The sequence below is a fragment of the Pyrgilauda ruficollis genome, unplaced genomic scaffold (assembly GCF_017590135.1).
Source record: "Pyrgilauda ruficollis isolate IOZ18807 unplaced genomic scaffold, ASM1759013v1 scaffold12, whole genome shotgun sequence".
NCBI classification, from domain to species: Eukaryota; Metazoa; Chordata; class Aves; order Passeriformes; family Passeridae; genus Pyrgilauda; species Pyrgilauda ruficollis.
Window position 1 is genome coordinate 6,473,312 of NW_024510321.1, and position 120,558 is coordinate 6,593,869.

A 120,558-nucleotide genomic window follows, 5' to 3' on the forward strand; every position below is an offset into this window, starting at 1 on the left:
CGGCGGGGTGCGAGGGGTGCGCTCCCTGCACCTGCGAGTAGGGGTAGGAGAGCGCCGGGTGCTGCCCGCCCAGCGCCGAGTACCCGTACACTGGGTGCCCGTAGAGAGCCGCCTGCGCCGGCATGCCCGGCCCGCCGGGCGCCGCGGGGTGCAGTCCCAGGGCCATGCCGGCCGCCGAGGCGTGGTGGTGCGGGTGCGAGCCCGTGCCCGCCCCGGGCAGGAAGCCGGGCTTGGGGACCAGGGCGCAGTGGGCGGCCAGGAGGCGCGGCGGAGAGGGGCTGTCCGTGCGCAGGCAGTCGGCGGGGCCGCCGGAGGGGTGCTCGGAGGAGGATGAAGAGGACGAGGAAGAGGAGGACGAGGACGGAGGGCTGCCGCTCCCGCTGCTGCTACTACCGCTGCCGCCCAGCGAGGTGACCAGGGCCAGCGGCGCGCTCTGCCCCGCCGCCGCCTTGGGGGGGTCGACAGCCAGCAGCGCGTCGATGCGGAAATTTTTGGATTTTTCCATGGGAGCGCCGGCGGGAGGCGGCTGGGGACCGTGCGGCTGCCCCGGGCCGGCCGCGTCTCCCGGCGGCGGCGGGCGGCAGTGCGGCCGCGCTCCGCGGCGCGCCCCTTCAAGGGCCGCAGGCGGCTCCCATTGGCCCCGCGCCGCTGCGGCCTCGCTCGCCATTGGCCGAGCCGCCCACCCGTCACCGCCGAGCGCCCGCCCCGCGCTGCGGGCGGCGGCACCGGGAACAGCCCGGGACACCCCATGGGAACAGCCCGGGACACCCCATGGAGACAGCTGGGGACAACCGGGGGGACAGCTCGGGACACCCGAGGGGACAGCCCGGGACACCCCATGGTGACAGCTCGGGACACACCGGGGGACAGGTCTGGACACCCGGGGGGACAGCCCGGGACACCCGTGGGGAACCGGCTGCTCCCCACGGAGAGAAGCCTCCCAGGCCCGGCAGTGCGCGGCTCTCCGCCGGCCGCGCTGGCTCCGCCGTGTGTCCAATGACAGTTTTCCACCATTCCCGCACTCGGCAAATATTTGCCGTAAACGCGCCGCCGGCCGCTTTTTAACGAGTCGGAAAGAATAAACACCTGCGGGTCAGGGAGTCACCCTGCCACCAAATCCCGGGTCTGTCAACAGCCTTATTACACCTGCTTATCTAAGGCAAACAGCCTCGGACAGAAAAGGGAAAGAGCAGGGCGAGGGGTCTCTCCTTACCAGGGTCCCGCTTCCCCGGGGGGGCTCGGCCGTGTGAGCGAAAGGTCAGGCTACGGCACGAAGCGCTGCCAAGACAAACACGCTCTCCTTTCAAAAGGTCTCCCCCGTGGAGAAGGGTCTCGGCTGCTGGAAATGCCCAAATCGCGGCTCCATCGGCGAGCGCCCCCCGGGAGGGGCCGCTCCGCACCCGGGGGGCGGCAGGACTGTGCGCTGTCCCTCCCGGCCCCTGCCCCTGGGGTGGGAAAAGTAAAAGCAACGAAAAGAGGAGAGGAAAAAGAAAAAGGGAGAAAAGAAAGGGAGAAAGGGGGGAAAAAATGGAGAAGAGAAATGGAGTCCAACACAACTAACAAAATTTCTGACAACTTTGGCCTTGTCTCCTTGCCACTGCTCCGTGGGAGGGAGGTCCGCGGCGCATCTGAGGGGTGTGCACACATACAGACAACGAACCCTTTGCTCAGTGCCCTCGTGCTCCCCTTTTCCTCTGGACTTTTCCCCCCTGTTGACCTCACTAGAGCTTCCGGACACACTCGCACGAGAGACACAAGCAGGACAGACATGCGGGCACGGGCACACGGACACACCTGTGCATAGGCCTGGCACGATGCACACGCGTGGCACAGCAGAGCCACACGCACACGCACAGCACCCGCACACGGGCCCCGGAGGGCAGATGCTCCCAAAGAGCCGCTGCCGCCCGGGAAACCCCAGCACGCCCCGAGCACAGCTCGCACACCCGCGGGGGCTGGGGTCGAGCCTTGCACAAGACCTCAGTGCCCCCCGCTCCCTGGGATGAACGGGGGGACACCGAGTCGCAGGGTCGTTTTAACGAGCCGCTTCGGGCGCCGAGGGGCTGAGGAGGCCCCAGGGAACGGACACGGGATCGCCGCAGTCGCCTCTGGCATCCCCACCGGCCCCACGTTTCCCATGGACCGTCCCTTTGGCCCCACGCACGGGCAGTCCCAGAGCAGCGAGTGGCCGGACCTTGTCCCTGTGACAGATTCCGGAGGAGGAGGAGGAGGGTGATGGACCCGCAAGCGCCTCCTTCCCTGCGTCCCGGCCCCGGCAGGGATGAGGGCCACCCCCTTCCAATGTGTGGTGTCCATCCCGCTGGACACGGGGACGCGACTGTCACCGGCCGGGCGCTCCGGGCAGAGCCGGTGGCGGTTCCCGATGCCCGGGTCGACGGCTCCGGGGTTGCGCGGGCCCGTGGCGGCTGCGGATTGTCCCGCACGCAGGGACACTGCTCTGGGTACAGCGTGCGGCCCCTTCTCGAGGCAGTTTTGGGGACGAGGGACCGAGCTGCAGGGAAAGCCATCCTGTCTCAGCAGGGAGCCATGGGTGCCGGGCTGCGCTCAGGACACCAGAGGGGACGCGTGCCCGCCCCCGGAGCACGGAGGGATGCTCGGCTGGCAGCGGCCGGAGGCGGAGGGCGGGCGGTGCCGTGAACGCTTCTCCAGGCGGCGATGGGGCAGAAGGCGCGGCCGGTGGTGGGGGACGAGGAGCGGGGTCGCATGGTCCCCCGACCCTGGTCCATCACCGCTCCGGGGGCAGCTCAGGCCGGCTGCCCCGTCTGGACACCCCGCTCCTTCGTTCTGGGTATCGCATCTTTTGGCTGATGGATATTTAGTGCATGGAGAGGGATTTCGATTTTCAGACTTTTTCTTCTCTTCTTTTTGAGTACCATTTTTTAAACTTTCCTTTCCTTTCCTTTCCTTTCCTTTCCTTTCCTTTCCTTAATTTTTAAAGCCTTTTTTTCCTTCCTCCGCACCGTTCCGTGTGTTTGTCCCCACAGGTGCCGCAGGGCATCCGGGCCTGCTGAACTCCCCGCGGCTCCCGCACCTGTGTTGATCCAGTATATTGCCCGGGAGCCAACAATGCGCGGTTATCTCGGCGGAGATAGCGCAAGGAGCGCGCTGCCCCGACACCTCCGGGTGGTCCCTTTCAGGGGAGCCCCCGCTGCCCAGCCGTGGGCAAACAGATCCCTATCTCGCCTTTTGAAAAGCCGGGGCGGTGCACGCAGGGGGCGGCGTGGGGCTCTGGGGTAAATCCCGGTGGGAACAGCGGAGCACCCGGAGCCCTGCGATGGGGGTGTCTCTCATTTTTCCGAATTATCTCCCCCGATATCCCCAAGGCCGCTACAAACCGCAGGCGCGGGCCAGCGTTATTGCCAAAAACACATATTACACTGCGACATTCTGTAAATGAGATAATGATACATAAACCTCCCTGATAAATGTGACATCCTCGGGATGTCTCCTCTAAATTAGCCGCTTGCATTGACTGCTAATAATGGTGAGTTTATGAAAGCAATTTCAGTGCAAAAAGCACAGGGTCTTCTCGGTCTAATCAGCTGCCTCTCCTAATGGATGAGGGGGTCAGGCGGAGAATTATTGACACTCTGCTGCCCTTAACCTGTTTCCCAATAAAGCTGATTAGTTTTTGTCAATTCATCAGCTAACCACTCTCGCCGGGACTGCATCAAAGCCTTATTTGCTCAGGGGAAATCAACAAGTCACAGATCAGATCCATTACGGAGCGGCCCCGGCTCCCCCGCCGGGGGCTGCCCCGGGCAGTTCTGGGGGGAGGAAAATGAGCCCCTCCGGGTGCTTGGGCTGGGACGAGCACCCTCAGGCACTTGGAAAATGCCTCTGCGTTATCAAACTTTTTCCTTTCGTCCGGCAAAGAAGTTGGGGTGGCCGGGAGGGCTCCGGGCAGGTCCCAAAGGAGACTGGGTCTCCACCAGCGCCTTGCCCCTCCTGGGGTCTGGGGGGCGGCAGCCTCCACCCGTCCCTCCCGGGAAAGGGCATTTCATGCACTCCAAGATCTCCGAGCTGCAGAGAGGGGCCGGTCTGCCAAAACCCTGCCTTCACCTCAGACCCCACACCTGGACAAAACGCTGGCCGTGCCTTAGGAGGCCGGGATAATTTTTCTAGATGTTTTTTGGTTGTTTTATTTTTTTTCTTACCTACAAGCCATTTTCCAAAGTTTTGCCTGGATTGCTTTAGACTTGCTCTTCAGCTAATGTGAAACAAAAATTTAGAATTTATTCCTGCTACCGCTGCAATTCCCGCACCAGTCGCGGTTTGTCTGGAATAACGGACTCTGGACAGTTTTTGTTCATCCACAGGAAAACAACAAAAAGCCCACCCAGTGTGCTCTGCCCCTTTAAGCCCGACCGACAGCCTCTCAGTCCACCCCCCTTCAATTTAATTTCATTAAAACAGAGCATGAATATTTCTATTAAACCTAAAATGAAATATGAAGCCATTTAGACTCTGCCTGCACCAATCACCCAGATTTATGACTTTTATTCATCACATCAAGAGCTGGGAAAAATGAATTTTCTTCACCCAGGAAGGAAATAAAAACCCTGCCTTGGTCATTTCCAGAAAGCTGTTAATTTGCCCGTGTGGTAATTACTTTCACAATTAACTAAAATACAAATCAACCTGACAAATTGGGTTAGTTTATATATTAATTAGCCAGTTTAAATTTATTCATTATAAAAAGACAATTTAAGAGGACCTCGGGTGTCTGTTTTATCGCAATAAATTATTGTTAGGAAATGGGGGCTAATAAAACATCACCGCATTTCAGGGCACAGCGCGGGGCTTCCGCGGGCCGGGGCGCGGCTCTGCGCGGGGGCGGCGATGGCAGCGGCGGCCGGGGGAGAGGGAGAGGGAGAGGGACAGGGAGAGGGAGAGGGGCCGTTCCCCGCCTCCAGCTGCGCTGATTTAACACTCCGTCGATAGGATCATTCGATGCCTTTTAGCTTGTGATCTTTATAAATGTCCCGCTATTAAATTAGAAAATGATTCTCTCCTCGTTTAATTGTATTCTTTCGTTTCTTATTTCCAATTAATTAGTCCTATCGACGTTGCAATATTTTAAGTGACTGGAGTCCGTTTACAGTTTAAAATATATGGGTCAGCGCGTGCAATTTTAGACTAGGCAGAACTATATAATGTGGGTTTTAACTACTCTTCTCTCATACGTCTTAAACATCTGGCTAGATGCATCACTGGCAAACACCGCGCGTGTTTTACGCGCTGGGGAGCGGCCGCCCCGCGGCCCCTTCCGCGCTCCGCACGGGGCCGCGGTGGCTGCGCGCAGCGCGACGCTCTGAAAATCGCTTGCGCTGCTCCTTCCCCGCCGCTGCGGGCAAACCGGGCTGTGTGGGGGGAAAGCTGAGGGTTTGCTTCGTTTTGCTTTGTTTTGCTTTGTTTTCCCAGCGCAGTTCCGGGGGCTGCAGAACGCGTTTGGGGCTCCCCCCCGTCCCCCCTCCTCTGGCACCTCCCTCCCCTGCTGCTGTCCCGTGCAGGAGCCTGGGCTGGGAGTACAGAGGGAATTAAAAATGTACCAAATGTAAGTAATGGGGTATTAAATAACCAGCCTTCTCCTGGCTGGGGGGATCTGCAGGGCCCTCCCCCAAAGCACTGCCCAAGGGGTGGGCAGGGCGTGGAGGGGATGTGTCCCTCCTGTGGCAGAAGCAGCTGGGGGGGTGGTGTTCTTTCACCTTCTCTGCTCCCCTCTCCTGAGTAGGAAAGACCCCGAAGAGCTGCCCTAAAACACAGGCTGGGCAACATGGGTGATCTTGTTTAATTCCTTCCCAGGGTCATCCTACCTACGGTGCAGCCCCCCTTCCCTGAACAGCCACAGACTCCACACAGTCCCACCTTCTCCATGAGCTGGGCTGGCTCTGTCCCCACGCAGTGACACTTGAGGGGAGCCCATGGGGACACCTGAATATACACCAGGTCAACAGAGCAGCCCCCCAGGAGCAGGATGGGTGCAGTGAGTGATCTGCAGAAACACTGTGTGGGGCAGGTGAGCATGGCTGGGCTGTGACAACGTAGGACTGTGGAGGACACGCTGTTTCCTGCTCCCCTGTCTCCCTGGGGCTCCCCCTTAGTGCACATGGACATGAACATTCCTGGTCTCCTAAATCCCTCAGCTGATGCCTCCTCCCTGGTCCAGCCCATCCCATCCCATCCTACCCTCCAGCACCTGAGGGTCACTGTGGGGCTGAGTGTCTCAGACACCTGCACACAGGGACTGGGACATCCTCGGAGGTCCTGCACTGCTCTGTGCTTGAACACCAGCACAGAGAAGTTGCCTCCCACCCATATCTGGGGTGATTCTGGACCTCTCCATGATAGTTTGGGCCAAGAAAAGCTGTGCACAGAGTCCCTGCTGCAGCAGGCAGAGTTGCACTTTGCTGTCACTGGGGTCACTGCACTCTCCAAACGGGAGCGTGCCAGGGTTCGCAGATCTTGGAGGCTGCCTTGAGCTTCCATACTTAGGTTGTTCCCACCTCCATCTCCAGCCCTGCCTCTATGGGACCCTCTCTCCAACCAGACAAAGCCTCTTGTAATTGTTTTAGAGGAATTATTTGGAGAAATAAGAGATCCAAGTGGATGGAGAGTGGGACACCTGCCACCTCTCCAGGATACACGAAGCCTCTTTTCTCCTTCAGGCTGTTCAGCTCTGGGACTCTTTGGGCATCCAATGTGCATGTCAGAGGAACAACATAAATGCCAGGAAGGATAAAGGATGAATCATAAGGGTAGATTAATAATGTGGCAAATACTATTGTTTCCTGGCCAGGGCTCCAAAGGTCCCTCCCATCCATGGGGGGCTCAAAAAAGCACCTAATGTGGTAAAACCTAAACGTGAGCTGCTCCCACTATTGATGGTACCAAATGTCATTGTAGTCACATCAATCACAGCGAGTTCCTCCTGTGATTCAGGAGATTGTAATATGTGATTCCATAAGACTCTCATTGTGATTTAGCATTGATTAATGTCTGTTCATAAAATGATATAAAACTTACTTCTCTTCCATTGGAGAGCCCCAAACCGCATCCCAGCCAATAATTCAAAACCTTGTTAATGTAACTGCTAATTTCAGAGGGTGATGGGGATGGTTATGGTGTACATGGGCTTCTGCTGAGGGGTCTGCAGCAGGGGCAGGAAGAGGTTAGAGGAATTATTTCCAAAGCAGAAAATTGCTGTCCGGTTTAAATTATTTTAGGTGTTACATGGTCATTCTGCTATGCCTTCAGATTCACATCAGAGCGCCTGAGGTTTTAATCAGCCCTTTGAAATGCCTGCCTCTAAATGCTCAAAAAAATCAAATTATTTTGGTGATAAACTCCATAGTATTTTTACCTGTGGTTTCTTGATTTCTGCATAGCATTTGGCCACCTTCCTCTCCCAGTGAACTGGCTGCTCTGGAGACATTCATAGATACAGTTTGCTTTCACTGTTTTTTCTGGAGGTAGGAAGCTCTCCTTGGCACAGGGCCTAGTACAAAATAGCTCATGCTTTTTATTTCCTTTTCTCTTCTCTTTTTTAAGACACATACCAGGGATTGCAATGTGCATGCATAATGGTATGTGAGCCAGGAATCATGCTCTTGCAAAAAAAAAAAAAATCAAATCAGTGGAGTGGGGAGCAGACTGAGTGACTAGCAAAATGTTTAGAGAATTAAAATTAAAAAAAGGCTGAAAATTGACATCTGGATGAAAAACAATATGTAATAGGAAGTTGAACACTTGGTGCTTTTATAGAAATCATTTTAATAGACAATAGAGAGTTCACAGGATTACTTGATGGGAAATATATTGATAATACAATTTTTTCTTTGCAAAATGTATGCAATGATTGCAGTTTTGGTTTAATAATAAATGTGACTTCGAAGAATCATTTGATTCAAACCTTTGCTTTTCTAATGGCATTCAAAATTATTAATATCTGTCTAGCCAGCTAAAGAGGTTTTTAAGAGAGTATGCTGTGTGTTCTGCAATTAGAGTAGCCATCTGCCCTTTATTAAAACTCCATTAACCTTTACATTAAAATACATTTAAAATGCAGACACACTGAGAATATCAGACACAAATAAAATAGATAAATCTAAGTGGTTTCTTTGCTTAAGTGGCTTATTTGTGCAGAACCTGTCAACTTGTGACACCTAAAATTTTCTGGAGATAGATAACAACCTAGAATAAATTTTCCCATGTTAAGGATAGGAAATAATTACAAGGAGGTAATGGAATTAAAAACATCTCTGATGAAATTTTCAAGAACATAATCTTGTTTATAGAAGGCTAGAAAATAATTTGAAGTTCATATTATTAACTTCAGAATAAAATGCTTAATTTTAAGAGCAGAACTAAATTGTTTTGCTTCTGCAGCTGATTACAGCAGAGCTATTTTTGTGGTAGAATGACTGATGCAAACAAAATGATTGAAAATCTTCTGAAAATATTCATGTATATCATCAATATAAAATCCAACAGAGCTCTTGCAGATGCTGCTGCATTGTTCATTGAGCCTCATGCTGGTGAGTCTCTTAGGAGTGGGAAGGATGCTGCATTTTCCGTGCGAATTATTATTGCTGTTAGCAGAGCTGCTGACTTTGTTTGTAAATAAATATGCCTAAAATACCCTTTCTTAGACCTGTTTTTACTTGCCTCCGTTTTCACACTTTGATCAGAGTGGACCGAAATCCCCGAATATCTGAAATATCTGCCTGCATTTTTTTTTTTTTTTTTAACAAAAATGGCTCGGCCATTTCAAAGACCCAGGTTAAGAAATAATCTCTTTTTTTCAGCCGGTTTAAGGTGTTCCGGTGGAGGTGTTTGCACACTGAGCCCTGATTTACAGCCGCGGCTGGCCGGGATCAGCCCCCTGGCACAGGGCACACCTCCGGTCACCGATCCCACAAACCCAGCCTTGGGCCAAACCATAAAACTTCCCAAAGTGGCTCCTCCGTGAGCGGCACATCCCGCTTAGCTGCATCTCCAGGGGCTGCCCTCGCTCCCGGCCGGGCTCTGAGCGGGATTTCGCTCCCTGTCGCTGGATTTGGTGCCTCCCGTGGGCTGGAGCGGCCAGCGAGGGAGCAGCGGGGACAGCGGGGACAGGGGCGCTGCCGAGCGCTGCGGGCTGGCACGGAGCTCAGAGCCCGGGGACACCGGGGACAGAGCTGCTGCGGCTGGGGAAGGGAGGGACACGGTGGTGGCGGGTGAGGAGAGACAGGAGGGGCAGGAGGGGCAGAGCCTGCCGAGCAGCAGGCAGAGGGAGAGATCAACGGTGGGCAGCGGTGGGCAGTGATGTTCGCCAGTGGTCAGTGGTGATCAGTGATGGTCAGAAGTGGTCAGTGTTGGTCAGTTGTGGTCAGTCGTGGTCAATGGTGGTCAGTAGTGGTCAGTAGTGGTCAGTGATGGTTGGCAGTGGTCAGTGATGGTCAGCAGTGGTCAGTGATGGTCAGTGATGGTCAGAGATGTTCGCCAGTGGTCAGTGGTGGTCAGTGATGGTCAGCAGTAATCAGTGATGGCCAATGGTGGTCGGCAGTGGTCAGTGATGGTCAGAGATGTTCGCCAGTGGTCAGTGGTAGTCAGTGATGGTCAGGGGTTGTCAGTGGTGGTCAGTGATGGTCGGCAGTGGTCAGTGATGGTCAGCAGTGGTCAGTGATGGTTGACAGTGGTCAATGATGGTCAGCAGTGGTCAGTGGTAGTCAGTGATGGTCAGAGGTTGTCAGTGATGGTCAGCAGTGGTCAGTGATGGTCGGCAGTGGTCAGTGGTAGTCAGTGATGGTCAGAGGTTGTCAGTGGTGGTCAGTGGTGGTCAGTGGTGGTCAGTGCTCTGCGCAATCAGCCCCCCCTGTGCTCAGCAGCTGCTCACAGAGGAATGAATTCCTGATGGTTCTGGGATTAAATAACCTCATTTTCACTGCAGAACCACTTTGCAAAAATTTTGACATGGCAAACCATTTCAATCCACACTGCAAGAAAATGCTTTTACTTGGCTTGACAGAGTATTCTCAAAGCTCTGTTTTCTCAGAAAGCTGTACAACATTTGCAGTTTATTTTTATTCAGAACAAACACAAATGCCAAATTATAGAGTTTCCCAAGAACCACAAATGCTGCTTCCTTGAAGGCTCTGGTCTCTGTGATCCCTGGGTATCAGATGGTACAATTTAAGTTCAGATCCCAGTAATGCCCTTCTGATGACAAAACAGTTGAGGAGTTAAATAATATATTTCCATGGACTATCACGCTATTTTCTTAATGGTATTTTCAATAGCAGAATCCACATCTCTGTAGATTGAAGGCTCATCTTGGAAAAAAAAAGCTCAGCTTTCAAAGAGGTTTGTAGTTTTCTTAGCTGGGTTTATGTATGGTCCTTATATTGACAGTAGTTTTTGATTAATATTGTGTATAACATTCCTTAATGCATCAGCTGAATTAATTATGCAGAAACATTTGGCCACCTGGGCGTACTATTGATGAAATGACATTTTATTGACAAAATGACAATTTAATACTGAGCTCTCCTAAAGCTCTCTGCTGAATAGATTGTTTCAGCAAGTAGAAGAGGGGCTGTGGGCAGCTTGGAAAATCCTTTTGTTTCCCCCAAAGTTTCTCAGTGGCTGTGAGTACCTCAGGATTACTACTGGAAGTTAGTACTGGGCTGCTTTGTGTCCCAAGTCTGGGGTGGATGGGGCCCTGGGCAACCTGATCTAGTGGGTGGAATCCCTGCCAGTGGCTGAGGGGTTGGAACTGGATGGATTTTAAGGTTCTTTTCAACCCAAACCATTCAATGGATTCTGTGATTCCATGACTCTGGCAATGGATAATACACAGAGGAGTGGTTTCATCCACAGCCTCTGCTGGCTGAGCTCAGTGTAGTTTTCAAAAAGATACCTGTGGGTCATGGCTCCAACATCTCCTTTTGGCAGGGGCCCTGCTCTGTTTTTTTTTTTTTTTTTGGACTGTTCAAATTATATTGGTGAATGAGTGGAACTGAGGCCAGGTGACAAACATGGCTATCAAAAAGGAAAAAGAACTGTCTCCACCTGCAAAGAGCCCAGGTTTGCTGCCTTATCCACATGTGAAAGAGAGGAATGCTCAAAACTTGCCCTTCTCAGCACTCTGTGCACAGTATCATCTTACTTTGTGGTCTCAAAAAAGCTTTGTTTAGCTTTTGCCATGTCTTTGAATCCCAGACTGTAAAAATCAAGCTGCACTTCAAAATGATAGATTTAAACTGGGATTTTCAAAAGCTTACGAGTGACTTTGGAACAGGAGTCCCATGAAATTGCTGGGGTCTTCCATCATCTGGGCACTTTTAAAAAAATAATATTCTTTATTGGGACCTTAGTTTAACTTTCCTAAAAAATTGGAGTGTAGAGGTGGTCCTGATGATGGAGAATAATATTGACTTTCTGTAGCTGATAGCAGAGATGTGAGTGGGCTGGGAGTTTTCCAACCAGATGTTTTTCTCTTGGAAAATGCTGACTTATTAAAACTGAAACTTTTCATGGGAACATATCAGTACTGATTAAATTTTGTTGAGAGAGATTGCTAGGGCCTGAGCCAGAATCTCTGACTGTAACAAAAAATGAAATCTTTGAATGGGGAATGACCAGCAGGTCAGGGCAGCCATCTGGAGCCTGTCTGGGTCAGGTAGAGGAGCTGAAGGGCTGTGAGTCTCTCACACAACTGACAAAGCCCTTGGGCTATTCCTTACTCCAAGAATCATCTACTGGTTTTTCATAAAGTAAACTTAAAAACCTTTCCAGCTTGTTGCTATATGCAACAGGAAGATTATTTCTTGCCTAGGTTGTTGTGAGAATTAAATGCTTGCGGTGTCTTTGAAAATCTGATCTATCAGATTATTGCTATTGCATTATTAATACTAATTTAGAGAGGAAAGTGCATTGCAGGGTACAATCATCAGGAGCACTTTGAAGAGAATGGGTGAATGTCAAATCCAAAGACTCAATCCTGTGGAAGCAAATTACTGGTAACTGCATTATGGTGAGTTAATATCAGTAAATGTTATTAGCGTGAGGGTTTCTTCCCATGTCAAAATGATGTTAATACAATATTAGTGATGCAGGTCTTTGGTGTCAACATAAGAATATCAAATGCAAGTGGAGGAAAATTGTATTGGATTGTGGAGATGATGGCAAATCAATGACACAGAAAATCTATGGAGAGCAGTTCACAGTGACACAAGAAAGCAGTGTCTGCATAAATCAGTGCAGGCCAATGGACACTGAAAAGGAATTTCCATGCAAGATTAAGTGGACATAGTTATCACGTCAGGACTACATAAAATAAGTGCTGCAAAATGAGGATACCGTGATGCTGACATTTAGACCAACCAATGCCAACAGAAATTGCTCTCATGAAAAGAAACAAACAAGGCTCCTCCAGTACAAACTCTGACAGCAGCAGGAGCAGCTACTGGGCTCCATCAGCCTGGGAGCTCCTGGGGTGGATCAATCCCTGCAGCATTTGGTGCTGAGGAAACACAGACCTGCACAGCCCCTCCTGGCTCAGAAAGCTGCCACGGATGGGGACAGCAGGTCTCTGTAAGGGGTCATGGCAAGGACAGTCCAAAGGACGAGATGGGCAACGTGAGGAGAGCGGCCTCTGCTCTGCTGAGTTTTCTGTGCGCAAAGGAGAGAGGTGGAGGATGAGGAGGGTGATGCTCTGGGGACTCATGGGGTCACGGAGAAGAAGGGGAGGGGGCTGGAGGATTGGAGTGGGAGTTGGCAAGCTGACGCTGATGGGAAGGAAAAGCTGATGCTGGAGTCACCCAACACCTTTTCTAACTAGGGATGTGTTGATGTGTTCGCGGGTCCCAGGACAAGAGAAGACATGAATCTGACTCCATATTTCTTAGGAGGCAGATTTATTATATTATGATATTATATTATATTAAAAAGTGCTATACTAAAGCTAAACTAAACTATAGAGAGAAAGGACACATCAGAAGGCAGGGAAAGGAATGAATAATAAAAACCCGTGACAGACCAGAGTCCCGACACAGCTGGACTGGGATTGGTCATCAAATAAAAACAATTCACATGGAACCAATCAAAGATGCACCTGCCACATTCCAAAGCAGCAGATAGTTATTGTTTACATTTCTTTTCTGAGGCTTCTCAGCTTCTCAGGAGAAAAAATCCTTGTGAAGGGATTTTTCATAAAAATATCATGGTGACAAGTGTGTGTTTAAGGAGGTAATCAATATGTTTGAGGGAGATGAGTTGATATGTCCCATCATCTTACCTCCTTGCATTGTGACATTTGGGGAATATTCTTGGCTGTGTCCTGATCCAGCTGTCTATCAAACACTGCAGCCCAGCTGAGTAGCTCTGTCACACGTCCACTCAGTCCAGCCTCAAGCCAGAAGGGAATCACAAAATGTGGAACTGGGTGACAGAACTCACAAATATTTGTGAGGCAGCTCTCACCTGGCACAGGTACAGCAGGCACCTCTCTGGGAAGGAATTTGGGCAGGAATAAACCCTGCTCCAAATATTGCACTATTGTATTTGCAGGGTGCCCTGATGAAGGAAGGAATGATGAATCTGACTCCATGTTCTCAGAAGGCTAATTTATTGTTTTATGATACCATATTGTATTAAACAATACTATACTACACTATACTAAGGAATACAGAAAGGATACTTACAGAAGGCTAAAAAGATAATAATGAAAAATGGTGACTCTCTCCAGAGTCCCAACACAGCTTGGCCCCGATTGGCCAAAAAGTGAAAACAACTCACACCAGAATCCAAAGGAACAATCACCTGTGGGTAAACAATCTCCAAACACCTTCCACATGAACAAAACACAGGAGAAGCAAATGAGATAAGAATTGTTTTCCTTTTTCTCTGAGGCTTCTCAGCTTCCCAGGAGAAAATTCTGGGCGCAGGGATTTTTCAGAAATTGTGAATGCCACATTGCACTTGTGTAAACACCTCCTCAACATGGCAGGATCAGCCCAGCCCATGCATGGATCCCCCTGTGGATCTTGGACTCAAGGTGTTCTCTGCTCTGGGTGGAAGTGAGTCTGCATTTTCCACATTTAGTGCACATTTACTGTACATTTATTGCACATTTATTGCACATTTGTTTAGTTGGGGCCCAGTGAACTGGGTCTCAGGGAATTCAGTGGGAATTTTGCCACCAGTTTGACAGCGAATAGGACCAGGCCCTGTGTCTGCAGAGCACTGTAAGTGTCCTAATGTGCTTAAAGTGTTTATAAAATTACTTAAGTCAGGCACATATTTCAGTCCAGCCCATTAGCCTTTCACACGTGTTTGTGCAGAGCACAGTGCCCAGGCAGACTGGCGGCTTGTAAATGTTAAATCAGCATAAATATCACAGCCTCCACGAGGCCCGTTCATGTGGCAACTCACAGCATGATTAACATAATGCAGGGAAAGAAAATATTGACATTTTATAAATCTGTATCTCCATAATGCTGCATGAAAAGGGATATCTGCGATACTAATGGACACCTAATTAATGTTATTACAATGCTTATAGCTCACTGAGAAGCTGATGAGAGAGCCTGTAAAAGAGATAAGATTAAAAGAGAGAAGAGTAGTAGTAATTTCAGTGACATTTCTGGCAGCAAACTCTGGTGCACTCTTGTTTCAACTCCTGCTACAGTCACTGCTGGCATTTATGGCTCTGTAGCTTCAGGGCCTGATCCCGCAAGGGTGTTGGATGGCAAAGGGGAACAGAGGGTGCTGAGCAAGAAAAGTCAGATTTGGGAATGAATCAGAGAGATTTTGTTGGTGGTGACATTAGTGGCTGCTGCTCAGAGCTGTCTTGACAAAGCAGAGGGAGATGGAGAGGAGCTCAGTGACAGCGACCGTGACAGCAGTGATGCAGGGAAATGCTCGAGGAGGAAAACACAGAGTCCCCTCCTGGCATGGTCTCTTGCAAATGTGAGGTTCACAAGGTTTTGTGGGATCCAGTTAAGTTTCTGTTTTGTTGTCTAGTTAAGTTTCATAGTTGGCTTCCCAGACCTTGCCATTAACCAGCAAATTTGGTTCAATCACAGTGGTGACAAGCAGGTATTGGCTCAGCCTTCCTCTGGGTGAGGAGCTCCTGAGCAGCATCTGAAGAAGCATTCCTGCAGCCTGGAATTGTGTTACTCTCTGCCATCCTCAGGGGCTGAGCAGGGGCATCTTGGTGGGGCAGGAAGGCTCCAGCTGTGTCAGCCTGGGCTCCAGGCAGGCCGGGAGGAGCTGGGTCTGGCACACCCCATCCACAGCAGGAATAGTGGGGACCGACCAACATCACAGGACATGGTGGTGGGGTGGATGGGAAAATGGAAAAACAACACTGAAAGCCACCCTCGGGCTAAAAGACTGGCAGTGGTCAGGAAATGAAAGTTCAGGATGTTGCTTTTCTCTAACAGAGCTGCAGCATTTGTAGTGCCATTGATTTTTCTCTGGGACGTTCAGACTTGCCTTTTTTTCCTCTGCTGTTTGAAGGATGCAAGTATTTCCTGCAAGTGTAGCAGGTACATTGATATTGACTGTATTCCAAGGAGGTTCTCCTTCCTCCAGCTCTGGAGATGTGAGGCACTGGCTGAAATGCTGACCTTGCTGGAAAGCTCTGTCCTCCTGCAGCGAGGCTCTCCCTGCATTTTCCTGCCTGCACACACCAGCCAGAGTGCCGCTGTCTAAAAGGACTCTGCCAGGGTTTTGCAGGGGAATACAGATAACACACAGCAATGCCAGAACTGCCTTGTGCCGTTAAAGGCAAATCCTCAAGCGAAATTACTGTGAGTGCCCCAGGAACTCTTGGTACCTAAGGACTGATGTGTGATTTGCAGACACCTGCAGACACTAATCCTCCACTGCTTGCTTGTCTCCAGCTCCAGGGGTGTTGATTTTGCTTCCACCACATTTGAGCAATTAGTGTTAATGGCTAGGACATCATTTGTACGTTGACTAGCCCAAAGTCTTTAATACAAGGCTGTCTGCTCCCAGAGGGGTTTAGAATTTTCCTAAAAGATGGCAAAGAGCCACTGTGCTATCTTGAATCACAGTCTAGTTCCAGAACAATCAACTCTAAGTTGTTTAAGAGAGCTGGGTACATTAAAGTAGCTGTAAATCAGCATAATGAAAACAACAGTACATACAGAAATTCATTACATATCTGATATGCTGGGGTGTTATTTTTTCATTTGGTTCATTTTTGCTTTATGATTGTTTTGCAGCATAGAATTCAGCCGATGAATGTGAAGTTAAAACTGCTTCTACCTCTCTCACAGTAAACAGAAAGCATTAAAAAAAAAAAAAAAAAACCCAAAAAAACCAAACAAAAAAAAAACCCCAAACCCCTAAATGTTTTATTATAATAAAGTTACTTGAGGCCAAGAGTTCAATAAGGAGAATTTATAAACATATCATTTCAGATCTTGGAAGGATTTCAACATAATTTGCTTGTGGTATGGTAAGTGAGGTGAAATCCATCTACAAGTCTCTCTGGAGTAATAAATATATGGAAGTGTCTTTTTATATTTGCTGTGAATTTACTGTAGCACAAAAATATTCTAGACTATCCAAATCAAATATGCATGACTTTTGGGCAAGGAAGAAATTCTTGATGCACTCTACTCTTATATAAGTTAAATTCTCTTTCTCTGCAAAACAAAACTATTTTAACTCCAGTGCTGCTACTCAGAGGGTAAGGCTCTGAAGAATCAGGCCCCAGGGCCCCAGCTTTCAGCAATATTTTTGAATATGTTGTCATCTAAGCTTACAGTGTAAATAAATTATAATAATTGAGACTTCATTTTATGTCCATTTGTAAATGAACATAGATTTTTCAATTTATCTAAGTAATTAACGTTTATCAGCACTGCTGGCTGTAATGCAGTGACCATTTCACACACAAACATACACAGGTATTTTGGGCTTGGTAACCCAAAGCTACTTCTGAGCAAATTCTCTGTTGTGCAGGTGGGTGTGGCTGAAGAGTCACCTGCTGCAAAATTCCCCATCACTGCTGGCAGCTGCCTCTGCAGGGCAGTGAGAGATGGGGCTGCTGAAGGGAACAGCTCTTCTAGAGCAGGACAGTTTTTCATTTAGTGGCACTGCTGAGATTTTCACCTCTGCTGCCATTCACCACTGGAACTGAATGAATCTTTATTTAACTAAACACAGGACTTTTAAACCTTGCACAAGGAGTAGGGAAAAAAAAAAGGATGGCCATTCAAAGCTTCTGGTGAAGTTTTATTTAGGGGAGCTCTTAGTCAATAAAGGTTATATATCCCTTGTCCCAACAGAAATACTGCCTCCTGTCCAAATATCTGGTTTTAGGCTCATTTCCTAGGGCCTCATTGTTCACTCCAAACAAATCTCTTCACTTGGGACACACAACGAATGCCTCTCCAGTCTCTGCTGTGTCATCTCTTTCTATCACACCCATATGAAAAAAAAGGGTCAAGAAAGGTAGTAATTACCAAGGCCAGCCCTTTCCTTAAACCTGCAGTCAGAGCTTTTGTGGGTGGCTCCTGGGAAAGGGATCTGCTTGCAGACATCCAGGCTGGGAGCAAAACTGGCCCCACTTTCCATCTGCAGTTTTGCAATGATCTGGAGTCTTACCCAGGAGTTCAGATATTTTGTATTTGAAAAGGTTATTGATTTGTTGCTTGTTGGTCTTTCAGATTCAACAAAACTACCTGCTTTGATAAAAAAAAAACGGAAAAAAGTTTAAATAATATTTAAGAGTAGCTCTAGTCTTTATACATTCAGAACCCTCCAGTACCAATACTGACCCACAGGGGAAACACAATTAAATAGCATCAAATAAACCTATTTCTGGGACTCACACTGTTATTGAATGAAACCAAAGTCTTAAGAATAAACCTTCTGCACCAGGTAAAGTTGGAACTGAAGGTGATGGATGGATCCAAACTCTGATCCTAGACTGAGCTGTATAAGGAAGGTCAGTTCTCCTGCATGAGCAGCCTGTAAAGCATGAAGGGATATATCCAGAAGCAGGAGGGGCTTGAAGTCTAATGCAGTAAAATATTTTTTAGTAGATCTGGCTAACAAAAGTTCAATCAGAGATTACATAGATATTTTTGATCACACCCTGGAGGCTGAATCAAGGGCTTCTCAAGGTCTTTGACAATCCTATTTTCTAAGATCTGAGAGCAGTTCCAGACTGAACTACTGAAAATCTGCTATGTAATATAATTGATTTTAAAATGAGCTATGAGTTATTCTGGCCAATCCAAGAGAGAGAAAATGTCCCTTCTGTCCTCCTGGCTTACAAATCATAAGCTAGATAATAAAATACAGATCATGACAGAATTGCTTTTCCCTCTGTTTTGGAAATGAATGACTTTAAAACATTGGCAATCTCCTCTTGCATACGAACTCCCAAACCCATGTTTAAGCACATTAGGTTCTTTCCATTGTGTGAAGCAAGGTAAGCATTTAAATGCTTTGGGTTTTGGCAAGCAGGGAAAGAGAATCATCAAACCCTACTATTATTAAACACTTGAGAAAGCAAGCAACACAGTCAGCAAAAAATTGCAGTGAAAAGGAGCCACTCCTGAAGAGGAGAAGCTGTGGCAGGAGAGGATCACTGAACTTACTCTGGGACCACAGGGATCGAGATGGTGGCTCTGTGCCAAACCCTTCAAAATGAAGAAGGTCTGATGTCCCATCAGGCCTAGAAGTGGGAAGGGTGGAAAGAAAAAGAAGGAAAAGTTGTCAATGACTGAAAGTATGCATGAAAGAAAAAAGCTGCAAAAGCTTTGAAATCAAATCTCTGGAGAAGGATGGTTGCACAGCCTTGTTTACCAATTCCAAAGGATAAAATGAAAAAGCTCCAGTTTGATTAACAGTGGAAGTTGCTGCTGTCAATGAGAAAGAGGATCCAGAGTATCTATTTCTGGATCTCCTATCTTCACAACCTAAATTTTAATTTGCTCTTTAGGGACAGGATGGTGTGTGGCTTGTGTCTGTGGAGGAAGTGTGATTTCTGCCCTTGCTCTAAGTCACCACACAATGGTCAACTTTTGCCAGTGGGATACCTCATTTTCTTTACCAAAACTGGCCTTTCCTGAGAATCATTACATTTGTCCTGCTCAGAGTTTCACCTTGCCTATCTATCAGCCATGTGGCACATGTCAGAGAGACTAAATACTTCATGAAAAATTACTCTGTAATTTGTGAACCTGAGCTGAAGCTGCTGACCTAACTACGCAGTGACAGCTCCCAGGTAATTTCTGAATGATCTTGCAAAAGAGTAAAACAGAAAGTTAACTTTGTTCAGCAAAAGACTGCCTACAAATCCTTTATCTTCTGCAGAAATACCCTGTGTAAGCACAGTGGATGTTACCTGTGACTGTGGCAGACAAATCTCACGGCTGCTCTTTATCTCACTTGCCTCATCTGTTGTTCAACAGCAACTTCATGATTTGAAGTGACTTGAATTAACTTTCCTATATTTCAATAGGTTTGGATGGAGTCCCATGAACTTAACATGCCTGATGGTCCTCAAGGTACCTCAGGTGGCATTGCAATTGCTTTACCAGTGATTTATGCACAGCACTTGCCTCAGATATAAGCACCAGGTCTTCTCCACAGCCCTTGTTAACCAAACCTGGCAGCCACCAGCACTTGCTTGGGTGAGAGATCAGGACCCTTTTCACTTGCGACAGGTGAGTCCTGAAATCAATCTTTTTTGTTCCTCTTTCTGGTCAAAAATTCCAACCAGAAATGAGGAAGCATTTTATTTTAAACTGTTGTGTTTCTGCCAAATACTTTGCCAACTGGAAAAGATTTAATTGAACAGTGCCTGTTCGGTTCTGGTGCATCCTGACACCAAACTCAGCAAGAATTGGGGCATGCACAGACCCAAACCAGAAGGTTACAAACTGGTGCAGTCCCAATGATTAGAAACAATTCCCTTATGTATTATATCAGTTTAGCTAGGTATTTAAATTCAGTTAACAGAGTATAGCTTAATCAGAGTCATTGAGCAAATGCAGCAACACAACCTGTGCAAGAGTCAGGGGTTGTTCTTTTGTTCTTCTCACCCTGCCTGGGGTAAAGCAGCCCTTTCGTTCTCCTGACAGTGTAAGAAATTAATATAAAGTGAAGACATATGGATTCATTCTCCTCCCAACTATTGTCAAGCAACCTGGGAGCAATTCCACTAAAATCAGTTGTTATGGTCTAAAGGTCAAAAGCTCAGGATTTTTATAAAATTTGGTCTGACAAAGAAAGTATTTCTTTTGTCCCTGGCTGCTTCTGATTTGCTGGGTTGTCTCTGTTGTGCCTAGTCCAGTATCAGTGAATGGGTTTCTTTCTAGACATTTTCTCCATAAATTTCAGAATATCCTTACTGGTTTATGTTTTTAATGTGAGCTGGATGTTTGGTAGCTGGAAAAAAAGTCTCTGCTGCAGAAGAACTGTGAACGATTGCAATGGGAACATAAAATGTCCAGCTTGTGATTAAGGAAGTACCTGTGTTCAACACTGGGAAATCTCTGACTCTCACTGAGTTTTAATAAAAATCAGTCAGTCAAAAGTAGTGACATCTGTATGTGATCAGTGACTCCTGTATCCCTGATGTAGTCAAGTCCATGACCTTTCTCTAGTGAGGAAATGGGGGTAACCATTGGACTTGGAAGTGTATTTGTGGATCTTAAAAGTTATGGAGAGGAGTGGTGACTGTTGCTTCTGAAGAGAAGTTATCCAAACCCTCTGCATGAAGGACTTGACTCAAAGTCCATTGAGCTGGCCTGGGAATGTTTCTGTAGACTTCCCTGGACTTGGCCCAGAGCTCAGAGCAGGCAGGATGTGCCCTTCCTTGGGCTCTGTTTCTGATGTGCCCACACATGGAAACTTCTTGGCGCAGAACTGGAACGGGCCTTGCCAAATGTTACTGGCTTGCTCCAGGCCCTGTGCCCATCATGGCCACGCTGCTGGGCAAAATGTCTGCTGACATTTTGGGGGAAAGTGGGAGAGGTGGAGGAGTGACCTCAAAGAATGATCCCTGTGGGAGCACCAGCCTTTGCTCCCCACGTTTCACCTGGAGATCCATTTACCTGCTGTTCTAGCTGTGTATCAACAGGGACACTCCTCCTGGCTACTTCTCCTGTCCTGATAAAGTTCTCAGAGGGTTTCTATAAAAGCTGTTGACTTTTGGTAGCTTTTGACTGAGAGGAAATGTTTGCACTGGCCAAGGCTTGTTCTTGTTTGTTCAAAACCGAGCCCAGGACTCCCTGCAGGAGAGAGAGCAAGCTTGCTCGGTGCCTCAGGGTTGGCCTGGCCATTGGGCTAGGAAGAGTAAAAAATGTTACAGCCCACCTGACCAGCATCTACCCCAGGCTTGGTTCTGTGAGAATTCAGTAAAGACAGTTACTAAACCCAAGCCCAGGTGGATAGAAATATCTTTTAATGTTCTCAGACCTGGTCTTTACTTCAGGATATGGATAGAGCTGTACTCCTGGGGACACCTTTCTGTAGGGTCTGCTTCAGTCCTGACATTTGGATGCCAAAAATGAAATCCATAAGGCTTGCCCTCACCCTTCCAGTGTGATTTAGAGAAGTCAGGTGAACCTTATGTCAACCTTGTTCTTGGGTTCTAAGTGGTTGTTTCATTTAGGACATTTGACTAAAAGCCCTTTTCATGGAACCAGCTTCTGCAGGAAAGATGCCAGCAATTAATGAAAGATGATAAAATAATAAAAGAAGTAATACATTAACTATATTATCCTTGCACATTTGGGCAGTCTTTTTCATTATATCCTCTTTATGGACATCCTCCAGTAACAATTGAAGAGATTCTTTATTGCTGTTCTGTGACTGTTTTGGTTTCTAGACGTTAACAAGTTATTTAAATGCAAAAGTTCTCTCTTGCTCATCCATTTCCTACTGGTAGATTTGATTCAAATAACAAAAAAACCCCTGCAATATGTTGCGTTTATACAATTTCTCTGTGTGTAGGAATACTCATATCAAAAGGAATTTGGATCTTTGACTTCTTTTTCTCAGAGATGCAAATATTCCTTACATTCAGGTGTATACTCTTCTCATTGAGTAGCACAGTACTGTGTAGCCCCATTGTTCTGATTACTGAGGCATGGTTTTCTGACAAGAGAAACCAGAGTGAGGCCAGCAGCCCACAGGGCAGTGATTTCTCAGCACCTTGGAAACCGCAACCTCTATCCCTCCTGGGCGAGGTGGGAATCACACTGGCACTTCTGGGCAGATTCCTCTACACAAATTCCAAGGCCCTCTAAAACTCCTTTGGTGCTATTTCTTCTAAAACCAACACCAACAACAATTTGGAGGCACCATTCAAAGCTTGACTCTGCTTTTGTGCAGAACAGAAACAGCTCTCCAGGCAATTCTGACTGCTGGCATCAGGACTGGGCATCTGCTGGGAACGGCTGGTTTTGGAGCCCAGCTTTAACAGGCAGGCTGGATTATTTAGAAGCAAGAAAGGTAGGTATGGCCAAACCCAAGGAGAAAACTGAAGGGGGATTGCCTAGTATGTTATTCACTCATTCAATTTCCCCCAAATGCCTTCTGACAACTGCTTAAGAAAGGAAACAGCAGAACCAGGTCTGGGAGGAGGTGACTCCTAGGCTGCCTGTGAACCACAGCTCTGTTTGCTGCAGGGTATGTTTGTGTCCTACACAAGAATCAAATGCTGCAATAACCCTGTGGCTACAGAGGTTGATGAAAACTGCAAAGGTTCTCAACGTTATTTTTATTTAGCCTATTTTTACCCACCTGCACTTCTTCCAAAGGACTTGTACCAGATCCATATATATATATTTTTAAATTCTCAACTATCAAACAGTAGTTTGCCATTTTGGAAAAAGAATGTCAATGAATTGTCAATTCTTTATGTTGAGTAATTGATTAATTGGCACACATATCTATATCAGCAGCAATAAATTCTATAATTTTTAATCTTGACCTAAAAGTACTAAACCACTTCTAATTGCCACTGTTGCTGCTGTAAAATGACTGATTAAACTGATTCATTCATATCTTTGTTGCTTCTGAAGAGTCTAATTGAAGTCACATCAGTGACTCAGTGCCAAGAAAGGAAAGGACCTTGCTTTTTCTTTCTCTCAGGAATTATTTGGATGGGAAAACCTACTATTTCCCCCTATCTGTACTGGACACTGACCTCTGATTTTAATTATTGTTGCAATGCTATTTATTGTCTGCGTTGAGTCTCAAGGTGCTGGGTGTTTCACAAACCCAAGACAAGACAGTTCTAAGCCAGAGAGTTGAAGGAGAATATGGAGAAGTAGGTAAGCACAAAATCATGATGAAGCACCACAACAAATACCACTTCCAGACTATGAGAATATTCACAAAGTTTTCACCAGGCATCAAAGCAAATGGGAGCTGTGAGGGGACATTTAATTTTATTTTGCAATTTATGCAATTATTTTCTAGCAATTCAACATCACAAAGACCCTGGAAGTCAGCTTTAGGCTGACCTTTGTATACATTCCCAGGAAAAGGGATAGAGCCCAAAATCCCAGTGTTATGGTGAATCATAAATCCTGGGGGCCACAGGCAGCTGGGATTAATGAACAGTTGAGTGCCCAAGGATTAGGATGAGTGTGTCCAGGTTTCCTTTGTTCTCCTGCCTTCTCCATGCTGAACACAGCCCAGCCTGGCTGGCTAATCCAGCCCTCTTGTACTATCATCATGTACCAACAGGAATTGTGAAGGGTGCTTTAACCTTGTGAAAACCAGTTTTCTGACAAAGAAGCAAAGCAGACCATCAGGATCCAGACAGGCCTTCTTTGAAGCTGGGGGAGCTGGGGATGTTTTCTGACAGACAAAATACCTCCACCCTTCCTGTGTGAGTTATGCAAACTGCTGAGCAACTTGAGTGGCAGCTTCAAGCTGTAAAAACCTAAAAAAACCCCAATCAACCCAACCTAAAAAGAAGTAAAAATAATAAAGGACCCAAATCCTGCTGGATTAAGCTGAGGCCCAACTTCTAAACTTTTGGGAACTAAGTCAGCAGAAAAACCATCTAACAAAGTTACAATTCTTTCCACCCCAGGTTCTTGGATTCTTGTTCTGGTTTATTCATTATCAGCCCAAGTTCTGTAGCTGCAGCTTTATTATCATTCTAATTCCATATATAGTTTGCAGGTGAAAAAAATTTTGAAACTGTACCAGATGTGATCTGAAAGAAACAGAAAAAAGAAGCCCAGACCACCATAATTCTGTAACCATGAATTTAAATTTGTAAACTTTAGCCTGCTTATTGCATTTGACAGTGTTACATTGAAAGGGGCTCTACTGCCTCAAATAGTCTCCAAACCTGAGAAGCCTTGTTTTATCACAAAATTGATTAAAGAAATCCAAAACAACTGGAAAACCACCAAACTTATCAAGACCCAGCATGAACAACATGAACATTCCTTTTGGTTCCTTATTACAGCTTCCCATGACCCCAAGGACAACACAGGGAGCAGCTGAGTTCTGTAGGATTTTGGAGACAGGTCCTGGAAAGGCAGAATGAAATAGGGAGAGGAAGGCCACAGCTCTTAGCATGGGTTTTTCTCAACAATGCCCGTGGGTGCAGATTAGCCATAGGTGTTTTTAAATACAGGGGAGTGAGAATACAGGGGATGGGGACCTGAAGGACAGGGGGATCTCATCTCATAGACATCTGAGGTCTGAAAGGACAGAACACCTCCTCCCCATGCTGGGGAAAGCCCCACATTTTGCTGCTGCATGGTGTGGGTACTGAGTGGAACACAAGTGCAGTGGTGCAGTGCAATTCTGCTCCTGGGGGCCAGCACCAGAGTGGCAGAGGGCTCTGGGTGAATGCTGACATTCACTGCTGTTTTTTGTTGGTTTTGAGTCAGTGAGGAATACAGTTAAAGCTTTTAAAAAGTATTTACATGTTGGGCTTTTTCTTAGGAAAGGGTCTTGGAGTGTTTCTCCTGTGCCACCTTTGGTTAATTTGAGGGAATTCCCCAGTTATAAGAGTAGGAAATGGTGGGCAGTGACTGAGTGAATGGGACAATGAGCTCAAGAGGAAATAGGGCTGTGAGGCCAGCCAATTTAATCTCCTCCATGTAAAATCTTGTAGATGAGAAGGAAACTCCAGCTGATGGCCATCTTTCATCAGACATTTCTGTCATTTGAAGTTTCCTCTATGAGGATTAGAAAGCATAAAAGTATGGAGTATTAATCACAACTAATTTGATTGTTAAAATGACCTCTATAATTTCTTTAGGGTTTTCTCTGCTTCCAGAACACCCAATTACTCCATCTTGTGCTTTAAAAGCAACATGAAAATTACTCTTAAGAACAGCTAAGGAGCACTGAGAGAATTTGTCTTGTTTCTTTAATAAAAGGTTCCTCCTGCTTCATTATTGCCTCAAAATTAGCAGAGATCATTGGTCATTTCTGGTTTTCCTAGATGAGGCTGGGTAATTTGGAAGGTGTGTGCTGTGATTTTTCTGATCACAGGTGCCAGGGTGGGAGTAATCTCTCTCCAAAAGAGAGTTGATGTCTTATACACCAAACACCTGCAACTGCAATGAAACAACTGTGAAAAGCAAACCCACCAAGGGTCCCTGGAGTCATCTGGGAGATCATCTCCATGGCTGCCAGCCTCTTGCCTTTGGGGATGTCCTGACTCACCACCCTGACAGGAGCTGGCTGAAGTAGTCTGAAAAAAAAATAATGTCATACCCAAAAAAAAATTTCTCAGACTGAATAAATGCCTGAGATTTCCTTCCTTGTCATGAAAAAAAAAAAAAAAAAGGATGCAAGTTCAGTTTTAAAAGAGAAAATTTCAGGAAATCTTTGTGTAAAGGGATAATTCCTGCCCCTCGCTGAGACTGTTTTATCCCATTTGCTCCTTTTTCCTCCATGTGTGCCAGGTAATCACATTCACAGAGTGATTTGTACAATAGTCAGACATCAAATACAGCTAAAATAGCTTAACTGGAAGAAGCCATGATGAGACTATGCGCATTTTTGGCATCAGCCCCTCTGCACCATGGACTGGTTGTTCATGGAAAGGAGTGGGATTGCTGGCGAATTTCCTTGGGTTTATTTCAATGGTGTCAAATCCATTTTTCATGGTGCTTTTGCCTTCAAACCTATGTCTGAGCATCTTCCCAATGGCCCTGGAGCTGCTGTATGAGGTTGCTGCATTGAAGTAGCAATGATGGGTTCCAGTCCCTGTGGAAATGAAGATGTTCCTCTGAGTCACTCAGAAAGATCTCTTGAAAGACCCTGCATGGCTTAAAAATTCTAACAAAATCCATGAATTGTTGAGAACTTCTTATTGCTAGAAAATGATCATCCTTGATCATTCCTTGATTTGAATTTCAAGTTTTCTCCAGTGCTGTGGGAGCTGAAATTTTGAAAGATGGGAATCACACAGAGCCACTTGCTCTAGGGCAGGAAGACAGAAAAAAGGCAAGTCTGGGGCTCAGACTGCAGGGAGGGGGCTGTAGCACAGGGGCTTCTTTGGCCAAGAGTTTAAAACTCAGGGAAATGCTGAATCAATCAACTGGCAAAAGTTGACAAAATCAACTGAAGTTGACAAAATCTGTTTCTCTGCTATCCTCTGCGTGGCTTGTCCTGCAAGAATACAATTAATAGCTTATTCTTCACAAGTAATGAATACAAAACCAATTTTGTGATGCAGTATTTGCCATGAAAAAACTTTATTACAAACTAATTTTGAAAATAATTTTTAGCAGATACATTTTGGGAAGACTGTTGTATGGCAAGCTCTGGAATGTGAAACTCTGGTGACTCTATGAAAGCCAAAATGTACACATTAGTAAACCTTAAAATAGTCCCTGTCCTAGACTTTAGAATAATTTACAAATGGATCATTTTTCAACCTAAAGATTTCAGAAACTACCTTTACACAGATCCAAAGACAAATTTTATTTGCCAATAAAATTTTCCAAATGAGCTGTTTCAAAAATGGCTAGAACATAATGTAATGGCTTTATCTAACATTTTCATCTAATGGTTTTAGTTTCCTTGACTAAGAGTTTGGGACAGTGACATCTTATTATTCATGTATTAGAAAACAATTTCATTCCTATTTTAAAAACAAATGTCCATACAAACCCAAGTGCTGGGCTGCCTTTTAAATATTTGTCATCAAATCCATTAATCCACCAAACCCTGAGTCCATTTGTGATTAATCTGTCACTATTTCTAAAACAGTAATCAGTGGAACATTAAGTGACAACACTCACACGATGACCTGCAGATTGCAGAGGCAAGGCCCAAAGAGATATTAGTGCATTAATTTTCAGTCTTTCTCCAAAGTGATAAGATTTTAAAACTGCCAAAATTTAAAAATAGCATACTGCCATTGCCATGAACATAATTAAAAAGGAACAATGAATCCATGGAATTAGGGATGCTACATTAGCAGACTCACACAACCAGAATGTATCTTCAGTCTTTGTTTTGCTACAGAACAGTAGCCAGGTTTCACAGCAGTAAATCTCTGAAATGTATTTTTGTACTTTAACAGTTCTTTTCATATGTCTTGAACTCAAGTGCAGTTCAGCTTCAGTACAGGGTAAATATGTCCAAACCCTCTTTTAAAAAAATATTTTCATATATACAAAATAATCTAATAATAAAAAGAAAAATAATGAAACCCCCAGAATAAAATTTTGATTTTCTTATATTATACAAGCTGCTAGACAAACGCATTTGTACATTTTCAGCAAACTTACTGTAGTTAACTGCACCTTTCTGTAGCACAAAAAAAACCAAGTTCCTGTTTTATAAGCATATCTCAACTGTCAATGGAGAAACATCTTAGTGGTTTCACAATTAAATGCTGCCTCCAAAACTCCATTTGTAATCTTGTCATAGAAATCAATTGTACAAGACAAATAATATGAAAAATCTTTGACCTTTTTTTTTCATCGCAAGAAGAATATTAACTGTAAAGGAATGAAATTTGAATAGCAAAATGAATTAATCCAGTTTTAATGTTAAATATTGAAGATGAACATTGTACTTCTTTTGGATGATGAAAAATTGCATCATTTGCCAGATATGGTCTGATAGTAGGAGGGGTCAATGTTCATAACAGCTTTGAATTAATTTTATCTTAGCGCTGTCATCACTACAGAGGCAGCAGAGTTTTTTTTTCTGTAGGTTTTTTTTTTTTTTTTAGTTAGATTCACATTTTTCTATAGGTTTTTTTTTTTAGTTAGATTCACTTGAGTTATTCTGTGAACTAACCTTCAATTTGTGTCCATATTGTTCTGCATTTATTCATTTGTCCAACAGAGACAAGTTTTATATTTCACGGCACTCGTAAAAGTTAATCTGTTGAGCAACTTCATTCCCAGTGAACATGGAAGTAGTTTGGACTCCTGGAGGATTTGTAAGAAGGCCCTGGCTGAGCAGAGCTGGGCTGGGCCCACCTTACCTTGTGATGTGTAAGAACTGAGTGTGGACTGGGCTACCCCAGTGGCCTAATCAACTTGAGTTCAAGACATATCCCTCTAAATTAAAAGTTTCTGTGGGTGGATTTAACTATAACTAGAAACTACATTTCAACAATGACATCACCTAGCTTTGTTGTAAATACCAGCTACCTGTCTATTTTCTTTTAATTCCAAAGGTTGCCTGGACACCAATAATCAGAACTTTTTTGAAGCTTTTTTTTCATTGAAAAACAAAATACCAATTTCAGGAAGCCTCTAGATGATCTACCACAATCACAATAATTAGGATTCTTGACATTTCTCCCTCTTGCCTTGTTTTTCCTTACCTGTCACTTTGTATGTTTTTACTTTTTGTTTCCATATTGCAGCATTTCATCCTGCACATTGTAGCAGTGCTGGTCATCCGTGAGCATTTCCTGATCACCCTTTGCTACAGTGATCTGCTCATCATATTTCATTACCAAATGCCAGGTAAAATACATTATAAAGGCATTGTAGGCAGGAGACTTGCAAGGTTAATGCAAGTACAGCAATAATTGCTCTTTGAATATAATTATACTTTGTATTCACTCAGCCATTTTCTTTTCCTAGGGACCAGGCTTATGCTATGGGAAATGTTACTTTCCATCAGGCCTTGCTATTGGACTTCTTGAGATTAATGTTCTTAAAATCAAAATACAATCTATAGAAATGTCATGTCTTGGAAAATTGCTGCTAGAGAGACTTTATTTAGTAAATTAGTAATCAGCAGTGACTGATTACTAATTGACTAAATTTTTGTGACATATCAAGTGCAGCATAAGTCTGCCCTGCAAAACTGTCATTTGAGCAGGAACAGTCTGAAACTAAGTAAAGAGTTTTTTCTTGAGTTCAAAATTAAACATATCCATAAAATTTGGTTCCCTTGTCCTTTTGCATACTAGATAGGTAGTGTACAGTGCAGGGCCAACAAATGAATATCAAAGGCTGTATAATTTTTTGCATCCCAGGGTGTTTTGTTTGCTTCTGTGGCTCCTGAGGGCAGGAATTTACCTAGGAACTGTGTCAGTTTGGTGCAGAGTCAGGAAGAAAAATCATCATGGCAGTTTCTAAAAATAACTTAATAACAGCTAACAACTAGCTAATATTCAAGATCTCATTATTCTATCTCTATAGTCAGGTAAGTAAATATCTGAAGATTATCTGTGGTGTAGTACCTGATGATCCCAATGATGTTAAACACACCATATCATTGTGACTTAAGAATAAATAAAGTGGAGGCAGGGGATTTATCTGGCTGCCAAATAAATAACAATAAATAGCATACTCACCTGAAAATTATTAACACCAATTCCAAGCAATAAGGGCCAGTCTCCTAAGCAATAAGGGCCACTGCATGGGCCAGTCTCCTTTTGAAACAAATTCATGACCTTCTATTCACTGAAAGTTAACTTTTAAATATACTTTTTCCAGGAAGCCTTCCAAAGGCAATCTGCCCTGGAAACAAACCCAATTTAAAAAAGCTTCACACAAACAAATGAAAATAGCAAGAACAGTACAGTAATTGACTGCACTTAACCTGTATATTTTCACTCCTTTTTTTTTTTTTTTTTTTAACTTTCCCTCATGTTTAGGCTTTATGGATGATGAGGAAAAAAATCAAGGTCAAATTGTCTGACATCATCTGTCTGCTTTGCAACATTGCATTTTCTTTAAGATTACTGTAATCAGAGTTTAGTGAAGAAAAACTTCAGTCAAGCAGAAATTGTCTGAGCTGAGGGGTCACCAGAGATGTTCTCTAGCACCTGTCCAGCCTGAGGCTTGTCTTGCACAATTTTTCTTTCAACACGTCAGGAATTTGCCAAAAGTAAAAGTTGAGAGGCACTGTTGATACTGAAAGGGATCTGAATATCCAGGACAAAGAAAATACTGAATAACCAAAAGTGCTGGAATCAAAAACTGGCTCCAAATTCCATTGTGCTGAAGTGCCTTGCTTTAGGGGAGCCATCAGGGGCTTCTGCTGTAAATTGAACTCACCGGCTGAGAATCAGCTCACCAGTCTGAGGACAAAGAAGATCAGGATGTACCAGTGAATACCAGGACAATTAGTAGACAACAATGTTATGCAGAAATGAGAAAAGTGAATGAAAATGCATCCACAGAAGTATTTCAAAGAGCACAAGGAAAGTTTCAATTTGACAAGGGAGACCTGCTCTGCAACTTGTCACCCAGCTCTGGTCAGATACCCTGGCAAAAAGCGTGAAGAAGGGTTAATGAGGTGATGCTGGGATTGGGGAGCTGATCTTACAACAAGACACAGTGGTTCCTAGGGGTGGCCTGAGCAAGGCAAGTTTTGACCACCTGTCAAACTGATCCCGCTCTCTAAATCAGCAGAAAACTCTTTGTATTTTCTGCTGGGTTATTTTATTGATTTCACCATGTATTTTACTTATATTGATTTAATCACCTATATTGAATAGTCAGAGAAAATATACACATGAATAGGAGAGAGACGAGGAGGAAGAGAGGAAAGTCAGGGATCATCTCTTTCAATGGCAAGAAGCTGATGGATTGACTCAGCCTGTTCCTGGCAACCTCAGCTAACTCAGCAGAGCAAGGCTTGCTCAGCCTAGAAAAACTCGACAGGGCACAAAGAAGATTTTGTCTACCAACATTCAACCAGATAAGACAGAAGCCAGTGCTGTTGCAAGAATAAATGGGCATAAACTGGCCATGAACAGAGCTGGGCTGCAAGTTAGAAGACTGGTTTCTATATCAGCCAGATTCTGCAGTTTCCAGTGGGATTAGTCAGGAAGGTGGGAAAGACATAAACACTGAGGGACACCCAGTAAACACTCAAGTAAAAAAAACTTTGAACAGAGGGCATTACTTTTTCACCCACAGAGCATATTATGCAGCAACAGGATTCTGCTGTTGGAGGATGTCACAGAGGCCACAAGGACAAATGGGCCCAAACAGGGAATGGCCAAACTCCTGAAGAGGAAACACATCAGTCTCTGCTTCAAACAGCCTAAGTGTTCCTAGGATGGAGCTCCATAAAGCTGTGCAAAGGGTTGCATGTAAGGAATGTGAGGTAGCAGGGGACCAGAGTGCATGGTGCAGGATGCCTTTCCAAGTCCTAGATCCAAAGTGTATGGATCACTGCAGAGGCACATGAACCAAATTCCATGTGCTGTATTTCACAAGAGACCAAATGAGCATTCTTATCTGGCCAAAATATTTCCTTGCTTAAGACTAGGGTATTAGATAGTGCAAAACAAACACAGCTTGTAGGCAAGTTTTCCATCTCTCAGTTAAAAATATTTCATTTTTATTCTCCAACATCCATCACTTTGCTGTTATTGATTTCAAATGCTGTAGAGACTAATTGGTAAACATAGAAAATAGAACTGATGAAAGTGAGTATTTAATTAACACAAAATCCAGTTGTGTAGATCGTATATCCATTATTTTATTAAAAAAATTTAGTTTTCATATCACAGGTTTGTGTTCCAGAGATGCATAATATACAAGATCCAGCAAATGGTTGTACCTCTGTTACAGAGTTCCACAAAATACTGTATTGCCAAGCCAAAATATTCAAAAATCGTGAATGAGATCCCAATAATCAGGACACAGTCTTAAAATTATATTTCAAAAGGAATCAAGAAAATTTTGACTACATTAAACTCAATGACAAACCTTTTGTAAAGTCAATGACGAAATCCATATGGGATTAGTTTTAATTGCCTTTTGTTTTTTATGAGCCTTCAGGACTCACCTACTTGCCATTTCCAGTCTCAGTAATCAAAAAATTAATTTTCCTCCTTAACAGACTGATGGAGTTTTCCCATAGTCTAATAAGTCCAGGAGTTGAGGCAATAAGAGAAGGACAAGTTATCATAAGGTTTGTGCTCCAATTATGTCTCCAGTCATTTGAAGAGCAAATTTTTCTTTTAAACTCATGCTGCAGGAAAAGGATAGAATATCACAGGGAGATTTGATGAATTGGACAGGAGTGCCCTGGAATTCAGGGCTGGGAGTGTGGTGCAGATAACCCTGAGAAGGTGGAAGGACCAAGCTGGGAGGGAGAGTGGGGTGCAGATCCCAGCCGAGCTGTCCTTGGCAGGGTGCCTCAGGGGAGAGGTGGGTGGAAGCAATGATGTCTGCTCTTGGGACTGTCCACCTCCTTCCTTGCTGCTGCCTCCTTTTCTGCCCTGCAGAGGCAGGAGCTGCTGGTCCTGCTCTGCAGAAGGCACGGGCAGGGCTGCAGTGGGAGCAGAGCTGTCAGATTGTGCCTTCATCTGTGCCTGGTGTCACCCCTGCTTGCTGGGCCGTGTGTGGGATGGAGAAAAGCAGAGGATTACCTTTGGAAAATGTTTAATTTAGGGCCACTTATGTTCAGTTCAAACTTGACACCTCAAACAATGGCAGTGGATTGATGCAATTTACAGAGGATGGATTTATCTTCTGCTGATGTTCACTGACTTTATCTCTTAGAGTTGAAAGACTTCATTCCAGGGAGCTGCTTCATACAGGAATGGTGATAGTGGAGCAGTGAAGACCTTTCTTGAGGCTGGAAAAAACCCATGGAAAATAGCTGAAAATATCTGCTTGGAAGATAAGAGCTTAGCTTAAGAAGGGGAAAAAACCCAAATCTGCAAGAAACAGGAATGATGGGAGGGGGCCAAGAGGGACAGAAACATTTTAAACTAAAAATAAACCTCAATTCTGAAACTTAAATATATAAAGCTGTCTATTAAAAATTAGTACCAGATTGCATCTCTACAGAGCCAAATAATTAATAACTTTTAATAACCCTAATAAATTTGGATTTCATCAAAATCTTGTTGCATATCATTGACTGTTTCAAGCAAGGACTATGAGTTCTTAAGGGAAACCAGCACCTGTGTTAAAATGTACACTGCTGACATCTTTCCCAGGTACATCAATTATAATTAAAGTGTAATAAGAATGCCAGGACGGACTTCTCAGGCACTTTCATGCTGGAGCCCTAGCATTTAAAATTAAATCCATTAATTGTAACTACTGTACGTTTGTGATCTCTCAGATAGAGTACAAACTAATTCATCGCTTTTGCAGCCATGCCAGTCTTTGTTAATTAAGGTTTGTGATTTATTTCATTTGAGCAGGGATGTATCAGAGTGCCCCAAACTGGACTGATAAAAGTTCATTAGTTTGTACTGTTTAAGACAATTTGGAATCTGATAATGAAAAATGTTTCTAGGCGCCTGACAAAAATTGATTAGCAAAATGGTCTCTAATTGTTTAAAGGAAAGCTCCATATTTTCTTCAACCCACCCATCCAAAAGTTCATATGGTAAGAAGCTCTTCTCACTCTGAAGTGGCTCTGAAATACATTTGAAGATAAAAGGCTAATTTTAAATTATTGTTGGCATTGCTTAGGGGAGGAGGGAGCCACTGTGCGCTCATCATCTGGAAGGCCTTTTTTCTTTCTTCTCTTTCATACACAGCAGCCAACACCACAGTCTCTGAGCGAGAATAAAATATTAACAAAAGTGTTCCTCCAAAAAAGTATTAAGGTAGGAGTTTCTCTTCTTTGCAAGTGTGAAAGAGAGCTGAAGAGTGTGGGACTGATATGACAAAGTTGAGGCTTAGAGGAGGCACCCCTTTGTCATCAGAAAGATCTCAGTGACAGAGCAATAATCCTGACCACAGACTGGTGAGTCTCATGGTGAGGCTGGCACTGGAAGAGTCACAACAGTGATCCCAAAAGGAACCCAGAGCAACCAGATGAGATGCAAACAGCCACACACAGCCATTAGTCTGGTGAACTGAGTCACAGAGTCAGAGAAGAGCTGAGGCTGGAAGGGACCTGTGAACAAAGCAGGACAACAGATTGTCCAGCACACTGTGCAGTGTAGGTCTGAATGTCCCCAAGGATGGAGGTTCACAAGGTAGTTCTCTGGGTCCCATCCAGGGTGTTTCACCACCATCAGCATGAGAAGTTTCTTTCTAATATCTAGCTGAAAATAATCTATTTTCCCTTGTTGGAAATTGTGTCCATTGCAACTTGTGTCCTCAAGAAGAGTTTGGTTCCACTCTCACTATACACTCTGTTTAGACAGCAATCAAATGCAGGGAGGTCTTTCCTTCAGCTTCTGGTCTCAAGGCTGAACACACCAAATCCTTTCAGCCTCTCTTTGTATCATACAGTCCAGTCCCTCATCATGCTGCTGGTGCTCTGATGATTTCCTCCAGTGTTCCAAAATCTTTCTTGCCCTGAGGAGCCCAGAATTGCATGGAGCCCTTCAGATGCAATCTCAGAGAGAAGAGAGTGCAAAGAGTGCAGAGAGAAGTTCCATCAAGCTGCTGGCTAGGCTCCAGTTAATACAACCTGCTACACAGCTGGTTTTCTTTGCTGCAAGGGCACACTGGCCACTAAGGTTCCACTTCTTGCCTAGCTGGAGCCCAGGCCCTTCTGTGCACAGGTGTTTTCCAGCTGGCTTACTTGGTATGATTATACAGCAGGTTAGTGGAAGTGCTTGGCATTCAAACTACATCTTCCAAATCCTGTGGCACCTTCATCTCTTCCTAATGGCACTATGAAAATCCAAATTTACTGGAAGAGATCAAAAGAAAAATGTAATTTCTGTATCTTTTTCTAGAGTAGATGTTAATTACAGACTTCAGAATTGGTAAAATGGGAATTATTCAGCAGTCTCTGATACTTTTCACAACATCCTTCTGTGACATTAAGAATAATCCTAATAATGAATAATTTTATTGCTCATTTGTCATTTAGGTCTTAAAATCTGTTTAGAAGTGCCTAAGCATCATTGCTCCTACTTTAAGAATAAAGGATAGGTTCTTTCTTTCTTTCTTTCTTTCTTTCTTTCTTTCTTTCTTTCTTTCTTTCTTTCTTTCTTTCTTTCTTTCTTTCTTTCTTTCTTTCTTTCTTTCTTTCTTCTTTCTCTCTTTCTCTTTTTCTTTTTCTTTTTCTTTTTCTTTTCTTTTCTTTCTTCCTTTCTTCCTCTTTCTTTTCTTTCTTTCTTGTTTGTTTTCACTTGCATGGAAAGTGAACTGACTCCAGCCAACTTCAGCCTTTCACATTCTTTCTTTCTTGCTTGTTTTCACTTGCATGGAAAGTGAACTGACTCCAGCCAACTTCAGCCTTTCACATGGCAACTGCTCAAACTCATAATGAACTTTCAGTCAATCAGCACATCCAGTGACCTGAACTCCTTGTAAGGGAGGAGTTTAGAAGAGGAAGGAAGCAACTCCCCATGTGGCGTGGTCTAGATGAAGAGGTTAGACCAGATGCCTAATATTTAGCTAAAATTAGATTACACCAATGTCACTTGAAATGTAAGAGTAGGCAGGAGTAAAATTCAGGAACTTTTTTTCTAAGGCAGCATAAACTGTCTTTACTCCTACTGAGTTCTGTGTACCCCTGATCATTTTTATCAATGGCAAACCTGAATGAATGGATCTGAGCCATGCAAAATCTAAACTTAGAGAGGAACCTATACAGCTCATATAGGACTAAGCTAAAACACCCATACAGAAAATGAATCTGAATAACTTGAATGATACAAAGATGTAAATCAGAGAAATTGTTCAGGATCCCACTGCTAGCTGTAGTAAATTCTCCAGAGTAATTTTAAATATCAGAATACTATTGTTTCCCCTTAGTTATCTAAACTGATTTCTGTGTTTTCTTTTTGCTTTCTCATAATTATTTTCTGCCAGATCATAATTTGTGTCCCTTAAATTCTTTATAAATGGGTCTTCAGAATATGAATTTACTGGCTGCCTTTAATTTCAAGCTGCTATCAGATGAAGGCCACTTTCACCTCATAAGAACTGGTCAGGGAAAATTTACTTTCTGAGTGGACATGGTATTAACAGGTGTTTTCATTTTTTTTTTTTTCACTCACAGGAGGCCAGGCCTTGTGTAACAAACTGAGTATTCATATTAATGAACAGAGGTTGGGGTGTACTGGGATCTTCTTCAGACATTTAAGACTGTTAACATTTGTAATTATGAGTTATTTGTTATGAAGGACCTCTTTAAATTATTCTGTGGCTTCCTGAATGAAAACTCACGCACAAATCCTTGTATCAATACATGCACACATAAGTATGCATGTGTGTCTGTGCTTTTCTGGATCACAGGGAAGCTCAGGTGATCTAATTTAAAGAAATAATCTGGTCTGATTATTTCTCAAACCGCATGAAAAATTTGACTTTTACAAGGTTCTTGTTTACATGGGCACTAAGGGAGGGTGAAAATACTCCAACCAATTTAAATAGGAAATTAAATGGAGCACGTTTTAACAACAGCTAGGTGTGTACTCACCCATAGCACACGTTTCTCTCAAGATAAAATCAACATGTTGGAATTGCTAGGAATCCCAAATTTTTTAATGCTTATGTTTAGGGAAAGCTTCCAGGTGTATCAAAGGTGAGCCAAAGATAGTAAGGTAAATATGAAGTTATGGTTGTGCTCACTTGAGAGTAATTATTCTTTAAAATCAAACCTTCAATGACATGCAAGAATCCTGAATGCTCCCTTCCTATTAAAAGAAATAGTTTGGGTTTTAGGCAGACTTGAAAAGGATGATCCTAATCTTTACTATTTAGCTGAAGATCTTTGCAGCAATACCATTTGAATTAAATATGTTTATATTTTTAAACCCTAGAAAACAAAACAGAATTTATGGTTAAGTAACATTTGCCAAATAACATCACAATGTCTTACAACTACAGCTCTAAAACTATAAAAAGCCCTTATCCCCAGTGTTCCTCAGAAGACTGGATTCTGAAAATAAATGATCTTGCTCCACCAGAAGCTGTGAATGAAGTGTAGGCACCTCTGGGGGTGGGAATTTTGCAATGTAGCTATTATAAAGGAGCTGAGACTATAGGCTAATAAATTTTTCATCTTAGAAACTGTGGATATAAGGTTCCTCATCTCATCAGCTCAACATTCCTTTAGAGGAGTAAGGTGTCAATACTGAGAGAGGAACCACTTGTTTGACTTTTTTACTTCGATAAGAGCAGGGACAGCAGGCAACCAACAGATATTTGCAGATTTCTAATGGAAACCCCCAAAATCTCACTGAGCCAAGCCAACAAAACATGGAATGATGGCCCAGTGATGCATCACCGTAGTTTGCTGATGCGATTAGCTCTGTAGTACAGGATGGAGCCTGTCCATTTTTCAAAACTGGGCCAAAGCCTTGAACAGTTGTTTTGGTAATGTAGATGAGCCTTTAGGTCTTAATAGTTCCTACAATTACTGCTGAATCTGGCCTTGGCTCAGGAATAAACTCCTTGTATTGAAAAGATTTACTATCCTAACTATATCTGTATCTCAATTTAATGAAAATGTTAAGGATAATTTGATGGTCTCTTGCCAGTGTAATTTTAAATAAAATGTCTTCATTCCTTGGCAGTGTCTATTGGCACTCAGGTTTAACTAAAGGAAGTGCTTAAGTGAAGTGCTTTTTACATTACAGTCTTGCCAGTATCTTCTTTGATAGAATAGATTTAATTTTCAGTGTTTTACTCAGAGTAAATAAATTAAAAAGAAAAAAATTACCTCCCACCGTCAATCCATATGGTAGCAAACCTTACTAAAAGCATTACTAAAAATCAGATATTGGCCTATCACAGCATTTGGACTAATCTCAAGCCTCATCTCCTGTAAATTAAAGCATTTCTAACTTATTTACTGTTCATTTTTTATGCACTCTTGTAAAAAAATCTTTCTGTACCTTGGGAAATAATGTAGCACATAATGAGGTGCTGTCAGTGCATCTTAGATTTTCATCTGACATCAGCAAGTCAGCAAAAAAGTTTAGGACACTTTAATATAATTGCATAGGGAATGGAATGTAATGGTGAGGTGGTGACAATTTGGCCATCATATCCTACAGAACTGAGCAATTGCCAAATACAGTCTTGATTGTTTACCCTGTCTAAATCAGGAATGTGTGTACAGAATGAGGCCAGAAGGACAATGCATCAGAACTTAAATTGTTTGGGGATAGTCTGAGAATAGAAACAAAATTGTAGACATAAAACAGTGCTCATTAAAAGGGTAAAACATGAGTAATATTTATTTTCCTTCTAAAATTTAAGTGTCATTGATTTGTTTTAATATGCAGAAAGAGTATTTACAAAAATAAAAAAATCTCCCTGGCAGAGGCAGAGTGTGCTGCAACTTACATTAAGGTACCAGGAGCTCATAATTTTAAAAGTTTGTAAGCCACCTCTGTAATGTTATCCTTGGCACCCAGCACAACAACTCAAGATGTTTGTCATTGCTGGGAAGGAATAATTTTTCTTGTTATTATTGCTACCCACGAAATCTTCATTCTTCTTTTTCTTCTGCTCAACAAGAGACATTTAGAAGATGGCTTTGCTCCGAGCCACTCACAGTGAAAAAGGAAGCTCTTACGACAGCCATATGGGCACCACAGATTTTTCCTGTCCCTTGGTACCTAGAAGCAAGCCCTAGAGACACCCTATAGATAAGTTTCTCTGTAATGTGGATTGAAACACAATTTACCCATGTTTTCTACAACTGTGACTACCTCTGCATTGCTGTTTTAATTTCTGTGGCGTACATTTACAAGAAAAAGAGGGTATCTGCACCCACTTGGGAAACTTGATTTCAGGGAGTGACGAAAATGTTGAGGAATGGTGTCTTTTTAATAGATTGCATCTGACAAACAACTGGACCAAGCCACCTGTATCTGGGAGCAGCGTGTACACATGTGTGCAGAGGCAAAAAGGTACAATCACAGGGCAGAGAGCTGTGAGAACACAAAAAGTCTTGGGCAGTGTGCAATAAAGAGGTGAAAAAGATGGGAAAGATTGCAGCAGGTGAGGCAGGTGGGTTAACACAGCACATATACAAGGACAATATTCCTACATCCTGGAGGATGTGTTTCTCAGGGCCCTGGATTGCCCTGAACAGCCACATCTGGGGCCCCGTCTCACTCACCCCACTGCTCATCGGTCCCTCTAAGCTCAGGTGTGTCTGTCTCCAGCCCTTCCTCCTGGATGCACTTTGGACTACATCATAGCACTGTCTGGCCTCTCAGGACTCATCCACTCACCCTGCCTGGAGCTGAATTCTGTGTCACCACTGCCAGGCTCTGCCCTCTCTCTCTGGATGCTGTGGAATTATGTTCTGACCTGGGAGGGCCCGTGCAGGGGGCATCCATTTTGCTTGCTTCATAGAACAACGTGTTTTTGCTGCTCCCTGAGAATATTAAACCAGCCATGGCCTTGAGGGGCATATGTAGATCATAGAATCACAGAATGGCTTGGGTTGGAAGGGGCATTAAAGATCATCCTGTTCTAATCCCCCTGCCATGGATAGGGACACCTCCCACCAGGCCAAGTTGCTCAGAGTTCCATCCAGCCTGTTCGTGAACACTTCCAGGGATGGGGCATCCACAGCTTCTCTGGGCAGCCTGTTCCAGTGCCTCACTGGAACAGTTTGTGGTGACTGGGATGGGGCTGTGGGCCAGCCTCATCCCCAGTGGGCACAGCTGTGAGCAGCAGGTGAGCAGCACTGACAGCAATGAGCCATGGAGTGCCCAGGGGCACTGACCAACCACCAAAGGGAGCAGAGGGCACACAGGTGCAATGCATGAACAATCAGGGGTAGAAAAGGTTGAGCTAGGGAGCAAGAAGGATACACACAGCTTTCTGATGTGATATGATGTTGTTCTGTATGGGTTGAAGCTTTCTGAGCTTGTATGGTGACATTCTGTGTATCATGGCTGTCTTGACTATGACAGATTCTACAGCACCTCACCACCCTCAATGTACAGAATTTTTTTCTGGTATCTAATCTGAACCTACTCTTTTTCAGTTTTAAGTTATTCCCCCTTGTCCTGTCACTACATTCTATGGTAAAAACTTTCTTTCCATCTTTCTTGCAGGCTCTCTTCAGGTACTGGAATGCCACAATGAGGTCACTCCACAATGTTTTCTTCTCCAAGCTGAACAACCCCAATTCTCCCAACCTTTCCTCATATGGGAGGTGCTTCATCCTTCTCATCTTCTTGGTGGCCTCCTCTGGACTCAATCCAACAGGCTGATGTCCTTCTTGTGCTGGGGATGCCAGAAATCACCAAGACTTCTCAGACACTCATCAGCTGGGCCTGTGCCATTTACCAACACTTCTGCAGAAGGTAACAGCCAGGGGGTCAGCAGAAGATCTTGTGTCCTTCTCACACTGAAGCTGGAACATGTCAAATGTGTATCAGTGAAAACCTTACTTCATAGAAACTCTGCTCTCTGCAGTTTCAAGTTTCTTTCACTTCTTACATAAGGAGAGATTATGTCCCTAAGTCGTCTTTGCTACTGATAAAGATGGCATAAACTAATGACCTAACAGATTGCTTCTGTGCTAATGAAAATTAATTAATTAACTGCTAGAGACACCTAGACTAGTCCTTTTTTGTATGAGACTTATAAAGTTTATCAAGGCCCAAATCAAATTGAAAAGAATCTTGCCATGTTTGGGAAAAAACTTACTATCATTTCAATACAGAGTGGTGGGATATTTCATCAGCAATGCAGTGTGTTGAAACTATGAACAAACATTTGACATGGTATTTCACAATATCCTAAACCCCATCTGCATTTGTAAACAGTATTTAGGGAGGCCAGGCTTGCTTATACTGAGATGATGTTATCTGGGGAAATGCCGGGCTAATGCTTACTCTTGCTAAGCCCTCATTCTCTTATGAGAAGTCTGAAATTTTAAAACTTAGACTCTTCTGAATCATCCAAATCCAATGAAATCTGAACAAATATTTCATTTTCCAGTCAGCTTGACAACAGTTAAAGAGCATTGTGCTCTTGGTATGAACAGCTGCAAAGCACATACATCCTCTCCTGATGTGGGTGCTTGCCATTTGTTTGTTGTGATATGCTGATGTGAGAATTCACAAGCTAGAGCTTGTGAAATCAAATTTCCACTGAAGGGAATGAAAGCTGGATTCAGCCACCTATATTTATTTACAACCTTGAGTTGCAGACTGAGTAATTGCTTTTTGTTTCTGTTGTTGTCTATGCCACCCCTGTATCTGGAGGGACGCTGAAAAAATGGAGAATGGGCTACAAAATGTAAAGCAGCCTCAGGTGTAGTTTCACCATTTGGGTCTGCTGCTTTTACATTACAGCCTTTTTTTCTTTGCTGCTTTTACATTACAGCCTTTTTCTCTTTCCACTCCTCATCAGCTGAGGTCCCATTCCTGACTCCACCTCTATCACGTGTATTTTCCCAAGTGTATTGTCATGGCTATACAGAAGCCTGTATCAGTGTGTTTGTTCAGTCTTCACCCTGATCAAGACGTCTTTGCAATGGGGCCATGTCCATCTCTTCATGGAGAAGAAGAGACTCCGGAATGACCTGGTGACCAAGGCCAATGGCATCCTGGCCTGTGTCAGGAACAGTGTGGCCAGCAGGAGCAGGGAGGTCATTCTTCCCCTGTGCTTGGAACTGGTGAGTGCTGTGTCCAGTTCTGCCCCCTCAGTTTGGGAAGGACATTGAGATGTTTGAGCACATCCAGAGGAGGCAGCGAGGCAGGAGAGGGGCTGGGAACACAAACCCTGTGAGGAACCCCTGAGGGAGCTGGGGGTGCTCAGGCTGGAGAAAAGGAGACTCAGGGGTGCCCTCATCACTCTGCACAGCTCCTGAAAGGTGCCTGTGCTCAGCTGGGGCTGGGCTCTGTCTCCAGCAGCACTGACAGAACCAGAGGACACAGCCTCCAGCTGCACCAAGGGAAATATAGATTGGGTATTAGGAAAAAGTTTTTACAGAAAGAGTGATAAAGTTCTGGAATGGCCTGCCCAGGGAGGTGGTGGAGTCACCATCCCTGGATGTCTTTAAGAAAAGACTGGATGTGGCACTCATGGTTTTGTTGAGGTGTTGGGGCTGGGTTGGATTTGATGATCTTGAAGGTCTTTTCCAACCCAGTGATTCTGTGAATTCTCAACTCTCCCTACAACTCCCAGGAAGGAAGGTGTAGCCAGGAAGGGGTTGGTCTCTTCTTCCAGCACAGGATGAGAGGAACTGGCCTCAACTTACACCAGGGGATGCTCAGGTAGGACATAGGAGGAATCTTTTCACAGAAAAGGGTGACTAAACATTGGAATGGGCTGCCCAGGGAGGTGGAGTCACTGTCCCTGGAGTTGTTTAGGAGCTGGATGTGGCACTTAGTTGGTGGAGGTGTTTGGTCAAAAGTTCGACTCCATGATCTCAGAGGTCTTTTTCAACCTTATTTATTCTGTGATATGCTTATGCTACTAAAAGTACAAATTATATACGTGTGTGTGTGTGTAGCAACTGTGTTCCCGTAGCCAAATGACGCTGAGAGGGGCAGCCCTATGCCAAAGCCCGGGTGGACCCTCAGCTCGGTTCTCGGTTCTCGCCCTCAGCGCGGCCCGTCTGGGCAGGATGCGGCAGTACAGCCCCAGCCGCCCCTGCACAGCTTCAGGCAGCTCCGGTGGAGGCCGGAGCACGGAAGTTTCCCGTGGAGCAGGGAAGTTTCCCGTGGAACACCGGCAGCCGGGACGGCCGGCGCGGGCCGGGGGCGGGGCGGCGGGCGCGGCCGTGTGTCGGGAGCGCGCCCGACGGGCGGCGGGCGGCCGCCATCTTCTCTGCGCGGCCGGCGGGAGCGCTGCTTCTGCCCCCTCCTCCGCTCCCTCCTCCTCCTTCTCCCTCCTCCCACTACGCTCCGCCGTCGCCGCCGGTCAGGAACGGGGCGACCGGGATAGCGAAGGCCGCAGAGAAGGCGGGGGACGGGGGAGCAGCCCCGCGGGGGCGGGCGGGCCGCGGGGCGCCAGCCCGGGGGGTTCGTGCGGCCCCTCCGCTCGCCCTGCCGGCCGGCCGGGCCCCGCTCCCCATGGGATAAGCTGTAAACATGTTCAGCTTTGAAGGCGATTTCAAAACAAGGCCCAAGGTGTCCCTCGGAGGAGCGAGCAGGAAGGTAAGGAGCGGCGCCCGGCCGTGCCCGTGTCTGTGTCGGTTCTGTCGCCCCCCGCCCTGTTATCGGTGCTTTTACTGTCGGGCCTTCAGAAATGGGAGCAGCGATGACTCAGGTTTAATAGAGGGGAAAAACCCTCCCCTCCTGATGATGTGTTTATCTCTGATCTCCCTGCCTCCCTGTTGTTATTATTATTTTTTGTATAATCAGGCCACAGCATCCCAGGCTTGTAGTGTAGTAAGAATTGTGGGAAGCGAGGAAATGTCTCCTTGGCTCGTCCCCCCCGCGGGCGATCGATCGATCCCGGGTGTCGTGGCCGGTGGCACCTCCCCAGCAGTCGCTCTCCGGGTCTTCCAGGGGGAAAGGACTCGGAGCCCTCCTGTCATTTCCCTCCAGAGGCAATGTCTGCCGTGGAGCTGCCTCGCCGGGGGGATGTGGGACGCACGCAGCCTCGCACAACCCGAATTACCGGGGGAGGTTCATCCACGTGAGCCGCGGCCGCCGGGTTGGTCTCTGTCAAGTTTAGGTTCAGTCAATTTGTCGTGCGCAGGGTTAGTAGCAGTTAATTGTCAGCTGTATCAGGCTGTTTGATTTCCTCGTGTTTATTGATGGGAACGAAGCAGAATGATTTATCCAGATCTTGCTGATTGGACGGGGTAAGCAAATGTTTGGTCGAGCGCTGAAGGGCACAGGACTTCGGAAGAATGACAGAAAGGACAAAGTGTTTTTAGAAGTGGCCTGATCTGTAGGGGTTACTTTAATTCACTGTGAAAATACTGAGTCTCCCCGTTGTCATTGGAGATGACTGTGTGGGAAGCTAATGAGTGTTTCCATTTGTATTTTTGAATTTTAATTGGGTAAAAAAAATCTTAAGTTTTTATTATTGTGCACTAAAAGCAAGTTTGATTCTTGGGAACTTTTAAGGTTTGGCAGTACAATGAGGAAATGAGCAAAAATTCTGCAATATAAGATATTAAAATTACAGTGAAGTTTGCATTTTGGCATAATAAAAGAGATTACAAGAGATTGTATACAGAACTGTATTTAGATTATGCAGCTTTTCCTCTGATTCATCTTCTGTTTATCTTAAGACATGTCTGTTCATTAGGCCATGTAAACTGGCATTACATGAGTCAAAATGCCATAAATACTCCCCAGCTTAAGTAGGAGTTGGCAGAACATGCCCTGGTCCTCAGCTGTACACTTCAGGTACTTTGCAACTTTTGACCCTGACTTGCTCATAGTGTTTCTTCCTGAACATGTTGCCTCCTCCAGAAGTAAACAACTGCCATAACATCTTCTTTTACACTTAGCAATTCATGAAAATGTATCAGAATTATGTCTATTATAATTATATGGGACAAATTTATTAATGTTATGCAGGCATACATTTCCAAGGGCAAATATTAGCATGTAAAGGACTGGAAACTGAAATTGATGCGTAACCTTCACTGTGTGCAGTAGAGGTTGTGGTTCATGATGAGATTGATAGTGACTGGTGCACAGATTTCATGATTCTACATCGCTTCACCAGAGTGCCTGTGCTGCATCAGTGCAAATCAGTTTTGTACATCATGGTTGCATAGACTTCCTAGAGTGTCCTTGAAAGAGCTGCTGATTTTCAGAAGCTCTGTACAGTACTAAAGAAAGCATTTATTTGAATAATAATAAAAACTACTTCTAAATGCAGTTTAGCTGAACTTCTGTGAAAGCGTACTACAGCAGAGATTGCTGTGGGAAATGTTTTTGGGTTCCATGTGATGCCTTAAGATTTTTGATTTTGTGTTTTTCAAGTCCTATACTGCATTAGTGCATAGCTCTAAACTCCATAAAAACTGTAGATAACTGTCTTCACATTTTGATTAGACAAAACAGTCCCTCTGGGCCTGTTATCCAAAGACACCCTACAGCCTCAGGCCCTGGAAAGTATAAACAAAAGTGATTTGGGGGGGAGCAAACTGGGGGAGTAGGACTTCATTACCTGAAGCTGTAATTGGAGGATTAACCCCTGATATGTAAACAGACCAAACTTACATCTGTCTGGAAAACTTATGCCCATGGTCCATTTTGGGTGTAGCCCCTTGGGGAGGCTTCATCTGCTCTTCATGTACCTGAAGAGCCCTTCATTAAATATATCTGCTTTTCTGTTTTAACTTTGACTGGTCTCTGTTTCTAAGTAAGCCTGAATTAGGCATCATGTGAGTTTCTCATTATTTCATATAGGCTCCTGGGATCATGTTTCTCTCATGTATTGGCTTCATTTTTACAGAAAGTGAATTGTAAATTATTTCTTTCCAGCTTTTGGTGCACATACAAAAAACCCTCATTTTTTTGACAAATGCCCTTGCCCTCCCAAATGCTGTAAAACTTTAGAAGGATCAACACTGTACCTCTGCCATGCTTTTGGCAGCTAGCTGCATACTTAGAGCTGCCTGTTGTGATTCCTTTGGTGGGAGAAGGCATCATTCAGAAACACTGGGGCCATGCAGGCTGCTTAATGCTAAGAGTAACTCTGTACTCAGTTTGGGGAAGTTTCTCTGAGTGGTTGCACCACTGCAGAACAATGACAAAACCGCCTTTTTGAGGAGCCAGTCAGTGCTAAAGGTGCCAGTGGGGCCTGGTGTGAATACAGCTACACAAAATAATGATCAGCAGCACTATCAGAAGTGTGGTTTTGCTGATGGAGCTGCAGCTGCAAACAGTGACTGTGTTGGTCACAGCTCACATGTGCTGACGCCCGTCTGGCACTGCCATGTGTGTCTGTGTTCCCTTGGGCCTCACAGGGGGCTGACTTCAGTACGTTCTATCAGTAGGAGCACAATGATAGAAGTAAAACTGGGGACTTGCATAGTTGTGGCAGTTAGGTACTGAGTGTAGTGTGCCTTCTCATCACTAGCTTGTATGGAATTTCTGAATTACAAAACCAGAGAGCTTTGGCTCTGTTTTTGAGCTGTTTGCATCTTCTATTCATGTGTGTTATGGTCTGAATTGTGCATGCTTTTGAGAGGCACTTCAGTCCACCCATATCAAGCATCACTTGTTTTTGTTCTAGTCACAGGCTGCAAATTGATGTTCTCAAAATTACTACCTCAGTGACTAATCCTTTCAGAATATTATTGTAGCTTTATAATAATGCATTGTACAAAAGTGCAGAAATGTAGGTGGTATTGTCAGTGCTTGAACTTTTCCTTTCATACCTACTTTTAAGAATCTGCTGATTCATCTGGACTGTTGCTCTGTTTTAGTGTGTTTGAGGGTGTAGATACAGGATTTTGTTTACAATGTGATAATCTAATTTTAGAGGGATTTATTTGTTTTTGTAATGTTTGGGGTAGTTTATCGATGGCCTTTAAAACATGGTTTTTTGCTTTATGAGGCTCTTCAAAGGAAATTTTCAAATTTAGTTTAATTGTAACTGGCAAACCATATTTGTGCTTCTTAGGGAAAGTAGCCTCCAAAAATGAGTGCTGTTATTGGAGTTCAATACAGGAACGTCTTGAATTACTCATGGGCATTTTGTGCAGGACAGTAATTGTTGCCTGGAAGGCTGTGGCTGCAGAGTCTGTGGTGTGTTAGGCAGGAAATGCAGAGCTGTGCATGAAGGGTTGGCTTGGGGTGCAGCTCACCCGGATTGGCCTCACCTAATCCAACTGTGAGGGGACTGGAGCAGATGGTGCCTTCACCTGGCTGCTTCCCAGCCCATCCCGTGTGTCCCGTGCAGTGAACATATTTCTGCTAGGTGGAGTGTCACCGGGCCTTTTGGGGACAGCTGTCAGCTGTCACTGATTTTAGCATGAACACAGCACAGAATTGGTTTAACCACGTCAGCCTGACTTGGGACAGTCAGGCCTGGTGTTACTTCATTAACTTCAGTAATATTAAGAAAAGTTTGAGGTAGCAATGCTTTAGTTCATCCATGCAGGACACCCCCAGGCCAATGCTGAGATGTACAAGGAGCTCTGTAGCTCCACGTTGTTTGATTAAGTTGTGAAATGTATGAATGACACCTTGGAAGTCTAACAGGAAAAAAGAATATTAAGTCAAATGTACAGTATCACTTGAGCTATCAAAACCATGCTTTTATAAATCCCAAGACTGTTTAAAATCGAGTATTTTTAAATTATAATGCATTATGAGATAATTTAAAAAATCCCTCCTTTTTCAGAATTTGTAATACAGATGAGTTAACATGGTCATGAAAGTGAAACCAACTTCATTGAGTTTGAGGTTCTTTTTTGTCTTTGGCTTTTTTTGTGGAAGATCTAGAAGCTTACTAATGAGCAAATATTGATGACTATTTTTAAAAGTCTCAGTAATTTCTTTTAATATGGACATTTTTACTAATCAGAGATCTTCAATTTACAAAGTTTGTTTATATTTTAATTTAGTAGTTTCTGATTTGTTTTCTTAAATTAGTAGCATGACATTAAACATTAGATTATTATTTATATTCCCCCCTGCTTTCAGCTGAAATGCAGAGGTAGAACTCCAGAAGCACCTTGTTTGCTCTTTGTTGTCTGTAGTCTAGACATGAAATAACTTCTTGTGGAATTAAAATTAAAATTTTACAAACAGTAGGCTGTAAAATTGTCAGTGCATGGAGAGATTTGCCCAAGTTGGGATTGGTTGTTGTAGATGGCAACAACATTGGTAGATGCCTGTAGGATATAAGCATTGATGGACCAGTTTTATTTCTCTCTTACTGATGGATTGAGGAAAATAGTTAATAATTTTAGGAAGGAAATAATTTCTATTTTATTATAACTTATTTGACCCTACACCATGCCACAATGGAAGTGAAATGATGGTAAGGATTTTAGTATGGGAATTCTAGATCAGAATTACAAATTGAGTGTTTATTTTCGAATGGTGGAAAAGAATTTCAGCTTTGCTCCCTAAGACCTTTGTCCTGTCAGGCACATGGCGTAGCTGTGTGTGCAGGAGCACACCTCACCCTGAGTCAGCTGGAATCTTGCAGTGTCACAGCCTAAGTCTTGAAACACTCTTGGAATTTCAGATCTGTGGTGTGGAAGTATGAGGAGACCATCATGTTGTAAAATAATGACTGCCTGTCAGTAGGAAACTACACAGTTAATGCATCCTTGATTCTCAGGCCTTTTTTTTCTCTCTGTTACTCTTGAAATTCTCCTCATTTGAAAGCAAGCTACAAAAGATGGAGTTGTAGTTAGCTGGCAGCAGTGATTACACTGTTATTTTCAGTTATGTGCTATTTTTTCAGATTCAAATCAAAATTTTCTGCTTTTATAAATACATTTCCTCCCCCTTGTTCCTGAGAAAATGATGAGTCACAGAATGGTTTGGGTTGGAAGGGACCTTAAAGATTACCCAGTTCCAACCCCCTTGCCTTGGGCAGGGACACCTTCCACTAGAAATCATTCACCTACAGCTCTGTGTGCAATATACATCTTAAAAATCATAATAGGGACAAACTGAGCATAAATGTAAACACAACTTTCTTGCATTTCAGTTGGCCTCTAGAGCCTCCAATCGAATCCTGGTTCCCCCGTGTGTGGTTTTGTGGGTACCATGATAGAAGAGGTTCCAGATCCTCCCTACACCCCGGAGTAAATTTCAGCTAAAGTTCAGCTGAGGTGTTTTGTGGCCAGCACTGTGACACTGACTTCAGTGAGGCCAGGCTTTGCAGGGCCAAATGCCTCTCCTGGGCATAGTTCAAACTCCCTTCTTCTGCAGGATTGTCTGCTCTACATATAAACTTGTCTGATTATTTACATCTTTATTAAGAAGAATCACAAACTGGTTAAAAGCAGAAGATTTCAGGCTGCTGAACATATTTAGACATGTTCAATGGAATTTAAATGGTTGAGGTTCAGTTCAAGGCATTGTAAGCCTTTTAAAATGCAAATTCCTTTTACTATTCAGATTAAAAAACCCACTTGGAGTTCATCTTGTCTAAAATAATGTCAGGAGATTGCATCATTGTTGAGAAGGTGGGGGATATTTCCCAGTGGCCACATTTATTCTGTAAAAATAAATGTTAAAATTTTTTCCATTTATTGTCTGGAATTACTGAATGCTTGTGTTGAAAGGAATTTTATTTTATAAATTGCTTAGGTCACTTCATTTGTTTGGGGAGTTGTTACTGATTTTTATGTGGTTCGAGTTAAATTCAGCTGTAAAGTCATGTTCCTCATTTTAAGGAAAGAAAAAAAGGATTCAAGTTCCTGGATTTTGTGGATGAAAACCACACAAGTTTTTATAATTGTCCACAAAAATTAAAAAAGGTCAAGTGTTTATTTGTTTTTTAAAGAAAATTTCATAAAAAGTCATGCCTTGTATTTTGCATGACCTCTTGTAGTGTGAAATACAAAGCATTCTCAGCTACTTACCAAAATAAACTCTCTTTCCATTTATAAAGAGGCATCAACCATATATTAATAATATTAAAGTTTTGCTTCAGTGTGTTGTTATTAATTTTTAAAAAAAAATCTGTGTTTAGCTAGTACCTGAAAATTATTATTCAGTTTCATCTTTGCATCTGGACATATTTAGGTTTTAAATTTATTTGCTATAGGATAGCCAGTAAATAGCTGTCCAAGAATGTTCAATTTCAGATTTTAGGAGTCAACAAATATTAGAAGTGTTGAAGAGGATTTAATTATGTATACATTTTTGTTTTTGTGAATCTGGATTTTGAGCCAAGAAGGCTGAAAGTTTATTTCTCTCAAGACAAAGTGTTCAAATGCAGAAGGAAAAGAGTAATAGTTTCTATATTTTTGTACCTTACTCAGTCTTTGGCTAGGGTATGTGAAAGCTAGGAGTTCTGCAAACGTTACTTCTGCAGCCAAAAAGTGTATTTCAGCAAAACCAGGATAAGAAAATAACTTCAATTTAACATTGTTTTTGTATGATGGATTGAAGTGCTGGTTTTGAAGCACTGACATTGACATTGTTCCACTGTCAGATGTGGCTGTTCCCAGCTGCTGCCACCAGGAACTTGGCTGTGATGAACAGCGCAGTACATGGAACTCTGTGTTATCCCCGTGTACAAATTAACATTTCGGATGTTACTTTGGTGACAGTCACACATTTTCCTTTCTGTGTACTGTCTCCATCTGCTTCTCTGTTTTCACCACTTTCCTCCTTCTGTCTTGCCCTCTGAGTCATTTCTGTGGTGTCGCTCTGTGTTTTGCTGTCACATCTCTGCTTTCTTGTTGCTTTGTGCCGTGCCCCACAGAAAACCTCTCAAATGGGGTTTTTCACGGTGCAGCAGCTCACATGCTAGAGCAAGAGGTTGGTTGCCTTTTCTCTTTTGGAGAAAGCATCAGGCAGGAAAGGGACAGCCAGATGTGTCCTACGTTGCATGAAAACTCACGGATAGTGTATTCTCTGTTCTGCACTTGGGAGGGCAAGCCCTGAAGGAAGAAGACCACACCATAAAAAGTCAGGATTGTGATTCAGGGAAGGGCTTTTCACCCCTTTTGAGTTAGGAGTGACAGTCAGGACAAGCTCAGGCTTCGTTCCCCCTGCCATGTCTGCCTGCCTACCTTGAAAGAAAGACACAACACTGGACGTGTGCCTGTCTGGCAGGAGAGGAAAGACGGTGGCGTGAGCAGCCCAGGATCAGGGCAAGCTGGGGAGCAGGAGTGAGCCAGCTGTGATCTTTGGGAGTTCCTGTCGGGCCATCTCCTGCTGAGCAGCTCTGGCAGCGGGAGAGGTGCTGGAGCTGCGGCTGGCACTGGCAGCAGTCGGAGGCTCTGGGTGGGAGTTGTCAAACGGGTGTCACTGCAGGAACGCTGTCATCCTTCACAGCCAGCCCTACAGAACAGCAGCGACTGAGTTCAGCTCCTTTTCACAGTGCTGCTTGTCAAGGGCCAATTCAGGGAGGATTTCAGAGGGGACTGCAGTTACCTCTCTTTAAGAAATGATTTTGATAGAATGCCCTTTGTACTGGAAGACGGTTATTTCATGTTTCTTTTAATCTCTTTCTTGCTGCAGGTTTGTTTTCTTCTTCACATGCATGGTTACTTTTTAATTTCTGAAGGGGCAGTGTATTCCATCTTGATTTAATAACTCTTTAAGGGGATATATTTTTATTGAGTTTAATTTAAATGTGTTCTTTAGTCATAGTTATGATCTGTGTATGTCTTGTGAACAGGAATAACAGTATTATTTTACCCATAGTAATTTGGTAAAGGTGGGATGCACTTACACCTGAATATTTTATTGTCTTAGGACAGTTCTTCTATTTTGTTTAATTTATACTCTAACAAGTTGGCATTTTTCTTTAGAGGTACTCAAAGCAAGTATGTGGCTGACTAAAAACGTAACTTTTGTTAGTTTAAGAGTGGATTGGATTAAAGACTGCTACAGAGAGACCCAGTTCTTCATCAGTGAAAAGCTGGTGATATACTAAGGATACACTGCCCTGTTGTATCTCCATCCCTCTTCAAATGATTTTAAATTGTTTTTTTCTGATAAACCCTCTGACCGCTTATTTTCCTTTATCTACTAATATTTTGTATTTTCTGTCTTGTGTTTTTTCATACCATTCTCTATTCACATGTAGCAATTTGTTTTCTGTATTTTGTTCTGCTTTTTCTTTCAATTCTCTCTGAAGTGTAAGGACAAGTTACAAAACGTTTATTCTAAGCAGAAATGCACTTCACATGGTGTTTTCAGCAGAATGATCACTTCTAAACTGGGACATTTCACCAACTTCTTTAATACATCAGGTATCAGCTGTTGAAAAAGTCCTGAAACTTTAAGCCATTTGTTGGTTATTAATTTAGTACCTTGTTTTGTCTTTGTGTGTGCCTTTCTGTACTGCTTGAGTGGAGATACATCATCCTTATGTATGGATTTCCTTAAGTTCGTTTGTCCTGTGTTTAACACATGGAGCAAACCCTATCTTTAGAGGGCAACAGCTGTAGTTAGTGGTGTCTTTGGCCATAAATACTGTCTTTAGAGGAAAGATGGTTAACCTTCTCCTGGGATTTTTTTGTTTTTCACTCTCTTGGTGGTCAGAGTATTTTCCATCCTAAAGAAACTGAGAGAATCATGACTTTGCTTCCTCTGTATCTTCAAAAAAGAAGTGCTGAAGAGTTTTGCTCTCATTTTTTCTATCTGCTGGTAGACACTGAAGAAAATATTCCAGCACAGTTGTTTCAGCTGTACTTAAATATTTTATAAACATTTGTTTGCCAACTTCAAATTGATTTTTGTGTATTAAAATACAGTACATTTTCAGCTTGAGTGTTTTTTAGTTTCTTCTCTAGGCAAATACAGGCATACAGAAAAAAACAAAGTTGTCATTTGTTTTGTAGTGTCAATAAATGAAAATAGTTTCCTTAAGTCTGCTGTGTGTTTTAGACTGGATTTGGGAAGGTGCCAGGCAGCTTTCATCTCCTGTTGCCTGCAGTGGAAACGGAATACTGTGCACCAAAATTGAGTTATTTTGTATGTTTCCTTGGAAATTACCCAGAACCATCCAGTAAGAGACTCTTGCAAATAAAGCTTTGTTTATATGTTGTAATCTGTGAGTACTTGTATAAGACTGTCGTTTAAAAGCAAATGCCTGGTTTTTCTGTTGTAATAATACTGGGTTTTGAGGCCTCATGAACACTTTAGTATTCTTGTCTTTTTCTCTGTTGGTGAGATCACTGTCCTGAAAGTTTTGATGTGTAGCCTTAATTTGGGTGAAGAGTTCAAAATTTTCAAAGAAAAAATTCCTGCCATTTATGCTGTGTCTCTCTTGACATCTTTTCTGGACAAGCTTTGAGAAAAAGGATAAGTAAATACAAGAGCTTCATGCTTTTTTGTAAGTTAGACAAAAGCAAGGGGCTTTGGAACAGGATGTGATTGCTCTGAACGTGCCACAGCTTGCTGTGTGCACCTGGCCCAGGGATTTATGTACCCTCCAGGCAGGAAAACACTCAGACTTCTGGTATGATCTGGTGGGACTGGGGCCTTATTGTGCTCCAGCTCTGCCATTTGTAAATGGCTGATGTTTGCCAGGGTAATTGGGATGCTGAGAGCACAGACATGGACAGGGATCAGTACAGTTTGCTGCTCTTTGCTGGTCCCTTTTCACAGGGACATAACTTCCCTCCATCAGTGTTCTTCTGGGAGGGCTGCCTGCCATGTATTTGTGAGTTCAGAAAATGATTTACACCTACTTTTCTCTATGTTTTGTGTGCTGTGCATTTGGAGCAATCCCTGAAGTGAAGTCTGCATTAAATATCCTGAACACAGTTGAAGTGTGTTTGAATGAAAATGCAGTAGTGTCTTTCTTTGTGTCTTATAGGAAGAAAAGGCTTCTCTCCTTCATCGAACTCAGGAAGAAAGGAGAAAACGAGAGGTAAAGTAGCCTGTAAGCGTTTGCCTGCCTGCTGGGTTTTCCTTTGGTGTTACATTTACAGTGCAAAGTACTTCTGCTGCTGCCATACTTAGTTCAGAAATGTTTTCTTTCAGCTTTGCAAGTTCTGTATAGTCTTAAAGTATGCTTTAATTGGCAAAAGAATATGAGTACTTTAAGCTATTCCTTAGAAGTGCTTTTCATCTCAGAAGAAGATAAGCATGCACTGGATGCAAAGGGAAATTTCTCTTTTATTTTGGTGTTTATTTGATCTAGTCTTTTTTTTTTTGAGAAAAGATAAGGACTTGGCTAGTGAATTGCAAATTTTACCTTGTTCATAATCTATTACTATGGGTTGGTCTCAGCAAACTTTCTTCTGCTCCTGGTTCTGCTATGGTTTCTTGGCTGACCTTTAGTACTTCACTTCCCCGGTGCGTACTTCAGTTCTGTGAAGGTAAATCAGAACAGTGGTTCTTGAATTCTTTGAAAAGAATTCAAGAAAGCTCAAGTGCTTTGAAATCACCTGATAATGAAGGACCAGTGAGAAGCTGAGTTGTGAGGCTTTAAGCAGCCTTAATACTGGTTTATGATGAGAGCTTACTGCTCTAGAAAATTGAGGCTGGAATAATGCAAAGGAGGAATAGGCACTGAAATGAAGAACCCAAAATTTAGTAGTATGGCGTTTGAGTCAGTATGTTAATTTTGTCGTTTTCCCCCACCCCTCCCATATAAGTAAAAAAAAAAAAATTGATGTTAAATACTGATTAAAAAATATAACTGTGCAGCATTCATGCTCATGAAGAAAACAGCTCTTTGGCCCTTAAAGGTGTGTTTGACTTTGTGTAGATTAAGCTCAAGTTCTGCAGTTTTTTTGTTCACAGTTAGTGCTTTTTTTCTCTCCGACATGGGTCTGTAGTTATGGACTAAATTCAAGTATGAAAGTACCAGGATTTCACCCATTAGTTCAGAATTCCATGTTATGAATCAGCTTTATGGTCAATGAATCTTTAGCAACACATGTAAAAATTCTTCTTTGGGGTCCATAAACCCATTCAGTTGCTTGGCTCTGTCCTGTGCAAAGCTGATGCAGAGCCACACACTCAGTGCAGGTAACACATGTGCACACAGTGATTTGCTGTGGCATGGAGCACATTTTCACTAAATGAATGACTCCTCTGAGAATAAACTCAGCTATGGCTTTTAAAAACTGCCTGTAGCAGAATCTTAGCAGTGACCTCAGACTTAAAACCTGTGCAGTTAGGAGTCTCTAATTGACAATTATGTGTTCTGAGATAAAACCAGTACCTAGGGAGGAGAAGTTATCCGTGTATCTGTGTTTTAGTTGAGCCTTACGTTATGGTTATGAAGAGGCACCACCTCTCTGAAGCTCTCTCCTCATTGCACTTTTGCTGTCAGTATTTTGGAGAGAGAAGTACCCTTTGGCCTATCAAAATTTAGATTTTGGTCCATGATTTAGGGGCAGAGTCTTCAAGAATCTGCTTATTCAGATAAGTTGCTTTAAGAACCAGGGTTTTCCAAGAAAAGTAAAATAGGCCTTGAATAGTGATTTTGTCTGGTGTTCTTTCTGGTCAGTTCAGGTGGTGCTTTTAAGTTGGATGTGTCTTTACAGGACAATAAATTGGAAATCAAGGATTTGGGACTTGAAAGTTTATGTGAACTTCCCTGAAGTGTTTTAATGAAATTTAAGAAAACTTTTTGGAGTTCTCTTTTGCCTGGTGACTTTCAGAATTATAGGTTCAATATAATTGGAGGATTGATTAGTTTAAAATTTCTGGTTTTAAAGCAGGCTTCTTGATCTTTGTACTTTTCCCTCAGCCACTGATTTGTAGCTCTAGGTTCATGAGCAACTCTCTATTTTGCCTCTTTTATTCCCTAAGAAACCGTATGGACATTATTAGAAATATAATTACAGTAGCCACTTCCCATAGATATTTATTGTAATGGGATATGCCCAGGGTGTTGTCAGGGAGCCTTCCAAGAGCTCTTTCCATAGCATCTCAAGCAAGCTGGCTTTCAGTTCCTCAGAGCCATTGTAAAGAGTGACTTTTGCTATTCTTTCCCCCTTCTGAGGAAGATGTTGTAAAAGGATTCACTAGATATGTCTGGTTTGAAAAAGAGACTTAAGATTTTTTATTAATTTCTATATTTTGCGTCTGGGCCACAATGAGCTTTAAGCCTCATTTTCCTTTTGACAGAGGTACTGTCTCCAAAGAATTTTTTTTTAATTGTTTTCCCCACATCTAAATGGTGCCAGCATCATAATGCTTTTATATTATTTGAGTGAAAACAAATAAGTGGGTTGTCAGTGTTTGCTGCTCTGTGCAGAAAGAGGAATGATGTAATTGAATTTGATGACTCTTTCAACATTTTCCAACATAGTGTTAAGACTTTGTCTAATAAAATGCATTCAGAATAAAGTGATGCAAAGTAATAAAATATTCATGTTGATTTCTGTAGTATTACATACTTACTAAGTATTAAATATTCTTTTGCTATATTTAATAGTAATTTTGCATTTAAAAACAAACATTCTCACAGATTTATGTGTATTAGATAGAAACATCAAAATAATATATTTGACTAATGATTACTGCTTAATTTTCATTAAAAAGTCATATTGAATGCAACTATATTTGATAAAATGGTAGAAATTAGTCCTATGGTGTTGATTTCAATTTTCTTGCTTTGTTTTACAGGAAGAAAGGCGGAGGCTGAAAAATGCAATAATAATCCAGTCATTTGTAAGAGGGTACAGAGACAGAAAACATCAAGTTAGTACCTGATTATTTAATAAGAAAGATGCTAAATAATTTTGCTGAAAATGAGACTTTCTTGTAATAAATAATTTCATTGAAAAGTCATTTTGAGTATTTGAGAAAGAAGAACTTCTTTTTTCCCCTCTTGGCATTTTTCATTTCAAACTCAATATTTTAGTAAAGAGATGTATATCCTGGAAAGCATGGACATGAGTGGACCTGAGTGGGACCCTGCAATGTTTTTTTAGCTGATAAATTGGATAAAAAGCATTAGGTATTAAGAACTTCCACACACCAGTGGAGCTTTTAAATTTTTTTTTACAGTATGGGTAAGGTAGTAGTTTGAGTCAAAAAGTTGTTTTAGGTTGCTGTTGGATAGATTCTCCTAAGAAAGAGTTTTGTTTAAATTTGTTAATTTGAGTAAACTGGACTAAAATATTTGATGTGACAATGCTTGGTAAGCAGCAGATTTGTTGCAATTGTGCTTTCTGAGTTACAGAATGGAGTTATGACTTCAGCTATATAATGTGTATGTTTTGGTCTCTGAACAAATATGTGTTGTATCTGTTTTACTACTTTGCAGCCTCACGGGATGGGAGGCTGAGATTTTGCTCTGTTTTAAATCAGAACCATTACTGATGTATTGATGCATGTTTTGTTTTTAAGTACTCTATCCAAAGAAGTGAATTTGATCGCTGTGCTAATTTGGCTCAGTCTGGAGGAGCCTTTTCCACTGCTAATGGAGCGAATTTGACTCTCTTAGTTCGCCAGTTACTCTTTTTCTACAGACAGAATGAGGATTCAAAGCGTTTGGTGAGTGCTGTTACATACTTTGATCTGTAGTACTTGCACTTCATGCACTTTTAAAGTAGTGTTTTACTTCAGAGTGCACTTTTCACTGCACTCTGCTGTTTTTCATTTAGTCCCAATGACTTAAAATTAGATTTTACAAGTGTGTGTGCTCACACACATAGTGTGTGAAATGAAACCTTGAAAAATCCTGTGTGTATTATTCACAGTCAGTTTTAAAAAATACTATACTTCTATTAGTATTTTAGTTTTTAGACAGTATTTCTACTTAGCCCCATGGTCATTCCCGAGATGTTTGGGTGGTGGTTTTTTTCTCACTGTTCAGTGTTGCTGGCATATCAATTGCAAGGTCACTGCTTTACTCGTTCCCAAATGTATGAGTAAGTGTGATTCGTAGTAGCTGTTAAAAATGGACATTAAAGAATTATGGCTGTTTAAAAAGAAAAAATTACCAGATGGTTTAACTAAGTCTCAACTTTGAAAGTTTAGTACTTAGTTGTTGTGGAGTTTATAAGGAGTGACAGTTTTTTTTTTTTTCCTTAGCTGAGCATGATTCAGTCTGAGTTTGTGTTTTGTAAGTCCTCCAAAGGTACCCATAACAGCATTCAAATGTCACTGTCTGAATTGTCATCGGTGGTAGAACTTGTCATTATAAACTGTAAACTTGTGCATATCTTGTTGCAGGTATGGATGTGTCAGAATTTAATTAAACAGAGTTCTCAGTTTGTTAAGCAATTGGATGGTCCAGACAGACTTACTTGCTTATTCCAAATAAAAAGACTGTTGGGGCTGTGTTGCAGGTAATTTCTTTTTTTTCTGTGTGCCACTATGTAAAAAGTGTTCAGAAATTATGTTGGGCACTTGTTTGTTTCTTTTTGTAGCAAGTGAAGTATTAAATGTACATTAATTTCATGTAGAGGACTGTTTATATTAAATATGTATCTGCCATGGTATAGAATACCTGTTCCTATGTAGAACAGTCCAATGTTCTTAAGCTCTCTTGACTTTGAAGTTCAACATGTGCTTATGGGATGCTCTCCTGGGATAGGCCTGAGTATGTTCTCAACTGTTCTTGTATAGTGATATCATTGACAATATTTGTGGAAACCAGGTTTTCTTGGGAACTGATAGTGTTTAGATGTTATTGTCTGAAGTAGACTGATGTTCCAAGGATACACTTTGGGTAGATGTTGTTTCAAAACTAATATAATTGAATCTGGCTTTCCTCACACTTTATTTTGAACTGAAGGCATATTGAGCTAGTACACTACTGTCTTCAGCATTTAATGTATTATTTGTAGTGGGAGGATCACAGGAAGGTGAATCTGTTAAGGTGACTTGAATATCTGGCAGCTGTTGTTATTCTACTATTAGAAAAGAATATATTTGTTCTTATCAATAGTAGGAGCTAGTTACACTCTGCAGAGCTTTAAAATACTTGGTTTATGAAAATTGTTTCATTTACATCACTGAAGTTTGTGTTCTTATAAGTGTGTAAACTGTGTGCATGAGAAACAGTGTTACCAGATTCTAAAGAAGACTTGGGTGGTGGGCTTTTAAATCCGTGTGCACTGGGACACAGATGTGGTGCCACTGCATGGAATTGTACATTTTCACTACAGCAGAAATTGTGTTTTTGTAAATGCAGCTCTTAATATGGATAAGGAAGAAAGCATATTGTTAGGACAAATCAGTCCATATACATCTCTCACTAAAAAATACTTTGAATTCTAAATAGGCTCTTAATCATCCAAATTTCTGTGGCTACTGGTAGCTGTTACATAAGCAACTTGTTAAAAGGGTGGGAATGGTTGTATTTGTAATATTTCGGTCTGTAATCAAAGACATATTGTGTTAGTTATGCACATGATGTTCCCTAACACCTGTTCCCAGCTTGTGTTGCTCTGGGGCTTTCATAGCTTCATTTCCAAATTCTCAAATCACTCAGAGCAAGAATTTAGTAGGATTTAAAGGTAAAATGCCATATTCATAGCTACCTGAAAATCAGGAGTTATTATTATAAAGATACTATCAAAAAGATGTAGCTAAACCACTGAGAGCACCTGGAAACCAAGTAGATAGAAATATGTTACTTTAAGGTGATTGTGTGGTGAAATATGAGAAATATCTTGTTAAATAATTTTAATTTCTTTTATAGGTTACTGCAAAATTGCAATGATGACAGTCTGAATGTTGCACTTCCTATGAGAATGCTTGAGGTATTTTCATCTGAGAATACGTATTTGCCTGTTTTACAAGATGTCAGCTATGTGACATCATTAATTGAACAAATTTTGCACTACATGGTTCAGAAAGGTGAGTAGCTAGGAACCAGAAATTCTGGGAAATAAATCAAAAATTGAACACCTGAAGCCCATATTGTTTAATAAAATTTTTGTCTTTATCACAGACATGATGGGTAAAGTGCTGCATACACTAACCTATGCATTAGGTGGATATTGTCCTTGTAATGAAGTCATGGCTTGAGAAATTGCTGCTTGATTTCCTTGGAAATTCTCTTTATAAATTGAGTATTCTACTAAGTTATTTATACAGACCTATAGCACAGCCTTTGAGAATAGGTGGATATTGCCTAACAAAAGTTTTATTCTGGTAGATGTTTAATACTCTCACATGGACACACGCACTGTGGCACATCTAAGTTTCAGTTGTGTAAAAGTTGGTCAATTTGTTGCAATGCTGTTTTCTGTAAATATTAATATTCATTATTATTCTAGATTGGCATTAGTTTTTCATCCTGCCAGCACTGAGACACCTCAGCAGAGATGGTGGCCTGGCTTTTATTTGTCTCCTACCATCATCAGCAAAACTGTTTGCTTAACTGCAGTCAGTGACACCTGTGCAAACATACCAAAAGTTAATGAATTGGATAGTTAGCACTAAAATGTTTAGTTGCAAAGAATCTTTATTACTCTGGGAATGTCCAAAATAAATGATTTTGCATTTTTGATATGGTGGCTTGAGTTTGCAAAACTTGTTGATTGTGAGGAAAGACAAAAACATTTTGAAATAAATCTCTTGGATCCAGCCTCTGATATAAAATGCAGAAAGAGCATCTTCCAATCGTTGGTTATTGGAATATTTCTGTATAATATTTGCAGTACATTCAGTGGACTTGACTACCTAATCCTGTCACTAAGGACCGTATGTTGAAGTCACTATGAAGAAAAAAATTACTCTTAATGTAGCACATTTATTTTGCTTGCCTTGATATAACAGAAACTTTGTTTGTCACATTGGTTTTTATAGAATAAATATGCATGTATATATTCTTTTAGTATAATATTCTGTCCTCACAACTTATATATGAAAGTTTGAGATTATAGAATCATAGTTTTTTTTACTAAATTTAGATTTCTGATTACTTATAGTGAAAACAAAAAAAAAAAAAAAGTGGTTTTGTGCAACTGCAAGTGTTCTGTCTCCTTATAAGTTTTGATGCTGAACTTGTAAAGAATCTGTTACCAATTTTCATTAGTGTATGTTTTTGGATAAAATTTGCCTTCCGTGTATGTCTGGTCAGCATTGCTAAGTCATTCCTTTTTGGGGACTTCCACTGTGACAAGTTAGGAGGTCCCTGAGAAGGGTTCTTAGGCTGCACTCTCAGTGATGTGACACTGTTTATGCATTTACAGTGTTCCTGTAATTGTGGAACTTGTGTCTTAGTTTGGGAGTTCATTGAGCATGAAGGATGTTGGTTTAAGAAGAATGAAGTCACGTGGTTTCATTTGTACTTCAGTGAGACAAAAATAAATTACTCTCTATACATGTTTTTATGGCATGGGTGACAATGCATTTTATTACTGTCTGAGAGAGCTCTGCTCTGGAAATAGTGATTGTATTCTTCAGCCTGCTAAGGCAGGGTGGTCACAGAATTGGGACATTTTGCCACTAGGCCTCTTGCCTGTATGGTGCAGTCATGTTTTGGAATAGAGTAGAAAATTCTTCATTTCTGGAAGAGTGAAAGGACAACACGACTAGAGTCAGTCAAAGGAGAAGAGAACGTCTTTGTCATAAATCGTTACTTTAAAAATCAAAGTATTCACTTCATCAGCAAGAGCTGATTGATCTTTCAAAATCAAACTGACTCTGAATATGGTTATCTATGAATGATTTTATAATGTGATGTTTCCAAAGAGATTGCTGATATAGTCTGTTAATTATGTGAATGTGACTTGGACTATTGTAAAATGTCTTCCTAGGTCAAGCTTCATGTAATGAATTAGAAAGTATTTTTCAACTTCATTTGTATTGTTTTTTATGGAAAAGAAGAAAAATGCTGTGTTTAAAAGGGATTTTTTTTTATTTGTAGGCTACTACAAGTCGCTTTATTTGTTAATTAACAATAAGCTTCCCTCGAGTATTGAATATTCTGATGTTTCTCGTGTCCCTATTGCAAAAATACTTCTGGAGAATGTTCTGAAGCCATTGCACTTTACATATAGCTCCTGTCCAGAAGGTGCAAGGTAAATAAAGATGATACGAAACATTTATGTACTCATTTGCTATAGTCAGAGGTGCAGTTTGTTGTTGTCTAGTGTCCAGCCATTCTTTCAGTGCAGTTTGTTGATTTATTTGTACAGTAATGGTTTTTTGGTAACACTGTACATCACTGAAACAATGTAGTTTCAGGTGTTTTTAAGAAAAAGGCAATAAAATGTGGACTGCTGCAATAAACAGAGCACAGAGAATAGCAGGTATCAGTACACAGGAATGAGGGTGTGGAAAATTTAGATGAGAGCAGAGATGTAGCTAGGGGTAGATGAAAAGAATTTTAGAGTTCAAAAGAACTTTGTGACAGATAAGCTGAGGTTTATGGAGAGAAATTACTAAGGCAGCTTACAAGCAGAAAGAGTCAGGTATGTAGACAGAGGGAACATAAATTGAGGTTGTATCACATGCAGTAGTGTTTTTTGTTACAATAGGATTTTGGGTAGAAAGGGTTTTTTAGATGTATTTTTTCCCAATATTATAAAAAATGTATTTAATTTCAGAAGTTTTCTCCCAGCTCATGAAAAGTTTAAAGGATAAAATTGCATGTAAGATCATTAGAAAGAGGATTTAGTGTAAGAAGTTAATTTTTGAGAAATCTGATGTACTAGGATGGAATTAATAGGGCACATCTTTGCAGTCCTCTTGATGGATGTGTTCATACTTGCAAAATGATCTATTATTCCATTGGTATAATTGTGGGAAATTTTGCCTATATTTTCTATAGCAACAATTTTTCTTCCTTTCAGGCAGCAGATTTTTGCAGCCTTCACAGAGGAGTTTCTGGCAGCACCTTTTACAGATCAGATATTCCATTTCATCATTCCAGCGCTTGCTGATGTGCAGACCATTTTCCCTTATGAACTCTTTCTGAATGCACTATTATTAGCAGAAAGTGGATGTTCAAGAAGAAGTGATCAAGCCCCATGGCTTTTCTACTTTGTGTTAACAGTTGGAGAAACATATTTGGGTGAGCAAGCTGAGTAGACACTTCATTGGTTTCTTCCTGTTGGAATTAATATGTTACGTATTTCCTCAACATGGTTCATTGCCAAGTAAAAAGGACAGTTTGTGGATAAAAGTGTTGGAGAGATCTGTTCTGTTACCTGTTCTTACCCTTTTTATTATAAAAAATGCACTAATTTGATAAGATTTGGCATAACTTGTTCTGGTCAGGTATTTCTGGTAAAATATTTTTTATAGCACATTGTGATCTCACTGATGATCTTTTGTTTCTATGTATGTGCTCTAGGATCCCTTTCAGAGGAAGGACTTCTTGTGTATTTGAGGGTACTCCAAACTTTTCTCTCTCAGCTGCCTGTGTCTGCTGCTGGTACAAATTGTCAAGATGCAAACAGTGATTCTGAAGATGAGGATGAAGAGATCAGTAAAATGACAACTACACCTGTAAGAAGTGCAGAATTTCTGTGAATGGATTTGTGCTGTAGCAGCAGAAATAGGCAAAAACATGATCACTCTAAGTCCAGTATTTTTCTATATGTGTAGAAGGGAGCCCTGTTTACCTCTTAAAAATTGATGACTGTTCCCTGCAAGCAAGTGGAACTGATTGTTTACATTAAGACAAACTCCTTACTGTAATAATAGATCCAAAAGTAGAGATAGCATGTCTGTGAAAGTACAAAGTTTTTATTTAAAAAAGGCCTAAAATTGCCTTTCTACATTTGTATTTTACAGAGATTTTCTTAGTCTGTATTCTGTACGTCCACAATGATGCAGAGGTATCATGAAATACACTCATACTCCAACTTTGTGTTTTCATTTTCTTTCTCACAGAAATAACTACAGTCTTTATCTGGTAGAATAGGTCAGTATATGCCCACTAACTCAAAAGCCCTCAAAGGGAAACCAGCTCCTGCTTTCTGTAATAATACATAGAGACACTGTTATAAATAGAACTTCTTCTCTATAGTTCAAACTTAGAATAAATCCGTGCTGATTTCATCCTCCTACTACTCATATCAAGGTTTTGACTAACCAAAGTTGGACAGATGGAAATTCAGCAGTTGCTTACTGGTCTTTATGTAATCTTTCAGAAGACACAGCCATTCAAAGGACTTAGTGTGCATGCTTTCCTTCTAGAAAGTGGGAAATTTCACCATATTTAAAGTCCATTAAACAGACTTAGGAAGAGCCATGCTGCCAGGGAGTACTTGCAGCATTTTTTCACTTGAGTGTTTTTAGATGCTGTGTGTTGCTGTCACACCAAAATCTTTACCAGTGTAGTGTGAATAAAATACTTTCTTTGCCAGGCACACACACTGTGTGCAACATAAATATTGGCAGATTCTGCTTGTGGCCTAGAGATCGGTGATTAGGTAAAAACAAAGCAGTCATTTCTGTTCACAGATAACTTACACTAATTCATAAATTAGAAAAAAAAAATCTGCTCTGAGGAGGCTTTATATAACTAATACTTTTTATTGCAATATGTTTTTTTTCGTGTATTTCTCCTGTGATTTTTTGTACATATTCTGTATTTTCATGTATGCCTGTCTTACCAAAAAAAAAAAAAAAAAAGGTGAGTGGGTGGGGAACACCCCTCTTTCTTAAGAATGTATAACTGGTTAACTTGTGTCTTTCAATGAGCCTGACAGCTTTGCTCAGTTGGGGCAGGATAAAGATAGGAAATTAGGAAAAGGTTAAGGTAGACTCAGTTGCATGCCAAGAGAAAGCATTCCTCTCCACACACTGCTGGTACTACCCAGACATGCACTGAACACCCTGAACTTTGTTGTCATTTGTTAACCCAAGAATTGTGAACGTGAAAATACTCCTGAATAATAAAGGAATTTAGAGTCAACATCCATTTCTGGGTTTCATGTCCAATGCTGTCTGATGTCAGTGGAGAAGAGATTATTTTTCACATGTGTCATGCCAGTTAGAGATTTTGCCTAATTGTATGCAAGTGTTGCAGAGTATGCTTATAGTAAAGGCAGTTCTGCTGGCCTCAGTGAAGGATGGACACCAAAGCTCAACACTTACCTGCCTGGGGCTTTAAGTTGGCTTTTGGATCTGTTTTTCTTAAAACTTGGATATACATATGTGTTTCTGTTTTATTTATTGTACAAGAAAACGTCATTCTAGTTAAATTTATAAGTATTTTTTATAGAAAAGAAGGTATCATTAAAAAGAATTAAAAGTAAACTTTCCTTCGATGTGTTTGTAGGGTGATGGGAGAATATCAGTCCAGTACATAACTGAGGAGTGCCTCAAGAAATTGGACACAAAGCAGCAGACAAACACTCTACTGAATATGGTTTGGAGAGATTCAGCCAGTGAAGAGATCTTTACCTTGATGGCATCAATTTGCCACACACTGATGGTACAACACCGAATGATGGTGCCAAAAGTCAGGCAAGTAGAAATAATAGTCATCTTGAGATGTAGTACATCTAAAATTAGTTTTGTTAGATAGACTTGTTTTAAATGCCTTGTGGAGTTTTTTTCTGTGTTTTGTTTTACAACTAGCCAAAATAAATTAGAATTTCAGAATTTAAACAGTAATTACAGGCAAACCAAAGAGTGGATTCTTTGTTTCTTACTTTTCTTGCTGGTCACTATGCCCTCTCAAGATTCTTCTGGGCATTTTATCTCTTCCCTTGCTCAGAGGCAGTGGTGAGTGTCATTCTAGTAGAAATTGGACTACCTTGTCTCTAAAACATTCAGTGCTCTGAATTCTGTCTGGCTAGCTGAGCACTGAAACCAACTCATTCACACCCTTCTTTAATATATGCCAAAATCTTTTGCTACAAATTAAAATAATTGCTTACTATTGAAAATTGCTGTTGTTTGGGGAGGGTTTGGCACCTGAGATGAAAATAAAAGACATGTTCATTTGTGCAGTATTCTTCTAGAAAGATTGCAAACCACAAATGTCGGAACAATGGGAGAAGATTTTTGACCTTTTTATTGTCAGACTGAGACCTATAAGTATTAACACTCTTCTTGTGCAAGTAGTTTTGAGTACCTATGTAGTTGCTGGTAGTAAAGTAAGTATTCAGGGAATGTTGTAAACATAATTCAAACTGCATTGTAAACAGTGATACAGAAAACTAATTAGGTGCTATCTTAGCCCAATGGTGTTTATAGCTGCTAGAGGAAGTAAGATGTCAGTGAAACTGTGATTGCTCGATTAGGGTAATTAGTTCTTTGTAGACTAATTGCATTAGAGCAGGATGTGAGACCTGAAGATCATAGCAGCAGCTGAATTAGTGTGCCAGCTTTATTGTTGCAAGTAGTACATTGCCTTGGATAGTAATTACTGAGCTTAAATGCATCACTGCTTTGACTGGAGGCTTGCTGGTGAACTGTGTGGAAAAGGGCGTTTAATGAATAAAGAAGTCACCGGACTTTAATTGTGTGAGTATGGCATCTATTTCCTCTGAGGAGCTCTATTGGGTCTGTGCAATTATTTGTGATAACAAGCTATTTACACATTGGATAAATTCAGGAGTTATGAAAGTTCTACTCACCATCTTCTAGTAGAAAATAATTTACAAATTGTGACTTTTGAATAGTTGAATTTTAGAAATGAATAGTAGATACTAAGATTTCAGTCAATGATACCAGTGCAATTACTTTTGTGGTCAAAATGAATTTATACAGATATTTAGTAAATTAAAGTAGACATTTAATTACTAGTTCTGACTTAGAAGTCAGCTGAAAATGCTGACTTTGCCAGGGATCATCATTTCAGCAGCTGTCAGTCTTTTGTCCTATTCTCAGTGCATTTTAGACCTGGTCTGGGTTACCACCAGTTATTCTAAGCATAATGTTTGAATGTTTTTTGAAGGACAGATGATGCTTATTTGTGGAATTTAAAAAGATAATTAAAAGACATTTTGTCATTAAGTTTCACTTTTTTTGTCTGGTGATTTTTTTTTAATGCCCAAATAATTTTATCAAATTTAATTATAGTCTTTTGAAAGATGCTACACTTGCTTTGAAACTTTTAAATTACTTAATATCCAGAGTGAAGTATATCTACTTAATGAAACCATGTAGCAATAATTAAGCAAAAATAATTTATCTCAAATTATTTTTAATGTATTCTAAGAGCTTAATAGTGCTCTTTTATTTCATGTTTGAAATCATACTGGGTCAAATGTTTTAAAATAGGAGTTGTTAAAAAGACTTAGTTTATTTAATAGCAAATACATCTGTGATATAAAATAACAATAAAAACAGAAGCTTCAAATCTGAAAAAATATGAGGATAAATATAGTAATAATTGAAAATAATTTTTCAATAACAAGATAATTGGGCTGAGATCAACACAGGCTTTAGAAGGGAGCAAATGACAAATATCTCAGTATTGTTTTAGTAGTTGTGAGGTTTTTTTCCTTCTTGGACAAAAATGAGAATTCGAGAATATAGACTTGCATCACTCTGTTAAAGCTGAATGCTTTTTTTTTTTTTTTTTTTTCTTGAGGCGCTTCAGTACTTTTATAATTTGACTGATGATGGTGATACTGTGTGATGTTAGGAACATGGGTGTTGCTGAATCAACTCAGTGTTTTCCATGGTTTTGTAACAGAGACCAAGACCAAAACAGGATGCCCACAAGTGTAATGTAGTTTGGAAAGGAACAAGCCTGTCAAGTTATTTTCTGATGCTGTAGACAGGGTGGTGGGATCCAGAGCTGGATAACTCAAAAAACACATTGCTTTAGGTTAGTTATTAGGAATTTTGATCAACTCTGAAATAGTTCTGGAAATATGCAATCAAGCCAAATTAAGGAAGGTCACAATACAAGAAAAACCTGTAAAAAATACAAATACAAGATACAGAAAAACCTGTAGCCTGTTTTCAGTAACTTGGATTAGAGGTGTAAAATAAAATCCTGATTGTAAAGGAGCCATTGGGAGTTCTGCTCGTTTTCAAAAAGGATGGGGCTTTAATGTTTTCGCTGTGAAGTTGATACATATTATTAGAAACAGTTACTAAAAAAAAAGTGAACTTGTGTCTTGGACTGTAGCTCTTATGGAGAGACTTACAAGACTTTTTCATCAAAGCGATACTTTAAATAAGTAAGTTTTGTCTCTATGAGATATTTTGGGGTGTGAGTTAATACCTTAGACTTGATCTTTATTTCAGCTGGGTGTTCCATGGTGGTGGAAGCTGTGCTGGGATGTCAGTCGCTGTCAGCATCTGACCAGTGCCCCTGAGTTTGCTCGCCTTGGGTTAACAGCTGCACAGTCCCTGTTCCTCACTGCTGCTTAATTACTACAGCTGCTCATCTTGGCCTGTGGTTCAGCATTGTTTAGCAAATGTCACTCTGGTGTGGTGTGGGCAGCCTGTCCTCATATGTGTGCTGAGATACCCAGGCTTTACATGGGGCTGTTGGGGTCATTCTTCAGGCGGCGTTCTGACGCTGCTGTGTTTTTCTTAAAGCCAAAATAGTTGCATATGCAGTTTTATTCTTCTTTTTTTAAGCTTTGCTTTATGTTCATGGTCCAATACAAACAGAGGTAGAAGCATAAAGCAGCCTAAAGATCAGGACAGTTCATTTACCAATGGCTGTGCTGCTGTCTCATACCTGTGACACCTCGCAGTTCTGCAGTGGCAGGATCTGTGACCTGTCGCAGGCTGTATGAGCTCCTCTCATTCTGCTGTATTCTCTTCATTAACTTAAATGGTCTCAGTGGGAAACTGAGCCCAATTTATGACCTAGACTGAAAATCTTGCCTTTAACTAATTAACTTGTAGTGGTGCCTCAGCTAAATTAAGCTTAATGGGTCATTTAATCTGTCCCATTGCACAGGAGGAATTTGACACTTTTTTTAAACCAGAGGTGCCCAAAATGCTAATCTGGCAAGTAGACATAAATCATGTGGCCTTTGTGGACAATTAGATACCTAGAGAGAGAAACAAGGTTCTAAATAAATGATCGTTATGTACTTACTTTTGGGAACAGATAATTTAATTTGGTATGATTAAAATTGATACTTAACAGGAATCACTGAAGTGAATTTAACTCTATCACGGCCTGAGGTTGAGGCAGTATGTGTTTCTGCACTTGAAAAAGGTTTATCCTTTCTGGTAGCAGAGAAGTGTTTCTTTCTTCCAAATGACTGTGCTGAATCTTAATATTGGGCTTTACAGAAAATCTATTAATGAATCAATTACATGAAGCATGTATAATAATATTATAGTAAAGAAGTTGGTGGCATTCAGTGAGATTTTCAAGAAAATGCAAAACCTCCAGATATGAGAAATTTAAGCTTTAGCTTCTTTTTTTTTTTTTTTTTAAGGAAAAGGTGGTCAAAACTGTATGGACACTCAGGCTTTATATTAGCTGGTCTCTAAACTTTGTGGATTCCTAAGGCTCTTTCCTCAGGATATATAAGCCATCCCTGTATTCTTCTGCAGTTTACCAGGAATTTTTGCACGGTGTCATTTTAATGTAGCTCTGCCTGGAAAGGCTGTTTTTAAGCCAATGAACATCTTTTATCTGCCAAGGAAAAAGATCAAATAAGGTAGATTTTGACCTATTTTGATTCTCCAAGTTTTTTTTTTACTTAGCTGTTTTTTGCTTTTCTCAGTGCTTTTTTTTTTTCTGTCAGTGTGAAACCAAGAATTTTGAAACTTTATTACAGGCGATTTGTGTAGCTACAACTTTCCAAAGTCATCCTTTCATTTTGTGGTGGGTTTCTTTTTTGTATTTTTTGGTTCTAGTTGTCAGTTTCAACTTCAAAAGCCAGTTTCTGTACTTGGAGTGGGAAGGTAGCTGGCTTTTTCTGCCATCTTTACTTTTGCAATGGATTAAATTTCAGGTGAATCTAGCGATGCAAATCTCTTTTGACACATGGCCCAATTCACTGTTCTGTGTTCAGTTTCCAGTTCTGTGTTTGTTTTCTGGTCACAGCACAGAAACTTCAGAATGGAAGCTTTGGAACAGATGAATTCATTTGCTTTGTGTTTACAGTTATTTCACAGTAATGAAACAGGCTGTTGGTGCCATCTTCTACCTAATGTACATTTTTGTACTTAACCAGATTTTCAGGAAAGGGAAATGTGAAAGTTGAATTAATCAAGCATTTCTGGATTTGAGCCATGAAACAGAGCAGTTGCTACAACTGACTGCCTGAATCACGGGTATGGAATAAAAATGGCTAAAACTTAGGCAGAGGTTATTATTATAAGCTCTTAAGGTTTGTCCTTTTTTCCCCTTCATTACTGCTGAATATTGCTAGAATGAAAAAATGAATTACATTATGATAGGTTCGTTGTCCATAATGTTTGTTCATTTCTGCTCAAACTGTTACATAGTTTCCAGGGATTATTGTGAAATTAACAAGTTTTTACTTGGAAGCTGCATGAGACCTGAAGGCAAGGTGCAAAATTACTTTTCATTTTAAATATGAGGCTGAAAACTGAAGGTCACTGAGGAAATCTCTCATTTCGGAAACCAAGACATCCGAGCTGTCATTCAGATATTTAAACATTAAAATACAAATCCTTATTCTAAATTAGCTAGGTATGATAAGGCTGTCCTTACATGTTAATGCATAATTTTTGCCAAATGTCAAAATAATATGACTTTAGAAGGAAATAGAATTCTCATGTATCAAAATCAGGTTGATTTTTTTCAAAAAAACCGCACATAGTTAAAGTAGAATTTAATGTAACTGCAAAGCATATCTTAAACTGGTATTAGCTGCAGTTGCTTCAGATTTGACTTGGACTTGGTAATGTTCCCAATGTGCAATTTCTTTGAAATAAGTGAAGCTCCCAACTCTTTAAATGTAGTGGTCTATGCATTTAAAATTCAAAGAGGCACACTGCAAACTCAAGGCTGCTTGTTTCATTTCCCATTTTTCTGCATGGCCCCAGTCTGTTTCCAGAACTCCCTGTACCTGTGAAATGATCCTTTGTGCTCAGAGAGGAGTTCTGCCTGCCTCGTGCTGCTTTATCCCAGCCCAGATCCTGTCTGTGCAGCTGGGTCTGGGGGCTGCAGGTGAGCTGGGAGCCCGAGGAAGGGAGCAGCTGTGGGCTCAGGATTGAGGCTGTGCTTGTGGGAAGGCAGCAGGAGGAGCAGCCAGCCAGCCAGGACTCAGGGGCGTTTGTGAGAGGGTGTGTGGGTGTTCTTGTGTGGGAGTTAAACCATTCTCCAGTGTTTTTAAGCCTTTAGTGATATTTTACTTTTTTTTCTTTAATGAAATGTGAGCTTCTTTTCGTTTTGCCATCTGGCAAAATTTAATTTCCACATGGTCCACAATAAATACTTTGTTTTTTGGCAGCAGGTAGTTTCCCCTCCCTGCTTGCATTTCCCAGCCTCCCATCTCTTGTATGCCTCGTCACAGAGAATTTTCATGTTGCAAAACTATTGGCCACTGAGGGGTGTTGATCTCAGTATTTGTTTTACTTACTTCCTAATAGGAATTAGGAGACCTAGGAAAGTAGCATCTAGAAAAATTACCTGAATATTGTTCTTTGATACCTGAAAAAATGACTGTTTAGTCAGTGAAATCCAGTTTGGTTCCTAGAAGACATTGTTTCAAATGATTGTGTCTCATTTGTTGTTTCCTACAAGGGGAAGAAAATATGCTAGGGATGACTATTTAGTTTGAGGAAGCTTTTTATTTCTCTTTTCTATAAAAAGTTTTTGATAGTGTAATCATGTCTGAAGTAATGTGGTTAAAGTCAGTCCTGTGTATAACTGGCTTGTGAAATTACACATTTACTTTTACAAATTAGTGAGAAATCTTCAAACAATAAACAATTGTCAGTCTGCAGATGGGTTAGTGTACATGTAGCAGTCCTGATATTGTTTGATTGATGTTCTATTTCTCTCTGCCAAGCTGAGTATATCAGTAACATTGCTATAGTTCTGATATAAATGAAGGTATTTTAATCTACCTTCTGCAAAAAATTGCTATGTTTGTTACTGTCAGAAGAACCACAGAAGTGATCTCTTAACTAGTTTGGTGTAACTTTCTGTATTAGAATTTAAAAGGTCCCAGATCATTACTTCAGTGTTACGTTACCTTAATTAATATATGTTGAATTCAGCGAAAGACTGGAAATGTAGGTTTATATTGTAGGGTTTATTGCTGAAATAATGAAAGCTGTTATTTATATTGTACAGTTTGTTGCTGAGATAATGAAAGCTGTTACTTTTGGTATAAGGTTTTATATGCTCAGTTGTCAGTTTTTGGGGCTTTCACCATATTTGATCAGAATAAGACCTTTCATGTGGAAAAAGTAAATTTAAATTGTTAATTTCTGAGAAATGCTTGCCTGAAAAGTTGTTACAGAAACATTGAGTTTTGTGAATTTTGAGTATTTTGGAAGACCCAATTAATTTAACTTCTTCTTGCAGGCTTCTTTATAGTTTAGCCTTCAATGCCAGATTCCTGAGGCATCTTTGGTATTTGATATCTTCAATGACTACACGGATGATTACAGGGTATGTATTGTACCATTTCTGGATCTGATTCTTTGTTAAAATAGAGTGTATCTAGTGAAAAGGGAATGGGACAGATAGAGGTGTGGTTACTTACCTCCTGTGATTTCATAAAACTGAGCAAAATCTTGGAAATCAAAGAGAATTTTAAAAATACTTATTTTAAATGAGTTTAATATTTGGTAGTTCTTGGAGTGCTTACAAGCATCAGTGTAGCAAACACTGAAGCACCAGGTGGTTCATCCCAAGTGTGTGAGTTTTATCTCACATGCTCTGACTAGTCCAGAAATAGGTCGTGGCAGAACCACTTTCCTGGGAGCTGGAGCACTACAGACGTGTTCAGTGCTGACATGCAGAGAATTATTCTCTTTGCTTTGTGTCTGCAAAGTATCTGCAGTCTGTATTAGTTAATGCCCATGTTAATTTGTCATGGAGACCCTCAGTTACCAGTGACAAGAACTTATGAAGAGTAACTTTATTTTCCAGGAATTGGAAGTAGTTATTTAACTGAAAATACCATTGTTATATTGCTGTTGGAGCTACTACCACATTGTTTTACTAGGATGCTGAAGGTAGTACTGTCACAGAGTGTTTTATTAACTTCTCTTTTACACTGCATTTTGTGTTTTAAGGTCTATGGTGCCACTCCTTCAAGTGATTTCAAGAGGCTCTCCCATGTCTTTAGAGGACTCCAGCCGAATTATCCCTCTCTTCTACCTTTTCAGTTCTTTGTTTAGTCACTCACTTATTTCTATTCATGATAATGAATTCTTTGGTGACCCAATAGAAGGTGAGTTTCAAACATGCTAAATAGCAGTGCTTTGTAAAATGTTTTTGTGTGAGGCTGGAGAGGTCCCTGAGCAATGATTTGCTGACATGTGGGAGGAAGGATCTTCTGGCCTGGCTTGCTGATGGTCCCCTGAGCACTCAGCTGTCAGCTGGCTCTTTTATGGTGATTGCACTTAGAAAAAAGAGAGAAAAATTAATGATCTGCACCTTGGGAACCCTAGCTTTACACAGGGTCTGATATGGAAGTTCTTAATCATGATAATTTTTAATGAGTTAGTGAAGAGAGTGAACTTCTTCTGGACTGAACCTGTAGTTTAATGTATAAATTTAACATAGCAGGGGTCACAAAAGACATCAAGGGGATATTGTAATTAAAATAATTGTGACTACACACAATCCCAGGATTTGATCTCCTTTCTAAATGTTTACTCATTCTCTTTTTGGGTGGTGTTTCTTTTCTCTAGATTGTGTGTGACTCTTAAAGTTGAATTAAATAATTAGGGTTTTTAAAAGTAATTTAAGGAAATTTAAGCTTGTGTTTCATGTAGTTGTAGGTCAAAGACAATCATCAATGATGCCTTTTACACTAGAAGAGCTTGTAATACTCTCCCGCTGCCTTCGAGATGCGTGTCTAGGAATCATAAAGTTGGCTTACCCAGAAACCAAGCCAGAGGTTCGTGAGGAATATATTGCAGCATTTCGGAGTGTTGGAGTAACAAAAAACACAGAAATGCAGCAATGTATACAGACAGAACAGAAAAGGTGGATTCAGTTATTCAAGGTAAATAGTGGCAGTTTTCAGAACATAGCTGAATAAAAAATTTTAAGGTTTCTGCTGAAGATATGAAATTAGTTTTTTTTTTTTTCCCTCACTGAAGATATGAAATTAGTTGGTTTTTTTTTTTTTTCCCCTCTAATTTTATTGCTGTTGCGACAAGGAATATGGATTTGGGAAGATTGCTGTTTGCCATAAATGCTAAATTTCAAGTAACTAAATTTTGATAATGGTATTGCTGTTGCAACAAGGAATATGGATTTGGGAAGATTGCTGTTTGCCATAAATGCTAAATTTCAAGTAACTAAATTTTGATAATGGTAACAATTTTTTTTTCCTGCTGTCAACTCTTAATTTTCTTTCTTGTCTTGTTTATAAAACAGTTACTGTGTAAAATATGGGGTTTATTTTGGACTCCCATTAACCGAGGTGCTTAAGCATGTTGTCATAACTTTGTAAAGGTGCAAAATTGTAACAAAATCTAATGATTACTCAGGTACTTCTGTATTAGAGACTTCACTATACTGGTACCACACTGTATTGGTTTTTTTGGTATTCTCCTAAAAACTGTTGGTATTCCTCATTTTGGGTTTGCTGGAATACTAAAGGGGAGGTGAATCTGGCTTAGCAAATTTGAATTTAATGTATGTTCCTTCTGGATGTCTACCAGTGTTTTTCTGCTGGTTTTATCTGTGGCGTCCTAGCTAAGACATGAGTTAAGAGAAGCTGAAAACGTTAGCAGAAAAAAACCTCTGATATAACTATTGCTGAAAAAAAAGAGTGCTTGACTTGTCATGAAAATTCTGCAGCAAACACATCTAGTCAGCTAAAATTGCTCATTAAAGAAGTGGGAGCAGAAGAAATGCATTTTCCAAATTGAATGCTAGATTTACAGTCTGTTTAATACTGGTGACCTCTCGCACACTAATGTTCAGTTCGAGTCATCAGCTGTCCCTTCAGGTCTTTTATCACTGCTTTTGTCAAGCTATCTATTTAATTGAAAGAAGTTAATTGAATGAAAATGATCAACTAAGCTTGTATTAATATTGCTAATGGAACTTTCTTCTTGGCCATGTTTGGAGAAAGATGTCATGCTAGACTTTAGGAAAGGCCCATTAAGGCTTGCACTTAACCTGATGGGCTAATTAAGGAATGCTTATTCATTCTACAAGTCTAAGGTAGCCTCTATCCAGCCTATTCTGCCTGATTTTACAACACATTTCACTTATGAGCATAAGCATTAATAGCAGTGAGAGTAACTGATAATGTTTTGATTGCATTGAATACAGTCCTAATGCACCACTGAATCTGTAATTTGCACAGATTGATCTAATATATGTTTGCACAATGTAATTTAATTACTTGTCTTTAAATTGCCAAATAAACTTGTGATTTAAAGGTCACTAATGAAACCCCCAATATGTGTTTTTTTCTGGGAAAGATGTCAGACCAGGGGTATTTTTATGCCTGCACTTCGTATCATGCCTCCTTCTTTTAGTTTGCTTTAGTTTGTTATGCTTAATCAATCTTTGTGTAAGTTGGTGGGTTTCAGGTGAATTTGATCATATTTTGCTGTCATTCAGAGAGCTGTAAAGTTCTGAGGTACTTTGTCCCACTTTGGCAGTCTGAAATTTAACTTGTAGTGGAACTTTCAAAACTTGGGTGTACACTTACTGTGTTCAGGAGCCAGGGTTGTCTTCCATCAGCTGAATTGGAAATATAAATCTTGAGCGTATCTGGAAGGCTCCAGTTCTACCCCAAAAAGAAAATAATACTGAAGCTTCCCTTGTTTACTTCTTCAGAAGCATCTTTGTTGTTACAGATAAAAATTGAACATGGCTAAGGTTAATGTCATCAAGAAGTGCTGTCCTGTGTGTAGCGCTGAGTCTTTCCTGACAGCTTTGAAATTGCTTCCTGCCAGTAAGCAGGCAGCATTACCTTCTTCCAAATCATTAAACAAAGCTAAAGTAGTTAATTATAAATTCAAGTAGAAACTGCTTTTTCTTTCTTTTGCACTATGTCAAATATATCTATCAAATATATAGGAGTTATCTTGGCTAAAGCTTTTGCAATCTGCTGGTGGAAAAAAGCACATTCTTCCCTTATCGTCTGTACTTTTAATTTCTCTTTCTTCTTTTAACTCCTCAATTCTTTTGGGTATTTTCCATGTCTCTGGTGTCTAGTGAAATACATGTGTGTCTATATGAAGTGAATGAAATGATATAAACACATACATACATACATACATGCAAAAATAAGCTTTACTTCTGCAAGGTAATGGTAAATCGGGAAACAGTGAGGCTGCTTACATATTTGCTAACAGATTGGAGGTCTTTGTTAAGATTTACATGTGCAAATGTCTTCATTAACAGAGTCCCCCATTTTTGGCTTGGTAGAATGATGAGTAGTATAGTCAACTATTAGAGATTCCATAGAAAATCTGAAGTTATGAGTATTTGAAAATGGATTTTGTTAAACAAAAGAATTATTTCACTATCTTGAGTTTAACCTGTGAAATCAAGTTTTTAATTTTGCTGAATTTTAGTTTTAAATGTTGCTTGCACTGGACAGTTTATTGGAAAGAAATCCCTATTTTAATATTTTTTATTGTAGTACACCTTCCCTTCCCATGGAATACATACTTACAAAATTTTTACAAAGGAATGCTGAGTTGGGGTGGCAGCTGGGTTAGTGTTCTCAGTACCCAAACATTCTGCAGAAGCTGCAGTTTCACCTAATCTGATTCAGCTTCCTTTAAGGTTTCTGTAGATGCTTGTAAAATATTGTATTTTCATGGTCTTCATTTATTTTCATTTTTAAAAACATTTGCGTCACTTACAGTGGTAATGGGACTAGAGAGCTTCAGTGATTCATGTAACCTGCACTGAATTTTATAAGGGAAAGGTGATGAAAATTCCCATGTAATCAGACAGTTCACTTAATAGCTTTCTTTGTTCTGTCTTGAATAAAGACATTACCTTAAAAACTGGATGTTAAAAGCTCTTTTGTGTAGCATCTAGACACAGAATCCTTTTGAAGGCGCATTGAACTTTGTTACTCTTGACACCTGTCTATTAAGACTGTCTTTTAGCAAGATTATTTCAGAAAAAGTCTGTGTACACTTTTTTCTTACTCATTTTTCAAGTGCTGTACTTTGAAGTTGCCAAACAGATGGCTCTTCATTGTAGCAGTGGTAATGTCTTTTTGGCCTAGTAATTTACTATTGTATTGATTCCACTTAATTATGTTTTATGTAGTGGTGGGTGAACTTGATTCAGCTTTGGACAGAAGGCATGCAGCTGAGTATGGCAGTTCTGCTTGAGGTGGAGAATTTGTTAGCTTGGCTTCTCTGCTTACTTTTTTTTTTTTTTTTTTTTGGAAAATGCCAGGAAAAACACTAAAATTGCAAATTACTCTAGTGACCATGGAAACATTTTTTTCTCAACCTCTCAATTTTGCTAGGAAGATACAAGAACATAATATAAATACCTAATATACATTGTGTGTATACTTGGTGTAATTTTCTTTAAAAAGTAGTGTAATGTTGATGATGATTTGTTTGGGCTTCCTTGAAGTGGCATTGAGCACTTCAGGTGTGCAGTACTGCTAAATCCTGTGTAGTTCTGATTCCTGTATTTTGGAATGAGACTTTAATAAGCCAAGTTTTTTTATGTCTTGCAAGCGAACCATAATTACATAATTTCATTTGAAAGTATTTATGTCTAACAGCAAGTTTTTGTGAGTTAAGAATAAGTGACAATTGTATACATTACTGATTTTTTTTAAAAAAGCTTTTGCTTTGTGAATTATGTAATTTTATTCACAGTGCTAGATGTATACTGAATGTATGTGTTTTTGACACCTAGGTCATCACAAACTTAGTGAAAATGTTGAAATCTAGGGATACAAGGAGAAATTTCTGTCCACCAAATCACTGGCTCTCAGAACAAGAAAACATTAAAGCAGATAAGGTAAGAGTCACACCCTTTTCCACGAAGCCTTACAGGTGCTGAATTTTCAATGGTGAAGTGTTTGATTCCTGACGGCATTGGTGATGTTGATGTTGCACAGATTGTGTGGTTTAAAACCTGGAATAATGTTGCTTTTCTCTAATGTAAGAGTCTTGTATCTGTTAGGAAACTTGTATATTAAAGCACATTTCCAATCCATAAAGGGGAACTTGCCCTACAGCACAAGAGTGTAAATCATTGGCATTTATAGCAGAGGAGAATGGGAAATGTGGTAGCATTTAGTTGCATCTTCCCATAGTAAAAATGCTAAATTAAATAATTGCTCTATAGTGAGGAAAATTATCTTCCAAAATAAAAGAAAATTCAGCAGCTTTTTCTGTACTTTCCTCACCTAGAAATTACATTTTTAAGAGCTTTTGAAAAAAATTACATTGATCTCAAAAAGTGTGTATGTGTGTGCAAAAGAAAAAGCTAATACCTGCTGTGGACTAGATTCCTTTGAATCATGACATGCTCAATACAAAACAAACAGAATATTTGATATCTCAAAATTCAAAGTCAGCTTCTCTAGTGTCCTAAATACCAGAACTGAATGTAACGTTGTGTGGTATTTTTAAACACAGGGGATTTATATATTGTAGTGTTGTTAATTGTGCAGCTCTCATGTAAGGCACAAGTGTAAGGAGGGATCAGCAGAAATGAAGGTGTCTCAAGCTGTGTCAAGGGAAATATAGGTTGGATATTAGGAAAAATGTTGTTACAGAAAGGGGGATGGCCTGGAATGGCCTTCCTGGGGAGCGGGTGGAGTCACCATCCCTGGATGTGTTTAAGAAAAAGACTGAATGTGGCACTGTGCCATGGTTTAGTTGAGGTGTTAGGGCTGGGTTGGGCTTGATGATCTTGAAGGTCTTTCCAATCCAGTCATTCTGTGAATTAAGGTGTTCAGACACACTCCTGCATGTGACAGCTCTGTATTTAGTATGCAGCAGTAAATTGTAATGTGTAATTAGTTCTGTTTAACTGTGAAATCCTGTTAATTTGTAAGGTCACACAGCTGTATGTGCCATCAGCCAGACACGTCTGGAGAGTCAGGAGGATGGGGAGAATAGGACCACTGCAGTCCACTTTGGATGGTAAGACACTGTCCATGCAATTTCAGCTTTGCTAAGTCAAGATAAGAGATTGTCTTATATAAAGAAATCTGTCTTTTCTAGAACTCAGTTGAGTATTTCCTAGTAAAATCTTGCTAACCAAAAGCAAGATAATCTTTCATAATTTTGGTTAAGATTTTTTTTTAATTGTATACTTGTATGCATGTGTGTATATCTTTATATGTCATGTTATTTAATTTAATAATTTCTTTGCCCAGGCTTCCACTGGCATTGATGAGGGGAAATGATGAGGTGGAGAAATGATGTGTTCTTAAAATAATGTATAAATATGTATAAAAGGCAGTTGCATAGAACAGAAAAGAAACACAGTTGCAGAAGATATAAAGCATTGAAATTTTGCTTCTACTGTATACTATAAAGAAACATTTTTGTTATGTATTAAACTGTAACAAACAGGCTTTGTATGGTAGATATTAATTCCTGTTTATAAATACTGTGTCCAATTAGATAAGGCAGAAATGTAAACCTCTGAATTACTCAAAATACATAAAATCAATGATTTTATGAAACCTGCAGACAAAGATTAGAGAATGGGACAAACTTTGTAATCAAGGTACATTTACACTAGGGTGTTCCAATATGCTTTCTCATGTAGACAGTCTGTTTCTTCCAGCTTTTCATACCTTTTCAGCTTCACTATTCTAGAATTTTACCGCTCTGTGATCAGGTAAAATAATCATTAAATCATTGGCACTTGTGCAGAATTAATAATGAATTTAAAATGGGGCCTTTAAGCAGCAAAATGATTCATCTACAGGAGTCCTTGCTCTCTTTCAAGATGATGCAATCTCCTTGAGTTAGTTTAGCCAGATCCAGTAGATCATGGAGAGACTGTAGCCTTTGAATGCTGCTGTAGGGTTGTACAGAATTAAAAGCTTTGTCCAGGGTTGAAACCTAAAGACTTATAGTGATAATTTTTATTTGAGTAGCTATGATGGTAAAAGTTTATTTTGATCACCTTATTAGTGTAGTTGCCAGATAATAACTAGCTGGCTCAGTTCAAGTACTGCTGAGAATTATTGATCACATATTTTTCCAGTTAGTTCCTTTCTTTGGAAGTCACCACTTCTCCACGCCAGCAATCCTTGTTTCTTTCACTGACCCACATGACTCTCCACAGCTGTTTATACTGTCTGGATGTTCTCCACTGCCAAACCTATTCCACATTTATCACTTCCACATTCTCCTGCTCTCCTTGCCCTCACACCTATGCTATCCTGAGCTCTCTGCCAGGTCTTCCCTCCCCAGTTCCCTCCATTTCATGCCTCTCCTGGTGTGGGCAGTTGGGGGATAAGGAATGCCTGTGCTGTGCTGGAGTGATGTGCAGCTTTGTGCCCTCCTTTTCCTGGCTGGCTCCAGGTGAGCTGGCACACTGAGCACTGCTCTTCTGGCTTTGCCTGTATTGTGGTTGCTAAAGGAATTTCTCCTCTCTGGCCTGTTGAAAGTTTTCACAGTGCTTGGTGTTTTTGAATCTCCTATTGTCTGTCAAAGTTCAAGTTCAGCTGATGAACTCAAGGGGTGTGTTGGAGGGAAGATGGTGAGGAAAGATGGCACAATGAGTTAATGTAAACCTCATATTCATACAAAGTCAGGCTAAAAAGAAAGTGCAGTCAACATAAATGTGTGAAAACAAGCAGGTAACCTTGTGCACATGACTTGTTTAATCCCTCTTGACTCCATATGGGTTAAAGCCAATTAGCATGAAAGTACTGCTGAATCACATATGGTCATGTTTATTTGTGCTTTTTCATTTACTTAAATGGCAGACTTGTGAGTTCTAAATGCCCTCTGTATTGATGACTCCATCCCATATTTCTCTCTAAAGAAAGAAGCTGTGATGGAGAAATGCAGATAAAATTGACTAATTGACTGAAATAATTGAACTGTCGAAGTCATGTAGCAGTTTACCTTTGCTGTACATGCACTTTTCATTTAAAATGATTTTAACTGTTAGCTTAATAGGCTTCATACATTGAGTTTAATTAAAAATGTTTACTAAGTAAACTAAAGATAATCACAAATCAGCATTTTGTCAGAAATTCCAAAGGCTTGCAAAGTTGAAATCTGCTCCCAATGAATATATATCAAGATTAGTGATGTTTAGGGTCATATCCTATTAAATTGGTGCTTAAAATATCCCTACTTAAAGTGCTTTGAGGATATAAAAAACAAACAAAAAAGGACATCGAAGTGTTCAGTGCAGAAGATTGCAGAAGATGTTTGTCACCATGGGTAGAAGCCAAAGAAAAAAACCTTGAAACTGTAATCAAAAACTTGCAGACATGGTAGTGATATAAAGCATTTACTTATTTTATAATACACTCTATGAATTGTCCAGACTCTGGAGTCTTTTTTCAGAGGTGTTCATTAAACATGAAAATGAAACAAGCAAGGAGCTGTGGGTGTTACCTCTGTAGGCTGAAGTCAGGTGGACCTTTGGCCATAGTTGCTTGTCAGTGAGCAGTACTGACTGCACTTAACTAATTTACAGTCGGGTATGTGCTCACCAACTGAATTTCCTCACTTAAAGTTAGAGCAGGATTGTAATTTCTACTGTGCATCACCAAAAGTTGAGTTGTTTTTCCTAAAAAATACCCTGAGTGAGTACAAAGGAGCTGCACAGTAGTTTGGGAACTGCATGAATGAACTTCTCTGCTGTGGCTTATTCAATTCTTCTCTAAGATTTTTGTCTTAAATACATTATACAAGTTCTTGATGGTGTTTTCATTTCTGGTGTTTCTGCAGTCACTGGGATTTAATGTGGTCACTGTGACTTTGCTGTTAGGAGAGAAAACTCACTGAAATAAATGTTATCTTTCTGTTGGTTTCCTTAAATTTGGTTTAATTTTTAAGGTTTTTACCTAAAATGACTGGATTGAAAGTAGATTATGTAGTTGAAAGCATGATTACTGTAAACTATTCTGAGCATGAGAGCAGGAATATTGTATATTCCTGCAATGAAAATTCTAAATAATCACAGTTACTAATTGTCTTTTATCATGCATTTTTTCCTAATTCCTAAGCTAAAATGTCAATAAGGAGATTTTTTTTTCTGAATAAAATAGAGGTACAAAAGTATGTATTTTTATATGCATTTTGTTTTTCTGTGTTTTCACTACTTATATGTCAGTTTGCCTGCAGCAACTAATGTTTAAAGAAAGGTAAGGCTTTGAGTGCATATGTAGTAAATAAACTATTTTAATATATGTATCTTTTATACGAAGTAGATTGAGTCACTTGATATAAAATAAATTGTTTAAAAAAATGTTCTTTCCAAAATATTTAAAATTATTATTTCTGTTTTAAGTGGGTTTGGAACCAGCACCTCTTTCTGTATCTGAAGAGCGACAACTTGCAATTCTGACAGAGCTACCTTTTGTAGTTCCTTTTGAAGAAAGAGTAAAGGTACCTAATTTCTAATTTAATATGCAATTTTGTTTTCAGTAAGTGTAAAAAGAGCACTTGGTGAAGTAGAAACTGGATGGATTCCTTGCAGAAGGAGCTGGCACTCTGCACTGTTTTTTCTGCAGTACTCATGCAGCAGCTGTACATCTGAAGTTACGGACTTCTGTCTTACCTTCCTGCTTATGTTGCCCTTAATCATACTTGTATTAAAGTTGGGAACATTTATTCTGAGCCAGCTGGGAGCAGTTTGCAGTGCCGGCTGATATGGCTCTACATGACTGCACCCTCTTGTGGTGGCCCAGCCCCGGCCGTAGTGTGTTGTACCGGCGTGCAGGGTCACAGCTGGGGACTCAGGAGCACTGTGGGGTTTGCTCCAGGTGACATTATTGATCTCCGTTTTAGGAAATTAACACCTACAGATTAAGTTCCTGCATTCATAGCTGAATAGCTGAACTTTAATGGAGTGTATAGCTTTAAACTTGCAAGATTCTTGGACTTGATTGATTGGATTTGCTTTTGAATATTTTTGTTTTTGAGATTTTATAGATGTAGTTGTTCCATTACCTGTTTCAGTTTGCATCATTAATGTTCTTAAAGCTTTTTTTTATGTTAAGCACATTTTTTTAAAAACTGGTTTAGTTTTCAATAATATCAATTATTTCAAAACTGCTTCCTAAATTGTCTTGGAAATGTTGCATTTCAAAACACCATCAAGGGAATGAAGAGTAATTCCATAGGGAAAGTCAGTCTTTATTTGTCAAAACACAGAGGCTGCTTTGGTAGAAAATGCGTGTTTTTTTCTCAGGCTTCTATGAAACAGTTGTTCCAGCAAAACATCTTATTACTTTATGGCAATCCCACACCAGGATTACAGGGAAATGATAGGAACTGATCTCAAGCAGGGATCTCTATATCATGACTTAGTGACTGCCTTCCAACCTCTGGAATTCATAAAGTTATGCTGAGATGCATACATGCTATGTTTTTGGAATTCATAAAGCCTTTTTTGGAATTGGAATTCATAGAACCTTAGGTGTTTTTATCACAAAAACTGAAGTAACAATAACATGAGAGCTTGGAGATAAGGATAAAGCTACAACTGAACTTCTATAGCTCAAAGAGGAGATCCTGTTACACTGTGTTTTGGAACAAGTGTGTATAGTCCTTTTTGTATAATAGTGGGAGTCAGCATTCCTTGGAGTCTCCCACTGCCTCTACAGAGCAAGTTGCAATAAGGGAAGAAAATACTACGACCATAATAAGTTGGTTTTTTTTTCCTTTTGGTCAGTTGCTGTCCATTGCTCTCTAGTTTAATATGGTGAGCTCAATGCTCCTTGTGTGTGGGGGTTGTTCCATATGCCCTTTCATTTTCTGACTTCCTCATGCCATTTTTACCTTGACTTAGCAGATAACAGATACTCTACCAAGCAATTGCAGTGTCAGTTCCATGGTAGGCTCTTCAGCTTTCTGGCCCCAGGGAGTGTTTTTCACTTCAGCTTTAAGGCACATTGGGGTGCACCTTTCAGTCTGTGGGAGGTAATCAATCCAATTTGTAGCAGTGCCTTGGTTCTCACCTCCTTGGGCCATATTTTGGTCAGCTTGCCTATGGTGATGCTACTTCCATGGTGTGTGTTTCAATCAGCATTGCTTGTTTTTCTCTATTTGTCTGAAGTCATTGCAGATGCTTCAGTTGTGCATTGGAGTTCTCATTTTCAGGACTAACATATCCATGAACATTGGTTGTGTAGGGAGTCAGAGTCAGTACCAAAATGAGTTTTTCTATGAGATGTAATACCAGGTGATTTTTTTCCATCTAGAGTTGGGTAACAAAAATTAATAAACTGTATCTAGGGCTGCTTCAGGAAGGAGAGTGGTGGTGAGCATATTCTCATGCTCTGTATATTAAAAAAGGTGCCTGTGACTATATGTCATGATGTTATAAAACTGTAGAAAATTTAGGCCAGAAGGGTCCTCTGGAGGTACTCTAGTCCACATCTTTCCTCACACAAGACTAACTTCAGACTTGGGTCAGCATGCACAAGGGCTTGTCCAGATGAGTTTTGACTATCTCCAGAAATGGAGATTTCACAAACTCTCATGTTACCTTTTCCAATACCTCATCACTCCTATTATGAACTTTTTTCTTTGTGTCCATCCCTTGTTTCTCTTTCTGCAGCTTAGGACTGTTTTCTCTTGTTTTCCTGCTGTGTACCTTAGGAAAGATTCCTCCTTTGTCCGTACTGTAATCTTGCTGGTTGGAAAGCATCTTCTCCACTAGCAACAGCTGCACAGATAAACATAACAGATTTGAGACCTTACTCTACCTTTGTTTGCTGTGGTCAGATTTCCTCTTTCATGGTAAATTTGTTGTTTTTAAAAATCCCTGCAGACTCTTACTTAATGTCCTTAATTAAAAAATGATCTGACACATTACTGGGAGATTATATCCCTTGGAAAACGTACTAGACTATTCATTGAATATGGGAATGATGGCAAGAGAGAATATAGTAAACCGTGGATAGAGGGAATATTATTATACATTAGGCAACCCCCTCCCATGCTACATCTTGGCATAGAAACACAGTGAGCTACAGTTACTCTTCAGGGGAACAGGTTTCCTGTTGTGAAGACTTGAAAATGGACAGTGTGAAATTCAATTTGTGCTTCACCTGGCATAATTGTTTTGAATTTTTTTGATGCTCTGGTTCTTTTTTTAAACATGGCAGTATGCATGATTTTAATATGAATTATTTGTTCACTGCTTATACAAGGGGAACTGGTACCTATTTTCTTATTACTGAGAATCTTCCTGACCATTGCAAACAGCAACAAAAAATTTAGTTACCATCATTCAGAATAACCTCTTTGTGTGTGAAATACTCATGGGACTTTTTCATTTGTTTTTGAATACTTTGCATTTCAGAACTCGGAAAGTTAGGGAGAGCAAACTGGAAGCACTGGCACAATGTCTGTAGATGTGCTTCTTTATGTAGAAAGAACTGAGGATGTTATCTTAGCAGAGAAAAGTTCTTTACATTTCTGTCCCACTCCTCCCCTTCCATGGGTCATGGCTCTGTATTAAGTTTCTGCAGCTCAATGAGAGAGAAGACAAATAACTTGAAAGTGAGTGCCAGAGGCAGCTCAAAGGACAGTAACAGTGAATAACCATCTCTCATTGAATATTTAGATCTACACAATGACATGATTGCTCTTCTCACTAATTTAAACAGATTTTTCAAAGACTGATCTATGCTGATAAACAAGAAGTTCAAGGAGATGGGCCATTTTTGGATGGAATTAATGTCACTATCAGAAGAAATTATATTTATGAAGATGCTTATGATAAACTTTCTCCTGAGAATGGTAGGTTTGCAGTTATGTTATCAGCTTGTTACAACACTTTATTGTTCTTACCATATATTTCCATATTTGCTTATTTGACTGGTATGCTGTAGGTGTATCAGCTCTGAGATGTGAAAGTTCTTAAAAGTTAAATTTCCTTGTTTTTACAGAAGTAATTCTCACCCATATTCTTTCTGATTATTGCAGTCTAAATGATCTGTTTACAATCTATTTTTATAGTGTTTTTCTTCCCATGTGCTCATCAAAGTAATTGTAATTTGTATATTTTTCTATATAATTCATATATATAGAATAATAGATATTATCTGCTTTGGTAATCTTTGCCAAGAAATACATGTGGACTGAACAGGATTTGCTTGGTACAGTGTGTCTGTTAATAATGCAGGGCTCTTTTAATGATGGGATGTAGTACTATAAATTTTACTACATTGAAGTTAATCACGTGTTTGTGTGAATCTGTGTGATCTTGCACTTAGAATATTTTAGATAAATACAATTTTCAAGGTATTCCTCGGTCTCTTAATATTTTGTAGGATTTTTTTTTCTTCCCCTACCCACTTCTTTTTTTGATGACTATTAAGACAATGTCTTTTCTACAAAGTTAGCATTTTGCAAACTGAATATTCCAAAATTCAAGCCAGTAATAGGAGTTTTGCTGCTGTTTACTAGGTCAGTTTTAATTCAGTTTTAATATATAGTTTGTGTGTGTAATTGCATGTGTTTTTATCCATACAAAACTGAAGCAGAAAATTGTATTTGATTTTGTCTCTCTCCTTTCCCTGCAGAACCTGACCTAAAAAAGCGTATTCGTGTTCACTTGCTTAATGCCCACGGTCTTGATGAAGCTGGTATTGATGGTGGTGGAATTTTCAGAGAATTTCTGAATGAACTCCTCAAATCAGGATTTAACCCTAACCAGGGGTTTTTTAAGACCACCAATGAGGGACTGCTTTACCCTAACCCTGCTGCACAGATGCTGGTTGGAGACTCGTATGCCCGACATTACTACTTCCTTGGGAGAATGCTTGGAAAGGTAAAACCAGTGTTCTGGAATACAAAGCTATAGCAGTACTGCAATTACTCTGTAATGTTTTTTTCTAATTAGGAGGAGTGGATGGGAAAAATAAAAGATTTTCCCAGACTTGAGAGACAGTAACTCTCAGATATTTGGTATGAACATTACTACTAAATTTCTGGTTGATTTAAATAAATTATATACTTGGGAAGTTCAGGAAATTTGTGTTATCCTGACTGCCAGTTGAGCAAAGTTTGCATATGTTTGCTTCTGTGGAAATCCTCATGCCTAATGTTAAGTTGATTGAAGTCACCATCTCTACTCTGCATATAGTGATTTTCAACCTGGAGCTTTTAGGAATATGACTGCAGTTTTCATTTCCATCATTTGGAATATGTGAAATGAATGTTTTCAACAGTTGCTAGTTGTATGAGGTATACAATTTTTGGTAGCATTTAAAATGTGCCATCTGCATCTACCATACTTAGGAGGCACATGCAGATTACTTTTCACATGTTCTGTTTGGTGTTTTGTACATTTTGCATATTTCTTGAGTTTTAGTTCTTGATAGTTCGGTGATATGTGAGTTCAAAGGCTAATAGATGCTTGTTGAGCTAGATGAAAAATGAAGGGAGAGGAACAAAGAAACCATTACAAACATTAATTACATTCAATTTTCTTTTATGGTCAGGTTTAATACTGAGGCTATTTCATTCTAAGCACTTGAAATAATTTTTATAAAGCTAATAATTGTGAAACAAAATTTGGAATACAAATTCCATTTCAGAAAAAAAAAAAAGTATTAACTGCTACTTAGCTGTCTAATACTGAAGGTATTTAAGATGTAAAAGTCCCATTTAACTGCCTGCAGTATTTTGGAGGCTAAAATCCTGCTGCTGCCTTGCAGTGAGGTTTGATGTGCAGTTGGATGTCTTTGTAGTGTAGCTGGAAGTGGTTTCAAGAGATGGTGTTGGCAAACAGTGACTTGTTGAACCAGTGCTGTGCTTGGGAGTTGCCAGTCAACTGATTTAGATCAAACTGCCTCTTTGTAAGCAAATACCCTGCTAATGCATCCCAGCTACTGAATATTCAAATTCCCTAAACAGTGAAATTACAATCGGCCATTTCAATAAATAATCTTGGAGTGATGTTCCCACTCCTGCTGGGAGATGGATTCACTACTAATACAACAGTTGGTAATTTTGTTTGATACTACATGTCCAAGCTTCACTTGGTTTCTACATGTATAGATTTTTGGAGTGGGAAAGCAAACATTTGTGGTATTGTTAAGGGGGTTACTTCACCACAAAAATGTTTTGTATATATCTTGGAAGGGCTCAACTGTCAGGGAAAGTTTGAAACATCATTAAAAAAATAGATTGTAATTTTGAGTCTTCAGTTTCCTGTGTCAAAACAACACATTGCCTTCTGTTTTTGTTTTTTTAAAATCAGAGAGTCCATTATTTAACATTTTGAAAGCATAAATTATTTTTGTATTTGCAGTATGTGTAGATAAGGTAAGAATTGACAGTGCTACTTAATAATTACCCTTGCCCAGGTGCACAGAAACCTTTTTAGTAGTGTGTTTAGTGACTTGATGAATTAAACAGAAAGATAAAGCACGACCATACTATTCAAAACCTGCTGGTATTGTGATCTTGGTTAGGTTATTGAATACCCACTCATCCGTTTTCAAAAATGTGTCCATTTTATGCTCTGCACAGGGTTATTTGTGAGCAATAGTGAATTATTAAAAGCCCCTTTGCAAACAAAGTAGATATAATGCAACGGAAGCAATCAGGCATCCACAGCAATTTCTTCCTTGTGGAAATCAGTGTGTAAAGAGTGCTGCCACCAAAAACTCTCACATAAGAAGCTTCAATGTTATCAGAAAACAAATACATTAAAATACAATAATTTATAGAAATTCTGTGTCTCTTAGTAACCACTTCATACTAATATCCAAATGCATTTAGCTTTCAGCACCAAGATGTTACACCTAATTCAGTTTTTCTTCTCATCAGGAAGTTTCTAACAGCTTGGCATCTTCTTTATTAATTGGTCAGTTCAGAAACAAAAACATCTTAAAATATAAAACATATCTTGAAAAATGGTATATCTGAAAATAGAAATAATTTTCATCCTGAATAAATTACTGACTTTTGGTATCTTCCTAGTTAATGAAGAAATGCCATAGCTTGTTTATGCAGCTTTTGTAGTCACTGGATGAGTAAAAGGTATTGTAGAAATAATACTGTGTGATCATGTAATTGCATATGTCATCTGAAATCATCCTTAAAAAAAACAGAAATGAGTTTGCTTAAACAGCAGCTACTCAAACACTTCCAAAGTTTACATTTCTCAACTGTCAGTGACTTCACTCTGAAATGTAAATATTACCTTAGCACTGGTGCCTTTTAAGCATTTTTCTTTCTCTTCCTTAGAAGGTAAGGCTCAGCTTGCCGTGCTCACCTTTGGTGAGTCTCCTACAGCCAGAGGGGTTAGAGACTTGAACCTCTCAGTGCTGCCCACTGGAAGCACAGCTGGGACTGAGTTCCAGGCTTTGCTTGAGAGCCAGGGGTGTCCTGGGCTGTCAGGAGTGTTCAGACAGAGGAGTTCTAACCCCAAATCCTCTTTGTTGTCCTCTCTGCAAAGTCTTCTCGTCCCAAGTGGTGTCCCAGAAGGATGGATGTGATCCTTTTTCTCTCTTGGTAGTTGTGGGCTGTGGGCAGGCTCCTGGTTTGGTTCCACTTCTTTCCACATGCAGTAGTTGTTGTTTTGGCTGCACTAAAAATCTCCCCACGTGCAGACTCTGCTGCTGCAGGTTTGGGGTGTAGTGGAATTGGCTCAGGAGAACACAAAAGGTGCTTTTTTGACAGGCTGCCAAGAAGCAACAAAGCAAGGAAACTTGAAGCAACACCTGAGAATATTAAATGAGGGTTTTCTCTGTGCTGATTCTTGAGTGGTCTGCTGCAAACCTGAAAAGAGGGAAACACTGGTTAACCATTCCAGCAGAAACAGTGTCCAGGTAGAAGAACAGTGACAGAAAATTAAAATCTGAACTTCACCATGTTCTGACCTAAACTCAGTCTGCTGTACAACATACTTCTCCATTTCCAGTTTACATTTGCATTTATTCAGTGATGTTACTGTGACAGATGTTGTGGAAAAAGACATTATTTACATTTGGAATTCTTTAACATCAAGCTTCTAATTCTTAGGATAATTTACTTAAATTTCATGAAGTATCAGCATTAGTTTAAGAATATGTCAGGAAATCCATAGATAGATTAGTATGATAGTTTTTATGGTTTCCTCTTCTTCCCTTTTGACATAAACCTGCTAGTTCTTGCATTTATTTTGTTTTACAGTGACTGTCTTTGCATGTTAAGCAGAGTGACTCTGACAGTAGAGATTTTTGTATAATACACTGTGTCTTTGAATTTACTGAATTCTTCCACCTCTCTTATTCCAGAATATTAAATAGCACTTGTGAGTCACACATTCATGTTGCTGAAGAACATCTATTTTTGCAATATAATATTAATTCCCCTTTTCTAAACAATAGAACCTGCAGTCCTTGGAAGACACTAAGGTTTTCTGAAAAGATTTGTTTTGCCAAAACCCCACTTCTGCCTTAAATGATTGGGAAAGCAATATGGAGAAGAAAATGTCTTTTGAGTTGTTTTGAACTGAGTCCTTCCTTTGTGGAACCAAGAAGTTTCATAGAAGAAGCAGCAAGGATTGAGAAAAACTAATGTGTTCATTTTAAATTTTAGCATTATGTTGATGGTCACTCTAGGTTTTGTTCTTTGATCATTAATATTTAATGGTAGATAGGAGGTTCAGTAATTTGCATGGACTTGTGGATATTATATTGATGAAAGTTGAAGTTGTTTATTTTCCTATGAGTTTTCGTAGTTTACTGATTTAAGATCTAACAGAAGACTGTTCTTTGCACACATCTAAATGTTATTTTATATATATATATATATATAATTGAAGAAAGGAGTTGCAAAATAAGTCCTTGGGTAAAATGAAGCTTTAGAAGAGTAACAGTAGATCAGATACATGTTTTATTACACTACAAGTAAATGTGTGACCTAGTTATTGATTAGATTTTTTTTCTGTATATTGGAGAGTGTGCCTTATGGTTACTGCTTGTAACTTTGAATGTTGAGCCTGTCTGGAAAGTCCAATTCTAAGATGATGCCTGTAGAATCCATTCTGCAGAAAAACTGGAGTAGTTCTTAATCATTCTCAGGCCTTATCTAAGAAATATTGATGCAGGGGAATCTTTCCACTGCAAGATCTGCATCATCCTAAACTCCTAAATTACAAATAAGCTGCATGTATGGAGTTAAAACATTCAAGGAGATGTTTCTGATAACGTATTTGAGTGCCATTCATGCACCAAAAGCTTGTGGAAAGAAAGCAAAGCAAGAAAACTACAGTGAGAACTGACTTTCATGTACTTGATTGTTTGGTGTCAAGCATTGCACTGCCACTCTGACTGTTGGAGGCTGGTGGTTTTTTCCTTCTGCTTTTTAGGCTGCCCTTTCCCTTTTCTTATTGTTCACTTAATTAGACCCTCTTTGGCTTAATTTCAATCAGTACACCCTTAATTAGTTTGTGCTGCCCCACAATACTCCTAGTACCTGGAGTGGTAGGTATGGAATTGGTGACACTGATGCAAAGAGGAGGTAATTGATATAAACTCTTGGTTTTATTAATTTCAGTTACCTCTCACATGATTTTGTAGATTCAGCATTTTGCTTAAGAGCAAGTCAGCTGATAATCATTTGTCTCAGAAGATCCTGAATCATCTGGTATGGAATCAAAGCAGGAATTTACTATGGAAAGTAGCGTGGTCCTTTAATGATAAACTTAAGAGTGCAGAAGCACAATCCTAAGAGAGCAGAATTGATACCTTATGGAAGTTATTTCATGATTTATGAATGCAGATGTAAACTAATTTGAATTTATTTTCTGACACAGTTCTTCAGCTTGACAATTCCTTTGTGTACTGGTGCATTTAACAAAACCAATTATCTTTTGATTACAAATAGCTCTGTTAGTAGTAACCTTGTAAATATATGTCTAATGCTAAAAGACTACTGAAATGTGGTATTTTAACTCTAAATCTTTAGAGAGGAAAAGTGTTTATTGATGGATTGTGATATTTATTGGGTCATAATGTATTTAAATTTTCTTTAATGCATATGTTAGTGATTGTTTACCGTGATAAAGTGCATAGAGGTCTCTGCAAGGAGTTCTGCATGGAAAGAATTACCTCATGTCAGTGGTCACTCCTCAATTAAAAGTTCCATTAGCAGATGATTCCTGCTTCTGGTTTGTGTACTGATTGCATTTTATTGCCTCTAAATCAGGTTCCTAGACAGGGAATAAATAAACAGTTAGAGTGTGTGGTAATGGTATCCTGATCTTTTTTCACAGTTGGGAACACCTACATCCATTTCAGTCAGTTAGGTTTGGAATATTTACTGAAATTCTTAAATTGGTTTGACCTTTAAAAATTACTGGTTTCACTGCTATTAAAATACAGATTTATCTTAGAAGCATATCCAGAGGTTAGTTATATAGTATTAAGTGTTTCAGTATGTCAGAAGATTAAGCTTAAATAAGGAGAAGTTTTCCTTTTATCTTCAAGTTCTTCCTAAATTATGTTTAAATTTGAGACAAGAAAAATCTATTAAGCCTTTACTGGAACTTCAGTAATGAATGATAACTATCAGTTATCCAGTGCATCCACAGGTATCCATAGTGCTTTCCTCTCTCATCCCTCAAACCTCCCAAATGACATTGATAGCAATTTATATCATATTTATGGCATAAGTTACAGAGATAACTCTTCCTATTAAATGAGAAAGAAAGTATCAAGCTGATGAAATGGTAGTTTTCTGCATGTGCTGAAGCACTCTATTTTAGTAATAAACATTACTGAAGCATTTCTGAAGCACTCTGTTTTAGTAATAAACATTAATGTAATTAAAGACATCCTAAATTCCCAGAATAAAAATACTGCCATGACTTTTAAATTAAAAATTAACTCAAGGTCATTACAGTTGATAGGATCCAATGAAGTCTTTGGGAATGGTTCCTTACATTTTCCTGGTCCTGTGTTCGGGATTTAGGAGTTTGGTCTGTGCTGCCACACCCGTGCCATCCATTTCAGGGATTTGCACCAACTGGAGCAGCTGTGACAGGCAGATCTCAAATCTCTGGAACTTCTATAAACTTGTACTTACTGACCTTCAAATTCCCACTGAGTGGGAAATCTGAAGTGCAACCAGTTTTCAAAAGGCTTTTTCTCAAAAAAACAGTAACAATAATTTTAAAATGTAATGATATTGATACTGCTGCAAGGGCTGTTAAAGCTCGCAGAAGCCTCATTACAGGCATCAAGCTGTGGAATTTTGGACTCCTGTTCTTTTAAAAGACAGAACAAAGGTGAGCTATGAATTTTCACAGTAATACAGGGAAGATAATGCACCAGATTTTCCATTACTATGGTGATACAAATGCATCTAGACATCTGCTACTGCTCAGAGGCTTGGAAACAGTGGCATAGAGCTCCAGGGTAACAGGACACATTGCATTGAGACACACATCTGGGAAAAATAATTTTATTTTACCGTATTGGCATTAGAAACAAATATCATTTGGGGTTTGCTCACTTTTGAGCACATTACTAAGCACATCTTTAAGAAATTATTTTATGTAGAGATTACTAAATACTAGCTCTAAAAATGCTGCAAAATATGAGTACAGGTTGATTTTAATGTAAATTCTTAGTTTAATCTTTTTCATTAGGATTGAAAAGTCTCTGCTGCCCCCAAAAGCTTTGTGAGTGTGATGAAATATTTCTAGGATATAAATAATAAGATAGAAGGAAGTTCTAATGGTTTTGCTATTTTTCGATCATTTTTATTAATGGTTCTGTACAGCTTTGAAGATCTATTGCACTCTGTAAGTGCTAAGTATTATTTAATAGTAACTGTTTAAAATTACTGAAATAGAAAGGGTTATGGTCTTGAGGACTGATTATGGAAGTAACTGAATTCAAGTCCAGTCATTTACTGCCTTATCCCAAAAGCTGTGCATCTTTGTACGGATATGACTTTAGCATTGTTTATGCTTCAAAATGCAGTTCTGGGTTGTGAAGGATTAATGGGAAGTAGCAGCATTGACTGATGATTTTTCTTAAGAAAGATTTTAGTTGAAATAATTAATGAGAATTAGTTGTAGACCTGAAAGTGTAAGTAAAGGCACTAAAGCTGCCTTACAGGGAGGGAGGTTTAATTAATTCATCTATGAATTTGTTTATGCAATTTGTTGAACCTTATTCAGCACGTTGTAGTGCTCATGTAACCTCTGCTGTGTGTAGCTAATCTGACTGAAATTACACCAGCTTACATTTTGTCCAAATTTAAAATATGGTGTGGAATCTACTCTTTCTGAGGAGCAGTTCCCCAATTTTGGGGTCATACCTGAGCTATACCTTGTGTGACTATGGAGTACTTAAATGGTATTGTGATAGTTACCATCTGTAGTCCCTGTCAGGCACTATTGTTATTTTGTTGGAAGAAAAATCCTCCTTGTCCAGAGAACTGTCACCCTTCTCTTTTTGCCACCATGTACAGCTGTCCTTCAGCCCAGATCCTTCTTCCATGATATATTACAGATACTAATTGCATGCCTGTGTTATGAAGGGTGCTTGCTTTAAAGAACTGTTTCTTGTTCCTCCATGTCACAGATGTGTAGTGAGTGCATTCAGTATATTTGTGTCTGAAGATCATATTTTTCATCACTTCAAATGCCCACATTGTGATCTGTGTCACTGAACTGAGTCAAGGCCAGTCCTTGTAACAATCAGTTACTGTGGAACTACACTGTAATCACAGGTAGCTGAGGTTATTTAAAAGAGGAACAACAGACTTCAGACTGCATGTGAAGTGAAAACTTAGTATCCACAGTAGGCTTTCTGTTACTTTGTGGTTTTTAATATTCTGGTTTGTTGTGCAGGCATTCTCACAAAGGGGGAGACAGGTGGATGAAGTTCCTTTCACTGTGAATACTGCTTTTTCCATAGTGAAATAATTTCTCTTGGCCTTTTAACCAGGAAAAAACCCCTTATTTTAACCGACTCTTCAGAAAATAGAAAAGGCTTGACATAATTAGAACACTGGGTTGGAGGGTACTAAAAATAATTTGTTACTGAAATAATTTTTTTTTTTGTTTAGTCATTTCACAACCTTTTAAATTCCTTTTTTTTTTTTTTTTTTTTTGACATCTGTAGATGTCAGCTTTTAACTAAAGAGCATCCCTAATCTACATGAGTTTGAAAGAGTGCTGGGAAATCCAGGTTGGCCTTTTCAGCAGACATTACCTTTTAGCTGCCACTGTCTCTGCCTCAGACCAGTCTCTTACCCCAGGCTTGTACCTGCAAATTGCCCTTCAGTCCAGTTGGAGTGCTAATATCCCAGCCTTTCAGGGAGGCAGAGCTCTGTAGGATGGGTTGAGATTGTTGGTGTTGACCCCACGTCCGAGTGTTAGGAGCTGGAAGTCTGATGCCATCCATGGCCACCAGTTGCTCCTTTCATGACCTCCCATCTGGACTCTGCCTTCCATAGGCCCTGCTGCAGGTTATGGGCTGCAGGGCAGAGACAGTGGGGTCAGGGGCTCAGATGAGAAACTGGGAATGGGAACTGTCAGAGCTCATCACAGAAAGGCATCAGTCCCATCGGTGATTCCTGCAGAATGAGAGGAAACTTGGCAAAAGGGTGAGAGTACTTGAAGTTTTAAACATTAGTTTTAGAATACACATTGGTTAAATTGCTGGCTTTGAGCTCCTGAAGCAGTGTATGAACAGGAAGCTCTGATTTAGCCAAACAGAAATAGACATCACTGTCCAAGAGCAAGTTTCTGCCATCAGTGTTGTTGCTCATTGGCTGTGAAAGGAAGAAAGAGGACAAGATCTGTGTGGAGAGAATGACCATATATTGTACTAAAGGACTATGTAAGTATATTCTAATGATGCAGCTTCACACTGCAGCTGATTCATCTGGCAGCTGCTTTCCTCTGGTAGAGGTGGTCACCATTCCATTGGCTGTTGCTGATGCTGGGCTCCTGCCTCGTTGATGTTGCAGAAAGCCAGTTCAGAGAGTTCAGACAGGCAAAAAACTAAGCTTGTAGCAGGGTAACTTAGAGCTTCCCAAGGCAGATCAGTGTGGAAAAACAAGGAAGGAGGGAAGTCTTCCTCTTGGCCATTAGATTAGCTTTAGTGAGAAAAATCCTCATCAGGGTGCGCTTCCACGGGCAGCTGGCAGCTTGAAGGTTGTGCTCCTGGTGAAAACAAATTGTTCTGCTGTTCCCACCCTGTTTCAGCCATGGCTGCGAGCTGGATCTTACTCTAATTTAGAAGAAACTTCAGTGTCCCTATTGTGGCCACCAACATACAACCCACCCTGCAAACCCCAAATCCAACAGCCCAAAAAAAGCACAGCATAAATAATCTGCGAGTTTTGATGCTTATTCAGGTTGTAATGACCCTGTAGCCTCTACTGTATAACTGCTCTGCTTGCAGACAAACCCAGGGGAATCAGCAGCTGATGATTTTGTTGCCCTGGCAGGATTGTGTGGAATCACATTTTTTAGCAAGAATAGGTGGTTTGATCAGTTGATGCTGACTGAGAAACAGAAAAGTTAGATGGAATCCAGAAAATAAACTTTCAGTTTATTTACTCATATTGTACACAGCAGTTGTCAGCATCTCTGCACAGTGCTCAGGCTGTAATGGTGGCCTGCACCTCTTTGAAACAAAACCAAAGTTCATCATGACTTTATTCACCAGAGTTTTAGTGCATTTTGTATTAACCTTTATTAGGATAGCTTGACTTTCAAACAAATTAAAACACTACTGTTTGTCTTCTTTCCAAAAATACTTTATTTTGAATATTGCAATCACTTAGCTAAGAGAGGGAGTAATTAAAGTTATTCTCAAGTTGCACAATTTAGTTTATTTAAAAATGCTTTATATAGTTTTTAGATGAAGTTATAAATGTTCACTTTGGAACTACCTGAAGATTAATAGTGATGCATTTGAAATGCATTATTTTTTTATTGATTCTTAATGTAGTAAATTACTGAAGTTATTTGGCAGCAAACAGAAATAGCCAGTGATGTTGTTCACATTTATTTTCCTGATAGCATCACAATTTGCATTAATTGCATTGCAGCTGCACTCACTTATATTAAAAAGCTTCTACCATAATTAATCCTTTTTATTTCAAATCATTTTGGCACAATTTCTAGCAATAAACACTCATAAAAGACAGACACTTGAAAAATAACATACAAGTTTCTTCAATATACCTATTGCTGTTTTTTTCCTGACAAGGAATTATTGATAGGCTTCTAGGATCAAGTGTTGCAAGTGGTGAAGACTTAAGACCAGTTTGAAAAATGCTAAGTGGATTATTTTGCATAAAAAATAGACAGGTTTTGAATTTGTGTAATTAACCTGTGTTTAGAAAATACCTTGATTTATGTCTACATTTGTATTTCAGTTGCATGCATTATGGAAATTTAATTTATAATCCATTTAGCTGATGTGATCATAGTTTTTAGTGCTATCATTTATTAGTCCTTGTATATTGAATGCTCTAAAGGCTTAAACCTGCCTTGTGTAAAAAATTACACCTCTGCATTTACATTTTATGAGTCACAGATGGAATTCCATTTTAAATTCGGGTAGCTTTGATATATTTAAGGAATTACAATAGCTTTATTGTTACTAATGCAGGAACAGCAAACACTGACCTTACACATTGCAAATTAATGATTTATCCCTCTAGTTTGCTTTTAAAGTCAGCTATACAAATGAGGATTTTGACTTCTACACCTTGAATAAATCATACAGCTCTAAATATAATGCACCCTTTGGCTTTGAACTCGTTATTCTCAGGTTTTTTTTGCAAGGTCTAACTCACCTCATAGAAAAATGTTCTTTCAGAAGTTTAAGGAATTGTATATATTTTTCTTAAAGTCTTTGTTGGAATATCATTGAGTGATTAGAGCTACATCTATTCATCTTTTTTCAGTTGTGTTTTTTTTTTCCCCTCAGTGGGATTCCTTTTCTAAGTTTGCAGCAGATTATGGAGGAATCAGGTAACACCAAAACTCTGCTCTTGGAGAGTTAAAAGGGAGCAAACAATGATGTTACAATGATGTTACGTTGGTGATGCCTTGTCTGATCAGTCTGGCAGTGATATTAATGTTCTGGTTGCCATTGGCAGAGATGCTGGTGGGGCAAACAGAGCGGACAGTGAGAGAGGCAGCAGGGGCCAGGAATGGGTCTTTTTACAGCAGTGGTCCTTTATTCAGAATAGCCCTGAAGGGTGCACCTCTCCTTCTTCTGAGAAGCTACTATAAGTACTTTTTTCTTCCAAGCAAGCATTTGTTACTGACTTCATAAAAAACAATGCAAAGATACTTTGCGTTATGTGGAAATGTGCACATACAGTAGATGAACCTAGAATGGTGTTGCTGGAGTTGGAAAATTCTTGGGGATAATTTGAGGTTGCAGTCAAAAGATTTGCATCAGGTACATGTTTGGTTCATTAATTTTTTGACATCTGTAGCAGGGTCAGGCACAGAAAGGATTGGACCTGTGACACAGTCAGAGCTGGTAAACTCTTGGCTTGGAAACGAGGATGTTTTGACTGTGGCATTAGAGCAGTGGAATTCACCAAACGTGCAGCCATGAATCTCTGTAACATGCACCAGATAGTTTTTATTAGTTTAAAATATACTGAAGAATATACAGAGTTATTTTAAGGGGATGAGGGGAATGACAGTTCTACATGTAGTGATTGATATGAATGGAATAATACTTGTATGGTGCTAATGGAAGTAGAAGTGTAAACTTATTTTGTGAGACACTCTTGATGCAGTTGAATTGTCCTTTAGCAAACTTTGTTTTTCCTGAAAATAAATGCAGTCTGGATAAGAAGAGTAATGACAGATAATTTGGGACCTTGGTATTTCACAAGAATATTCACATTTCAAATTTTGGATGAATATTCTTAAATTTATGTAATATTTGAGCAACTTCCATGCCATAAGAACCTCCTGAGGCACCAAATTAAGACAGAATTACTCAGAAGTTGAGAAACAAACAATAACCTTCTGAACTCCTGCATGTACAAACAATAAAATCTAATGTGCTTTTTAATTGCTTTCTTTTTCAGGCTCTTTATGAAAATATGCTGGTGGAGCTGCCCTTTGCTAGTTTTTTCCTTTCAAAATTATTAGGAACAAGTGCTGATGTTGACATTCATCATTTAGCTTCATTAGACCCAGAAATGTACAAAAATTTGCTTTTTCTAAAGAGCTATGAAGGGGATGTGGAAGAACTTGGACTAAACTTCACCGTGGTAAATAATGACCTTGGGGAAGCGCAGGTAAGAATGGCTTTGAGGTTTTTTTTTTCTTTAATCTATGACTGATGAATCTTTACTATCCCTACTTACTAGTTTTTTAATTTAAATGTGATGGGAAACTGTTAAAGGTGCTGTGAGGCATCAGTTGGGATTCTCACTCAGTATTTGGAGTAGAGAGTAACTAACATGTGTATTAAAAAAAAACAAACCTTAAAGGTCTGATCTTTTAAGGAGTGAACTGCAGTGATTATTTTTTAACAGTTATACATATAAAGTTCTGTTGCTTGAGAATGTTTCTTGAAAAAAAGTTGTTTCTTCAATTGCACTTGTAATAATAGCAAAATTTAGATTTATGTGTAAATTACAGAAGTACTGCCTAGTTTTAGAGTTGCAGTTAGCAGTTAGAGAGGTTTTAAATAATAATGATAGTAAAGACCCTTTATTGTGAGATAAGCACTGTCTCCTTTATCTGTAATTTTTGAAGTATGAGAGCCTGAAGTTTGATCAACCTGAATTTTTTTTTATTACCTCCCACTCTTTTTTTTTAAGGGTTGAGATACCAGATTAGTCAGAGGGGATGAATGGTGTTAATGCTTCTGAAAAGCAGTTACTTAGGTCTTTAAGTCTGAGTTTTTAATGCAGTTGCACCATATAATTTGATTACAGCTTTTATTTGCTCTCTTGTGTCTACTAAAGATCACTCACAGTAGAAAATAAACGTCACTAGAGCTCTAAAAACCTGCCTTAGTGTGCTATTGCAGGTAACCTCCTAGGTAAAGTCTTTTGTGATACTTCCTCTTTTGATTTTGAGGATTTAAAATTTACACTTGATTATGGCATATAATTGGATGAAAAAAGTAGACCTGACCACATTGTGATGAGCAGCAGCATCTGAATTCAGCCTCCTAGCATGAGGAAGAAACAGAGACTCCAGGATGGGGTGAGCAGTGCTCTGGCTTTGCTCTCAGGGAGGCCAGGACTGTGCACATCTCCAGTGCAGCAGCACCAGGGAGATGCAGTAACCTGTCCTGGAAATTGGGAGCTTGAATTCTCTGAGGCTGCTTAAGTCATGGCAAGTTTGCTGGCCAAAACTTCTGCTTGAATGGTGTCAGGCTTGGATTTTATCTAACACTTCTGTCATCAGTTTCCTGTCATTATGGAAGATCCTAAAAGCTGGATTGGATTAAATTTTAAAATAGTACCCTCAGATTCGGGATTCCTAAAGCACACTAAAGGGGAGAGGCAACAGTTGCCTGATATAAGTAACATTTAATATTAAACACATGCCATATGTCATTTTCCTCCCTGGATTATAATCCCTGTATGAAAACATCTGACCTCCACTGTCTTCAGAAAAACACTCAAAAACTTGAGATAAAGATGTGATACAGCTGTACCCAAAAAGCACATTCTTAGAGTGCTCTGTGTGGCTGGTACTGAACTGAGCACCCAGAGGTTGGGTTCTAGGGAACAAAGCACACCAAATGGCAGTTTCCAGTATTACCTGGGATTTTTAACACTGGGAGGAAGGTCTGAATTCTAAAACTATTTAATTCTGCTTAAAGTAATGGTTTTGTTGGTCACAGCTAACACAAATCCAGTTTAGTATCTAACTAAAATGAGGGCTGTGGCTGCTATTTTCAAGACTTATGATTTGTAGTTGTTTGGCATAACTTTAAAAGGAAGATTTAATATATTAGTGAGTTACTGAGTAACAAGGTGAAATGTAAGTTAAATATTCTGATGCTGGTTTGCTGTGTTTATACTTGAAGAGAGAACATTTTACTGACAAAGTATGAGCCATCTTTTTATGAGGTTCACTGCCTGGTGTAGTTGAACAGAACCCATTGGTTCTTGTCACTGTCTTCTGCCTTCAATGCAGCAAGTCTCTTTTTATGCTTCATTTCATTACCTTAATAAACCTCATATGGATAAATACATTTTATCTGCTGTTTGACTTGTAACCATTGCATACTAATTGATTGTGCCAAGGTAAGGCTAGTTCACTTTGGGATAAGAGCTTAATTTGCACTCCTTGTGTTGAATGTACATTATATGTAGTTTTCAGCTAAACAGCCACTTTAGTGTTTAATAAATTAGAGCCCAATAAATGCATCATAAATCTATCATTGTAAATAGCTCTGCTCATGACAGTGTCCATCCACCAATTGTGACACAAAAGCATTATCTGCAATGAAAGACACATTCAAAAGAGGCTCTATTGCCTCTGTCAGTAGTAGAAGGTAGAAATTCTATTATCAGTGTATTGATTCCAATCCTGTAATGTGCTTTTAGACCCCATTAAACTATTGTCAAAGTGCATTCACCAGAAGTTGAAAAAGGTACTTAATAATTTGCACATTAGACCTGCTAATTAGGGGAGCTATGCCATCAACCTTATCTTCCAGCCCCAAATAGCTTTTGATAAAGATCTATCTAATGCAGTGATACCAGCCTACATTTCAGCTATTGGGTCTCCTGCAGAAAATGGTGGCCAGTAGCAAAGTCTCAGAGGAGGTCAGCCTGTGGTTACAGGTCTGTATATTGATTTAGTTTTTCCTTTTATCTTGTAGATGAGATGGTTATGAAAGGTGTATAAGAATCAGGGTAGCAAATTCAAGGAAATACCTTCTCTTCTCAAACCTTCCTCGCTCCCCTTCTTTCAGTGAGGAGGGCAAGTTCTGTGGCTGCCCAGGGCAAGAGGGAGATCTAAATACTCATTCCTCTTCCTTCAGAAATGCTGGCTGCTGTACTCAGAAACTCTGCTTGAGAATATCTGTCTCAAACACTGATACTTGAGAGTACATGGATCACAAGTTGCGTGTGATCAGAAGATTCTATAGAGTGTAAAAGTACAAATCCACAGAGAAGCACTACGATATATATGGCAGCAGTTTCTGTGAAATCCATATCATACAGAACTTGGTTTTGGGACACCTTGGGCTTTTTAAACAGGTGTGAATGCCATTGCTGTCACTGAAAATGTGCTGACTCACCAAAGGGGAATTCTTTGCTTTTAAATTTCTTTGGGGGATAATTTTGAAGCCTTAAAAAGAGTTTTGAAAGTTTCTGTCTTGACAGCCTCTTTACTAGGATGCAGTGGCTTAGATGGATGATTTTAGAAGCTTTCCAGCAGCACAGTAATGAAGCTGAGGCTGAGCCTTCTCAGGCAGACTCGTACTACTTACAGAAAATGCATTCTTAGGCATTCAAATGCAATCTCCTACCTGGAACTCCTGCATGAACATCTGGTAGGCGGATGACAGGGAAAGGACAACAAACTTTATTGACTTCTTTTCAGAATGGGGGAAAACTGTAGGGGTGATGTGAACAAAAGTGAGCAGAGCCCAAGAGAAAAGATAAAAGATTCTCATCTTGTAGGAATTCTTGAATATCTATAAGAGCTTTATGAAATTGCACTGGAGGTTCTGTGATTCTCTGAAGAGATAACATGTCTTATGTCTTCATACAGGACTTCTCTCCCCTTTTGGTATTTCCCCTTCATTTTGAAGATGCACTTTGTGAGTAGGGAATCAAATTTGTCTGAATGATCTGAATACTTTCCTAAATTATATCTATGGTTTGATTGCCTTAAGTACATGCGATTTTGATTACAAACCAAGTTAAAATGTTTTTTGTTTGTCTGTTTAAACTTAGATCTGCAGAATAGAAAGAGATGGCACAGGGCCGTGGTTTCCTCGTCTGGCCATCCTGGGAAACCTGGGTTATTGTCTTGCCCCATCTAGTGGCCAAGACTGGACAGATAAAATAAAAATAAAGCTGATAAAGTGTTTAAGATCTATTAAGATGTGCTATGGCCTTTATGAAAAGGAACTCTTCAACAATCATTCCTGACTTTTAGAATTAAGTGGGAATTCTACTATAGTTCCTTTAATGCCATGAAAACACTGGGTGCATCTACCTTTACTTTAATGTTTACCAAGTGTTACTGGTTTCTGTTTTACATCCTTCTTAGTGTTTTTGGAATAATATATTTGTTATTTGTGTTCTGTTACCCCTTTTGTTCTGATCTTGGATGATCCTTTAACACAGCAGTGGTGAAATTAAACTCACACTGACAAACTCTGAAAATGGATAATTAGGTCTCTGGAAAACCCCAGGAAATGCCCTTGAGTGCTGTGCCTGTACTTGTGGCAGTGCAGAGCTCTGGGAAGGAAGGGGAGCTACAGAAATGTTGCTGCATCAGAAATCAAGATTTGCTACTTAAAAATATAAAAATGAAAGGAATAATAAGATTTAGAAAAAACCAAAACAAAACAACTTTGTCCTGTTTTCTAAAAATAGCAGTCAGAAAGAGTGCAACACTTTTTTTTTTTTTTTCTTTGTTTTGAAGGAAGAACTTTATGGGGAGAGAGTAGCTTTTTATTATGGAATGAATACAGCTTTCCTGACATCCCTAGAGTACTGTGGAGCCAGTGCTCTTACAATACAAATGTAAATTAATCTGTGTCCTGATTTCTGTTTGCTGGCCTGCAGGGAAAGTCAGACATTATACTTCACCTAGTGCTGGGATGAACCTTAAAATACAGAAGTTTTCTAGAACACCCTGCCAGTAGTTCCCTTTGGCTATTTTAGGAAGGAGGTCAGTTCAAGCATCTTTTAGTGTAAATACTCAGCTCACAGAAATTGTTGTGTGCACATGGAGTGATACCTGTTAGTGTATTGTTGGTGTCTGTATTCTTAAGAGATGCTTGATGAGTTAGGTGATACAAATACGCTTTAATGCATTTTAATATGACCTAATTCAGTGTGTCCATACCTCAGAGAGAGGGATTGTATTAAATGGTGTCAAAAACCCAAGGGATTCTGCAAAACAAGTAGAGAAGGTTTTTAAGTGGGCAGATAGTGAAGTGTTGGTAATATTGAGGTCACAACACTGATCTGTCATGTGGAATGCCGCTGGTTGCTCTGATCTTGTAAAGCTAAAGAGGACAAGAATTTAAGAAGAGAAAGCTTTCTGGTCTTGTTAGGCTTTGTAAAAGGTATTTTATAGGAGGAAGTTGAAAAAACTGTCTTTACTTCCATGTAAAAGTTTCTGGGAAGATTAAGTTGCTGCCCTTAAGTAATACATCATGGATATATTTGAGGAGCAAGGAAGGAGCTGATTAAGCTCTTCAACACTGAAATAAGTACAGTAAGTATGAACAAACTTTACCTGTTGGATTTGAAGTGAAAATTAGAATGTTTCTTGCCAATAATTGGATTCATCTGATGATTAACTGTTCAGTGACAGTAGTAAAATTACTACAGTGGGTGAAACACAGAGAGCTCAGCAGTGCAGGGACCCCTTCTCATCAGCTGTTTCCACTATGGTATGGGACATGTCCCACACTTCTGTTAATACTCCATGTGGATTTTACCAGTAAAAATACCCTCACCCTCAGGCCAGCCAGTGGCCCCAGCACTGGCCTGTGCCCTCTGGAAACCGTCCCTGGCTGTGTCCCAGGCCAGGTGCTGCCATGGGTGGATCCCAGAGAGAGCCCTCCTGGCTCTTGTGTCCCTGGATCTTGGGGAAGGGAACAAGATAATATGTACAGGGTGTGAAATCGTGTCACTTACACTGACACCTTCCTTTTGCTTAATTCTTGCAGGAGTAGGGTTTAAGCATTATCAGTACCTGCACATAGACATGGTGGAATACTGATGAGTTTTTTTACTGTAGGAGCTAACAAAAGCCAGAAGCTTGCAGTTGAAGGATTAAAGTGGAAAGTAGGACATATTTTTAACACCTGTTGTAATTCAGGTTGTGGTAGCTTATCAAAGAAAGTGAAAGATAAACCATCACAGGATTGCACATCTCTAGAAATGTGCTGTAACTCATCTGTGGATTTATGGAGTTAAATACAGGAATCTCTAGACAGAATCCTCTGGCCTGTGTCGTCTGGGAGGTCAGAACTCATAGATCTTAATGGTTTCTTTTGCCTTAAAGAGCTATGAATCAAGAAAAAACCTGAATGCTCAAAAGCACTGTGACTTTTTAATCATACCATTTTGCACATTTTGCTTAGTACATGAACATTATTAGGTAGCATGTTAGAAAAGCAGCTATTCATGTGTTTAATTCTCTGTGCTCTAAATATGCTATTATTACCACATACTGAAGTGCGCTGTTGGTTTAAATTAAGAAATTGCTGACTCCAGAGTGTAGGAAAAAAACAACAGTTTTTGGAAGAGTTCAGAAGGTGATGGTATTTCGGCTTTTCAGTTTTTTTTTCATTCTTCTCTTTAAGTTCTAATAATACCTTCCAGTTGGGCTGCTGCTTAGCTAAATGAACCTCATGTAGTAAAGAGTAAAATATGTGAAGGCCTATAGTGTTCTAATTACAGCTGTCTTTGAACCTTGTTTATATCTTAATGCAAGTACAGTGTCTTTAGTTTTGGGGATTTTCTTTAAAGAGAGGTACCTTGGTGTACTTGAAGAGACAAAAGTTGAGCTTCCCAGTAGAAAAACAAAACATAGGGTTAATTTGTTTGATTGTTTTTTTTTACTTTCAGTGAATATACTGAGTATGTACAACAGTACATTTTCCACAGTATGAGTTATGAATGCTGAGCATTCTGCAAATCAGGCTTATGTCAGACATTGAATTTTGACTCAGCGGACATTGCTTTTACCATAATGTGACTCTGCAGAATTCACCAGCAGTTAGGGAGGAGCCCAGCCAGTCAAGCAGAGCATGCCTAATCCAGCTTTCTCATGATAAACCATGGGGCTGTGTGATGAGCTGCATTGGCAGCTGGAGGTCTGGGTCCACAGAGCATGCTCTTAGACATAACCAGAGAAAAGACCTGCCTTTGTAACTCCTCCTAATCTTCTGTCTTCCTTTGAGGTGAACATTCCCGAGTGTATTCTAGCCAACTTCAAACGGATACATCACTGACTAGAATGTTTTGCAGCCCCATTTCACACTTAGGGCACAGAAGTGCAGTTTCCCAGGTGATGAGAATGGCTGTGTTTGTAGGTGGTTGAGCTGAAGCCGGGTGGAAAGGACATTCCCGTCACCAGCGCCAACCGGATCGCGTACATCCACCTGGTGGCAGACTACAGGCTGAACAAACAGATCCGCCAGCACTGCCTGGCCTTCCGCCAGGGGCTGGCCAACGTGGTGAACCTCGAGTGGCTCCGCATGTTTGATCAGCAGGAAATACAGGTACTTGTGCTTAAAGCTGCACAAAACAACTGCTCTCAACAGAAATAATTGCTGATTTCTGCCTCTAATGTAACGCTCTAATTTCCTTTGCCGTTAGGTTCTGACTTCTGGTGCACAAGTTCCTATTAGTTTGGATGACCTCAAATCTTTCACAAACTATTCAGGTAAGCATATTTTACTAAGTAAAAAAATCTATTATAGTTGACTTGGGAATAACTGAACTTGCTTTTCATTCTACCTTTTAAGAAAAAGTTGCAGGGTCATTCTTGTTACCTTTGGCCAAATTCAGAAAATTGGCTAAAATTACAGCCCAGTTTTATGAAATGGTGGGGAATTGGTATACACAGTTTATTTTTTTTCACATGCTTAAATGCAAGTTTATAGCCAGATGAGTTGAGGGTGTTTCTTTTCTAAATTAAAATTAATCACTGATTGTGTCTGATTGTTCTGAAAATAAGTCTGCAAATTACTTTGGGATAGTAGTTTCTACTACCTCATTTAGATGCTTACCATTTCTCAGACAGTCTGAGGAGAGATCATATATTTTCCTTGTGAAAAATGCAAGGTACATTAATTCATTTGTCCCCTGCATTTATCATGAATGTAATCAAAAAGTAGCTACCAAATCATCAGTTCACATCTGGGCTTACCTCAGGGTAAGTGGATTCATTTGGTAGCATTCTGGGTCTTGCAGATTTTGCACACTCTTGGAGTGAAAGGTAATAATCTGAAGTTACTAGCTAAATACTAAACTAAATAAAATAAATTTAAAGTAGGCTTCAGTGAAGAAAACTGCATTTAAGAAGCTGAGGGATACAGTAGCCATAGGTAAGCAATGAAACTGAAATTGCAGTGATGACAGATCTGTAGGTACTGGAAGTTAGCAGTACAAGCCTGCTGGCTGTAATATATTCCCCAAACCTTCAAGACTGATGCTAGGTTTTCTGAGGAATTTATTTCTTACATAAAACTAGTCTAGCTGTAAATCATTTAAATCTCATTGCAGGTGGCTACACAGCAGACCATCCTGTAATTAAAATATTTTGGAGGGTTGTAGAAAGCTTCACTGATGAAGAGAAACGCAAACTACTCAAATTTGTAACGAGCTGTTCTCGACCACCTCTTCTGGGGTTTAAGGTATGTCCCCTGACTTCCTGGCAAGCTTTTAGAAATGCTGCAGATGTTGGTCCAGTTTTTCTTGTCTAGGGATCTACAATTTGAGAATACTTGTCCATGACTACAGAAACAGCTTCAGTGTTTGCATTTGCATGTATAATAAGTACAGTTTTAAAATATGTAATGAAGTGTTCTGTTGCTTTCTGTTTTAACTGTGAAATTTGATAAACCTGCAAATCACTGATTAGAGCACTTGCTGCATGTGGTGGAAGGTCCTTGCTGCCGTTTTATGTTGTGCAGAAGGAGAATTTTGCTACCAGTTTCAATAGGTTGAGTTAAGCCTAGTGTCTTCTAAGTCAGGCAAAAGAGAAGTTAGGATATAAAACCAGTTATTAAATCTGATTCTCTTAAATTAACCATTTGAAGCAGGACATGTATTTTCTTTTCTTCTAATTGCCATTTATCTGCTTGTAGCTCACAGCTCATTACCCTTAGCAGCAAAGTATTAGCTGCAGTCTCCAAATTGCTATTTACAGGGAAGCTTAAGTATCAAAATCTGCTGTATTGCTGATAAAACTAAAGAGAGGCCAAGGCAAGGTGAAGACATTTTGAAACTAAATTCTGAGGTTGTTCTACTTATGAATTTCAGTGGACTTCAAAATTTTGGCTAAGAACCAGCCATCACATCATTTCCTCTAAAATGTGGGAACATACAGTGCTGTGTGGTGGTGTTGCCATGTGGATAGATGGGCAGCATCCTCCATCTTCAGTGTCTGTAGTCTATAGCTCAGCTACACTCCTTTTATAGACATCTAGGATTGGAAGTGGTACTTTCAGTTGGTAATTGGTCTGACTGTTCTGTGTGTCAGCTTCAAGATGAAATGAGTCATGTCTCAGTCTCCCCAAAACATGCTAGCCAGATCCCTTTAACAGTAAAGAGTGTCCAGAGATATGGATATGGAGACAATGGACATGGCTGTTGAATCACATGAATCCTGTCTCAGGTATTTGTCTATTGATTTATGTGACTCCTTACTTAAAAGTCTGCAGGCTTTTCTCCTAAACCCCCAAGTCCCCCATGCAGATATCAGTGTACAGTACTTTAGCAGTGAAAAGGATTTTACAGGATAGCAGGAAGAGCAATTGGAAAACTCCAGGATGAGACCAAGATAGAACAGTGCACATCAGTCACATGAGGAAGGGAGAATTGGGAAACAGCTGGGGAAACAAGTAAGCAGTAGTTCCCATTTGTTGTCATCCTCTTTAATTACAAGGAGAGAGGAGGAAATGCAGATGTAGGTACCCAGCTTTGAGGTATCCGGTGTGACATTTGAAGAGATGGAGGAAGTGAATCAAAAGTCTAAAAATATTAGGGCTGACAGTGACACAATGGAAAGAAAAGCTAAATGTGGAAAGCTGCACTTTGTGTGTTCACTTGGGACATGGGCCACAAACTGCCTGTAGCAGACATGGCTAGGAAAAAATGGAAGCAAATTAGTCACCAGATGTTCAGCAAGAAAGCAGTAAGTTAAAAGATGAATTCACTGTACAAGGGGCTTGCATGCTCAGCCCCATGCAGCAGTGTTGGCAGAGGAAAGAGGAAAGGGCATTAGAGCCGCTCTGCTGGGCAGCTCTAGCGCAGCCTCGGCCGTGGTGGCTGCAGCAGGACCTGTGAACAGGGATTTACCCCCAAACCAGGGGCTTGCCAGGAAGTGTCTGCCAGGAAAGGCAGTAGGTGACTGGTATTGTCATCAGCAGGAATGTGTTGGTAGCCAAGACAGTGCATTGTTTGAAGCTTGGAAGGTGCAGAGTGTGAAGCCACAGGAGTGCTGAGTATTACCAGCCAAGTAAGCATGAGAACGTGTTTATGTTGGTGGGAGACATGAAGACAAACCATCTTCAAAATCTGTTTGCACTTTTAGTGTGTGTGCTGTATTTTTCTTAGAGAAGCACAATTTCTGGTTCTTGCTCTGAAGTTTTCTGTGTATTTCTGGTTCTCACTCTGAAGTTTTCTATGGATGCATTATATTGTGGGACCAGCATGTTTTCTGTAAGTCAATGCATGTTGATTTAAGATGAGGAAATATCTTGACGGTCATAGCTTATAGATAACATAGTCTAGCTTTGCATCATTTAAAAATGTTCAACTTTCATTGCCAGAGTCAGGTTCAGAATAACATTTACTAAAGCTAATTAAAGTTTAATAAGTTTAATAAATGTGATTGTTACAGATTTAAAAAAAAAATCATTAAAGTGTGGTTGAAAATTGTTAAGTTCCAATCAGGTCACATAATAAATTGATGATACTTTTCCCTTCCAAACTATTGCAGTTTCCCGCTGTACAGCATTTAATTATGCAACAAATGGTGCCCTTGGCATGACATTTCAATTTAGAACTCCATTTTTCCATTTTTAAAGCTAGAGTAGGGGAATTCAATTAGCATTTTGAAAGGAACACTAAAAATGCAACATTTTAGCCATGAAATACTTTTAAGGCCTCCATTTGAACAATAATTTAGCTTAGAATCTCATTGACCTTTTGCCTTTGAAGCTGGAATTTTTTTCCAGTTTCTAAAATCAGAACTTTTTAACCTCAGGCAAGCTGTTGATCAAATGAATACTGTCTTGCCAGCAAAAGCAGTGATTTGGAGGTAAAAAATAAATATATTTTTCACTATACTACTTTTTGCAAGACGATAAATGGGATATTAAACCAATTAAATACTACATACAAAATGGCTTTAAAGTGTGTTCTTCAGCTCAGTAGTTAACACATCAAAGAATAATCAGGGTTTGACAAGTTTTTATCGTTACAGACTCATTATGCACATTGATATGATATTTGTGTAGCACTGTAAATTTGTACCATAGACTGTATGAACAATAACAAGTCATTGTATTTTCCTTAGAATCACATAAATTGCTTTGTGTATTCCAAATGAGTGAATCTTGTTGGGACAAGGCAGAGGGAGGCACTGCACAATTCAAGAGTGGTTTTGGTGGTATGAGGAATGAAAGAAATACCACTTGAGTGTCATTGTGACAGGGTTTCATCTAGTGATTTACTTTGTAGAAATGTGTGCCAGCTGCTACAGGGTAATTTTGGCTTGTATACATTTTTTGATATGTGGTTGTTTTTTTGTTTTGGGTTGCATCTTTCAGGAGTTATATCCTGCATTTTGCATTCACAACGGAGGATCTGATTTAGACAGGCTGCCTACTGCCAGTACCTGCATGAACTTGCTGAAGCTTCCTGAGTTTTATGACGAGAACCTGATGCGAAGCAAGCTCCTCTACGCCATTGAATGTGCTGCTGGATTTGAACTCAGCTGAGTCCAACCCATGCTTATGTGGATGACCTGCAGAAGAACGAACCAGTGCCTACTCTATAAGCAGCACCCCTACCCAAGCAGTTTTAAGGGAATTCTGTCTACATTTCTGCAGCTCTTGTGTCTTACCAAATGCCCTCAAATAGGTTTCATTTCTAAACACGATTTCTTAGATAGCTTCCATTACTGAATATTGCGTTGACACTGCTTTATGACTCAAAACAATGAATGCTGTGTGCAGCGTGGCTGATTTCTGTGTTTGTGTGAAGAAAGAGCACATTTAAAGAACAGTGACATCTCAGTGAAATTAACCAAAGATGAAGCTTTGGCTTTGTGCTGTTCAAACATAATTTTGCAAACTGGCAATAAAGTTGTGTACTGTGCGGTGCGTTGGGATGAGACAGGGCTAACATCATGTAATGAATCTTTTAGAAGGAAGGCAAGCAGATGTTTGCAGATATCCCAGAACTGAGAGGATGGGAATGCTCGTTTCTGACAAGCTAACATTGTAACTTATATTGTAGAGTTGTTTACAAATCTTAGAGAGATGGGCAATCACCAACCATATGAAATTCAGCCAGGGCAAGTGCTGGGTTCTGCACCTGGGACAGGGCAGGCCTGGCTGTGTGGACAGATTGGGGAATGAGAGGCTGGAGAGCAGGTGTGGAAAAGGACCTGGGGGTCCTGGCATGTTGAACACGAGTCAGCAGTGCCCTGGCAGCCAGGAGGGCCAGCCCTGTCCTGGGGGCATCAGGCACAGCATGGCCAGCTGGGCAAGGGAGGGGATTGTTCCCTCTGCTGGGCACTGGGGCATCCTCACCTCGAGTGCTGGGGACAGTTTTTGGTGCCACAATATAAAGAAGACATGGAGCCATTAGAGAGCATCCAGAGGAGGCCATGAGGGTGGTGAAAGGCCTGGAGGGGAAACTGTGTGAGGAATGTCTGAGGTCCCTTGGTCTGTTCAGCCTGGACGAGACTGAGGGGGGATCTCACTGCAGTTACAACTCCTCGTGAAGGGAAGAGGAGAGGCAGGCACTGATCTGTGCTCTGTGGTGACAGTGATGAGACCTGAGGAAACAGCATGGAACTGGACTGGGGAAGGTTCCGTTTGGGTATCATGAAATGGTTTCTCACCCAGAGGGTGGCCGGGCTCTGGAACAGGCTCCCCAGGACTGGTCACAGCCCTGAGTCTGCCAGAGTTCAAGAAGCGCTTGAACAATGCTCCCAGACGCTTGTTGTGACTCTTGGGGTGTCCTGTGCAGGACCAGGAATTGGACTGCATGGATGATCCTGAGTGACCCCTTCCAACTCAGCATAGTCCATGATTCTATGACAGTTGTTGCAGAACTGATTTTGTTTCAGACTACCTTCCCTCAAGATGGTAGACACTGAGATGAAATGGGTGTAATATTCCATTTGTGCTTTCTGAAACACTTTGAAGAAAACGGATTTGCGTTAAGTTCAACCTTTGCTGCATCGTTATCAGTTGGACACTGTTCTGAATGGATGTGACTTTCCAGGTTTTCTCTGTCCTGTTTCTGTCTTTTGTGCCTGTACAGGTTTGTTGATTGGTTGGTTGGTTTTAAATGAATCAGTCTCCTATTGCATACAGTACATATAGAAATCACCACTTTGGAAAAATATACATGTAATAATTATTAAAGTTATTTGAACCAAAGTTATCAGGCTTTATCTTTTATATTTGAAGCCTGTGGTGTTCACATTCCTTTTCCCTATCATTTCTTTCCATCTTAAATGCCATATCTGTGCCGTAGACACTAAACAAATTAACTTTTTTTTTGTGATTAAACAGCTTTTATATCCATTTCCCTGCAGTATTTCTGCTGAGAAAAATAAGTGGGAATATGCTGCTTAATGTAATTTGATATCTGGGGAGAAAATTGCTCTCATGGAAGGAGCTGATCCTCTAATAGTAGGCACATCTTAGGGTTTCGTATGCAAACTCCAGTGAGTTTAGAAAAGGAATTATAGTTCAGACTGTAAGATTCATCAGTCCATCCCTCTGAACCTTACTTTTATATTTTAAATCATCAAAAATTACAATCAAATTTGTATTCATCTCTTATGCAAAAAAATATTTTGCTGTTACTGGAAACTCTGCTGGATTTCCTATTTAATAAGCAGTAACCAGCAATATCCTTTTAAATGTGGGGAAACTAAGTGGTTTTAAGATGTTTACTAGTAAACCATATAAAAATGTATAATTTCTTAATTTGGGTAATAAATGAAGTGTTAAAATACTATTTGTAGTCTTGATGTACAGAAATAAAATGATTGGTTTTCTTTTTGGTTTTGCTTTAGGCTTTTTATTTATGTTAAATGTTACATGCTCAACCTATTCTTTATCCCAAATTCTTTTCTTGTATATTTTTCTACATAAATTATGAAACTTGTAAAGAAGTCAAAGAGATCAGTAATAGTGAAACTGCCTCCTCCTAATTGCAAAACCTGAACACTTCTTTTAGATAGCGTTATTTATTTTAGAACCTAATGCTTTAAATATTTTGAAATTATTTTTCAATTCCATTATTTTGCTACATTGAGTAGTGTTGTATCTGTATTTTGTAAAATTAAATTTTTCTATTAAATATTTGTATTTTGAAGATTGTGTTGGAGTCATGCCAAGTACTGGTGACTGGTACTGTCCACTTAGTGCTTTTGAAAAGGAGCCAGTGCCCACTATTGCTGTCTGTGGCCAGGAGAGCAGCGGGTGCCACAGGGAGGGTAGGCTGGGCGAAGTGTGACTTGCACAGAGCTGTACTTGCAGCCATCACAGAGCTGCAGAAACCTTCAGGAGAGAACCTGAGTTTGCTGACAGTACTCTGATGTTTTATTTCTTTGTTCTGCAGCACTCGGTGATGTTTGTGTGTCCTGCACGTGAAGTGTGACACTGGCACAGGCAGGCAGTTGTATTTCACTGTGCACAGGCTGCAGGGCTGTGCAGCTCCACCACCTTCAGAATCCAGGCTGCAGTGAGAGGAGACTGGGGCTTTCCTTTACAACCAGTGCTTCCACCTCTGCCAGCTGTTCTCAGACAGGCACGAGTCTGAAGCACGAGTTCCTGCTTTCCAATGATCTATTGCTGGATATTTTAAGGAATGGGAGGTAAAGGTGTGAGAGGTAACAGTCATGTCCTGAGGAGCAAGGGGGTTGAAATGATCTCTTGTAGCACTTCCGTAGCAAGAACTGTTTGTGTAAAACTGGATTTTCTGGTATTTAAAAGAAGAGCAAGCTGTCCCCCAGTGCTGATGCTCCCAGGGTTTAAGTAGGCAGAGGCAGGAACACTGCATGCAAGCAACCTGAAATTTTATTGTAGATTTGATCATCAGAATTATAGCAGTAATAATTACGAGTTTGGGGTTGCTTTCTGTACAAGACAACCCTTTCATAAAGTAAGTTTCTGTACTAGAGTGTTTCCTCCTCCTAGTTCAGTACTTGCTTTTTGAAAAAGCAAGCATTTTCTGATTGGTTTTTGTTTTCAAGTAAGTTTGGGCTTGTAATTTCATAACCTGTTCTACAAACATTTTTGTCAAGGGCTGTATGATAGAAGAGTTCACAAATTTTTCATCTCTACAAAGTTCAAAGGCGTTAAAAGTGGAATAAAGAAACAAAACTAGCACTTGGTCTCTTTCTTCCAATGAGAGTTTTTCCAGATAGGGGTTCAGTACTATTAGATGGATTAAAAAAAAAAAAAAAATAAAGCACAGCAAACTAAACCAGGAGTAATTGGCCTTGTCTTTAATCTCTGTTGTCTTCCATCATGGTCCTGAAAGCCACCCTTGTATACATGTTACAAAACTGATTTCTAGGGTACATTTATATATCCTCAAAAGAGGAAAGATTATCTTCCGTTCCATGCATAAACACTGAGCTGATAGAAGTTTGATTTGAATGGGGAGGATATCTTCAGGTATTTTTTGGGAGGTGCTCCATAAGAATAGTAAAAATGAGCTTCCTGATGCTATTAGTAGCAATGTTGAATTTTTTTTGGCATCACGTGAGTAATATAGCACAAACATCCTCATTTAATCCTGTAAAGGGGTTTGGAATTCAGACACAACACCGAGTGCACTGAGTTCATACATTTCAGTTTCTACCAAAAACTATTAGTTAAATACCAGTGAGACAGCACATATTCTTACCACCACTGATAAACACTACAGCACAGAAACAAATAAGAATGTTTTTTGGACCTGTAATGCTTGTTCATATACATGAATCTGTGTTGATAATGGTTTGTGATGTAAATGCTTGTTACTTTTTTTTTCATTATGCTTTCGCCTGTCAGTGAAGGAGAGAAGAAATGAACATGGTCTGTAAAACTGATCAGGATATCTATATTTTTATTGACTTCTGCTTTTCTGAATAAAATAATTTGAGTTTTCTTGAAACTCTGCAGAAACACTCTTTCAATTTTTGCAGTAAATTGGGTATTCTCTTGTTAAAAACTGATGGTACTGAATAGGTTCTAAAAGAATCTAATACTAACTGCTTGTTGCTCTTGAAGTATTGTTGGAACTGGCCACCCATGGCAGTGATGGAGTCACCATTCATGGAGGAATTTAAAATTCCTGGAGATGTGTCACTGAGGGACTTGGTTCAGTGGTAGGATTGGCAGTGCTGGGTTAATGGCTGGACTCAGTCATCACTGTTTTCCAACCTAAACATTCCTGTGGTTCTGCTTTGGGATGGTTCCTACCTTCAGCTTTCGAGCTGTGATTTCCCACTCTGCCAAGGAAGCTGCAGCTCTGATGGTTACCTTTGTTTCAGGGTGTCTTTCAAACAATGCACTTGCTCTGCTTTGTAAAAACTTCTTCAGAATCTTTGGAAAGAATAAAACTCCATGGATAGAAGTCTGAGAAGCTGTAACTGGTAGTGAAGAATGCTTCTCTGTCAGCAAACACAAAAATTTCTCTTTCAGCTTCTTCTGGAATTCTAGCACATGTGGGCTCCTTTGAAGGTGCAATTTAGTTTTTATCTCCTTTGATAATTACTTACCTGCTTCCCTTTGCTTATTTATTATTTTCATTGCTAAATACACTTTTAGTTCTACTTCATAAAGTTAGTATTGTGGATATTTATTTTTAAATGTTTAGAAATAGCAGCATATAGGCTTCAGCTTACCTGCTACTAAAAATGTGGTAAACATAAAACTACAGAAAACTCCTCTTGTAGGGCATTTCCTAATTTGTAACATTAATAAAAACACAAATGCCCATGTGCCTGACCTGTTTTTCAGTATGTATCTGGTAGTCTGGAAAGGGCATTAAATTTCTCATGTGTGTAGAGAGACAAGGCAAGAAGTGATCATGAAGTTACACAAGCTGAATCCATTAGAGAGAACACAGAATAGCTGAAGTCAGGAGGGATGTCTGGACATCCCCTACTCCGACCCCCAGCTCAAAGCAGGATCACCTACAGCAGGTTGGGCATAGACCTTCACCTGTGGAGTTCTCAGTGTCTTACTGGATGGAGAATCCACAGTTTCTCTGGGCAACCTGTTTTAAGTGTTCCGTTAACTTCACAATAAAACTTTTTTAATCAGGTTCAAACATATTTCTTGTATTCCAGTTTGTGCCATTGTATCTTGTCCTGTGGGGCAGTACTAAGGAATCTGAGCCTTCTCCAGGCTGAACATCAGCTCTCTCAGCCTCTCCTCCTATGACACAGCCTCCAAAACCTTAATCATCTTTGCCTCTGCCTTGCTTGTTAGTGACCCCATCAGCATCTTCAAAATATCTTCTGTGGAGTTTGGTGTGACTGGGGACTGAGTTAAGTGACAGTAAATCTCTTGTCACATTCCTGTGGTTGTTAATCAGTGGCATTTACCAGGTAAGGTTGGATTTAAGATTTTGTGGCTTTGCTCTTTCAACTTCCAGTGCTGCTTTGACTTTTCGAGGATTTTGCAAATCTCTTATCAATGTAAAATAGCAGACTTGGTAAAAACTGAGCTCAGAATTATTTTTACAGATTTTTATAGATAGGATGCTAAACATTGATATAAAAACCATAGGACTAATGCTAAATCACCTAAATGTATATTTGCTTCTGCCAGCAACAGTATCAAACACTCAAGTGCAACCTCTTGTGCAAACTCCTGTATTTTGACTGCCTTCTGAAGGCTGAGTAGCCCAGAATTAAGCAAAGCACATCAGACAGTCAAACAGGAGAATTTGGGGAAATTCTGGGAATGGGAATTCTGACTGGCAAAAAATGGGACAAAAAGGCATGCACAGAAGTCCTGCAGCTTGATTTCACACTGTCAGGGAGGAATGAGCTCTTGTGTGATGGTTAAATCGTTGCTACATTTATTGCCAGAATAGTTGCTCTCCAGTCTGGGACTAAGCTTCCCTGTCCACAATCATACATTCTGTTTGCAAAGTTGGTTCATGTATTTATAGGAGCAGCGTGCTCAAATTTCCTACTATATTTAACATCATTCTTTTCTGCATTCCCAGAGCAGCTGTTTGTTCATTCTGTGTAACATTTAACTGAAAAGTAGTTTTGCATTATTTCTATTTTATTCCTTGTTTATAGTTACACATAGTTCTTGATTGCTGAAGAAAGAAACAGGCATTCACCAGATGGTGTTATTTCAGCTCCTCCTGCTACTGCTGCTTGCCCAAATGTTAGACCTGGGAAAAGCATCTCTCCTCAGTTGCTATGTAGTTTGGCTGAATGTTGTCAAACAAACCTTCTGAAGGAATTGTTTCTTTTAGCCCTTAAGAATTATTTTCATTACGGCTCTGTTTTTCTTTTTTCCCCTCTTCACTTTTCAGGCAAAAAGCAGCAGAGCTCAAAGTTCTGCAGAGATACTTCAGGTACAATTGTCTGGTAGACCTATCTGGCTGTTGATGAAAAATTACATAGAGTTAACTAATATTTCACATTGTCACATGGACAAAAAAGCATATCCCTGATCAAGTTAATGAACATAAATGCTGAGCAAGCTGTCCTTGCAAAGAATAAGCACTTGGCATAAGCTGTGAAATCATCTGACTGCCCCCAATAGTTGCTGGGTTGTTCTGTGCAGACCCCAAATAATCAGCAAAATACATCTGATATTTCAGGAGGAATTGGCAAAAACATCAAGTATGTTGAAGTGGTTTAACTACTTTCAAAAGCATCCACTTAGCTCAAGCTTTCGCACACAAGGAGGAGTCCAGATAAACTTGCAGCCTCTAGATTACCTAAGACACACTGTACCAATGAAAACTGACATTGTGCTCGACGGGAAAACACTGGAGAATGCAAGGGAAAATAGGTTATTTTGGGCTTCTTTTAATGCTTCTACTGGAAGTTTTAAACTCTAGGTGTCTTCCCCATATTTCAAGTCTAATTGTTTCTGATAAACTATCAGCAAAAAGTTAATGCTTATATTTAAGTGGCACTTTCCAGATTTACTTTGCCAGCAGTACTATAATTAGATGACGTGAGAACAGTCTTTGATACGTATGCTCATATTCTTTGTTAACACCAAAAATAGAATCTGTAAATCTGTAAATAGAAAAACGGGTTGCATTAAAGCAGCAGGGCAGAGCAGCAGGTTGGGAAGGCTACAGCCATTACCACCTCAGGAGGATTAATATTAATGTCTCTCTAATGCAGCATTTTTAAGCATTTCTTGTGTTCTGATGCGCTTTATGTAACTGACCTCCATAAATCATAAAAGATGGTTTAAAAAAAGAATCTGGGAACTACGTGATTTGCCAATACCTCCTGGAATGCTGCCACATGATTTCCATCATTAGGTTATAGCTACCAGTTAGGCCTGAATTCATCTCACTGAACTTCAGGCATCTGTGAGGTGGCTGCAAGGCACTTGGGGAGAAAAGGCAGCTCCAGGACAGAGCTCTGGCAGGAGGTTCCTTCTGTACTGAAACACAAAACCAAAAATTCCACCCTCTCCAAAGAGGATGGGATGAACTGTGCTCTAGAGGTGCCCTCTCTCTCTTCACAGTCAATGGCCTCAAAGTGGGTGTTTGAGACAGCTGAAGTTGGCTGAAGTGACCAGGCCTTTCCCACATGTTCCCAGAGGAGAGTTGAAAGTTCTTAAACAATTGAGATTCTTTGATAGCAGCATTTATTGTGACTCAATGACTCAGCACTTGGATATCAGCCTGGATCTCTGATATCAGCTTTAACAGACCCACCAGACCTTCTTTTGTTATTGGAATGTTGATGCTCTGCCAGCAACATCAGATTTAATGCCCCTTCACACAGTACTCCAGGCTGCTGCTGCAAGCAGCAAGCCATAAAAACACAGGACATTTTGACTTCATACTTTTGCAAATACCTTTGAAGGTTTTCTGAATCTAAAAGGTTTCTGTTTTATTCGTCCTATAAATAAACTAATGAAATATGTTAATGAGCCAGTTATGTAATCCTTTTGGATTTCAGTAAAACTTTCAATACTGTCTCTCCCAGGATCCTTCTGGACAAAATGTGCAGCACACAGCTGGATAAACACACCACGGGACGGGCGAGCACCGGGCTCACGGGTCGGCACGAAGGGTTACAGTGGATGGGGTTACACCAGGCTGGTGTCCTGTCCCTAGTGGGCTTCCACAGGGCCTCACCCTGTGCTCTTCAACATCCTCATAAACGACTGGGATGCAGGACTGGAAGGGATACTAACTGAGTTTGCCAAGGACACTAAATTGGGAGGAGTTGCTGACTGCCTTGAGGGAAGAGAGGCCCTGCAGAGACCCAGACAAATCAGAGGGCTGGGCAATCACCAACCACGTGAAGTCCAACCAGGGCACTCCTGGATGTATGTGCTTCAGTGCTGAGGTGAACACCCCCTGTGTGGAGACACGAGGCTTCACTCCGTGTTTCTCAGAAGGCTGATTTATTATCTTATCTATTATACTAAAATACTACATTAAAACTATACTAAAAGAACAGAGAGAAAAGATCATCAGAAGGCTACAAAGAACAGGAATAGAACAGAATGCATAACAAAAATCCTGTGACTGCTCACAGCCTCGGCACAGGTGGCTGTGGTTGGTGATCAATTGAAAACAATCCACATGGACCAATGGAAGATGCACCTGTTGCATCCCACAGCAGCAGATAGTTATTGTTTACATTTCTTTCCTGCTCCTCAGGAGGGAAAAAATCCTAGGAAAGGATTTTTAATAAAATATCATAGCTACACTTCAGTACCCCCTGCAGTAGCTCTTCTGGTGGGGCTTGCCATGTGCTATTTTAGTTGAAATCATCTGCTTTTCCCTGTAACAGAGAACAGAAAATTAAATATCATGTGCACAATTTGAGCAAACTTTTAAAAAATAAATAATTCTTGTTATTGTTCAGCATTAGAGATAATCTGAGCTAGCAAAGATTGTAAGTTAAAAAAAAAGAGGTGCCCTAATAAATGATATTTGTAACTGGTGGCTCTGTAAACTGCCCGTTCTGCAAAGTCTTGGGAAATGTCTTCATATCTTCTTCAGAAACAAGCATAAACCAATTTAAATATATTTTTGATTTTTTAAAAAAATAACTACACAATCTTTTGTTTTCATCTATAACATTGTTAGGAAACATTTATTTACATTCTCAGTGTTTTGCTTTCAAACTGCCCTGCCCTCAGCTATGAGCAGGCACTTTA

General features: G+C 40.2%; 2 protein-coding genes across 2 annotated transcripts in view; one reads left to right on the top strand and one right to left on the bottom strand.

Moving 5' to 3' along the window:
• The window catches only part of MNX1 (motor neuron and pancreas homeobox 1), a 3,282-nt gene extending 2,721 nt beyond the window's left edge, over positions 1-561 (bottom strand). The window contains exon 1 of the mRNA XM_041489844.1: positions 1-561. This exon is cut by the window's left edge and continues 99 nt beyond it. Within this exon, the coding sequence (XP_041345778.1) occupies positions 1-505 (505 nt within the window). The 5' untranslated portion in view covers positions 506-561.
• A 42,570-nt stretch (positions 562-43,131) lies between these two features.
• On the top strand, positions 43,132-113,228 carry UBE3C (ubiquitin protein ligase E3C). The gene is made up of 23 exons (XM_041486272.1): positions 43,132-43,492; positions 53,775-53,828; positions 56,543-56,617; positions 57,269-57,415; positions 58,097-58,212; positions 59,571-59,728; positions 61,746-61,899; positions 62,674-62,894; positions 63,177-63,331; positions 65,112-65,299; positions 72,270-72,356; positions 72,986-73,143; positions 73,691-73,923; positions 77,784-77,888; positions 78,934-79,021; positions 82,368-82,465; positions 85,696-85,828; positions 86,614-86,861; positions 99,116-99,328; positions 106,291-106,479; positions 106,577-106,643; positions 107,486-107,616; positions 110,758-113,228. The coding sequence occupies exons 1-23, from the start codon at positions 43,427-43,429 to the stop codon at positions 110,926-110,928; spliced, it is 3,255 nt and encodes a 1,084-aa protein (XP_041342206.1). The 5' UTR covers positions 43,132-43,426; the 3' UTR covers positions 110,929-113,228.
• Positions 113,229-120,558: the final 7,330 nt, after the last annotated feature.

Excerpts from the sequence above, each read along its gene's own strand:
- UBE3C (XM_041486272.1), top strand. The coding sequence starts at position 43,427 with ATGTTCAGCTTTGAAGGCGATTTCAAAACAAGGCCCAAGGTGTCCCTC. Across the intron at positions 56,618-57,268 it reads ACAGAGACAGAAAACATCAA|TACTCTATCCAAAGAAGTGA; the intron begins GTTAGTACCTGA and ends TTTGTTTTTAAG. Across the intron at positions 73,924-77,783 it reads GGTGGATTCAGTTATTCAAG|GTCATCACAAACTTAGTGAA; the intron begins GTAAATAGTGGC and ends TTTGACACCTAG.